This window comes from Crinia signifera, chromosome 4, assembly GCF_055691185.1.
Source record: "Crinia signifera chromosome 4, ASM5569118v1, whole genome shotgun sequence".
In the NCBI taxonomy this organism is placed as follows: Eukaryota; Metazoa; Chordata; class Amphibia; order Anura; family Myobatrachidae; genus Crinia; species Crinia signifera.
In genome coordinates this window covers 173,191,865-173,336,043 of record NC_139220.1, presented here as the reverse complement: position 1 = coordinate 173,336,043, position 144,179 = coordinate 173,191,865, and the positions used below count along the sequence as shown (strand labels likewise).

The 144,179-nt window shown below is 45.1% G+C and overlaps 1 protein-coding gene across 1 annotated transcript; it reads left to right on the top strand.

The window, feature by feature from the left end:
• Positions 1-44,726: 44,726 nt before the first annotated feature.
• Positions 44,727-125,302, top strand: LHFPL3 (LHFPL tetraspan subfamily member 3). Its single transcript, XM_083183016.1, has 4 exons — positions 44,727-45,583; positions 81,973-82,209; positions 114,018-114,045; positions 125,172-125,302. The coding sequence occupies exons 1-3, from the start codon at positions 45,160-45,162 to the stop codon at positions 114,032-114,034; spliced, it is 678 nt and encodes a 225-aa protein (XP_083039142.1). The 5' UTR covers positions 44,727-45,159; the 3' UTR covers positions 114,035-114,045; positions 125,172-125,302.
• The last annotated feature ends 18,877 nt before the right edge of the window (positions 125,303-144,179 follow it).

Below are 144,179 nucleotides of genomic sequence, written 5' to 3'. Positions count from 1 at the left end.
GCGTTGGGTCATCCAGGCTGAGATGGCCGTGAGGCATTCGGAGACCTTGGACAGAAGTGATGGGGATAAGTCGGGGGAGGAGAGATAGATTAGGGTATCATCAGCATAAAGGTGGTAATGAAAACCATAGGAGCTGATGAGGGTGCCCAGAGAGGTGGTGTAGAGGGAGAAGAGGAGAGGGCCAAGGACTGACCCTTGGGGAACACCGACTGGCTGGGGGGATCATCTCTGGGTGGGCACTGTGCATTATCGTTGTAATGCAAAAATTTAAGGATCGTCTCAAATCGAGCCCGGGGCATGGCCATACGGTAAAATGGGGTGCTGTACAGAACATCTGTACTCCAATATTGCCTAATTTCTGGCTTTTTTACTATGCCCATATGAAACACCAGACCCCAAAACGTCATCATCTCTACTGCATCTACAGGGGTCCACCTAGCAAATGATGACGTGGGGTTTTGAGCAATAAACTGCTGGGCATATAAATTAGTTTGGTCCACCATTAAATTTATAAAATCATCAGAGAAAAATAATTTGAAAAAGTCAATTTCTCTGAGACCTGTGGAATCAAATTGGATTCCTGGCATGGCCAAAAACTCAGGAACCTGGGGCTCAAAATTGTCTGGTGGTGGGGTCCATACGAGATCAATTATTGGGGGGGGGGTCTCAGCTGCTCTACGGGGGCGTCTTTGAGGGGGTCCCTCATCACTAGAGGAGGAAGAGGAGCTTAAGACGAAGCCTTCAAATTCCCCGCTTGCATCACTGGCTGTGTCAGAGTCAGAGGCAAGCATGGCATATGCCTCCTCCGCTGAATACATTCTTCTGGATGACTGGGATGACATTTGGGATGACATTTGGGATGACATTTGGGATGACATTTGGGATGCCATTTTTATTTTTGTGTTACTGGTAGTGAAATGTTTCAACACGTGTATAGTGTAGGGGGGGGTACAAACTTTATTTCAACCCGGGGGGTATGTAGTGTGTAGTGTGTATGTAGTGCAGAAAAAAAAAAATACTTTATACAAAAAAAAAAAAATTGAAGGGGTTAAAAAAAAAAAAAATTGAAGGGGTTAAAAAAAAAAAAAATTGAAGGGGTTAAAAAAAAAAAAAAAAAGGTCCTGCGCCAAAAATTGAGCACAGATGTTGGTCAGTAACGTCCGTTCACTGAACAGCGCTCAAAGGCAACAGGAATTTGATCAAAAAAAAAAAAAAAAAAAAGATCAACCCTGTGCCGAAAAAGCTGATCAGTGATGTACGTCACTGATCAGCGCACAGTGGCCACAGGACACCCACAAAATCACAGTGTGTGTAAAAAAAAAATTAAAAAAAGACCCCACAGCAGCCTCAAAAAAAAAAAAAAGGTGATGAGTGATGCGACACTGATTACCAGTGAGGGGCAGCAGGTGCACAACCTTTGGTGCAACTGACAGTGCAACTGGCAGCAACTGGCAGGTATATATAAAAAAAAAAAAACCTCTGCACCCCCAAAAAGTTGCTGATCACCTCAGATATAGTGATCAGCACAAAAGGCGGGGGCAGCAGACACAAAATTTAGCACTCTCTATCACTCTCTGTCACTATCTCTCTCTATCTCTCTATCTCTCACTATCTATCACTCTATGACACTGCAGCAGCAGCACTGACAGTTATATATATGAAAAATAACCCCTGCACCCCCAAAAAGTTGCTGGGGGTGCACAAAATGGGGGCAGCAGACACAAAATATAGCAGTCTCTATCACTCTCTGTCACTATCTCTCTCTATCTCTCTATCTCTCACTATCTATCACTCTATAACACTGCAGCAGCAGCACTGACAGGTATATATATATATAAAAAAACCCTGCGCCCCCAAAAAGTTGCTGATCAGTTAATTTATACTGATCAGCACAAAAGGGGGGGCAGCAGTCAGTTATATAAAAAATATATAGCACAATCTGTCACTATCTCTCTCTCTCTCTATCTCTCTATCTATAACTATATCACACTGCAGCAGCACAAAATATAGCACTCTCTGACACTATCTCTCTCTATCTCTCTCTATCTATCTCTCTCTCTATCTAACGCTATTACACTGCAGCAGCACAAGTTCACAACACAGGAAGTCACAAGTACAGGATCCAGGAAGCATCCAGCACACTACAAGCAGTGATGAAGCAGTGATCAGGTAAGTATTTTGCTCGGTTCAGGTCAGTATACTGCGGCAGCTAGGCACGGTGACCGCACTGCACGCAATTCCAGACCGGAATGGCGTCTGCAGTGCAGTCACCGTTAGTTTAAATCCCCCTCCTTGGCTGTGATTGGTCCGTCGGTCCGACGAACCAATCACGGCCTTTGGGGGCGGGCGGGGTGAGGTGGGTTGACACCAGTGTCACCCTTACACCCCGCGGTGATTGGTGCTGTACTTTACAGCACCAATCACCTCCGATCGCGTGTCACCGGCGAACGTTATTCGCCGGTGACACAGAAAACGCTGTAATTGGCTGTTCACACTGAACAGCCAATCACAGCTATCGCCGACGGGGGGGCGGCATCGCAGCCCCCCCTGGGCATGCAGGGACATGTCTGCTGTCAGGGACAGCAGACATGTTGAAACTGTCACCGCGTCTATAGACGCGGTGACAGTTACAAGCCATGACGTACATTTACGCCATGTGTCGGGAAGTACTTCCCGACCATGACGTAAATGTACGTCAAATGTCGGGAAGGGGTTAAGCACGGAACGCACGCCCGTATCAGGGCATGTATGGGCAGCATTAGTCCTATTTATTAAATCTCTATATTTCATTGTTTCTTCCTTTTTTCCCATATCAAAGGAATAAAAGGTTTTAAATAGACTATATTAAAAGTGATGTTTTATAAAAAAATATATAATTTTTTCTTGCACCTACTTAATACAACTGATTTATCTTATACATACTCTCAGGGTTACATTGATTGTAAATTACATCCATATGACTTAATAAGCTTCATAATAAATATTGGTTCCCAAAAAAAGTCTGTAGAGGCTGTCACAAGCTATTAAAACTAAAACAAAGTTATGAAAAATTAATATTAATTACAAAGAAAATTAAACACCTATTTATATTTGAGTATAGGTAAGGAATATACATTACTTATACTGTATATTATACAGTACATACAGTACTTATATATTTTACAAATATATTGTAGTCAGTTTTATATGCTTTCACGATAATATACAAGTTTATTGAGGTTTTTCCTCAGAATCTCAAGTCGCTATCTAATAATAATAATAATTTATGAGAGAATCAAGTACATTGCATGCACATATTTATGGCAATACTGCCATCTACTGTGTAAATATTCACTATTGCATTTTCTTGTAACTAAACTACTTGTGTTTGAAAACAAAAAATATGTTGTTATCGTGGTCACTAGGGCCTTATTTTGGTTCATTCTTTCTGACAAAATCCTTCTTAGATGGGCAAAACCATGTGCACTGCAGGTGGGGCAGATGTAACATGTGCAGAGAGAATTAGATTTGGGTGGGGTTTTACTTCAAAGTGAGATCTATATTGCAGTGTAAAAATAAAGCAGTCAGTATTTTCCCTGCACAGAAACAAAATTACTCACCCAAATCTAATTCTCTCTGCACATGTTACATCTGCCCCCCCTGCAGTGCACATGGTTTTGTCCATCTAAGAAGGATTTTGTCAGAAAGAATGAACCAAAATAAGGCCCCTAGTCTGTCATGGGCCCTTATTCTGATTGACGCGGACTTTACCGCATACTTTCGGATCGCGTGTTTACGGCGTCTGCGCATGCGTGGAGAACGCAACGCGCATGTGCCACGCCTTGACTCGGTACCAGTTCGGCCAGATCCCGTCCAGAACTGTTCACCGCTATCATTCGGGAAATAGGGGCGTATTATGGGCGTCATGCGGAATGACACATGGGCGTAGTTTCAAAGTGGGCAAAACGGGGCGGAAACATGGGCGGACACGGGGGAGTACACTTATGTTGGGGGGCGTACATTCGGAAACCACTCCGAATGCACGCGATCAAAAAGGGCAGAAATGTGCGGTGTCCACAAGTGTACTATTGCTTTGCGGACACCACTCGTTCATGCGCTAGGCGAACGTACGCCTAATGACTACAACCATTAACACCTGAACCCAATAGAATCTACTCCTTTACTCATTACTCACTAATAGGACGCTTGTCAGTGCTTTAATTGAAACCATTGCACTTCAATTGCTGTAAGGGTTAATGTGTGCAATGCATGTGTTAGGCATGCTTGTAAGGATATATTGGCATCTAATTGATTCCAATTCAAAATAAGAAGTTTTTTATGAGGATAGGTAATTGAATAAGTGGGTCATGTGATGTATAGCAGAAGATACTTCATAGTGGGTTGTTTGGCGTAAATACTCCGCTTACGTGCGGTAGCACCGCTTGGCTCCCGTTCGAATGCGGTATTCCCGAGCATACTCTGTAATACTCTGTAATACCGTGCCGAATCGGAGTGTTTCTCCCGCACACGCATGCTTTGTATGTCGTCCGTAAACACGCCCTGTTCTTAAAGAGTGAGTCCGTCCGAATGCGGAGGACACGTGGGCGTTTCTACGGACGATGGCCGCACGCGGCAAAACACCGTGGCGTGCGGACCGCACCGTAAGAATGCGGGAATATCCGCACCGATCAGAATAAGGGCCATGGATACTAGTTTGTTGGAAGATGTCAGTTTATGAAGTCATGCATCAGTGAATATGTAAATGTTTAATGATTTTAATATTCTATAAAAAAAAATAGTGGCCCCCCTATGCACTTATGTATAGTATTTTTCTTAGGTGTTGAATGTGCAAAATAAACAATAAAGTTCTATTTTGGAATTATAACCCCCTATACCCAGGGGCATAGCTAAAACTGTGTGGGCCTAGCAACATTTTTAAAGGGGCCCTGTCCCAGTTCTTCTAGATAAACAGCTATCTGCATTACTTTCTACTGTTATGCCCAATACTAGTCTAGGATGAACCATTGTAGTGCTCTAGTTCACCTTATATCACATTGTAGGGCTGCCATTAAACATTATGTAGTGCAGTATCCCAAGTTATTATAATGTTCAATCAGAGCCGGCGCTACCCACTCAGCAGAGTATGAACAGCAAGGAGGCGCAGGGCAAGACAAGCGCTCTTCCTGCTCTGCGTGTCTGCTGATAGCTGCTGTTGCTGCTGCACTTGTCACACTCCTTTAAAAGAACCAGTCAAAGAGGTCCTGAAAGGGGGTGGGGCTATATGGCGGAGCTACACTGTAGGAACAAGGCTGAAGTCAGCACGGGATGAGCTGCCAACCAGAATATTAGGTTAGGTATGTCTGTGTGGGAAAACGCCCAGCATTTCATGAGTGTCCCCATGAGAATGCTGGGCATGACAGACAGGCGGGGCCACTGTGGCAACGAGTGTGTAATCCCTCATGGCACAAGCCTGTAACCCCCTGTGGCATCGAGCATGTAATCCCCCCTGGGCTATGAGTTTATAATCCCTCCTGGCCAACAAGCATGTAATTCCCTGGGTAACAAGCATTTGATTCATTATGGCAACAAGCATGTAACCCCCTGTGGCAACAAGCATGTAACCACCTGGCAATGAGCATGTAACCCCCTGGCATGGAGCAAGAAACCTCTGGCAACGAGCATGTAACTCCTGCCAACAGGCATGTAGGTATGCAGAACTTATGTGGAGTAACATATGACAGGTATTACGGTGTGTGGTATAATATGTAATAGGCATTATGGTGTATGGCATAATGTGTAATGGGCATTACCGTGTGTGGCATATTGTGTAATGGGCATTACAGTGTGTGGTATCATGTGTAATGGACATTACAATGGGTGGTATAATGTGTAATAGGCATTACAGTGTGCGCAATCCTGGCATAGTGGGGGAAACTTACTAAGATAGGAGTTCTATTTCACACGGGATGTTGCTATGGGCAACCAATCAGTATCTACTTCTTATTTATTTAGCACCTTCTAGAAAAGCGGTAGGCAACTGGCGGACCACGGCCTGACTCCAGACCGCAAAGGGAACCGGACCGTCTCTAGAATATAGATTAGTGCTGCAACACTATAGTAGCCATAGGCAAATCTAGGCATTAGACTGCCGCACACAATTTAAACTTTACATTTTATTTCAATCCCTGTTAGTATGCATTTTCTTCTGAAGCCTCTCAGGGCTGATAACCAGTAGTGCACTGCGCGGGTGACGTCATCGCGCACCGGCGCAGTGCAGGACTGAGAACGCTGAGTCGGATGGGAAGCGGCTGCAGAGCGGGCAGTTCGGCTTTAGCATGGAGCGGCTGCAGTGTGGAGCAGCAGAGTGGGCACAGCGGGCAGGGCAGCTGGACTGGATTGTGGAGTGGCAGAGCGGCCGAAGTGAGCCAGCATCTCAAAAAAAGTGAGGAAGAGGTATTTTTCTAAGGTGCCTTTTTGCATTTATGGTGGCATGGGATAGGGTGGGGTGTTGGGGGAGAACAGGGACTCTTGGTCATTGTTTTATGGCCCCCATATTTTTAAAAACAGTTCCTCTGTAATTTGTCCCTTATCAGTCCAGGGATGCCCGCATGTGTGTTGTATAATTTCATGGGTGCCCCCATGTGTCCCATATCAGTCGTGTAATACCACACCCCTTTTTGTGATGCCATGCCTCCTTTCATGAGACCAAGCCCCCTTGTGTGGACCTCGATCGAAATAATTCAAAATATATGGACTCTGTTAAAATTTACTTGCCTACCCCTGTTCTAGAAGATAACAGATCGTATCTGATTGGTTGTCTATAGCAACACTTCATGTGAAATAGAACTCCGATCTTAGTAAATTTCCCTCAGTGTGTCCAAGGGGCTCTACCTGGTGCAGCGTTTCTAAGGGGCTCTACCTGAAGCAATAAGTCCCCCCCTCTTATTGAAAATAACATCTGGATTGCAGCCCGAACCATCCCCTGGATTTACAATATTCCACCCAAGGACATGACCTCCTCGTGTCCCCATTACAAGGACATCTGGTAACACACCATCTATTACCCATCCTTTGGGGAGCACTCGAGTACCTCGCTACCACTCAACTGTCGGTGATTTGTGCCAACTTTGGGCCGACCCGTGGACACTCGGAGGAGGATACCCCTACCCCATCAAGGGTGGTAACTATTCTATTTACAATTCTGTCCAGGGGCACTATAGGAACGGACTCTCCAGCTTCATATTCCATCTGCAGGGGGATCCCCCCATATATTGATCCATACGCTATCAATTGTGCATACTCATTTCACCCCCCATTTTTAATATTCATGTATTTTATGAAATGTTTTTTATAAGCAATTGTGAATTGTGATAATAAATTGTTGTTTTATCGATTCTCATCACTAGTGCGCTGTTCAATTTTGCTTTTTTCCTTTTGCTTGGAATGAAAATCTGGAAATTTTGGGGAGCAAATGACAATTGACCATTTGTTCGTTAACATGGAAAACAGATAAAAATTGGTCCTGCAGACAAATTGGTCAATTACATTTATGCAAAGGGCTGCTTTTGTCCATTTTCCAGTGTTTGGGAGCAAATGGTTGATTGTAATTTGTTCCCAGAAATTCCCAGATTTTCATTTCAACCAGCCAGATTGGAAAGATCATCTTCTAGTGTGTATAGACTATAGGTCAGACTGTTTAAGCAGACCTGCTGGCAGATTCAACATCCAATCCTACGTACACACTTGTCCAAATTTTAAGCAGACCTCCAATCTGTGTCTGTTGAAACAATAAATTTGGCAGTGGGGAAATGGGATTTAAATATTATAACATGGATGGGAGGAAAGCACTGGACCAATCAGCCTGATGTGGTAATGGGAATTAGGGGGGGACCAGTGTGGTGTTCCCACTATTTTCCAAAACCAGTACCAGGATGAAACAGCTATGGGAACATTATAGCAGGTGGTCACTCATTTTGGGGTATACATGCCATCACATTAATCGGTACTTGTGTACAATCGCGGCTCCCACGATGTGCATCGTACAGGGAAAAATCACATCGCATCGCATCAGATCGCATGCGATCTGATGCAATGTCATTTTTCACAGAAATTATGGACATGAGTTGAAATCATGTAAAATGCTCCCCAAATGTCATTTTTCACACTGTACCACCCCCACTATCAACGCCAACCCGAAGCGCGGAGAGCGCAGCGAGCCCGCGAGGGGCGGCGGTACGCGTCCTACGACCTTTTCATACCCCCACTATCCACGTTGAGAATAGAAAGTGTGGCGAGCGCAGCGAGCCACCGAGCCCGAAGCGTGGCGAGCGCAGCGAGCCCCGCGAGGGGACACGGATACCTGTGAAGCCCGCGAGGGGACACGGATACCTGTGAAGGTATCCGTGTCCCCGCGTGGGGCTCGCTGCACTCGCCACGCTTCGGGCTCAGTGGCTCGCTGCGCTCGCCACACTTTCTATACTCAACTCCACGCCGACATGGATAGTGGGGGTATGAAAAGGTCATAGGACGTGTACCGCCGCCCCTCGCGGGCTCGCTGCGCTCGCCACGCTTCGGGTTGGTGTTGATAGAGGGGGTGGTACAGTGTGAAAAATGACATTTGGGGTGCATTTTACATGATTTCAACTCATGTCCATAATTTCTGTGAAAAATGACATTGCATCGCATGAGATCGCATGCGATCTCATGCGATGTGATCGCATGCGATTTTATAAAAAATGCATAAAAACACGGGAAAATCGCATCGCATGCCACTATATATGGCATGCGATGGGAGCCGTGAAAGTACACAAGTACCCATTAATCAGTCCCAATAACAAGCCCTGGGTTTTCAGCCATGGTGATGGTGGTGGAGTGGTGTTCATGGTGTGTTAATATTGTTATTTAAAGGCAGCTTACAGGTCCTAGCAAGGCAGCCTTGTTGTGAGAGACCCTCAAAATATCTGCTAAAAATGCCAGCATCGCTCACACCGACTGTTCTTTTAGTATAAATAAATATAAATACAGCTGTTAATTAATTGAAGTTTAGTTAAATATTGCACCCAAAAAAAGAACAGTCGCTGTGAGCGATGCTGGCATTTTTATTTTTTAGGGGATATTTTGAGGATCCCTCACAGCAACGTTGGCACTCAAACGGTTGAACATTTTTTTTATTAAATGCCCTTCCCCGAAGTTGTAGAACTCGACTTCCGGTCTGCTGTAATAAGTGCACCCCGTTAAATTGGAAAGGCCCCCCTGGGCTAATGTACGGTGCGTGTAGTTGGGTTGTGGCATTGCCATACCAGAAGTTGTTGCAATTTCCAATTTTGAGGTACAGAACAGTTCCCCATGTGTAAAAGAACTGGAAGTCCCGGAGGGTGTCGGACAGTCATTTATCCGACGTCGGGATCCCGACTGTCAAAACGCCGACACACGGGGGCCCGACGGCCACCGGCTATTCTCCCTTATGGGGGTCCACAACCCCCATACACGGAAAACAGAACGCTCGCCACCGTGCCAGCAAGGGACTTTGTTGCGCTCCCCATGCTGTCTGGGTCCGGCCAGTCGGAATCCTGACGTCGGGATAATGACTGTCGGGATTCCGACTGTCGGAACCCTATACCACACCCGTCCCAGATGGCCTTATTCCGCTGGGTCTTCTTGGCATTGTCCGTGCTGGTGGGTGGGAAGTTAGAAGACACATGTGGGATTGGGGCCATCTTGGGGTTGGCAGGCCTGAAGTTGGAGCATAGGATTGGCACCATCTTGAGTGTGGCGGGATGTATTGTATTTTGGGCATCGTAGTCAGTCAGTGTCATGCAGTTAGTGTAGTCAGTCAGCATTGTGTCACCACTTATTATATTGTGTCAGTTATGGCTGCCGATCCATTAACCATCTTCAACCTGCAGCAGACGGAGGAGTCGGTGGAGTTTTTACAATGACACCACTTGCTTTCAGAGACACAGACCTGTGTCAATGGGCATTTTATGAGGCTCAATGTAAAGAAGAGTATGTGGCGCTGCCACTTAAGAAGCTGTGGGAAGAAGATCAGTCTCCGAGTCACACAATGGTTTCGCGGATGTCACCTGGCATTTCTGACCCTTCTGCGGTTCATATTTTCTTGGGCGGAGGAGCTGACAAGCATTCAATTTTGTGAGCCCACCTCATGATACCAAAAAAGGGATTTTTGTAAGAACTTACCGTTCGAATCCCTTTCTCTGATATGGCCCTAGTGACACAGCTCAACACTGGGATGTAGGAGGGTCCGAAGGAGCCAGGCACCTATCCTAAAGCTTTTAGAGGGTAGGCTCCTCCCCTACTGCATCCCGGACTCTTCAGTTCAATCTTTCAAAGCCACTGGAATACATTAACTCAGTACAAACGCCTGCACATATTATATGCACATTTTTCAACAATAACTTTTAACCAAATAACATGAAACATCATGAACCTGGCATATTTACTGAGCGTAAGGGAGGGATCGCTGTGTCACCAGGACCATATCAGAGAAAGGGATTCGAACGGTAAGTTCTTACAAAAATCCCTTTTTCTCTTTCAATGGTCCTGGTGACACAGCTCAACACTGGGACGTTCCAGAGCCGGTCCTTTGGGTGGGTACGCTCAGGTCTGCAGCTCTCATCACTGCCCGCCCGAATGATGCGTCCTCCGACGCGAACTCATGGAACCTATAGAATTTGGCAAATGTATGAACAGATGACCAAGTGGCAGCCCTGCAAACCTGCTCAGCTGTTGCCCCATGTCAAACCGCCCAAGAGGTGGCAACCGACCTGGTGGTATGCGCATTAATCCTGGCCGGAACAGGCCTACCAACTTTAGTATATGCAAACGCTATAACAGAGCGCAACCACCTAGCAATAGTCTGCTTAGAAGCAGGCCATCCAATTTTGTGTATGTCATACAACACTAACAAGGTATCAGTCTTTCTGACACTCTTAACTCTGTCCACATAAATGCGTAAGGCACGCACAACATCCAAACTCCTCAATTTGTCCCTTTTTCTTGAAACCTCTGGGGGTTGGAACACAGGCAGAACTATCTCCTGATTTAGATGGAAAGCAGAGACTACTTTTGGTAAAAACTGGGGAACCTTCCGAAGGACTGCCCTATCATCGTGAAATATGAGGAAGGGAGACTTGCATGACAATGCTCCCAACTCTGACACCCTCTTTGCTGACGCCACTGCCAACAAAAATACCAGTTTCCATGTAAGAAACTTAAGATCAGCCAACCTTAATGGTTCAAAAGGTGCCTTCTGAAGGCATTCCAAAACCAGCGATAAGTCCCATGGTGCTACTGGTTGTTTGTAGGGAGGTTTCAACCGAGACACCCCCTGTAGGAAGGTCTTTACTTCCGGCAATAATGCAATCCTTTTCTGGAAGTAAATGGACAAGGCCGAAATCTGCACCTTTAGAGACTGAAGGCTTAACCCAGAGGAAAAACCATCCTGCAAAAATTCCAACATTTTTGTCAATTTAAAGCGTGATGTATGAGACTTCTGTCTCTCACACCAACGAATATAGGTCTTCCAGACCCTATATTAATTTGCCGAAGACACTGACTTTCTGGCTTTTATCATGGTGTTAACCACTGCCTCTGAGAATCCTTTATTCCTTAAAATGGCGGTTTCAACAGCCAGGCCGTCAAAATTAATCGAGCTGAATCCAGATGATTGAACGGCCCTTGTCTTAGAAGATCTGACCTCAGAGGTAGACGCCACAAGTCCACAGACAATCTCTGAAGCCTCGAGTACCAGGACCTCCTTGGCCAATCCGGGGCCACTAAAATCACTGGGATTTCTTGGGTCTGTATCCTCTTCAACACTCTCGCCAGCATTGGGACTGGCGGAAAAACATAAAGAAGATTCCCCTCCCAGGGGATAGTCATGGCATCCACTGCTTCTGCCAGTGGGTCCCTTGTCCTGGCATAAAACCTGGGCACCTGATGGTTGAACCTGGATGCCATCAGGTCCACGTCCGGGGTTCCCCACTTCAAGGTAATTTGATGAAATATTTGAGGATTCAGGCTCCATTCCCCTTCCTTCAGCTCCTCCCTGCTCAGGAAGTCGGCCTCTATATTCTCCACTCCTGGTATGAATATAGCTGATAAAGCTGGAACATTCTGTTCCGCCCACAAGAGGATTCTGGACACCTCCCACATGGCCAGTTTGCTGCGTGTGCCTCCCTGGTGATTCAGATACGCCACAGCTGTGGCGTTGTCGGTCTGAATCCTTAAAGGGAGACTCTGTAACCTGTCTCCCGCCAGAGAAATCACTTTCCACACAGCTCTCAGTTCCAAGATGTTGATCGGTAAGGCAGATTCCTCTGGAGTCCACAAGCCCTGCAGACGCAGGTCCAAGACTACTGCCCCCCAGCCCCTGAGACTGGCGTCGGTAGTGACTACCAGCCAGCTCCAGGACTGCAGTGACCGACCCCACTGAAGGGAATCCACGTCTGTCCACCATTTCAGGGAGGCTCGAGTTTCCGAAGACAGCACTATCTGTTCTGACTTCATGGTCTGTGTGTTTCCTGACCAAGTCGTCAAAATGTTCCACTGGAACACCCGAGAGTGGAACCTGGCAAACTGCAGCGTCTCGAAAGACGCCACCATCTTCCCCAGCAGCTTGAGGCACCTCCACACTGATGTGCTCCGAGAGCTGAGAATCTCCTGGACTAAGGCAACCAGATCCCTGGCCTTTGCCTCCGGTAAAAATACCCGATGTAGATGGGTATCCAGAATGACCCCCAAGAATTGGAGTCTCTGTGACGGCACCAACTGAGACTTTTGTAAGTTTAAAAGCCAGCCGTGAGCCTGCAAAAAACTGATGGCTTCTGCCAAGTGACTCTGCAACCTGTCTGCTGACTCTGCTTTGAACAGCAGGTCGTCCAAATAAGGTATCACTGTGATTCCCCTCAGCCTGAGCACAGCCGCCATTACAGACATTATTTTGGTGAAAACCCTTGGTGCTGTGGCCAGACCAAAGGGCAACGCCGGTAACTGTAAGTGCAGGTCTCCTATCGCAAACCTCAACAGGGCCTGATGTTCTGGGTGTATGGGGACATGAAGATGCACGTCCTGGACATCCATGGACGCCAAAAATTCTCCCTGGTCCAGGCTTAGCAGCACTGACCGTAGAGACTCCATTTTGAAATGGTCTACCCACAAATGGACATTCAGTGACTTTAAATTCAGTATTGGTCTGAAAGACCCGTCTGGTTTGGGTACCAGAAACAGAGTGGAATAAAAGCCTTTCTTCCACTCTGCCCTGGGAACCGGGATTACCACCCCCTTCTCCAACAGAGAGTGAGCTGCTCTTAAGAGAGCTGTACGGAGCCGAGCTTCCTTTGGTAAAGCTGTGGGAATTAATCTTCTCGGAGGAAGACCTTTGAAAGGAATTCTGTATCCCTGGGTTAAAATGTCTAACACCCAGGAATCCTGGTCTAGTGAAGCCCAGGCGTTCTTGAACTGTGATAGACGACCCCCCACCTTTACCACTGCCGGGCAAATCCCCTGACAGTCATGCGGAGGGTTTGTCCTCTCCTTTGGTGACAGGTTTCTTGTGAAAAGAACCAAATTTTGACTTTGGGGCCTTACCCCTGGAGGACTGAAACTTTCCCCTAAATGACTGTCCTCGAAAGGACGCACCACCTCTAGGGGAGGGCCGAAAGGACGGCCTAAAAGCAGAAAATCTTGATGTCTGCTTGGCTGCGGGGGCAGGAAGGTACTCTTGCCACCCGTGGCCTGCTTAATAATCTCTTCTAATTCAGATCCAAATAATAACTTTCCTTTGAAAGCTAATGTTTCTAAGGCCTTCTTAGACTCATTAACTGCCTCCCAGGCCTTAAGCAAGAGTACTCTCCTGGCATTGATAGACACTGTGGAAACTCTGGTTGCCATTTTGAGAGCTTCCTCTTCAGCTTCCAACACATACTCTGCAGCTGCCTTAAGCTTCTCCGCTAGCAACAACACACAAGGATCAGCATGTAAAATGGTGCATAAATCATTGTCCCACTCAATCATGGCCTTAGAGACCCAGGCTGAAGCAATGAGGGACGTAGGGTGAATCCCACCCCTTCAAATATAGCTTTGAGATTACCCTCCAGCTTTTTGTCCACAGGGTCCTTAAAAGCTGCGCCCCCTTGCACTGGTAATACAGAAGCTTTTGACAGACGTGCCACAGAAGCATCAACTACTGGCACTTTTTCCCAGAGCTCCGCATGAAACTCCGGCATGGGGTACAGACTTAAGAATCTCTTTGGCATCTGCAGCCTTTTATCAGGAGTTTTCCAAGCTCCTTCCAACAATTCTTGTAAACCTTTATCTGAAGGAAATGTAACAGCTTCCTTATGCTGCCGTTTAAATACACCTTTAGCAGGAGTTTTGTCCTCCACTGAAAGTTTTAAAGCCTGTTTAACAGCTGTAATCAAATCCTCCACCCCTGCAGCTGAGGAATCTTCAGAATCATCACCCTGCTCCCAGGGAATGTCTGCATATGCTCCCTCCTCTTCATCTACCAATAAAGGCACAGAGTAAGACCTTTTAGGGGTCCCTACAGCATCAACATCAATTTTGTCTAGCAAGTCACTAAACCTGTTGATCCCCTTTGCAGTATCCTGCATCACCTGTATGAAGGCAGGATCTGCCTGGGTAAGAGGCAAGGAGCCAGAGGACTGCTGAGATGATGACATAGGTCTCTGAGATTCTACCAAGGCATCACCCTGTCTGTCCAGCAATTGCACTAAAGCGTTAACAGACCTGCCCAGGGCACTAGCCCACGCGGGTTCAATTTTCTCTGCCCTCTGGGGTTCACTCCCCATGGGTCTCACAGCAGCGCAAGTAATACACAAACCCCCCCTGGCCATCTGCTCAGGTACAAATTTTTGTGTACAGACATTACAAGCGCTCATAGTATTAAGGGCTCCCTCCCCCAAAACCACAGCTTGTTGCTCAGACATGATGTAAAGTAACCACACAGAGCATACAATGTACAACAGCGCTTATACAGAATCAATGCACCCAGCCACTTATCTGTCTGTCGGTTTCAGATGCGGGGAAACAATGCCCAGGAAATCCAAACACTCTGTCAGGATCTGTAAGCCAGCTCAGCTCCGCTGCAAGCGTTCTGAATGGCGCCAAAACAGAGTGAGGGAAGAGACCAAGTCCCTGCTGCTGCGGGGTCCGTGACTTTTGGCGCCAACCACCCCCAGACAGCCGCTCCCTTAGTAGGATCTCCTAGTTCCAGTATCTCCCCCTCGACTGGGGACCACTTGGAACATGCCTGTAACACACTGCTGTCCTCTCATAACAGGAGCTCAGTGTGTAAGCTCAGCAGAAAATGGCTGCCGCCATCACGGAGCGCCTGTCCCCCATGATCCCCACCTAGCGTGAAGCCGGTTTCAGAGCGCTCCGGAGCCCAGGCAGCTTCTTAAAAGAAGCTATAAGCGCTGCACAGGGAGGTCAGACAGCGTCTCTCCTGTGCACAGTGAGCTGACAGGACGCGCTTCTGTCAGCTCCTGCTGCGCTAGCAGAGTGAGGATTCACTAATGAGAATCCTCACTCTGTGCCTACCTAGCTAGAGTGAAAGTTAATAAAATAATAAAAATACCCTAACTACTCTATTTCTTCGGCTGCTCCCGCAGCCCTTTAGAATAGCACCCACTCCAGTGGGCACCTAACACAAACTGAAGAGTCCGGGATGCAGTAGGGGAGGAGCCTACCCTCTAAAAGCTTTAGGATAGGTGCCTGGCTCCTTCGGGCCCTCCTACATCCCAGTGTTGAGCTGTGTCACCAGGACCATTGAAAGAGAAAAAAACGCTGTGATATATAACAACCTTATGCGGGAGGCGGACCCGGCAAAATTGTTGAGGTGGGCGAAAGTCTATTTGTCCAGCGCAAGAACCATGTTGGACGCGTCCTACCTCAGCAGTGGCTCTTTGGTGGCATATCCCGTGAGACAGGTAAATGTTTCATAACACCAGTGGCCAGCCGTGACGCCAGCACCCTGATGTTCTCCATCCAGATGCATAGTGAACTGGGTACCAGCATATACTCAGACTGCTGGCATGCGTACAACACACAACAACTTGAACAGGCGGGGTACCATCATGCGCGTGTCAACCACCGCTACAATATTGTGGACCAAGACACTGGGGTTCATACCCAAAATATTGAAAGGCTCTGGGGCTCATGCAAGTGGAGACAGAGGGGCACTGCGTGTCAATACCCTGACTCCTACCTGCAGGGGTTTATTTGGCGCAAAACCCTTGGTGCAGAGAACACTTTCCTGCGCATTTTACACGCACTAACTCTGGTCCAAACCGACACAAATGTTGATGCAACTGCATCTGAATGGAATGCAGAAAGAGAAGAATGAGTTTCTTGGACTTGTTATATGCTATTTTTGAACATTGTTCATAGGTTTTCTTTTTTTCTTCTTTATTGTTCAATATAATCCAGTTGCCAGTTAACACGTCGTCATTACTGTTTCAGATGGATGATAAAGGGATTTTTGTAAGAACTTACCGTTCGAATCCCTTTCTCTGATATGGTCCTGGTGACACAGCTCAACACTGGGATGTAGGAGGGTCCGAAGGAGCCAGGCACCTATCCTAAAGCTTTAGAGGGTAGGCTCCTCCCCTACTGCATCCCTGGACTCTTCAGTTCAATCTTTCAAAGCCACTGGAATACATTAACTCAGTACAAACGCCTGCACATATTATATGCACATTTTATAACAGAAAACTGTTAACTTTTAACCATTTTAACATGAACATCATGAAACTTCTGGCATACTTACTGAGCGTAAGGGAGGGATCGCTGTGTCACCAGGACCATATCAGAGAAAGGGATTCGAACGGTAAGTTCTTACAAAAATCCCTTTTTCTCTTTCAATGGTCCTGGTGACACAGCTCAACACTGGGACGTTCCAGAGCCGGTCCTTTGGGAGGGTACGCTCAGGTCTGCAGCTCTCAGCACTGCTCGCCCGAATGATGCGTCCTCCGACGCGAACTCATGGAATCTATAGAATTTGGCAAATGTGTGAACAGATGACCAAGTGGCAGCTCTGCAAACCTGCTCAGCTGTGGCCCCATGTCGAACCGCCCAAGAGGTGGCAACTGACCTGGTGGTATGCGCATTTATTTTGGCCGGTACTGGTCTACCCACTTTGGTGTATGCAAAGGCTATCACAGACCGCAACCACCTAGCAATAGTCTGCTTAGATGCAGGCCAACCAATTTTGTGTACGTCATACAATACCAACAATGTGTCAGTCTTCCTGACACTCTTCACTCTGTCCACATATATGCGTAAGGCACGCACAACATCCAAAGTTCTCAACTTGTCCCTTTTCTTAGAACCCTCTGGGGGTTGAAACACAGGTAGAACTATCTCCTGATTTAAATGGAAGGTAGATACCACCTTCGGTAAAAACTGAGGCACTGTTCTTAAAACAGCCCTGTCATCATGAAAAATTAAGAAGGGAGATTTACATGACAAGGCTCCCAACTCTGAAACTCTTTTAGCAGATGCTACTGCTAACAAAAACACTAGTTTCCACGTGAGAAACTTAAAGTCAGCCGACCTTAAAGGTTCAAAAGGTGCCTTTTGAAGGCATTCCAAAACCAGTGATAGATCCCAAGGTGCTACTGGTTGCTTGTATGGAGGTTTCAACCTGGATACTCCTTGTAAAAAGGTTTGAATTTCCGGCAAAATGGCTATCTTTTTCTGGAAATAGATGGACAAGGCCGAAATCTGCACCTTCAGTGACTGAAGGCTTAGGCCCGATGAAAAACCATCTTGTAAGAATTCCATCATTCTTGATAGCTTAAAATGAGATGTATGAGCCTTTCTTCTCTCACACCATCGAATGTAAGTCTTCCAGACTCTATAATAATTTGCCGAAGATACAGCTTTTCTGGCTTTTATCATCGTCTGTACTACTGCCTCAGAAAACCCTTTTCTTTTCAAAATGGTGGTTTCAATAGCCAGGCCGTCAAAATCAATCGATCTGAATCCAGGTGATTGAATGGGCCTTGTCTTAGAAGGTCTGGTCTCAGAGGTAGACGCCATGAGTCCACAGACAACCTCTGAAGCCTCGAGTACCAGGACCTCCTTGGCCAATCTGGGGCCACTAAGATCACTGGAACCTTCTGCCCCTGTATTTTCTTCAGAAGTCTCGGTAACATTGGTACTGGTGGGAATGCATAAAGGAGATCTCCCTGCCAGTGAATAGTCATGGCATCCACAGCCTCCGCCAGTGGATCCCTTGTTCTGGCATAGAACCTGGGCACTTGACGGTTGACCCTGGATGCCATCAGGTCCACATCCGGAGTTCCCCACATCGAAGTGATTTGGTGAAACACCTGAGGGTGTAAGCTCCATTCCCCTTCCTTGAGCTCCTCCCTGCTCAGGAAGTCGGCTTCTATATTCTCTATTCCTGGAATGAATATAGCCGATACAGCTGGAACATTCTGTTCCGCCCATAGGAAGATTCTGGACACCTCCCACATGGCCAATCTGCTGCGTGTACCTCCCTGGTGATTCAGATACGCCACAGCTGTGGCATTGTCGGTCTGAATCCTCAAAGGGAGGTTCTGTAACCTGTCTCCCGCCAAGGAAATCACTTTCCAGACAGCTCTCAGCTCCAAGATGTTGATTGGTAACGCTGATTCCTCTGCCGTCCACAGGCCCTGAAGCCTGAGATCCAGGACTATTGCCCCCCAGCCCCTGAGACTGGCGTCGGTAGTTACTATCAACCAGTCCCAGGTCTGTAATGACCGACCCCACTGAAGGGAATCTACTTCTGTCCACCATTTCAAGGATTCTCGGGTGTCCGAAGACAGCACTATCATCTCGGATTTCATGGTCAAAGTGTTTCCTGACCAGGCTGACAAAATGTTCCATTGGAACCTCCGAGAGTGGAACCTGGCAAATTGAAGCGTCTCGAATGACGCCACCATCTTCCCCAGGAGCTTGAGGCACCTCCATACTGAAATGCTCTGAGCCCTGAGAATCTCCTGGACTAGGGTGACCAGATCCCTGGCCTTTACCTCCGGGAGGAATACCCGATGAAGATGGGTGTCCAGTATGACTCCCAAGAATTGGAGCCTTTGTGACGGTACCAACTGAGATTTTTGCAAATTTAAAATCCAGCCGTGAGCCTGCAAAAAACTGATGGCCTCTGCCAAGTGACTCTGCAGCATGGCTGCTGACTCTGCTTTGAACAGGAGATCGTCCAAATAGGGTATTACTGTGATTCCCCTGAGCCTCAGCACCGCCGCCATTACTGACATTATCTTTGTGAATACCCTTGGCGCGGTTGCTAGCCCAAAGGGTAACGCCCGGAATTGTAAATGCAGGTCTCCTATGGCAAACCTCAACAAGGTCTGATGCTCCGGGTGTATAGGAACGTGCAAATATGCGTCCTGGACATCCATGGACGCCAAAAATTCTCCCTGGTCCAGACTCAGGAGTACTGACCGTAGGGACTCCATTTTGAAATGGTCTACCCATAAATGAACATTTAGGGACTTCAAATTTAGTATTGGTCTGAAAGACCCGTCTGGTTTGGGCACCAGGAACAGCGTGGAGTAAAAGCCTTTCTTCCACTCTGCCCTGGGGACTGGTGTAACCACCCCTTTTTCCAAAAGGGAGTGAGCTGCTCTCACAAGAGCTGTACGAAGCCGTGCCTCCTTTGGTAAGGATGTGGGGATGAACCTCTTCGGAGGCGGCCCTCTGCAAGGGATTTTGTAACCCTGTGTTATAATATCTAACACCCAGGCATCCTGGCCTAGAGAAGCCCAAGCGTCCCTGAAGAGTGTGAGACGCCCCCCCACTTTTGTCACTGTCGGGCGAAGCCCCTGACAGTCATGCAGAGGGTTTATCCTCTCCCTTTGTGGCAGGCTTCTTGTGAAAAGAGCCAAATTTTGACTTTTGTGTCTTGCCTCTAGAGGACTGAAACCTTCCCCTGAAAGACTGTCCTCGAAAGGACGCACCACCTCTAGGGGAGGGCCGAAAGGACGGCTTAAAAGCAGAAAATCTGGACGTCTGCTTTGCTGAGGAGGCCGGCAGGAATGTACTTTTGCCGCCCGTGGCCTGCTTTATAATCTCCTCTAATTCGGTACCAAAAAGTACCTTTCCTTTGAAGGCTAATGTTTCCAGAGCCTTCTTGGACTCATTGTCTGCTTCCCAGGCTTTAAGCCAAAGCACTCTCCTGGCATTAATGGAGACTGTGGACACTCTGGTTGCCATTTTAATAGCTTCCTCCTCTGCTTCCACTGCATATTCTGCAGCTGCCTTAATCTTTTCTGCAAGCAGTAACGCACCAGGGTCAGCCTGCAGCATGGTGCATAATTCACCAGCCCACTCTATCATGGCCTTAGAGACCCAGGCTGAAGCAATAAGGGGCCGTAAGGTAAACCCCACCCCTTCAAAGATAGCCTTGAGGTTACCCTCCAGCTTTTTATCCACAGAATCTTTGAAAGCTGCACCGCCCTGTACTGGTAATACAGTAGCCTTGGACAAACGTGCCACTGAAGCGTCCACAACTGGGACCTTTTCCCAGAGCTCCGCATGAGACTCTGGCATGGGGTACAGATTAAGGAATCGCTTAGGCATCTGTAGCCTCTTATCAGGAGTTTTCCAAGCCCCTTCTAACAATTCCTGTAACCCCTCATCTGAAGGAAAAGTAACAGCCTCCTTCCGCTGTCGCTTAAAAACACCTTTAACAGGAGTCTTATCCTCCACAGACAGCTTTAAAGCCTGCTTCACAGCTACAATGAGATCCTCTATACCAGCAGCAGAGTTCTCTTCCACATCATCACCCTGATCCCAGGGGATGTCAGTATACTCTCCTCCCTCCTCATCTACCACAGTAGTTAAAGCATAAGACCTTCTAGGGGTCCCTGCCACATCATCCATTTTGTCCAGCATTTCACTGAACCTGTTGATCCCCTTAGCAGTATCCTGCATCACCTGAATCAGCGCAGGATCTGCCTGGGTAAGAGGCAAGGAGCCAGACGACTGCTGAGATGATGGCATAGGTCTCTGTGATTCTACCAGCCCATCACTCTGCCTGTCCAAAAGCTGCACCAAAGCGTTAACTGACCTGCCTAGGGCCCTGGCCCACGCAGGTTCCATCTGCTCTGCCCTATGGGGTTCACTGCCCATGGGTCTCACATCAGCGCAAGTAATACATAAGCCCCCCTTGGCCATCTGCTCAGGGACAAACTTTTGTGTGCAAACATTGCACGCGCTCAGTGCACTAAGGGCTCCCTCCCCCAAAACCACAGCCTGATGCTCAGACATGATGCAAGTGATAAATGTATATCTATCAGTATACACAGTGCAAACAATGTACAAGCGTTTATACAGAGGCAATGCACCCAATCACTTATCTGTCTGTTGGTTTCAACTGCGGGGAAGCGATGCCCAGGAAATCCAAGTCACTCTGCCAGGATCAGTAAGCCAGCTCAGCTCCGCTGCAAGCGTTCTGAAAGGCGCCAAAGTCAGAGTGAAGGAAGAGACCACAGGTCCCTGCTGCTGCGGGGTCCGTGACCTTTTGGCGCCAACCACCCCCAGCCAGCCGCTCCTCAGGTAGGATTTCCTAGTTCCAGTGTCTCCCCCTCAACTGGGGATCACTTGGAACATGCCTGTCACAACGCTGCTGTCCTCTCATCTAGGAGCTCAGCGTGTAAGCTCCGCATAAAATGGCCGCCGCCATCACGGAGCGCCTGTCCCCCATGATCCCCACCTAAATGTGGAGCCGGTTTCAGGATACTCCGGAGCCCAGGCAGCCTTTTAGAAAAGGCTATAAGCGCTGCACAGGGAGACCAGACAGTGTCTCCCCTGTGCACAGTGAGCTGACAGGAAGCGCTTCTGTCAGCTCCTGCTGCGCTAGCAGTGTGAGGATTCACTATGAGAATCCTCACACTGTGCCTACCTAGCTAGGGTAAAAGTTAATAAAACAATAAAAATCCCCTAACTACTCTAATTCTTCGGCTGCTCCTGCAGCCCTTTAGAATAGCACCCACTCCAGTGGGCACCTAACACGAACTGAAGAGTCCAGGGATGCAGTAGGGGAGGAGCCTACCCTCTAAAGCTTTAGGATAGGTGCCTGGCTCCTTCGGACCCTCCTACATCCCAGTGTTGAGCTGTGTCACCAGGACCATTGAAAGAGAAATGCCAGGTGTGAATGTTTTCTTTAAACACCCCCACTATCCACGTCAGCCCGCTTTATAAAATCAACTCCACACGAGGTGGATAGTGGGGGTATAAACAGGTCGGGAGGATGCGTAATGCGCCCCCTTGCAGGGCTCGCCATGCTTCAGGCTGGCGTGGGTAGTGGTGGTTTCAAAAGGAGGCATTTGCCAGTATGTAACATGGAACACTGGCAAATGCGTCCTTTATTGTGCATGAGAAGCACTTGTGCCCGCACCCCCTTTGTGCATGAGACGCATGTGCTACCAAACCCCTAACCCTGTCTCCCTGAAGCGGACCCGAGCAGGGTTGCCATACCGTGATGCGAGAATTACTTACACGCACAAGCGTCTGAGATGCTTGTGCGTCTCAGGCAGATCTAGCACCTCTCCACCGACACCCACATGATCGTCTCTCCGCCGGCGTCCGCCAGTGCAGGGGATCTGGCGGTTACCGGTGCTGTGTAAGAGGCACTCACTAGGCTTGCCAAGTGCGATGTGATTTTTTAACCTGTTCATAACCCCACTATCCACTACGCATGGAGTTGATTTTATATAGTGTGGCAAGCGAAGTAATCCGTGTCCCCTCGCGGGGCTCGCTACGCTTTGGGCTTGATATATAAAATCAACTCCATGCGTAGTGGATAGTGGGGTTATGAACAGGTACAAAATCGCATCGTAACGCATCCGATATATCGGCCGCTATATATCTGCTGATATCGCATGAAACTAAACAAGAATCTAGATGTAGACCCTTTTAAAGCCAGATGCACCTTTCCCCAAATTTTTCTCAGACGAGAGACTGGAGAAGTCAAATGATTAGTTTGTAATACAGGTGTAAAAGTATTGGATTTTGGATGAAAACCAGAGGCACAAAAGAAGGGAGACATGGAAGTTGAAGAATGTTCAGAATTATTACAAGCAAACTCTACAAAGGGAAGGTGATTGACCAATCATCCTGACGCTTAGAAATGTAGCACTGTAAATACTGTTCAAGACACTGATTTACCAGCTCAGTTTGTCCATTGGACTGAGGGTGATGACCTGATTAAAAACTGAGGTTGACCTAATTCGGAACAGAATGACGTCCACAATTGAGCGACAAACTGAGTACCTTTGTCAGCGACAATAACCTGAGGAAGACCATGTAATCTAAAAATATGATCAATGAATAATGTAGCCAGATCTCTGGCACTAGGTAATATCAGTAATGGAACAAAATGAGCCATTTTAGTAAACAACCCAGATCACAGAGCATTTAGAAGACTTGGGCATATCCACAATAAAATCCATGGACAAGTGAGTCCAAGGCCCTGAAGGAACAAACAAAGATAACAACTGTCCAGCTGGAAAAACAGAAAGGCTTTTATTTTTGGCACAAACCTCACAGGCTTTTATGAATTCCAGTACATCCGTCTTGATGGTAGGCCACCATACAGAATGTAAAAGAAGTTTTAGTGTTATTGATAACCCCAAATGACCAGAGATCTTGCTTGAATGAAATTCTAACAAAACCACAGCTCTGAGGTCTTCAGGTAAAAAAAGAGTTCCAGAAGGAGTCTTAGGTGAAGCCTGTGCTTGTGGCAATTGTATTTGTGACTCCAGGTCTACATGCGAGACCAGCAAGCACATGAGTAGAGGGTACAATAGGTACTGAGGATTTATGAACCTCCTGACTGGGCATTCTTGGACCCAGGTCTGTATGTAATCACAACATTAATTCTTGCAAAAAAAGAGGGCCCACTAGGCCTACAAGGAATTCAATTTTTTGCAGCTTTAATATGAGCCAAATTTTTGTGATCAGTGAATACTAACACCTTATGCCTGGCCCCTCCAGCCAATGTCACCACTCTTCTAGAGGTAATTTAACTGCTCAGAGTTCCCAGTTACCAACATCATAATTGGTGACGAAGAAGAAAATTTTCTGGAGAAGAATGCACATGGGTGAAGTTTATGGTCCTCAGGATCTTTTTGCGTAAGAATGGCTCCTACTCCAACCTCAGAAGCACCATCCTCTACGATTAAAGATAAATTCGGATTCGGATGACCTAGAACTGGAGCAGAAATAAAAAACATTTTTAAAGACTCAAAAACCTTCAAAGCTGATGGAGACCAAGAAGTAGGGTCCATCCCCTTTTTGGTTAAGGCAATAATGGGTGCAAAAATAGTAGAAAAAAAGCAGATAAATTTCCTATAATAATTGGAAAACCTAGAAAGCATTGTACAGCCTTAAGACTGGTGGGCCTCACCAAGCTTTCTAGGAGCCATAGAAAATCTTTGGATGTGATAATATAGCCTAAGAAGGCAATTTTATTCACCTCAAACTGACACTTTTCCAGCTTGGCATGAGTTTTTGTAGGACAAGCTTGGCATGATACTGATGGTCTAGAACAGGGCTGGGCAACACCGGCCCTCCAGATTTTAATGAACTACACATCCCAGGATGCTTTGCATTAGTTTTGCTATGTGGCCATGCTGAAACTGATGCAAGGCATGCTGGGATGTGTAGTTCATCAACATCTGGAGGGCCAGTGTTGCCCAGCCCTGGTCTAGAAGATACTGAGGGTAAATCATGATATCATCCAAATAAACTACAACAAATCTATCTAAAAACTCCAAGAGAACATCATTGGTAAGATCTTGGAAGAAGGCCGGGGCATTATCAAGACAGAATGGCATAATCAAATACTCATAATGTCGGGAGTGAGTGTTGAAGGCAATTTTCCACTCGTAGCCTCGTTTTATTCTAATAAGAGTATGAGCCCCACAAAGGTCGACTAGAAAAAATCACAGGCTTCCTTAATTATAACAGCCCTATGAGTGAGAACGTAATGTCACTTCCAGCACAGCGGTCCTGTGTATGGTGTATAATGAAGTGATGTCTGCCAATACCATAAACATATCTTCAGTTCAGTCTGAAGAGCGTAATTTGTGTCTTTTAAGTGAGATAGGATCTGTGTAACTAGAGGTTGTAGATGGTGGTCGACGTCGGCTGACAGGTTGCTGGTCATGCCATTGGAGCCAGACACAATGACATGACCTAGAGGATTGTTGCCATCCTTGTGAATCTTTGGGAGGACATACAGAGTAGGTACTATGGGATTGTTGATATGCATAAAGGATTTCTCTTCTTTGGTATTGGTTTGCTTCCCATAGCAAAAATTGTACAGGGTTGTTAATAGAGTTGCCACCTCTCCCGGATTTGGGTGGCAACCCTCCAGGAGGCTTTTCCAGTCTCCCGGATTCTCCCGAAATCCGGGTGTCTGAAAAAGCCTCCAGCACCGCATGCCGCCCTCACCACCCGCCACCCTGCAGTCTGCCTGACGCTCGCGTCTTTGGCTTCCTGCAGGGCCGCCAGCCACCCTCCTCTGTGCTGCTGCTCCAGCCGGCCACCCACCCACCCTGGTCCTTCACAGAACACCTTCCCAGCTGCCCCTCACAGCCAGCAGGTAATTAATAATATATTAATAATATTAATGAGTGTGTGTGTGTGTGTATATATATATATATATATGTGTGTGTGTGTGTATATATATATATATATATATATACACACATATACACACACACATATATATATATACACACACACACACATATATATATATGTGTGTGTGTGTGTATGCTATGTAAATGTAATGGACAAAAAATGTATTGTAGGTATAATGGGGGCCATGGCTTGGCAACGCCCATTTACATGGCCACGCCCACTTTTTCGGGGGCGCGCACATTAAGTTAATGGGGGGGGGGGGGGGGGGAGGAAGGAAATCTCCAGGAATCAAACATGCTTCAGGTGGCAACCCTAGTTGTTAATGATTCTTAAGCTATTATTGTAAAAACAATGTGCGTCGTAGTCATTACACAATTAGTCACTTTGGGAACATTTCTTTCCATTCCAAATGTACCATACCTATATGGGGAACCTCTAAAGAAAGTGATCCTTCTTGGCAGAAATGGAGGAATTCACTATTCATGCAGGAGCTAGATTCCAAGGGATTAGCTTCCTGGCAGCTCCCTTGAATGTGAACAGCACAAGACTGCAGTTTGGTGTGAAGAGGGCTTTAGGACCTAGCCTTGTTTGCAGAGAAAACAGCAGATGGCGAGAGAGTGTGCTGAGACAAGAAGTCTGCTGTGGGAGACAAGACCATGTGACTGCTCTGAGGATCTGGGAACAGTGAATCTCAGGCAGTGCTGTGCAGAGAGCTGTATTTGGAGCATAAAGGCCAGACTTCACAGAGAGCAGCACTGGGGTGTGCAGAGGTTTGTATGGGGCACTAAAGGAGAGCTACAACAGAGAAAGCCTACTGTACATAAACAAGAAAATAGCCAGATTCAGAAATCATTAACTATGCCAGGACTGGACGAACAGGTGTCCCTGGCTGTAGTAGTAGTGGGCCAGTGGTGGTAATGGGAAACCTGAAACTCGGAGGTTTAATGTACCAGTGATGCATATGCTGGTGGAGAGTTAACACTGATACACGGAGGCAGGGCCGGCAACAGAAATCTTGGGGCCCTGTAAACTGATATTTCTGGGGCCCCCAGTGTAACAGAGCGCTAAAAATAAACATGCAATACCAATAAAAATAAATAAATCAAAGAGATTGTAATGTTAAGCTCCGTACACACAGAGTACAAGATCTATGAGCATTATATTGCTCAGTTTCCCGATTTCATCAGCGACCAGAGATGGTTGCTGATAAAAATTAGACTCTGTGCCGGGGGAAGCCACTGGTCGCTCAGCGACCATATCCCCAGCGATTATGGCTGAAATAGCCCTGTGTGTACAGGCCTTTACAGCTATTTTATTATTTGTTGCGGTAGCCGGGTTTTGTATTGCGGTGGTATAGAGAGTGCACGCTAACTTTCTCTTACTATTACGGCGCCTCCGGATCCGCCGTTATCTGCGGCTTCAAATGCTGAGCGATCAACAGAACATCTGTTACAGAGCTGTTTTAATAATGATGATGACTGCACACTGCCTGGCTGCTGGCTCTCTCCGCAGAGATGAGCTCCAGGCAGCTCCTTGCCTCCTTCCCTTGACCTCCTCACCTATACCTTTGGGGATCCAGGGAGGCCTTTTCAGACTTCAGCTGAATTGGGGTCTTCTCTTCTCTTGTCCCGTCGTGCTCTGTCTCTGGCTGCGACGAGAAGACAGGAGGCAGCCACAGCACGGAACACGGAAATCACCATACCGCGCATGCAGGTCTATGCACACAGTGCACTGCAGACAGAAAACAGCCGACTCAGCCTCCGAGCACTGAGCGGCTGCCGTCTGCACTGTACGCGGCGGACGGACACACATAGGCACCGCACAACAGGAGAGACCCGGCAGCAGCGTGCTGCACACAAAGGGAGACACATTCCAGTCCACACAGTCGGACAGACAGCACAGAGACACGGGCTGGGGCGGCCTGCACAGCAGATGGCCGCAAGGGGTATGGTCACACAAAAAGCTAGGCAGTTTACAGACAGGCAGCGGCCGGGCTCTGGGGCCCTTGAGATCCATGGGGCCTGTCACACATGTCCCCCTTGACCCCCCCTGTCGCCGGCCCTGCACGGAGGGCACAGCTGAGAAGAGTGTTGTCTATACTCAGAACATAGGTGAGGAGCCTAAACCCACCTTCTCCAGGGAACCACACAAGGGTGTTTGGCTTGCGCTGCACCCAGCAAGCAGGTTGCGTCCCTCTGACTAGAAATGTTAATCTTCTAATAAATGAATTATGTTGCCTTACAGTGGACCCAGAGTATGGATGTTTCTAATGGCTTCTGAATCCATTGTCGCTTCCTGATAGTCCTACAAAGGGCAATTATAATGATGCACATAAGTCCACTAGATCTGTGATAGAATGTATATTTGGGCTATTAAACTGTAGTTTGCGCTGTCTCGATAGATCTGGAGGGACTATGTTGTATAGTATTAATAAGATCTGCCACAATGTGTCCGTTTATTGTGTGCCACATAATCTGTCCCTCAATCGACCACCTCTGCAGGATTATGTAACATGCAGACAGCAGGGAAGTCAACTGGTTTCATCTGGCAACTGTGTGAGCACAGAGTGTGGGAGGCAGGTTAATGGTATGGTGACAGTCAATTACTTCACTGTAAGTATATTACACAAAATTGCTATTTTAAAAAGGTGTATCCTAAAATCTAATAAATTACTGGACAATGTATCAATAAATTGTTAATTTATGCGTGTGTTGCCTTCACTCTACATTAATGGTTTTTCTCATATGTGGTAAAATATGTATCCTATGAAGATCAACACAGGCGATGCCCTTCGTAATAAAAATGTAGCTCAGGCGCAAAGTGCAAAGCTCCTGAAATTAGCTAGTCAGTTATGAAAGAGTGCATAACTTTACTAACATCATTTAGAGATAATGGCTCTGATTCAGATGGATTTTTGAGTGAAAAATAAATAAAAAAAATAACATTGTTTTTTTCTGAGTAACCATAACACAATCCTTCAAATGTACGCACTTGGGTGATACTTTATTTTGCTTTGGGGTGGCCAGTAATTTTTTCTCTTCCCTTTTCGGTTTTCCCTGTGATGATACAATCAGGGTTGGTGTTAAAAAAAAGATATATGTTTTTGTAAAACAAAAGGTTCTGTTTTTCAACTATATTAAAAAAGCTAATTAAATGAAACGCATCCAAAGTGCATTGGCCATACCATTACCAGAGCAGATAAGCAACTGAACTTTATATAGTACATGGGTCAGTACTAGGGTGTTTGGCTCTCCCCTGCAAACTATAAATGTGCACCTTCCGATACATTACAAAGTGACAGCATATGTCAGAAGACAGGGGTGTGGTCTCACAAAGAAGGGGCTTGGCTGCACAATAGTACCCCTATTTTAAACTAATCCATAGAGTGACACTATCTTATTTACAGTACATCATGTGTAGTGGCTTTGATTCATATTACACCACATAGTAATGTGCCTTATTCACATAATGCTACAGTGTTGCCCTTACACATAATAGTCACTGTAGTAGCGCTGCTTCCACACATAATGCCCACAGGAGTAGCAACTTTTACACACAATGCCCACAGTAGTAGTGCTGCTTATATATTTAACGCCCACAGTAGTAGTGCTGCTTATACATTTAACGCCCACAGTAGTAACACTGCTTATGTGGCACACTGGAATGTTAGGATACAATAGATACTGAAAACTGTAAAAAAAATTACTGGAGCCAGCAGCTTCAGTGAGAGAGATAGATCGCTGTGTATGCAGAGTCCAGTGGAAGTAACAGAGGATTCACACCTTGGTACCCTAGAACAATGATACCAGATGTGAGTCTTGGTAGAGGATGGATCTGGGTGAGTTGTTGTAAGCCAGGTGGATTTTAAATAAACCGTGAATGCTGTTTTTGATGAGATGGCCTGGCGTCCAATTCTTTCTGCACTGCACTGGCATTTGTTAACACACTACCATAACACTCATGTAATTAAACACCTGCATATTCAGAGGAACCACTGGTACCTGTGCTTCACCCATGACCAGCCGGAGCAGAGTATGTGTGAATATATCAACAGTGACAATGCAAGCATATTCTGCCATACCCAGGCTATGATGGCATTGTAGCTATGCAAAAAGGGTGAATTCCTTTCGCAATCTTTTCGAAAATAAGCAGGGCTGTAAATATGCAGCTCTACGATCAGGGCAGAATCAGCCCCCTAATGCCCACAGTATTAGTGCTGCTTATATACATAATGCCCACAGTAGTAGCCCTCCTTATAAACAGATATGTGGCAACAGAAGTAGCTTAATGCCCACATAAATAGCGCACATAATGCCCACAGGAGTAGCGCCACTTATGCACATAATGACCATAAAGGGTACTGCCTCATATAAACATATTGCCCACAGTAATAGTGCACATAATGATCATAAGAGTGGCACCACTTATCCACATAACGCCCACAGTAGTAGTACTGCTGCTATACATAATGCCCACAGTATTAGCCCTTGTTACATACAATGCCCATTGTAGTATGCGCACATAATTCTCCCAGTAGTAGTGCCACTTCCATGCACAATGCCCACAGTGGTAGCACCCCTTATGCACACAATTCCCACAGTAGTAGTGTTACTTACACACACAATGTATTGATAAGTGTAACTGTGCTAACATCAAAGCAGCTTCATAAGAATGGGGTTGTTAATAAGAGTATGGACTGTAGAGCTTGTAATATAATATTATTCCTTTAGATGAATGTATTTCAGTGATGCTGAGAAAACATTAAAATACACATAAAATAAGAAAAATAAATATAAAAATGCACATGTGTAGAGAATATTGTTATAACTCTTGTATGCGAGTTTTATTTATAAAATGGGAAGTCAGCGGTGGAGTGACAGATGTAGTGCGTGTAGTGCCAGATTAAGGTCTAAATGGGCCGGGAGTGGAAAAATTATCAAGGGCCTATTTTGCACAATAATAAGGGTTGGGGCCAGCAACTAATAATGTGGGGGGTGTGACCAGTGTTCTGGTTGGGTGGTCTGTTCATGGGTGTGTCTCTATTTGTGTAAATACTTTCAACTAATTATATATACATACATATATATATATATGTGTGTGTGTGTGTGTGTGTGTGTGTGTGCGCGCTGGAAAAGGCAGGGGGCTGGCATAGGAAAAATGCAAAGAGTTTAGTATAGGGTGGAAAGTGGCAAAGAGGTTGGCATATACAAGAAAAGAGGGAAAATAGAATATACTTACCTTCCAGAGGTGACTCTACATCAATGTTTTTTCTCATCTGTGGTAAAATATGTATCCTATGAAGATCAACACAGGTGATGCCCATGTGACAAATGCAAAATAGAAACAAACTGCACATGCCAAAATTCAACTACTGTACATTAACCAAAGATTTCATGTAAGCCACAATGCTTGTTACTAATGACCTATTGAGGTCCGTTCATAAGGTCCGATCGTTTGCATGAGGACTGATGGTTTTTTATTGCACATGCGCATTTCTGCGCCACGGCGAACAGATTGTTCACTGGGTGCACGCAAGCAGCCTTGCGGGCGTGGAACAGTGAGGGGCATGGGGCTGCCTCATTACCATAACGTAACGCCCAGCATTCTTGGTAATGAGGCATGATGAACAGGCGGGGGCGGGCAGCTGACATCACCGAATGCTCTGAGGCAACCTTACAAATGCATGAGCCGTCACCATCATTCGATCTAATGATGGCGGCGGATCCCACCAGGCTGCATATGGATGTTACTGTGTAAGATCCATTCGCATGCCCTGAAAGTGAATTTGCCTTGCGAATGGGTTGTGGCCAGCCACCATTTGCAAGGCGGGCTTTCGTGCACTCGCAAGGCTGCGAATCAACCAGAAAATCCCCCTAAATTTAAAAAATAAATAAATCGGTAATTAGGTGTGATTTGTAAACTCTAAAAATGATTGTTAAAGTGCATACACAATTCTAAGTACTTGTGTATTATCACGGCGCCCGTCGCGTCGCATCGCATACCACTAATTAAGGTATGCGATGGCATGCGATGGACCCGATTTGAGCCTTTCCCCGGGATATGTGTACAATTTTAATGTTGCATCGCATGCCATTATAATGGCATGTGATGCAAAGCAATTTCAATGTTAAATGCCCACCCAGACCCGATTTTTAATTGTATCCCCACCCTGATGGGTAATGACAATGTTAAATGCCCCCCCATTGTTAACGCCACCCCACTATCAACTCCAACCCAGAGCGTGGCGAGCGCAGCGAGCCCGCGAGGGTCGGCGGTACGCGTCCTCCAACCTTTTCATACCCCCACTATCCACGTCGGCGTGGAGTTGATTCTATATAGTGTGGCGAGCGCAGCGAGCCACCGAGCCCGAAGCGTGGCGAACACAGCGAGCCCCGCGAGGGGACGTGCATTACTCACAAGTATTACGCGTCCCCTCGCGGGGCTCGCCACGCTTTGGGCTCGCTACACTATATACAATTAACTCCACGCCGACGTGGATAGTGGGGGTATGAAAAGGTCGGAGGGCGCGTACCGCCACCCCTCACGGGCTCCCTGCGCTTGCCACGCTTTGGGTTGGCGTTGATAGTGGGGTGGCGTTAACAATGGGGGGGCATTTGAACATAGTCATTACCCATAAGGGTGGGTGTACAATCTAAAATCGGGTCTGGGGGGGCATTTCACATAGGAATCAGGCATCTGGGTGCCTGTACAACTAAAAATCGGCTATAATCGCGTCTCATCGCATCGCATGCGATCATATGGCATACCATGCAACGCGATTTTGTGGTTGTACAATGCCCTGCGATGGAAATCGGGGGCGCCGTGATAATACACAAGTACCCAATTCTATATAGTCAAAATCATAAGAAACGTTAGCACAAACTGCAGTGTGTGTGCAGCTTGCAATGCCGATGTGTGCCCCCGTGTTATCATCATGGCAAGAAAAAAATAGACTGTGCAGGCAAGCCAATTTTGAATATATTGTACTGTATATAGTCTACTATTCTAGTATTGTCAAAACTGGCCAAAGTCAAAATGTCAAGTAAATTTAGTTAAAATATAAATGCAATTTAGACAACATTGTATGGTTCTTAGCTCTGGGTAGTTCAAGGGAAATTGAGTAGTCAAAATTGTACAAAGCCAAAATCTCACTGTGTGTATGCAACTTTAGTAAATCTCCACTTTGCAACTGAGATAATATTAAATAGAAGGTAGAAAGTACTGGAGCTTTTAAAAAAGGGTCAAATGTCTAATTTTTCAACTTGTTATTACTGGTGGAAAAATGATTACAAGCATTTTCCATCAAATAACAATGTATTTTCAGCATTTTGGGTAAAGAAAAATATATGTATACTATTTTTTTCTGTGTTTTTATAAAAGTTTGTAAGAATTTGGAATACTGTAAACACTTTTACCTCTCATCTGTAAGCTCTAAAACTTCTCTCCCATTAATACATATTCATGTACCTGTCCCACATAGTTTAACCTATTATTGAGCATTTTAGTGAAATTCATCTGAAAATTTCTGTATTTATTTGGAAAAATATGCTATTAAAAGTGTGTAATTATTTATTGGTAGGCATGCACCTTAAGGTCTTCTCTGTGTCCTCACATTTTTTTACCTTAAGATAGAGATTTTCCTTATCTTTTCACCTGCTCAAGAAAACAACAAAGTGAACTTGCTCTGAAAAAGCAATGTGAGTTTGGAATTCGATTGCACATAAAATTTGCAGTGCAAATTTGTCACACTAACAGCTTACAGAACCATACCTCCCAACTGTCCCACAACCTTTTTTTGTGAGACAGGTATGTGTCTTCCTGACACCTTTCACTTTGTCCACATAAATGCGCAAGGCGCGCACTACATCCAAATTCCACAATTTGTCCTTTTTCCTAGAACCCTCTGGGGGTTAAAACACAGGCAGAACTATCTCCTGGTTTAAATGAAAAGCAGAAACTACTTTTGGCAAAAATTGTGGGACTGTTCGAAGAACAGCCCTATCGTCATGAAAAATAAGGAAAGGGGGCTTACAGGACAATGCTCCCAACTCCGAAACCCTCTTTGCAGAGGAAACAGCCAATAAGAACACTAATTTCCATGTAAGAAACTTAAGGTCAGCCGACCTTAACGGCTCAAAAGGCGACTTTTGGAGACACTCCAGCACCAGAGACAAATCCCAGGGTGCCACTGGTTGCTTGTATGGTGGTTTCAACCTGGAAACCCCTGAAGGAAGGTCTGCACCTCTGGAAGAATCGCTATCTTCTTCTGAAAATATATTGACAGAGCTGATATCTGTACTTTGAGCGATTGAAAACTGAGGCCAGAAGAAAACCCATCCTGCAGGAATTCAAGCAACTTAGAAAGTCCGAACCTGTACGTATGAGATTTCTGTCTCTCACACCACCTAATATAGGTCTTCCAGACTCTTTAGTAGTTGGCAGAAGATACCGACTTCCTGGCCTTGATCATAGTATTCACCACAACCTCTGAGAAACCCTTATTTTTTAAGATGGCGGATTCAATAGCCAAGCCGTCAAATTTAGCCGAGCTAAATCCAGATGAAAGAACGGTCCTTGGCTTAGCAGATCTGGCACTTGAGGCAGGCGCCACGGGTCCACTGACAATCTCCGAACACCCGAGTACCAGGACCTCCTTGGCCAATCTGGCGCTATCAGAATCACCGGAATTCCTTGGGATTTGATTATTTTCAGAACTCTTGCAAGCATAGGAAATGGCGGGAAAATATACGCTAAACTTCCCACCCAGGGAACAATCATTGCATCCACCGCCTCTGCTAAGTGATCCCTTGTCCTGGCATAGAACCTGGGAACTTGTTGGTTGAACCTGAACGCCATAAGGTCCACCTCCAGGGTCCCCCAATGCATGGTAATCTGCTGGAATATCTGTGGGCTCAGACTCCATTCCCCTTCGAGCAGCTCCTCCATGCTCAGGAAGTTGGCCTCGACGTTCTTCACCCCAGTAATGAATATCGTCGATAACGCCGGAACTTTCTGCTCCACCCACAAGAAGATCCGGGAGACCTCCCACATGGCCAGGCTGCTGCGTGTGCCCCCCTGATGATTCAGGTACGCCACAGCAGTGGCATTGTCTGACTGAATCCGCAAGGGGAGACCCTGCAGTTTGTCTTCTGCTAGGGATAGCGCCATCCACACAGCCCGCAGTTCCAGAATGTTTATCAGAAAAAGACTGACTCCTCCGTAGTCCACAGGCCCTGAAGCCTTTAAGCCCAGGACTACTGCCCCAGAGCCCCTGAGACTGGCGTCGGTAGTGACTACCAGCCAGTCCCAAGACTGCAGAGACCGACCCCACTGAAGGGAATCCACATCCGTCCACCATTTCAGGGAAGACCGGGTTTCTAGAGTCAGTTCTATCCTCTCTGACTTCATGGTCTGCGTGTTCCCCGACCACGATGTCAGAATGTTCCATTGGAAGACCCGGGAATGGAACCTGTCAAACTGTAGCGTCTCGAAAGTCACCACCATTTTGCCCAGCAACTTTAAACACCTCCAGACCGAGGGATTCGGTGACCCCAGAATCTCCCAGAAATACCTGATGCAAGTGGGTATCCAGGATCACCCCCAAGAATTTGATCCTCTGTGATGGCACAAGTTGAGACTTTTGTAAATTTAAAACCCAACTGTGAACCCTCAAAAACTGAATAGCTTCCTCTAGGTGTTTCTGCAAAGTCTCCGCCGAATCTGCTTTGAACAGCAGGTCGTCTAGATAAGGTATCACAACGATACCCCTCAGTCGGAGGGCGGCCGCCATCACTGACATGATCTTGGTGAATACCCTTGGAACTGTGGCCAGTCCAAAGGGCAACGCCTGGAATTGAAAATGCCGGTCTCCTATTGCAAACCTCAGGAGTGCTTGGTGCTCCCGGTGAATGGGAACATGCAGATATGCATCCTGGATATCCATGGACGCCAAAAATTCTCCCTGGTCCAGGCTGAGAAGCACAGACTGCAGAGATTCCATCTTGAAATGGAATCACAGATGGAGATTTAAAGATTTTAAGTTTAAAATCGGTCTGAAGGTACCGTCCGGCTTGGGCACTAAAAACAGAGTGGAATAAAAGCCATTCTTCCATTCTGCCCGAGGGACCGGAATCACCACTCCTTTTTCTAAAAGGGACCGTGCCGCCCCCAAAAGAGCAGAACGGAGCCGAGACTCCTTTGGTAGTGGTGTGGGTAAAAATCTTCTCGGAGGAAGACCTTTGAAAGGAATCTTGTATCCGTGGGATCCAATGTCCAACACCCAAGGATCCCGATCCAACAATGCCCAAGTTTACCGAAACCATAGCAGACGACCCCCCACTTTGATCACAGACGGGGTACTCCCCAGGCAGTCATGCCAAGGGCTTCTCGTCACCTTTGGTGCTCGGCTTCTTGTGGAAAGAACCGAATTTAGACTTTGGGCCTTAGCCTTAGATGACTGGAATTTACCCCTGAATGATTGTCCTCTAAAGGACGCACCCCCTCTAGGGGAGGGCTGAAAGGAAGGCCGAAAAGCTGAAAACCTGGAAGCTTGTTGAGCTGCGGGAGCCGGCAGAAAAGTACTTTTGCCTCCTGTAGCCTGTTTAATAATCTCCTCAAGCTCAGATCCAAATAACAACTTTCCCTTAAAGGCCAACGCCTCTAAGGCCTTTTTTGATTCATTATCCGCCTCCCCGGCCTTGAGCCACAGGACTCTCCTGGCATTAACGGACACAGTGGAAACTCTAGAAGCCATCTTAAGAGCTTTCTCCTCTGCCTCGAGCACATATGCAGCAGCTGCCTTCAATTTTTCAGCCAGCAGCAACACACCTGGATCAGCATGCAAGATAGTGCAAAAATTGCTAGCCCAAACAATAATAGCCTTAGAGACCCAGGCTGACGCGATAAGGGGCCGCAGTGTAAACCCCATCCCCTCAAATGTGGCTTTGAGGTTTCCATCAAGTTTCTTGTCCATGGGGTCTTTAAAGGCTGCACCCCCTTGGACTGGTAGCACAGTAGCTTTTGAAAGCCTTGCCACAGAAGCATCCACTACAGGCACTTTCTCCCAGAGGTCTTCATGTGCCTCGGGCATAGGATATAGACTCAAAAATCTCTTTGGCATCTGAAGTCTCTTATCGGGTGTTTTCCAAGCCCCTTCCAAAATATCCTGTAAACCTTCAACTGCAGGGAAGGTAACAGCCTCTCTATGCTGCCGTTTAAACACCCCTTTGACAGGAGTCTTATCCTCCTCGGACAAATTTAAAGCCTGCTTAACAGCAGCAATCAAATCCTCCACCCCAGGGGCCGAGGCATTCTCAGAATCATCACCCTGATCCCAGGGAATGTCTGACGTACATTCTCCTTCCTCTCCAGACTCAACAGCAAGCAAGGGTACCGAATAAGACCTTTTAGGGGTCCCCACAGTATCACTATCAAATATATCCAGCAAATCATTAAATCTGCTAATCCCCTTTGCAGTGTCAATCATAACCTGCAAGAGTCCAGGATCTGCTTGGGTCAGAGGCAAGGAGTCTGAAGACTGCTGAGAGTATGACATAGGTTTTGGGGAAGACACCATAACATCACTCTGCCTGTCTAACAATTGCACTAAGGCATTAACAGACCTGCCCAGGGCACTGGCCCACGCAAGCTCCGGTTGCTCTACCCTCTGGGGTTCACTGCCCATGGGTCTCACACCAGCGCAAGCAAGGCACAATCCCCCCATGCCCATATGTTCAGGGGCAAATTTTAGTGTACAAACACTACATGCACTCAATGTAATAAGGGCTCCCTCCCCCAGAGCTACAGACTGCTGCTCAGACATGATGCCAAGAATTTGACACAGTGCACAATGTAACAGGCGTTATATACAGAGCCAATTATCTGTCTGAAGCCTCTTCCGAAGAAGTGGGGAAAGCGATGCCCAGGAAATCCACACACACTGCCAGAATCCAGCCAGTTCAGCTCCGCAGCAAGCGTCCTCCAAATGGCGCCAAACAGAGTGAGGGAAGAGACCAAGTCCCGCTGCTGCGGGGCCCGTAGCTTTTGGCGCCAACCACCCCCAGTCAGCCGCTCCCACTATATGATTTCCTAGTTCCCAGTGTCTCCCCCTCGCCTGGGGACCACTTGGAACACGCCTGTAACACACTGCTGTCCTCTGGGAAAGGAGCTCAGCATGTAAGCTCCTCAGAAAATGTCCGCCGGCAACATCACAGAGCGCCTGTCCCCCATGATCCTCACCTATCGTGGAGCCGGTTTCAGAGCGCCCCGGAGCCCAGGCAATTTCTTAATAGAAACTGTCAGCGCCGCACAGGGAGACCAGACATTGTCTCCCCTGTGCGCAGTGAGCTGACAGGACGCGCTTCTGTCAGCTCCTGCTGCACTGTCAGTGTGAGGATTCAATGAGAATCCTCACACTGGCCCTTATTCTGATCTAAGCGGTAACGGCCGCTTGCGGCCGTTCCGCCGATGTTTTCGCTCTGCGCATGTGCAGAGGGCACTCTGCGCATGTGCAGGCGAAATCGCCGCACATTTTTTTTTACCGCCGCAAAGGGGTTGGATAGGGGCGTGAGGGGCTACTTAGCCTCATTACCCTATGCATACGCCCCGCGTTTCATGGGCGTTCCCATGCAAACGCGGGGCATACGCATGGTAATGAGGCTGTGACGCATGTGTTGGGGGCGGGCATCTGACATCGCCGGATGTCAGCTGCCCGCCCCCATACATGCTTTCACACGGACAAGTGTCCGTGAGGTCTATGGGTGCGGGATCTGGTGGAGCGTGCGGCCCTGCCTTCGATGGTCGGCGACCATCGAATGCAGGGGGCTGCTCCAAGATGGTGGAGGCGTATCCCCCGCCATTTTCATGCGGACCGCCACATGTCCGCGTACGGACGGCCGTGGCGATCCGTATGGAAGGCGGGGATTCGCCTGCACGGTCGGAGCCGCATATGCGGCTCCGGCCGCACCAACCAGAATAAGGGCCACTGTGCCTACCTAGCTAAGTGTAAAAGTTAATAAAATAAAAAACACCTAACTATCTCTAAACCTTCGGCTGCCCCAGCAGCCCTTTAGAATAGCACTCACTCCTGTGGGCACCTAACATGAACTGAAGAGTCTGGGATTCAGGGGGAGGAGCCTACCCCTCTGAAAAGCTTTAGTATAGGTGCCTGGCTCCTACGGAACCTCCTACATCCCAAAGTGAGCTGTGTCACCAGGACCATTGAAAGAGAAAATGTGTTTCTTTGTAAACAGGTCCCTTAGGGCCGCATTTATCAATCCCTGAAAATGTTAGCCGCAAATATTAAGTATCACCCAAATTTATCAGGAGGGACTGCAGCAGGAATCTCTGATCCCTGCTGCGTTCCCTCCTGCACCGCCGCCGGCCGAATTCCCCATGTTTCTATGGCGGATGCAAAGCTCCCTGATGTATCAAGTCTGGTTTTACCATCATGCCAGCGATGGTTTTTCATCCATCGTCGCTGTGTGTGTATGCCCCTACGGCCGTCGGGCCACTTTGAGCCCAACGGACTGCCCCGGCTCCCTCCTCTTCTACCTCCTCCTGAAGTGCTGCAGCTCCCTCCCCCTGTTCTGTATACCTACGCCGCACGGAGGAAAAGCCACCGCCGTCCGCAGCACCTCCTGCTCCCCTCCAATATACACACAGCACACGGAGCAGGGAGTAAAGCCGCCCGCCATAGCTCCAGGTTCCCTGGCTGCACTGCAGCTCCTACTCTGCTTCCTCCTCCACCTGCTCTATAAAAACGGTCCGCTGCCCGCCCGGTCAGTCAGCCACAGAAGCTGCAGCTCCCACGTCTGTGGCAGCACAGAAATACAATTGGCCAGCTGTTTATTTACAGGATTTTAGCCAGTATTATATACATTGCTGGCACATGTCGGCAATGTATATATTACTGGTACCCCTGCCTACCAATGTATATTTATTAGCCGGTAATATATACATTGCTGGCACAACGCCCAGCGTTCTCATGGAAACGCCCATGGAACGCTGGGCGTTCCCATATGGTGATGGGCAGCCCGGCGCTCCCCGCCCCCCCCCCTCGCTGCCATGGGTGCGTGCACCCGACGACCCGAAAGGTCGCCGTGGGTGCACGCACCATGCGCCTGCACATGCGCAGAAACACGCCTGCGCATGCGCAGACGCACAACATCGGTACTGCGTGCGAATGCGCGCAGTACCGATGCAATCTGAATAAGGCCCATAATGTATGAGGGGCATTACGGTGTTATTGGTACTATTATGTGGCTACACCCCTTTTCAATTAAACCACATGCCTTCTTGTTTTCAGTATAGGGGGGCACAAATTTATTTTCTGGTACAGGGCACCAAAATGTCTAGTTACGGCACTGGCGGGACCCTTTTGCAAAAGCGCCTGCCTCACCTGTTACTAACCGCACGTCACTACTGGGTGGGGTGGCATTTACCTGATTGCTGGGCTCTGAATATACGCAGCACAGCGATCAGTTCTGAATCCGAACAGAAATGCACAGAATAAAATAGCCCCTGCTCCCACCCTTGGAATCCCGGCCATTATGTAAACAGCCTTATAATGAAAGATTTTCAGCAAAGTCTTTCGCCTCCTGAACATCTCTTGCTCTTTGGGAACATAACTTAAGGCCCATACACACTTAACGATTTTCAGCTGAAAATCGGTCAAAACAGCCGTTTTGAGTGCTTTTCGGCCGAAAATCGCCCAGTGTGTATGCACCGGAGATTGCCGACTAGCGATGATGCGCGCTCCCGCATCATCGCTAGGAAAGTGGGTCATCTGCTGGTTTTACCAGCAGATGTGGCGATGATGGATGGTTTTCCATCCATCATCGCTGTGTGTGTACGCCTGCCGAGCTGAAAGATTAACCACTTTCAGCCCGGCGGACCGCCCCCCGCCCCCTCGCCCGTCATACTCACCCTGTGCTCCGTCTGGCTGGCCGGCTGGATGCTGCTGCAGAGACCTGCTCCCCGGCCAGGCTAGCCCCGCCCCCAGCCTTGCTAAACACACGGGGCAGTATTCAATGAGAAAAATTCGCTGTGATGTCTGGAGAGTTTGTGCTTTTCACGCGGTGGAGAGAGGTTTTTTTTCTCCAAAGGCGAGCCACCCTATTCAATGTGAAATATTCTCCGTCTTTCGAAGTGATTCTCGCCGTCTCTCTCCGTGTAGAAATTCTCCATCTTTTGATGGAGAGCAGGAATGTGAACTTTTAAACTAAAAGGGTGTTTTTTTTAATTTTGGTCTCAAAAAATCAGTTTTTTTTTTTTTCTGTGAAGGGCCATGTTATTTTTATTCATGTGCCTATAGCACATGAATATATATTTAATTTTAAAAAAAATATTTTTTTACATTTTTTTTTTTTTTTACACAGTGCAGCCAGCAGGGGGCCGGAGCGCTCGAGCCGCTCATTAGATATTCATATATTCACTGCACCCGATGCACGTTCGGGTACAGTGAATACTGGGTCCCCCGCTGGCTATAGGGGGGGCAGCCTGTGCTGCCTGGGTCCAGGGGAGCCCTGCTCCCCACCCCATATCCCCTGCAGCAGCCAAGAGAGACTTTAATCTCTCTTGGCTGCTACGTCCCCCGGCTCCCTGACAGCTCCCTGCCGCGGACGCTCGTCCGCTGCAGGGGTTAAGACTCGCCGCGAGTGGCGGCGAGTCTTTAACACGTTGAATAGGGGGAGCAGGAGGCTCCGGAACACGGAGAGTGCATGGCGAGAGAAAAAATCTCTCGCCATGCACGGAGAATATTTGACATTGAATACTGCCCACGGAGCAGACAGCACTGCTCCCTGCTAACACCCTGCTGGGCACCAATGGTTATATTATTCTGCCCACTGCCACCAATGTATTCATTAAATGCACCAATATAATATATATATATATATATATATATATATATATTATAATGTGTGTATATATATATATATATATGTTATATAATATATATATAATATATATTTATATTATATATATATATTTATATTATATATATATATTATATAATATATTATAATATATAGTTGGTGCATTTAAATGAATACATTGGTGGCAGTGGGCATATAAAATATAAACATTGGTGGGCAGCTGTGTGCGTCGCTATCTGCTGGGGACGGCTATGGATAGTGTAGGGCACGGGGCGCCCCAGGCGGGGAGGGAGGGCGCTTTGGCGCTTACCCGCTTTGCTCCACAGGGGAACTATGCGGCCACATCTCACCAAGGGAGGGAAGGGGCTGGAGGGGGATGCGGTGACGGCCGCTGAGTCGCTCCAGGGGCACATGGGGGGGGGGGGGGTTGCATTTAAATAAATATACATTTGTGGCAGTGGGCATATAAATATATAAACATTGGTGGGCAGTGTTGGCAGTAACGTATACATTGCTGGTCTGTGCCAGCAATGCATAAATCATAAATTAGCATCAACACTGCCCACCAATGTTTATATATTTATATGCCCACTGCCACCAATGTACTGTATATATGGAACCCTTGGAATTCAAACCCAGCCCATTTATAATGAAAGATTTTCAGCAAAGTCTTTCGCCTCCTGAAAATCTCTTGCTCTTTGGGGAAAAATAGCTCAGTGTGTACGCACTACTTTGGTGAAAGATATAGCTATCAAAGATTTTGGCAAAGTCTTTTGAAATGAAAATCTTCAAGTGTGTATGGGCCTTTAGTGTGCACGCACTACTTTGGTGAGAGATATATCTGTAGGCCCACACTGGGCGACTTTGAGCTGAAAGTCACTCAAAACAGCAGGTTTGAGTGGCTTTCAGCTCAAAGCCGCCCAGTGTGTATGGCCCGGCGATGAGCGCTGCTCCGCGCTCCCGCAACATCGCCGGGAAAGCCGTTCTTCTGCTCGTTATACCAGGAGAAGAGTGGCTTTCAGGACGGCTTTTTTCTGTGCCGTGCAGGGGGAAAATCTTCTAGTGTGTATGGGCCTAACGCTCTCTGCACATATTACATCTGCCCCCCCACCCCGGCAATACACACGGTTTTGTCCATTTGTGAAAGAATTTGCTTTTGCAAGTGAGCCAGAATCAGGCCCTATGTGTGGTACAATGATAATGCAGTTGTGCTTCTTTGTGTGTGTGTGGGGGGCTTGAAATGAGGTGGGGGAAAGGTGTTCCACCACCTCTCCAAGACCATTTTCCACACAGTGCAATTTGGTTGCTCAGCAATTTCATCTAAATATCTCTGAGCAATATATTGCTCAGCAACCATATTTGAAATGTAGAATTTGAAACATAGAATTTGACGGCAGATAAGAACCATTTGGCCCATCTAGTCTGCTCCTTTTTTTTTACCCTTCAGGTAATCTCAACCCTTTTTAATCCTTATTTATTTGTAAGGATATTTATATGCCTATCCCAAGCATGTTTAAATTGTTCATATTGATCATTGTACCGTTTTCATCAGCCACCAGCGATTTTGACTGAAAATTGCAAGAAAGTATGTCTTTTGTTTTTTTTTAACCTCTATTTTATTTTGAGCAGAAATCGTTGGTGCAGTGCCAGCAATTTGCAGCAGCGATCATTAAGGGCTGGCTGTAGCAGCACACTCCTAGCATATTTATCGCCCAGTACACACTGAAACCAAGGGTGATATGTTTCTCAGCGACCATTTAGCCAGCGATACTGGCTAAAATCATGCACAGGGCTGTAGCACTGGTACAGTGTCACTTTGAAAAATGATTGTGCCACCCATAGGCGTGCGCAGCACATTTTATTAGGGGGTGCACCATCAAAGGGATGTGCCTGGCACCACCTATTGGGCATGTCTAACACCGCCCATTGGTTGTGTCTAACACTGCCAATCAGGCAAGTCTACCACATTTATTGGCACTAACTACAATATAAAACATCTCTCTTAAGCTGCCCATACACGGTCCGTTTAACGGATCCGTTTGGGACTTAAACAGCACACATAGGATCGGATCGCATCCCTAGTGCATGCACTGCTATCCGATACGATGTGTACCTAGTACAAAAAGTATGTGCAGCACATACTTTTTGTACTGTACTATGTGATGCGCGGGAGCACACATCACATAGTACAGAACGGATGCCGGCGAACGGCTCCGTGTATGAGCAGCTTTACTCTGTGTAACAGTACATGCAAATAAAGTAAAAAACTTATATGGATGACGCAGATATGTAGTGATATGACAATGTCTAGTGCAATTAACAATGCAAAACACAATTCGGTACTTATGTAATATCTGGGCTCCCGTTTTTCTTATGAGACCGCGTCCCCTCGCCACACTATATAAAATCAACTCCATGCGCAGTTGGATAGTAGGGGTATGAAAAAATGGGGTGCATTTAACATGGGAGCCCAGATAATACATAAGTACCCACAATTCATCTATGGGTGCTTCTTTTAATGGAATACAGTTCTAAAAAGCAAAAGTCTTTGGTAAAAGGTTTTGCTAGCGGCAGATAGGTGTACATAAGGGTGGGCACAGCATTTGGGGGTGCCTGTGCACCCCTAACACCCCTGTCGCTCGCTCTATTCAATGTTCTGGGGAAATCCTCGCCGTCACAGGACGGCGAGAATTCCCCAAAACAGCGAGACCCGCGGCTAATGCAGGAAACTCGCTGTATTTAGCTGCGAGTCTCGCTGGTTCAGGAGCCGCATACGCCAATTCCCCCTCGCTCAAAAAATGGAGCGAGGGGGAATTGGCATACGAGGGGGCTGCGTTGAATGCTGTCAGGGTGAGTGGTGACAGCGAGCAGGAAGCTCTGCTCCACTCGCCCACAGCATTGAATACCTGCCATTGTGTTAAGACCAGGAAAATTTAGTAGTTTATCGACAAACCCACAAACATAACAGCCCCTGATGTGATAATACCCCTATTTTGGTATCCTGTTACTGTATATTAAATATACAGTATTATTAATATACAATGAGAATACTGAGCTTTGTAGCGCTTTGCCTGCCTGCCCCAGACGCCTTGACAGCTGCCGGCGCGCTGGAGGCCGCCTCAGCTTCAGCACCACGAGAACTATATTTAGAGCGCGCGCCGCTTCTCTCCTCTCACACTTCCCGCGCCAAACCGTCACCAGCACGTGCCCTGGATGCGCTCACACGGTGCACCGAAAGGGGGGAGACGACGACGGCTGTGGGGGGGTGGATGTCATGAGCACAGAGCACTTGGTATCCTCCCGTCATCTCTACTCAGACACCCAGCATACGCTCTCCTCGCGCTCGTCTCTCCCCTCCCCACTCGCCATGGTAGCGCCTGCTTCTGACACATTAGGATGCGGATCTGCAGTAGGTCGCAGTGACCGTTAACGGTTGTCGAGGCGAGCAGGGAGCACGGGCCCGGTGCGTGCGGGAACCTCAATGACGCTTCGTGGCTTAGGGAAGTGTCAGTTTCCCTCAATGCCGCCGCTGCTGTGATTTGTCTGCCCCGTAGTTGCTGCTGCTTCCTCCATTCCGCGGCGTGCCGCTGTCCCTGGTGCTGGGATGACGGACCCTGCCTTAGCGATGTTATCCCCTCAGGAGGCGGCCAAGATCTACCACGCCAATTACATCCGCAACTCGCGGGCCATCGGGGTACTGTGGGCGATTTTCACCATCTGCTTCGCCATCGTCAACATCGTTTGCTTCATCCAACCTTACTGGATAGGGGATGGGGTGGACACTCCCCAGGCCGGCTACTTCGGACTTTTCCACTATTGCATTGGCAGCGGCTTCAATAAAGAGCTCACCTGCACCGGCAGCGTCACCGATTTCTCCTCCATCCCCTCGGGAGCCTTCAAATCCGCCTCCTTTTTTATCGGCCTGTCCATGACGCTTATCATCGCCTGCATTGTGTCCTTCGTCCTCTTCTTTTTCTGCAACACGGCCACCGTGTACAAGATCTGCGCCTGGATGCAGCTTTCCTCCGGTGAGTGGGTCCTGTCTGCAAAACATTGTCGCCACCATTGGTGGTACATCCTGCTCCACTCCTGCACAGCACTCAAGGCGGAGGCTGTCAGTGGGTTCCCCATATCAGTGTAGGATAAGGCTGCTGATTACTTCCCCTCCCAGGAGGTTGTGCAGCAGCTGTGCTCTTTGGTGTCGAACTTATGGGTCAGTTGTTCTTAACTTTACTTCACATGTCATATTCCACTTGAAGAAACGCTAAAGGTCTGATATAATCTGTATGTATTTCCACGGCCTGCCTCAAACCTACAGTATCTCTATTTACTGGGCAGGATGCTCTAACATCCTTGTCCCCGCTTACGGTATTCGTTGGCTACCGCATCCATAATAATTGCATAGGACTAACATGTGTTTATTAACGCAAAGGACAGCTCTTGCGATGATAAGAGCTGTCCTTTGCGATGTGGAACCGTCCGTAGACTTCTGGGTCTGAGACCCGGGACGCCCTCTGCGCATCCCCAAAGTGACGTATCTGGGCATGCTGGAAGGGATTTATGACCGTTAAGGTCCATAAGGCGACTATGCCCAGCGTGTTTGGACAGCGATGATCACGTTCATCGCTGCGGGAGCATGCCGCAGCATTCACCGTTCATCGCTGGGGCATACACACTGGGCTGCTTTGAGTTGAAAGCTGCTCAAACATGCTGTTTTGAGCAGATTTCAGCTCAAAGTCGCCCAGTGTGTATGAGCCTATAGGGTTTCGCCATCTGTTTCTGGTGATACACCACCACCCCCCCCCCCCCCCCCCTCTTTGCAGGAGTACCCCGGCATTGCAGGCTTTAGTGCACGGGTGTCAAACACAAGGCCCGCGGGCCAAATCCGGCCTGCCAGACCTCGTCATGTGGCCCGGGCAGTGTGTCTCAGCTCCTGCCTAGGCCACCTCCTCTCACCCACCCCACCGCGGCCACCTTACCTGTTCCTCCACTGTCGGCGGCCATGTTCCTGTAGGCACATATGTATGCGGCTACAGAAACATGGCCGTCGGCCTCCACGGCTACGTGGAGGAGGGCCCGGCCGCCTGTTCCCTCTGATGCCCGGCAGTGACAGACACTGGGTGGGGACGTTATGACGATGACGCCGCCCGCCCATGCGTCTGTAGAGAAGTAGGAGCAGGCAGGGAAGCTGGACCGGGAGTCGGGGACAGTGTGGCCGCAGCAAGCAGTGAAGAAAAGCTGGAAGACGCAGCAGCTGCAGGACAGACGGAGAAACAGTAAGTGAGGATGAGGATCACACTCACAATAAAAAAAATATATATGTCTGCTGTTTCCTGGGGTGTCCCCGTGTATAATAATAATAATGCCATGACACCACAGGCTGCTCCTCCTGTATAATCATTTATGTGTCATGGCATTACTTTTATTATATTATACAGGGGGAGCAGTCTGTGGTGTCATGGCATTATTATTATACAGGGGGAGCAGCCTGTGGTGTCATGGCATTCATTTTATATTATACAGGGGGAGCAGCCTGTGGTGTCATGGCATTATAATTATACAGGGGGACCTACAGATACAACCGGCCCTTTGAGGGTGACCAAACTGCTGATGCGGCACCCGATGAATTTGAGTTTGACACCCCTGCTTTAGTGCATACAAAAGTGCAGTAAAAAAACTGTTCTGCGTTAGCAAAATCAGAGTGACAGTGGGAGGGATACACTAACACACAGCTGTTCTGTAGGTTGGATGTTGTTGCTTTTTTTAAATGTTATTTCACTAACAAAAAGTGTAACTTTTGACTTTACAGGAAAAGGCAACCCGCCTTTTCCATTCCATTCTGTTATAAAAATAAATTGGCATTACTATAGAGTAAAGGGCATATTTAATATTTTTTTGTGTGTAAAAAGGGTTACCAAGAAAAACCAGGTGCCTGTGTGGGGGGGTTTTGTTAAGCTGCTGTCCAAGGGAATAGTTAGATCCCTAAGAGGAAATTGCACACAAAAGAAAAATTGACAGTGCTACACAAATAATGAGTTGGATCAATTGTACATAAATAAAATGTACTATTTATTAAATTGCTAAAATATGCATATATTTAAAAAAATAATAAATGATATTATAAAACAATGATATGGACACACTTAGACGATGTGCATAACTTCTTGGAATGCTCAGTTCTGGGCAGTATAAAGAGAACACAATTTGGTGCAAATGTAACATTCAAGGTGGTGATCATACCGCTGGAATACACAACCTGGTATGGTTAGTTGGTCACAGCTGGAGGCAGATAAAAAGATGGCATAAGTCCTCACCAGTGTGCGGGAAGGTGGATCAAGTCTGGATGTTAACGTCACAATAGGCAATGGGTTAGGGAGTTTCACGATGATTGTAGGCACCAATGCATGCAGATAGAACCAGGCTGGATAGATGGAGTCCCAAAAGGCAATGGGTATATTACTATATACTCCGAGCCAGCCTTGGACCTGAATCCAGCGGGATAAACACTCTCATCCATTGCCTTTTTGGACTCCATTTATCCAGCCTGGTTCTATCTTCATGTACATTGGTGCTTACCATTATCGGGAAACTTACTTCCTAACTCATTGCCTTTTGGGACTTCAACATCTGGACTGGTCCTTCCCGCACACTGGTGAGGACTTATGCCATCTTTTTATCTGCCTCCAGCTGTGACCAATTAACCATACCAGGTTGTAGATTCCAACGGTGAGATCACCACCTTGAATGTTACATTTGCACCAAATTGTGTTCTTTATACTGCCCAGGACTGAGTATTCCAATAATTTATGAACATCCTCTAAGTGTGTCCATATCATTGTTTTATCTTCATAAGATATTTATTTAAAATTTATGCATATTTTAGCAATTTAATAAATAGTATATGGTACTATTATGTGACCACGCCCCTTCCCCATGAAGCCACACCCCTGTTTTAGTTATTGGGTGTGGAGAGTACACAGTAATTCCCTTTCTTGTACAGGGCACCAAAATTTCTATACACAATGTGCATACACAATTCCTGCTGGTATCAGGAAGTGTGTATGCACTTGACGATGCTGGTTCCATGCTGGCAGTATCAATGTTGAGTGGGATTGCCTAATGCAGGCATGTCCAAACTATGGCCCTCCAGCTGTTGTGAAAATACACATCACAGCATGCCATGCCATAGTTTTAGCATTCCCTAATAGCAAAACAGTGGCAAGGCATGATGGGACTTGCAGTTTCACAACAGCTGGAGGGCCATAGTATGGACATGCCTGGCCTAATGTGTATGGGGCTTGAGCATAAACAAAAGTTATAGAAAAGTTAGTGTTTCTAATATAATATGTGGAAGTTGTTTTCCTTAACAACCATTTGATGTAGTGATATTTACTCTATGTAACCGGTAGTGCCTATTAAGGTTAGACAAGCTAGTTCTCTTCAGAGATTGGGTACGAACCATGCTTCTGTGAATATATTTCACTATACCCAAAAAGTCCCCCACCTCCGCAGACAAACTCTAAACCTTTACTCAGTAACCCCTGAAGATGGCAAAAGCCCACTCTAACCTATGGGCTACTATTCAAAATGCTAGCTGGCAGATGGTTCCCCCGGAACCCTCCTAGGAAATGGGCGCTGTGCATGTATGATCACAGTGCAGGGTTGAGCATTTTTTGGAGCCCCTGTCCCTGCTAGTGCTCTTTATTACGTTGGCAAGGTCTAGTCACATACTGCAGTGTGATCGCACTGAATATGTGATTAATAATAAATAGACCCCTTACAGGGTCTTTTTTTAACAAGTAAATATGTTACTTAAATCATGTGGAAATGAAAGTTTGTGTGTAGCTCTCGGTTTAAGTGCATTTTTGTGCACAATCATTATTGGTGACACACCTATAACACACCCATATTTTTGGCCATCTCAGTAAACAGCCGCTCCCTGTCGCAGCCCATGCAAGGCCAGAACACAACTGTTACTATTTGCATGCAATCCGGATTCATGTGCAGTGCAACTTAAGGCCCCCATACACTTATCCTACTTTTCCTAAGGACAAGTCAGACCAAATTCCCCTTGAGCTCTCCTGGCAACTCCCTGGGAGGCTCACCTACAATTTGGCACCTGATGTGCCATTTTGACATGCAGTAAATTACATGCGATTTATTGCATGTAAAACTCCCAGTAGCTGCGGGGGGGGGGGGGGCAGGAGAGTCAGGCAGTGGCGGGAAGCGGCAACAGAATAAAATTAAAAAATACTTTCAGGTGGTCCAGTCTCCCAGGGTCTAACCCGATGTGCACGGGTCAAACACGTCCGTTTCAGACGATTTCACTGCCTGATCTGTTGGGATCAGGTGAAATCGGCCCAAATTGTTGTAGTATATGGGCACCTTTAGACACGTGCATAAGGAAAAACATGCTCCACTGTGTCAGACTGAATCAGCTCCATAGCTTTTAAAGTAAAGTATTGTTTTTTTGCTATTTACCTTTTTTTCTTGATGGTAAGTACGAGTAGAAAAGCTAATCTATTCTGTGAATTTACAATTTATTGGGAAACCACATGTTCTATGACTGGCCAATCTGTAGCTCTGCAGCTGTTAACCAACTGTATAGAGAGCCATGGATTGTTTTATAAAAACATATGTTAATGCTACAATATCTACCAGATTGTATTACTCCTTATTATCTTCACTCTTCTATACTATTCCTAATATCTTGTTTAAAACATTTGCACATTGTACTTTCTGGACTGTTAATTGTTAACATACTTAATGTATTATTGTAATCTACAATAAACACTGATTTTTTTCACCATATTAAAGACTTGGCCTGCGGCTTCGATTGCTTGTATTCGGAAGTGCACTCCCTTAGAAGGACACCTAGCATGGTATGCATACTTGCCTACTTGAACCTCTCCATGAGGGAGAAAATGCTGGACTTAATGTATGATTGCCATCACCTGTGGTGAAACACCTTTTTTTATCAATTAACTAGTTCCCCACAGGTGATGGCAATCATACATTACCAGGGAATTCCAGGAACAGAGCATTTTCTCTCATGGAGAGGGTCATGTATGATGGTATGCTTTTGACGCTTAAGCTGTGTACACACACAGATTTATCTGTCCAATCTGTCTGTTGGGAACAAAAATCTGGAAATGTATGGAAGAAAATGAAAATCGATCAATTGCTCCCAAACACTGGAAAATGGCTAAAAATGATTGTTTGGTTTACTTTAATATATCAAACGACTTTAACCAATTTATCTTGATTACAATTGTTTGTTTTACAGCATTTGCGAGTAAATGGTTGAGTCTCATTTGCTCCCATACATTGCCAAATTTTTGTTCCCACCAGATAGATTGGACAGATAAATGTGTAGGTGTCTACCAGCATTGCAGCTGAGTGCCAGATTGAAAGTTTGACTTTACATGGATATCTATGGTTTGATGTCTGAAGTGGAACTTAGGAACAATGCAGTAGAAAATGGATTAATATAGTATCTTTGCTAGGTGCATACCTTACCATATATGTACAGTCACTGTACATATATGGTAAGGTATGCACCTAGCAAAGGTAAGTCCAGGAACAGAGCATTTTCTCCCTGAAGGAGAGGGTCAGGTAGGCAACCCTGGTACAGTGCGGTGGCATGCCTCCCAACATGACCATCTCCAGGAGTGACACAATGCTCTGTTCCTGGACTTCTCTCTTAATGTAGGATTATTATCACCTACAGTATGTTGAACAGGTTAAGTGATCAGAATGGTGCTTCAACACAGGCGATGGTAGCCCTGAATTAAGAGGAAAGTGCAGAATTAGAGTATTGTGTCCCTCCTGGAGAGGGTCATGTTGGGAGAGTTGCGGTGGGTGACCACATAGATTAAAGTTTAGATGTTTGGCAATTATGATTAGTGACCTGATTGCACCAAGAGTGAGAGGCTTTATACAATATGTCCCATTAATATTACAATTGATACACATCTAACCCTGGGTGCTTTATGTTGAAGACTATAGTTATTTTTCAAATGCTTACTACTGACTTGATCATCACACTGGAGTATTAATGACAATTGTAATACAGTATCTACCCAATAAATAACAAACAGTATTATGTCAGGTTTTTCTTGGCTCTTGTGATTATGAACAGCCTGACAGTTTCAGAATTTTGTTCCCAGATACATGGCTGCTTTCCTCTTATTAATGCTCTGTGTTTTACCATTTCAAAGTAGTACATGTAGTAATACTGTAGATTATACATTAGCTTTGTAAGTACATTAGATAAAACTATAGACTACTGTTATTGAAGTGCATTTGAAAAGCATATTAAGTTTTGTCCTGTTATACTGTATTTCTGCAGATTCTCCAGTCTGCAAATTTGCATCCACTAATCTGCCTAACTGCGGACTGTGATATCTATAGACCTTGATATATTTGTGTAATATGGACAGAGCAGGCCCTCGGCATAGGCAAAGTAGGCAAATGCCTAGGGCATGCATGCCTAGCCCAGGAAAGGCTCATCTCGACAAGCGCAATAGCAGTTTTGCACTTAAACCACATCTAGCGCTGACCGGGTCCTGCGACTCCTGCTGCATAGGAGAGTTTGTTTCTTATAAAGGGGGGCGTGGCCAAAAGAGGGGGTGTGTGTGTGTCAGTGTCAGCGAGTCCGTCAAAGACTGAGAACATAATCAGTCAGCTACCAGCAGCCACAATTTGTACTCTGTGGTTGGGATGACCATTTACCATTGATCATATCGACCATATCGATGGCCATCCCTACTCCGTGGAGAATTAGTTAAGCAGATACAATAACTGCTACACTACAATAACCGTTAAATGCAGTAGTATAACTACCATAGGTGCAGCGGATGTAGCTGCTATGGGGCCCAGGATCACCCCCCACCCCGTCAGACACGTTTTATGGCAGTATGTAATCCAGATAAAGAGATTAGCAGTCCATGGGAGCCCCAACCTATCCCCTCCCTACCACTCTGCGTCTATCTGCTCCCTACCGCCTATTGTCTCACCTCCCTACTACCCTGCATTACTCTATCCTCTCCAGCAGGTAATAACTTGTACTGCAGTGGGGTGCTGAGGGGGTGTGCCTGCAGTGCTGCATGTGGGTTTTTTTTTCATGGGGGTTCTTTCAAGATTTTGCTGTGGGGTCGACAAAGTTCTAGTTACGCCCCTGTAGTCAATTATTGTTACCTTCTACCACTTCCAGCGGAGTAAGCCTTCATTGACATGCTATATTATAAGAACTATGCTAGGTCAGATGTAGCCACGCTTATCAATACCATGGATGACGGAACTAGTGTGCCCGTGTCTATGATGCGCACACCTACAGCCCCATTCACACACATGGCCATGAGTTGCCGATATTGGATGTACACACTGAATGATATTGGTAAATGATATTGTTTAATGAAAACACTGGGACTTGCTGAACGTGCGGGTCATTGACTATTTGAGCTATATCTTTTACTATATCCTCTACTGTTTATGGGGCTATAGCCTTCTAAGGAGAGAAAGCCCACTATGACTAGTCACAGCAGGTGTTCACTACAGTTTGCCACTATGCTTATTCCCATGTGTACGCATTGTGGCAGTGATAAGGTGGCTACATCTATTGTGGGGCTGCTAGGGGGTGCCAGACGACCTCCTTAAAGTCAGGATTTTGATGGTCAGTATACCGACATCGGAATTCCGACTGTTAAATGCAGAACAGTCAGGGGCTATTCTCCCTCGTGTGGATCCACGGCCCCCATTGAGAGAAAATAGAGCCTGTGGCATGCACAGAGATCCACTGTCAGCGTGGCGAGTGCAGCAAGCCCACAAGGGGCTTCATTGCACTCCCCTGTCAGAGTAACAGGAGTCAGGATCCAGATGTCGGTATACTGATGGCCCAGCATACCACACCCCTAGGAGGCAGGAGTTTGCTAGGCTGTGTTCACTCCCAGGTCAGCGCTGCCCCGCCGAATGACCCAACCAGCACTGCCCACATCCCATCGGTAGCATGTGAGGGGATGTGTCTGAGAACACATCCCCTTGCATGCAGCTGAAGGGGACAGAAATCATTTGATGGTCACTACCATCGACTTTATTCTGTCCCCTTCGGAAAAAAGTCAGTGATACTGACTTTTCTTTCAGCCGGAGAGGGCCACCTGCCCGGGCATGCATCGGCCTGCCTGCGTTTCCACTGGAACGCCCAGAGTTTTCATGGGGATACCCATAAAACGGTGAGTTTCCATGGAGATGTCCAAAAAACGGTGATCCTCTTCAGGGTCCACAGGAGATCTTTCAGGCAGACAGATGGTTTTTTCCTTTATAGTTTCCTATGGAACTTGAAGAAAGTGCATATAGTGCAATTTTGTTTTAAATTAAACAAATTACATTTATTAGACGCACTTACATGAAAAGAGTAAAAACAAGCATATAACCCCTCGGGGTAACGGAATCAAAGTTTCTGTACTGGGCAAGGATCACACTCATCTGCTACTTGCCGGCCAGCGGTGGGTGCAGGAACAGTCGATCGTTCAGCCTCAGGACAGGGATCCGTTCAATGATGATCACTTTTGCTTGAGCGCGCTTTCGGGCCAATCCAGCCCTTCCTCAGAAGCATAGTGCTCATCAGTGAACGGGGCCTTAATATACCCCACATCATCAAGATAAACAAAAATCAGGTGCCAGAGTTTCACCTCCGTACCGGAAGTGACGTATCGCATCATCCCGTATGTGCTTCCTCCAAGTGGAAAGCATATCTGCTCACTGGAACGCTTCACCATCTTTAGAGTGACCAGGAAAAAAGTTCTCTTATTTGGTTTCCGCTCTGTGGAATTCATTTTCACTCAAATGGGACGCTCCGCCATCTTTGATGGAATAGTAATGTTCTCCATAAGACTTTATCCAATGAGCGTATATAAAATTTAGTTTTCGAGATACAATGTCCTCTATAGTAAGTCCATCATAACAATGTCCATCCAAATGCCCGAAAGACAAACAGCATAAAAATATACATTAATGAGGTATTACATGGGGAATTGCTTACAATAATACAAAAAAAATTAAAATTAAGGTGAGAGACAAGAATAGCAGAAAAAGGAAAACAACAAAAAGACACATGATTATAAGAACCACTTGAGTTCGAAATCGCTATTTAGGCCATGTGGCACAAGTGTTTTTATTTTGTAAATCCACTGCAATTCGGATTTCGCAAGTCTAACATCCAGGTTATTGTACCTCCAATTTGGGTTAGTTTGCTGGATCCCCCAAAAAGCTTTAATATGACAAGGTTTCGAATCATGTATCTTTTTGAAGTGTGCTGATACTGTGTGGGTGTCAAGTCCCTTCCTGATATTATACTCGGATAATCTAGTTTTTAGGGGCCTTGTGGTTTTACCCACATAGACAATCCTCATCCACATCTACATTCCAAGCCATATACTACATTTCTTGAATTACAGGTCAGGAAATCTTTAATAGTGTAATGAATTCCCTTAACTTCAAAGTCTTTAATCTTGCTTGTGCCTTTTACTGTGCGGCACGGAAGACATAAGCCACAGCAGTGGAAGCCTTGACTCCTAATACTATTTCTCTTAGGTGCTTCCATGGCACTTTGAACCACAGTATTCTTAATTGTTTTAGACCTTCTATATATGAACCTGGGATATTTTGGAAGTTCTGGGCCCAAAACACGGTCATTTTTAAGAATCTTCCAATTTCTTTTAATAATGTTTTCAACCTCTTTGTATTGACAATGAAATTTACTGATAAAGGACCATTGCATCAAATCATCTTTCTCCTTTTCTTGTTTTTTATGTGAAATCAATTGCGATCTTTTGATTTTATTTATCCTCTTCTGAGCTCCATCTATCAGAGTTTTAGAGTAACCTTTTTCTCATTTCGTCTATTTGTTCTTTATAGACAGACTGTTCAGAACAACTCCTTTTGACTCTCAAGAATTGGCTGAATGGTATTCCATCAAGCCAATTCTGGTGATGTTGGCTAGTTTTTTCAATTAGACTGTCCGAGTCAGTGGGTTTCTTTGTATTTAAAGACCCATCTTTCATATAAAGACATAAGTCTAAAAAATGCAATTCACTATTCCTTTTTACAAAGGACAATTTGATGTCATTGGTATTTACATTTAGATTCGTGCAGAAGGTATCTAAATTTTCGGAATTCTCTGAATTGTTATCCCATAGGAATAGTATATCGTCAATAAATCGACGCCATAGCACCAGGCTGCCCCCAGCTCCCCCCCCCCCCCCCCCCCATGCCATACGGTTTGATGTTCCCAATATGACATGAAGAGGTCTGCATAGCTGGAGGCAAACCTGGTGCCCATAGCAGTACCAACTCGCTGTATATAATAGTGCCCATTAAAATAAAAATAATTGTTACAGAGGATAAATTTGATACTATCAAGGAGGAAATGTTTGAGGTTCTCTGAATATTCTGTTTGATTCAGAAAAACTTCTACTGCTTCTAGGCCTATATCTTCTTTAATGATGGTGTATAGAGTGGAAACATCAGCTGTTACCATAGTATAGCTGTCTTTCCACGATACGTCACCCAGAAGTTTCAATACTTCATTTGAGTCTTTTAAGTAGGCATTGGTCTTTTTTACAAGCAGTTGTAGATAATGATCTACTACTGCGGATAGATTGGATGTAATGCTATTTGTGCCAGAAATTATTGGCCTACCGGGACGGTGAAGGGGGTCCTTTTGAATCCTTGGTAAGATATATATATATATAGTGGGTGTGGATGCATCCTGAATATTCAAAATTTCAAATTCTAATTTAGAAATGACATGCATTAGTGATTAGTGTCAATAATGATTTTTACATTTTATTAAGAGGATCCGTTTTAAATTTTTCGTATGTTTTTTTCCATCACCCAATTGTTTCTCGATCACCGCTATATAATCTTTTAGATCCATAAGGACTACCCCCCCCCCCCCTACCACCTTTTGTCTGCCGGTTTAATGACGACCTCCCTTTGTTTTTTCAGGGACTTCAATGCCTGACACTCTTTTTTAGTTGTTACAATTTTTCCTTTTCTTTTTTTAAGGTTTATTCAACCTCAAGGACTAATTTATTAAAACATTCAATGAATGCTCCTTTTTGGTGGGTAGAGGAGAAAGTTGATTTAGGGTGAAATTGGGCGTCCGAGGGAACTTGGATTGCTTCCAATTCGCTTCCGTCCTTACTAAGAAAATTTTTTTTAACTGTGAGCTTGCGTATATATTTTTGCAAGTCAGCAAAAAAATCAAAACTATAAAATTTTTACTAGAGGGGCAATATTAATAAACCTCCTTTTTAGTACCTTTTCCTCCTCCTTTGTAAGGGCTCTACTGCTTAAGTTAAATATTTTGGTGCTTAGGGTTATTACCTCACAGTGCATATTGTCTGTGAAGGTTGTCACAGTGCAGTTTGGGATTTTAGCTCTCTGGGGAAATGTCCAGAAATGCTAAGGCATCTAAAGTTCCTGTGCTTGACACCTGTAAATCCTGCTCTGCAGGTCTGTCTGCACAGGACCCTATACAGTGTGGCCTATGCCTTAATTGTTATGTGCCCCCTATTCCGTCACTGCCTGTCCCAGTCAGTACTACGCAGGAACCGCAGTGGGTAGCTTCCTTTGTGGAAGTACTGTCCCGTATTGCTGACCGCTTAGCGGCTCCACCTCCTCAACCTTTTTTTGGAATTCCTTCTCATGTGCCTCTACCACCCATGCTTTCGCAGGATATACCTTAAACTTTGTGTGCAACTCAATCTGAGGTGTGGGCGTCTGTACCCAGAGTGCAGAAAGTCTGAGACCTCTTCTGCAGAAGACGAGGGTTCACAGGGGGCTCATTCTGAAGACCAAGATTCTTCGGTAGAGTTGGACGTACGAGCCTTAGTACAGGCGGTTCGTACCAGATTGCAGATTTTAGATGCGCCGGCGGCATCTAAAGCTAAGTCACCTTTGTTTAAGCGTAAAAAGGACTGAATTCCCACTGTGTGATGATTTTAGTGAGTTACGCCTAGAGGCATGGCAATCTCCTAGCTATTTGCTTAGTGGGCTATTCTGCGTAGTGATATCGCATCGCATGGGACATTTTAGTGCCGTGCAATGTGATTTTTTTTCATGTAATTTATTCACTGCTCTGTGTGCCCCAGGGCATCGCATTGCACCTCCCCAAAATGCCATTACATTAGGTATACAATAATAAGATTGTATAGGTCCTAATAATAGTTTTTACACCCACCCCCCCCCCCCCCCACTATCCACGCCACCCCGAAGCGTGGCGAGCGGCGGCGTAATGCGTCCTCCGACTTTTTCATACCCCCACTATCCACGTCGGCATGGAGTTGATTTTATATAGTGTGGCGAGCCTCCGAGCCCGAAGCGTGGCGAGCAGACGCGGAATACATGTAAAGTTATCCGCGTCCCCTCGCGGGGCTTGCTGCGCTCGACACGCTTCGGGCTTGGTGGCTCATTGCGCTCACCACACTATATAAAATCAACTCCACGCCAACGTGGATAGTGAGGGTGTGAAAAAGACAGAGGAAGCGACGGGGTGGCGTGGATAGTGGGGGGGGGGGGGGTGTGAAACCTATTTTTAGGACAATCATATTGTATAGTTAATGACATGGCATCGCACACCCTATAAAATCGCATGCGATTTTGCGGGAGATGCGATATAGTGGAGAAAATATACCATTGAAAAATCGCATCGCATGGCCCATGCAATGAGATTTCACTACTGTGCCGTATGTAGAAAATCTGGGCACCGTTCTAGGAAACAAGTACCACTAATCTTAACACAATTTTTTCCCTTTCAGGGGCTGTTACTAGGCCAGTGTTAGGTATAGCTTAGGTTGCCCTAGCTATTGACGCTTGGGCCAAGGCTTTAGAAAACATTAATGCTTCTGAGGAACAGTTGTCTTATGTAATGGACATTAAACATGCTGCTGCCTATCTCAGTGAGGTGGCAGTGGATGTTTTACAACTGGCTTCTAAGGAATCTGCTACATCAGTTGTAGCATGCCGGACACTTTGGTTACGCTCTTGGATAGTGGATACCAATTCCCAAAAATTGCTAGAAGACTTGCCTTTCGCTGGAGAGCTTCTTTTTGGGTAAGAGTTGTGGCCACCATAGCAGCCTCTAAGTCAGCATTCTTGCACAGTCCTTTAGGTCCTTCCGTATGCAGGGAGCATTGTTGGATTCCAGGGTACAGAAAAATGTTCTGCCCCCGGACAAAATTGCCAAAGTTCAACATCCAGAGGCGGATTGGCTGGCCGGGAAACCGGGCCATTTCTCGGCGGGCCGGCCCATAAGCCACCAGAACCGGCCGCTCTCCCTCACTTACAGGGCTGCTGCAGACCTCAAAACGACCGGAGTGGCATTTTGCCAGAAAGCAAAATGGCCGCTGGAGGGCTGCAGCGCATGTGCGCCCGCCGCAGCTCTTCCCATGGTGCTTAGCAGAGGCAGAGCTACAGCTCAGTCACAGCTCCACCTCAGAATCTGATCCCCAGCAGTCAGCGCAAAATGTTCGTGCGGCTGGGGATCATCATCAACAGAACGACATGGGCAGCGGCAGAGAAGGATCAAAGCAGGGTGAAGGATGCAAAGCAATGGGAGGCGTCAGGCAGTGGAGCCAGCAACTTGAAAATCCTCTGGAACAAGTCCTATTAAGCAACAGGCAGCGTGTCCCGAAAAGGGGCGGAGCTACACGTGTGAATGGGCGTGGCTAAGCGACACCTAGGGGCGGAGCTACACTGTGTATGTCACAATGGCTGCCAAGCACTCTTAAGTAAGTGGAGTGACAACCAAGCAAGCGGTGAGACAATCAATGTGTGTAATGTCAGTCTGTGTGTGTGGGGTGGGGGCTGCTATTGGGGGGGCATTATGCATGTAAATGGCACTGCTACTGCAGGCATTATGCGTGTAAGGGGCACTACTATCGCGCCTAATGGGAACATTCAGCATGTAAGCGGTCCTGATACTGAGAACATTGGGGGTTATTCTTATTCCTTCGGTCCGACCAATGTTGCGCATCTGCGCATGTGCAGACGTAGGCACCCTACGTCTGCACATGCGCAGAAACGCGCCTGCGCAGATGCGCAACATTGGTCGAACCGAAGAAATAAGAATAACCACCAATGTTCTCAGTAGCAGGACCGCTTACATGCTAAATGTTCCCACGGTGAACTTTCGGTTCGCCGGGTGCACGCACCATAAATGGCGTGCGGGGGGCAGAGAAGGGCAGGGGGGCGCCGGGCTGCCCCATTTCCATATGGGAACTCCCAGCATTCCATCCCGTGAGAATGCTGGGCGTTGTCATAGTAATGAGGCGGTGATGCGGGTGCAGGAGGCTGGCAGCTGACATCACCGGATGTCAACTGCCCGCCCATATCTGACCCAGTGTGCACGCATATGTAAGTGACTTGAAAGTCACTTTTATATGCGTGTACCTTCCACGTCTTTCGATGGTCGGTGACCATCGAAAGATGTGGGAGGTTACCCGCGGCATACGAATGGATGTTTATGCTAAACATCCATGCGCAGCCTGTGCGGGCAAACCCACATTGCGAAGGGGGGAAGGTGGGCGTTCATTCGCCGGGTGGGGTTTGGTGGATTTGCAAGGCTGCGAATTCGCAGCCTTGCGAATCAACCAGAATATCCCCCATTGTGCATGTAAGTGGCGTCTCTACAGGAGACCTATGTAAGCAGCACTTCTACTAGGGGGTGCACTACTGGGGGCATTATATGTGTATGTGGCACTGCGGGCATTATGCATGTAACCGCTGCTACAGTGGGCATTATCATGCATTTAAGCGGCGTTACTACTGGGGGGGCATGGACCATTAGGTCACAACAATGTTGGTCGACAGTCATTAGGTCGACATGAGCCTAGGTGGACATGGGTTAGGTCGACAGGGTCATTAGGTCGACATGGGGAAGGTCAACAGTCAAAAGGTCAACATGGGGTTTTTCACATTTTTTTTGTCCCGAATGTCAACACAGTCGACATGGACACTGAAATGTAGCACCGCATCCCCTCGCATACCTCGCTGCACTCATCATGCTATTTTATTCTCCCACCATGCCCTAGTGGACGGTAGGGCATGAAATACTACCTGTCGGCACATGCAGGCTCAAAAAAAATGTGGAAAAACCCATGTTGACCTTTTGACTGTCGACCTAACCCATGTCGGCCTAATGACCCTGTCGACCTAATAACCCTCTTCTCCAAAAACTAGGGAAGGCTATTAGTTAAATACCGTACGCCCCTCTTGGGGTGAAAGGGTTCCTCTTCTCCGAGTCTGGAAAACTCAAACACGGGTCCCCAGGATGACTGTCACACTGATGTTGAATGAGAATACTTGCTTCCCTTAAGGCCTCAGTAATTAGTCGTGGTGACCCAAAATGAGAAATAGTAGGGGGTATATGGTGTAAAACCTTTTATTGCACATACAAATACATATAAATAAAAATGGAAATGGAGCCACTTGGCATAATACCGTTAATGGTGGAGAACTAGGATGATATCAAAGTTCTCAAAACAGGCTTGAAGCTGAGCGGGATTAATCCCGGGATGGCCAAAAGTCCACGCTCGGTCCAGATGCCGGTCTGCAATGCCAAAGGGTCCACAGTCCTTTTAAAGAAGGTCCAAAAGAAACACACTCCAAACGCGTTTTCGATTGCTGCCTGCAATCTTTATCAAGGAGATGTGGACCCTTGCAGACCGGCATCTGGACCGAGCGTGGACTTTTGGCCATCCCGGGATTAATCCCGCTCAGCTTCAAGCCTGTTTTGAGAACTTTGATATCATCCTAGTTCTCCACCATTAACGGTATTATGCCAAGTGGCTCCATTTTTATTTATATGTATTTGTATGTGCAATAAAAGGTTTTACACCATATACCCCCTACTATTTCTCATTTTGGGTCACCACGACTAATTACTGAGGCCTTAAGGGAAGCAAGTATTCTCATTCAACATCAGTGTGACAGTCATCCTGGGGACCCGTGTTTGAGTTTTCCAGACTCGGAGAAGAGGAACCCTTTCACCCCAAGAGGGGCGTACGGTATTTAACTAATAGCCTTCCCTAGTTTTTGGAGAAGAGGACCGCCCCTTTATCTATAGGGACGTATCTTTCGGCGCCAGTGGAGGAGACTCTGATAATCTTCCTTTCTGTATATGTCTTCTGTGGTTTCTAGGGTTACCACTCCATCATTGTCACCCCACAAGGCAGCCGACTCTAGCGCACAGTCACCTCAAACTTACTTTCTCTTGTAATAACCCTGTCGACCTAACCCATGTCGACCTTCCTGCATGTCGACCCTCATGCTGGTGACCCAATGACCGTATCCCTACTGGGGACGTTATGCTTGTAATTGATGCTTCTACTGGGGGTATTATGTGTTTAAAGGTGCCCACACACGCACCGATCCCGGCTATGCGATGGGGTGCGCGCCCCCGCGGCACCTCATCGCACAGTACAAAAAGTATGTGCTGCACATACTTTTTGTACTAGCTTTTTATAGCATAGCATCGCATGCACACGCCGGGATCGGTGCGTGTGTGGGCACCTTTAGAGGTGCTTCTACTGGGGGCACTATGCATGTAAGCAGTTCTGCTACTGTGGGCATTATGGCCCTAATTCAGATCTGATTGCAGTACAAAATTGTTCTCAAAATGGGCAAAACCATGTGCACTGCAGGTGGGGCAGATGTAACAGGTGCAGAGAGAGTTTGATTTGTGTGAGATATTTTGTTTCTGTGCAGGGTAAATATTGGCTGCATTATTTTTACATTGCAATTTAGATTTCAGTTTCAACACACCCCACCCAAATGTAACTCTCTCTGCATATGTTACATCTGCCCCACCTGCAGTGCACATGGTTTTGCCCATTTTGAGAACAAATTTGTACTGCGATCAGATCTGAATTAGGGCCTATGTGTGTAAGGGGCGCTGCTAATGGGCACTTTATGCATGTAAGCAACGCTGGCAGGGTGTGTCAGCTTTGGAAGAAAAGTGGTTCATAAATACAAATATTATTACTGCTGCCTTTGAGCAGCATGATCAAGATGGCGCCGCTGATGGCTGCCTAGGAGCTGTGCAGCTCAGCCAAATATGTTCCCTGTGTGATAACTGTACTGTCTCTGCTTGTATTGTTACCTACCTGGCTGTAGCAGTGACCAGTGGCGCCGCTGATGGCTGCCTAGGCGCTGTGCAACTCGATGGGCATGTGTTCCCCACATGTAATGTCTTAATGTAATGTATGTAATGCCCCCCCTTCATCCCTGCTTGATGCTTACCAACTCCTTACCATGGATACTAGTCTCCACGGATGGGGAGCAGTGACGAATCAACATACCTTCCAGGGCCGTTGCACCCTGGAGGAAAGCGCCCTTCCTTAAATCACCAAGGCAGAACTCGCAGTCTAAGGGCAATGGCAGAGACCACTTTCATTCTACATTGGGCCGATCTTCATCCCAGGAGTCCTCAACTGGGAAGCAGGTTTCCTCGGCAGGAACAACGTCCATGCAGGGGAATGAGCTCTTCATCCGCAAGTCTTTCAGCTGTTGGTGAACAAATGGGGTCTGCCAAACGTAGACCTCATGGCCTCATGTCACAAAACCAAGCTACCCACATTCGCAGCAAAGGGCAAGAAACCCCCTAGTTTGTCGACGCTCTGGCGATACAGTGGACATTTCACCTACCGTATCTTTTCCCTCCGTTCTCCCGAATACCAAGAGTCCTGCGCAAGTTCAAGCAGGAAGAAGGACTACTAATTCTCATTGCACCAGCATATCCCAGGCGCCATTGGTATACAGATCTAATGATTCTTGCAGTAGAAGATCCATTCCCACTACATCTATGGCTGGACTTACTGTCTCAGGGGCCTTGTCTACACCCAGATCTAGCTCAGCTCTCTTTGACGGCCTGGCTATTGAGTCATTCGTGCTAAAGGTTTCTCCCCTGCAGTGGTTCAGATCTTAATTGAGGCAAGAAAACCAGTCTCTTCTCTGATATATTAGAGTATGGCATGCCTACTTTCAGTGGTGCAGTACACAGGCTTATACCACTCAAGTGTTCAAAGTTTCCAGACTTCTGGAGTTTCCTCAGTCCAGCTTGGACTTAGGCTTACGTTTAGCCTCTCTTAAAGTTTCAGCTCTGTCTGGTTCTAATGCAAAATTGCTCGTTTACCAGATGTGTGCACATTCATGCTGCGCATTCAGCCTCCGTTTGCTGCTCCTGTTGCTCCATGGGATTTCAGTGTAGTTTTAAAATTATTGCAAGGTCCTCCTTTGCAAGACACTGATCTTTCTTCTAGCTATTGCTTCGGCATGTAGAGTTTCTGATCTAAGTGCTCTATTTTGCCTTTCACCGTTCTTGATTTTTCATCACAATAGGGCGGTGTTGCGGACAAAAAGGGCAATCTCCCTAAAGTGGTGTCTGAGTTTTACCTCAATGAGGAAATTGTGGTTCCAGCCTTTCTGTCATCTAGCATCTCTCCTGGAGAAGCCTCCTTGGATGTGGTATTGGCTCTCAAAATGTATGTAGATCGCACTATGTCTATTAGATGTACAGATACCCTGTTTGAACTTTTTGTTTTTCACAAGCGTGGATGGCCAGCTACAAAATAAATGCTGGCTCGATGGCTTTGCATGATAATTTCCGTATCTTATACAAGAGCGAATCTTCCAATACCAAACTCCATTTTAGCTTACTCTACATGGTCAGTAGAGCCTTCATGGGCAGCACACCGCGGAGCTTCAGCAGAACATCTCTGCAAAGCTGCCACTTGGTCATCAATTAATACCTTCCTTAGGTTTTATGCTTTTGATGCCTTTGCTTCTCAGGATGTTTCCTTCTGGCACAGATTTCTGCTCAGGAGCGTTCCCTCCCTTAAATAACTGCTTTGGGACAGGGTGGGTGTCCTGTGGAGCACTGTGGACCCTGAAGAGGAAATATGGAGTTATGGTAGACTTACCATGGTTAACTCCTTTTCCTCAAAGGCCACAGTGTCCACAGGACACCCACCCTGAATGCACGTGGCCTTTCGCTTTCACTTATTCTCATATTTCCTGTCTGTGTGTGAGAATGTGTTCTTGAGTCATTCGGTCTTCCTTCTTCACTTCTCGCTCCTGCCTTAGGCTTACTTACAAAACTAGATGCCAAGGGTCAGGGGGTGGGATGTGCGGGAGGCGGACCGGAGTATCCTGAGATTAACTGTTGGTGCTCCGTACACAGCCTACGAGAACAAATCCAGTGTGACACCAAACTCAGCCAAACTCACACACCGTACCCGCCCGCCGCGGCACCCCTCCTCAGTATGCATTGCGCACCCTGGGCCTGCTCTGTCACTCAGTGCACACACAAGCTGAGGGACCCAACAATTACATTATTAAAGCCCTCACTAGAAATTAAACTAGTGAGGGCTTTAATGATGTAATTGTTGGGTCCCCCTGCTGCTGTGACATGCGCAGAGCGCTCTGCATTTTACCGGCATTACAAGCCGTTGTGATACGCAGACAGGAACTAACTCTGCGCCCATACAGCCGGGAACCCTGTATAATGACATAGCGGAAGTGATGCAGGGATAATGTGTTCCAAGTACTGGAAGCTGAAGCACGGCATGCGCTTCAACAACTAGTGGGGGCTGAAGAACCGTGCATCATTTAAACTCTCCAATTTGGATTATTAACGGTAATTAATCCTTTCATAATCTATATAATAGGTCTGCCTCCTTTTATATATATTTTTTATTATTGAACTATATGTCTATACTACTTATAAACACTGTGAAATGTTTTCACCGTCTGGATCAATTGGGTTAATTAGCTGACTAATTAAGTTGAGTGATCTTCCTGTCTAAGGGTATAAGAACCCAGGCCTGTTACTAGGTGCTATACCTTTGATAAAGTTGTGAGGTGCACAAAGAAACATGTCAGGAAGCATCTGTCATTTTTAACAGCAAATTGGGACACTTTGGTTATACTTGGACTATCCCGTTTTGAGATACTAGCTCACCAACTTCCTACTCCTGGATCCTCAGCATTACCCTCTTTTGGGAAACCACTACCTACAAATTTTGGATGACAAAATATTGCAACATCATTAAGGACACCCCCTCCATTTGGGGAATATATTCATCCTCCAGCAACACTTCCTACAATCTGGCAAGGTCTATGGATTCCCTCATTCAATTGCAATGGATCTGATCTGGGAGAATTGAGCACATTTTCTCAAGAAGAGACAAACGGGACTGCATTCAATAAGTATATAACCTCTGACTGACCCATTTTTTATCAAGTAATTTACTTGTTTCTATATATGAATAATTTAATTGTCTAATTTGTATACCCTTTCTTTCATTATTGTGTTGATTTTATACAAATAAATTATTATTATTATTATTAATACTTAACTCTAATTACCCAATTGACCAATTTGTAGCTCTTTTTATCTAGTATTCACTTTAAGGGGTTTGACACCCCCTAGCAGGAGCAGCTTGACACAACACCCATAGAGGCGCACTTTTTTCCTTTGGCCGTAAGGCTTAAAGTAATTCTTTTGTTTCTACAGAAGAACAAGTGTTGTCTCAAAGGGCCTTATTCGAGTTCACTCTTTCTGACAAAATCCGGTACTCTTTACCTAGATGGGCGCCCGTCGTGGTGATCGCGGGTACATTTATGTGTGGCCGCGACGCGACCGACGCGATGCCCGCGATTTCCCATTGAAACCCATGTTAAACATGGAAATCGCGTTGGTCGCGTCGCGGCCGGCCATAAATGTACCCGCGATGCCCGCGACGCGATGCTCCCGATTTGCCATAGGAATCAATGTTAAAAGGCCCGATGGACACGATTTTACTATTAAATGCCTCAATGGACCCGATTTGGCCATAGGAATCAATGTTAAATGGGCGACAGAGCCTAAATAAGCACAATTAACCCTTAAATGTCCCCCCAAATTTTTAACGCCACCCCACGATCCACGCCAACCCGAAGCGTGGCGAGCGCAGCGAGCCCGTGAGGGGCGGCGGTACGCGTCCTCCGACCTTTTCATGCCCTACTATCCACGTCGGCGTGGAGTTGAGAATAGAATAGTGTGGCGAGCGCAGCGAGCCACCGAGCCCGAAGCGTGGCGAGCGCACGCGGATACTTTCACAGTTATACGCGTCCCCTCGCAGGCTTCACAGGTGTCCGTGGCGACGCCGACACCTGTGAAGCCCGCGAGGGGACGCGTCTACCTGTGAAGGTATCCGCGTCCCCTCGCGGGGCTCGCTGCGCTCGCCACGCTTCGGGCTCGGTGGCTCGCTGCGCTCGCCACACTATTCTATTCTCACTCCACGCCCTAGTGGATAGTAGGGCATGAAAAGGTCGGAGGACGCGTACCGCCGCCCCTCGCGGGCTCGCTGCGCTCGCCACGCTTCGGGTTGGCGTGGATCGTGGGGTGGCGTTAAAAATTTGGGGGGACATTTAAGGGTTAATTGTGCCTATTTGGGCTCTGTAGCCCATTTAACATTGATTCCTATGGCCAAATCGCAGACATTGAGGCATTTTACATGAAAATCGCGCTCAATCAGCCTTTTTAACATTGTTCCCTATGGGAAAATCGCGGTCATCGCGGGTAGCAGATTTTTATGTACCCGCGATGACCGCGATTTTTACCCCCGACGCCCGCGATTTCAATCGCTGGCGCCCATCTAGGTAAAGAGTACCCAAAATCCTTCTTAGATGGACAAAACCATGTGCACTGCAGGTGGGGCAGATGTAACTTGTGCAGATCTAATTAGATTTGGGTGGGGTTTTACTTCAAAGTGAGATCTATATTGCAGTGTAAAAATAAAGCAGTCAGTATTTAACCTGCACAGAATCACAAAAAAATCACCAAATCTATTTCTATCTGCACATGTTACATCTGCCCCCCTGCAGTGCACATGGTTTTGTCCAGCTAAGAAGAAATTTGTCAGAAAGAGTGAACTCGAATAAGGCCCATAGTACCAACACAGATAGGTGAGTGAGTAATTTTGCGCACCCAGCAGCCGTAGGTCAACAAATTCTTAAGGTCCCTCAAACCTTCACCATACACCACAAACAAAAAATAGAATTGTGACTTATCAGGCGCTTGGAAATTCCACAAGTATCAGGATCCCTCTCATGTACATCACGTATGCAATAAAAGAGAAATGGCATAGAATGGTGAAGTACGTTAAAACATCACAATTTAATCACAATGGCCACATAAAATAATACAATTTAAAAAGCACTACAAATAAAGTGCATCAAGTGTCTTCAAAAATAAATCCTTAAAACAGGAGGAGGTGTAGCAATTACCAGATGGTCTGGAACTAGCAATTACGCAGTTCCAAACAAGCAGGGGTCCCCAATCCTCGTATGGATGCGGCTGGGCAATCCTCTGGTGGTCCTCTGGTTCCTCCTTTCTTAAGCAGCTTAAAGTGTAGTTCACCAACGCGTTTCTTCCTTCACTACTCTGCTTATTATTTACTCCCAGTATGAACGCCGCATTCACACACCGAGTGCTTGGCTTTTCTTTGTAGAGTTCTTTGCAGTAAACCATGAGTTATCATGTGGGAAGATTGGAGTTCTGTGAAGAGATGTACACCGCATGAAATCACTCTGGTGGAAGAAACGCGTTGGTGAACTGCACTTTAAGCTGCTTAAGAAAGGAGGACCACCAGAGGATTGCCCAGCCGCATCCATACGAGGATTGGGGACCCCTGCTTGTTTGGAACTGCGTAATTGCTAGTTCCAGACCATCTGGTAATTGCTACACCTCCTCCTGTTTTAAAGATTTATTGTTGAAGACACTTGATGCACTTTATTTGTAGTGCTTTTTAAATTGTATTATTTTATGTGGCCATTGTGATTAAATTGTGATGTTTTACTGTACTTCACCATTCTATGCCATTTCTCTTTTATTGCATACGTGATGTACATGAGAGGGATCCTGATACTTGTGGAATTTCCAAGCGCCTGATAAGTCACAATTCTATTTTTTGTTTGAAGTGTTGTCTCATGCTTACCATTGCACACGAGTTCCATATGGCCACTTCTACCTCTTTCAGACAGAAATGTATGCAATTCACAGCTTTTATACGGTATTTTTCATAGCCGGGTCATTTGCCGGTCCCAGCCTGACTACTCTCCCCCCCCCCCCCCCCCTTTTAACACAGAAAAGTATTTTACTTTTCTGTGTGAAAGGGGTATAATGTGACTCTTCCAATGAGAATGAGAACACTATGCAGGGAGGCCCATGTATTTGGATATTTTGGGCGAGTACATGGGCCTCCCACAACGGAAAATAAAGTGTAGTGCTCCCAATGGTGTAAGGAGTGCAAAAACTGAAAAGCTGAACAATGGCAGCGAGTGTCAAGAAGTTTTGAATCATGTGGTCATGTTTGCAGGGGCATAGGGAGGGTGTAGCCAGTGGAGCACGAGCTCCGGGCGACGAGACATCAAATGGCACCGGAGTCGTGCAGCCCTCTCCATCCCCCGCCCGCTTCCTGCTCTGCCTGGCTGAGCTCAGCTCAGTGGTGTAGCTAGGGCTCCATAGGGGAGCCGGCGTCATGGGGGCACAGGGTGGTGATTCTGTAATCTGTGAAAGCCGAAGGCAGGCTGTGGCTGCTCTTACTATGTTATAGTATGTTGCCGCTCTGCTCCAGCCTCCCCCTGCACAGGCAGCTGAGTTTCAGTAGTACAGAGTGGCTGTTGTGGCCGGAAGCTGTCATAAATGGAGATTAAAGCCTGCAGCTGCAGCCGCTTCATAGGTTATTGGCAGACAGTAGTTGGGGCTTGAGGTCACGTTCTAGTGACCAGCCCCAGCGCGAAAAGCAAACTAATCTAATGCAGGAGACCTGCTGTGTGTAGGGAGAACAAGCACTGAGACTGTACAGACCAAGCTGTTTATCTGCAAGAGAGACCCAGTGCTTTACTCCCCCCCCCATGTGCAGGAGAGACCTGTCTGTCAGGCTGTCACAACTTTATTTAACCCCTTGCTCCCTTCCTCTCTCACTCCCTCTTCTCTCTCCTTCCTCTCTCTCCCCCTCTGTCCCTTTCCCTCCTTTCAGTGATGTCTGTCACACTTTCACATCCATTTCAAACTCCTGCCCCCTCTCTCTCTCTCTCTCCCCCTACTCTCTTCATTTCCTCACGCCTTCCTCCTCTCTCTCTCTTTTCTCTCTCCTGCTCTTTTTCCTCTTACCCCCTTTCTCTCAAACCTCTCTCACTCCCCTCCATCTCTCAGCCCCTAATCTCTCTTTATCTCTCAGTGTGTACAGTGCCTGCAACAGTGAGCAATTTTAGTCCCCCTTGGCAACGAGCAATATTAGTCCCCCTTGGCAACGAGCAATTTTAGTCCCCTTTTGGCAATGAGCAAATTTCAGTCTACCTTGGCAATGAGCAAATTTCAGTCCACCTTGGCATTGAGCATGAAACCCCTTGGCATCGAGCATGAAGTTACTAGCAATGAGCATGTAGGTAAGTGGCACTTATGTGTCATGTGTAATGAGCATCACGGTTTGTTATATAGTATGTAATGGGCATTATGGTGTTATATAGTATGTAATGGGAATTACGGTGTGTTATATAGTATGTAATGGCCATCACGGTGTGTTATATAGTATGTAATGGGAATTACGGTGTGTTATATAGTATGTAATGGCCATCACGGTGTGTTATATAGTATGTAATGGATGGTACGGTGAGTTATATAGTATGTAATGGGCATTACGGTTTGTTATATAGGGGCAGATGTATTAAGCCTTAACAATAGATAAATGCAAGGGTGATAAAGAGAGATAAACGTCCAGCCAATCCGCTCCTTGCTGACTTTTTTTAAACACAGCCTGTAACATGGCAGTTAGCAGGTGATTGGCTGGATGTTTATCTCTCTTTATCAAATACAGCTGCCTCATAGTATGTAATGGGCATTATGGTTTGTTATATAGTATGTAATGGGCATCAGGTGTGGCCTTATGTGTAAGTGGCATTATGGCAAGTGGCTTTATGTGTATAATGAGTATTGCAAAGTTCGCTAAAATGTGCAATGGGCTTTACCGTGTGTGGTATAATGTTAGGCTGCGCCCCCTTTTTGCCGTGCAAGAGCCACCCCTACTACAAATCGGGGGGCGCAAAACATGCCCTTGCTCCGGGCACCGTGGCACCTAGCTACACCACTGCATGTTTGCCAATTGCCAGGAGAACGTCTGATGCCATAGTATACAGTAGCTACAGTATATAATGGAGGTTATGGCATTATATTTGAGCTGGTTTGGCATGGGTCTACTAGTTGTTATGCATGGTCAGATAACCTTTGAGATGTCCTTGATAACTCCCTACATTGTGGAAGTTCTACAGAAATGACTGATGTTTTTAAGCAGGACAACATTGCCACTTGTCATGTTTCCAGGGTGAAGCTTAACTGATATACAAAAAAATAAATAAATAAACCGGATGTACTGGCTAGCTCAGAGTCCAGATCTTAGCCCCCTGAGAACCTCTGGGATGAATTGGAGTGATAGGTGCGTTCTAGGCTGACTCAACCTTCTTCATTGTCACAATTGGGCATTGTACTTTAGGACGAATGGCAAAACAAACCACCTGATGTTGTCCAGAGACTTGTAGACAGTTTGCTAAGAATGGTGTCTGCAGTAATCACTGCACGTGGACCTAAAAAACTACTGGTGTCAATAAAATCTTTGTTCTATTTTCTGTCAGTGTTTAATTACTTTTGTGTACGAAGTAAATGTTGGAAAACCTGCTTTAGAGATATTATGTGGAATCCTAATATAACCTAAGGCAGGGCTGTTGCGGCCCTCCAGATGTTGATGAACTACACATACCAGCATGCCTTGCATCAGTTTCAGCATGGCCACATAGCAAAACTAATGCAAAGCATCCTGGGATGTGTAGTTCATCAACATCTGGAGGGCCGTAATTGCCCAGCCCTGACCTAAGGTATTGACCATAAGGTTAGATACAACACTTATTGTTTAATATGTATGTTCGTAGTGAAATGGACCTGTTTATATGCTGTCACATTCGGCCTGCTTTTGACCCACTACATTTGCCCATGCCACAAATTCCGTCTTTTTTCCGTGTGTGGATCGTTTTATCGACCACACTTAGTTTGACAGTCATTGGGTCGACAGGGTTCTAGGTCGACATGGTTGAAGGTCGACAGGTGTCTAGGTCGACATCGGTTTAGGTCGACCTTGCATTAGGTCAACATTGATTATTATTATTTTTACCCGAATGTCGACACAGTCGACATGGACACAGTTGGAAGTCAACCGCAGCCCCTCGCATCGCTCGCCATGCTTCGAGCACGGTGCCTCGCTGCGCTCAGCGCACTAAACCCACAAAAATATATATTTTACCATAGGTATGACCACATTAAAAATATGCTGCACTGTACTGCTTACACCAGTTTTGTGTCTGACTTTGGGGAGATTGGTAGACCTTTTGGTAATCACCATATATCAAGGAGTAACCCTGACATTCGTAGAGAGATGTCATATATGACAGAACTATGAAGTCATTAAAAAAAAACTAAAGATAAACTATGCATAAAAGGGGATTTTGTGAGATGTCTTAAAAATAATTAAAAAAATGTGAAAAAAAAATATTTATTTTTTTAAATTACAATTTTTATTGAGGAGCTAGATTCAGTCATACATACACACAGCACTCACGGGATTGTCTCAGAGATAAATAGCAGGACACAGGGGTCACTTAAAGCTTTAAGTGACCCCTGTGTCACGCTATTTGCTTTGTCTCTGGGACAGTCCCTCCTCTGTTACAGCACCCTGGCAAGTTGTTTTCAGACTTTGAGTGCCTTTTGGTCCACATGCACTATATATATATATACACACATACATACATACATACATACATACATACATACATACGGAGAATTGAATCGGCTAATTTGAATCTCTTTAGATTTCTATGTTTGTTGTATTTATCTCCGTATCCTCTTTAACCCCTTCCCGACATATGTCGGTTGCGGGGGAATCAAGCCAGCTCACGGAGTGAGCTGGCTTGAAAGAGAGCAGGTAATGGCTGTATATTACAGCCAGGCACCTGCTCTCACGGCCACGAGCGGCGAGTTCGCCGATCGTGGCCGTTTAACCCTTTAAGCACCGCGGGCAAAGCGCCCGCAGTGCTTAAATAGCTGATCGGAGGGGGGGCGCCCCCCTCCGGCGCCGATCGGGGCCCCCCGCGGCGAGATCGGAGGGTGCCGATCGGTTGCCATGGTAGCCAGGGGTCTAATGTAGACCCCTGTGCTGGCCGTGTCAGTATTCCTATTACATCCTGCCTGAGGCAGGATGTAATAGAAAGTGCTGAAAATCACTATGTTCAGCCATAGAGCTCTATGGCTGAACCTAGTACAGGCGATCGCGCCCCCTAGTGGTCAAGTACACTAGGGGGCCTTGTAGTAAAAGTAAAAAAAAAATAAAAAATAAGTTTAAAAATAAAAAAAAAATAAAAAAATATTAAAAGTTCAAATCACCCCCCTTTCCCCATTTCACAAATAAAAATAAATAAAAAATAAAAAAAATAAACCTATTTGGTATCGCCGCGTTCCTAAAAGTCCGATCTATTAAAATATAACATTAGTTATCCCGCACGGTTAAAGGCGTAAACGGAAAATAATTCCAAACGCCAAAACTACGTTTTTTGGTCGCATCGCGTACCCAAAAAAAAATAACTAAAAGAGATCAGAAAGTCGCCCATATCCCATAATGGTATTAATTAAAAAGTACACTTCAGCCCGCAAAAAATGAGCCCTCACCCTATTTTTTTTTTTAGTGGTAAAACATAACGAAAACTATATAAGTTTGGTATCACCAGAATCGTAACGACCCATAGAATAAAGATAACCCATCATTTTAAACGAACTATGAACTCCAAAAAAACCGTAACCAGCGCAAAATTGTGGAATGGCGTTTTTTTTTTTTTTTACCCCACATTGAATTATTTCCTGATTCCCCAGAATATTATACGGTATAGTAAATGGTACCATTACAAAGTACAACTTGTCCCGCAAAAAAAAAGCCCTCATGTGTCTATATAGCCGGAAAATTAAAAAAGTTACGCTAATTTGAACGCAAGGAGGAAAAAAAAAAAAAATTAACAAAAAAGGCAATGTCGGGAAGGGGTTAAGTGCTTGCAACTATATGGATATATTGTGTGACATAACCAGGCGCTGATGTTGAGTGGGAACCTATATGCAAATTGTGAACACTCAGTGATATGGCACAACTTGAAGGTTTCTTTGATGAAAATGCTTTAAATGAGGCTGAGACTGTGTTTGTTAGTCTGACTGATGATGAGGCTGACAGAGGGCCAAATGTAATAGGGTGAGAGTTTCAGAAAGTGAGAGATTTTGGGAGAGTTTTCCCCTTTTCTTTAAAGCAGCAATCAATTACACTGCAAAACCAGGTTGATTTTGCCATGTAATTGATTGCTGCTTTAACCCCTTCCTGACAGAGCCAGTTTTTGCGTTCCTGACAGAGCCCTTTTTTTCAAATCTGACATGTCTCACTTAAGTGGGGATAACTTTTTTTTGCTTTTACTTATCCCAGTGATTTTGAGATTGTTTTTTCGTGACACATTGTACTTCAAGTTAGTGGTAAATTTGGGTCGATGCAGTCTGTGTTTTTTTGTGAAAAATACCAAAATGTCGTAAAAAAATGGAAAATTTAGCAATTTGCAAAATGTTAAATTTTCTGCTTGTGAGACAAATAATCATACCACTCAAAATAGTTAATAACTAACAAAGACCATATGTCTACTTTATGTTGACATCATTATTTCAACTTCCTTTTAATTTTTTGGGACACTAGGAGGCTTGCAATATGAATAGCAAATTCTCAAATTTTCAAGAAAATTTCAAACACTGATTTTTTTAGGGACCAGTTCAGTTCTGATGTGACTTTGAGGGACTTGTATGTGAGACACCCCCATAAATGATGCCATTTCAAAAACTGCACCCCTCACAGTATTCAAAACAGCATTTTGGAAGTTTGTTAACCCTTTAGGTGTTTCACAGGAATTAAAACAAAGTGTAGGTGAAATTTCAAAATTTCTTTTTTTTTGCAGATTTGCAATTTTAATACATTTTTCTAAGGAACACAGTACATTTTACTAGAGAAATGTGACTGAAAATTGATTCCCCCAATTCTTTTGTTTTCATAAATATCCTATATGTGGCCCTAGTGTGCACGGTGACCAAACCACAGGCTTCATAATAGAAGGAGCACCTACTTGATTTTGGAGCCTCCTTTTTATGAGATTATTTTTTAGGCACCATGTAGGTTTCTAGGCACCATAAGATGCTAAAAGTTAGGAACCCCCCCACAAGTGACCCCATTTTGCAAAGTACACCCCTCAGGGAATTCATCTAGGGGTATAGTGTACATTTCAAACCCCCAGGGGTTTCACCAATTTTGATACAAGTGGGCAGTGAAAATGAAAAATTACATTTTTTTACACAAAAATGCAGTTCTGGCTCCAAATTTGTCATTTTCAGAAGGTATGAAGGAGACAAAGCACCCCAAAATCTGTGCCCCAATTTCTCCCGAGTACGGCAATGCCTCACATGTGACCAAAAAATACCAGTTGGGTGCATGGCAGGACTCAGAAGGGAAGGAGTGATTTTTGGATTTTGCAGCACAGATTCTGGTGGAATGAATGGTGGGTGCTATGTTGCACCAATACAGTGGAACCCCCCCACAAGTCACCCCATTTTGCAAAGTACACCCCTCAGGGAATTCATCTAGGGGTATAGTGTACATTTCAAACCCCCAGGGGTTTCACCAATTTTGATACAAGTGGGCAGTGAAAATGAAAAATTACATTTTTTTACACAAAAATGCAGTTCTGGCTCAAAATTTTTCATTTTCAGAAGGTATGAAGGAGAAAAAGCACCCCAAAATATGTGCCCCAATTTCTCCCGAGTACGGCAATGCCTCACATGTGACCAAAAAATACCAGTTGGGTGCATGGCAGGACTCAGAACGGAAGGAGTGATTTTTGGATTTTGCGGCTCAGATTCTGGTGGAATTTTGGTGGGTGCTATGTCGCATTAGCAAGACCCCCCCAAGCACCAATACAGTGGAACCCCCCCACAAGTGACCCCATTTTGCAAACTACACCCCTCAGGGAATTCATCTAGGGGTATAGTGTACATTTCAAACCCCCAGGGGTTTCACCAATTTTGATACAAGTGGGCAGTGAAAATGAAAAATTACATTTTTTACACAAAAATGCAGTTCTGGCTCAAAATTTTTCATTTTCAGAAGGTATGAAGGAGAAAAAGCACCCCAAAATCTGTGCCCCAATTTCTCCCGAGTACGGCAATGCCTCACATGTGACCAAAAAATACCAGTTGGGTGCATGGCAGGACTCAGAAGGGAAGGAGTGATTTTTGGATTTTGCAGCTCAGATTCTGGTGGAATTTTGGTGGGTGCTATGTCGCATTAGCAAGACCCCCAAAGCACCAATACAGTGGAACCCCCCCACAAGTGACCCCATTTTGCAAACTACACCCCTCAGGGAATTCATCTAGGGGTATAGTGTACATTTCAAACCCCCAGGGGTTTCACCAATTTTGATACAAGTGGGCAGTGAAAATGAAAAATTACATTTTTTTACACAAAAATGCAGTTCTGGCTCAAAATTTTTCATTTTCAGAAGGTATGAAGGAGAAAAAGCACCCCAAAATCTGTGCCCCAATTTCTCCCGAGTACGGCAATGCCTCACATGTGACCAAAAAATACCAGTTGGGTGCATGGCAGGACTCAGAAGGGAAGGAGTGATTTTTGGATTTTGCAGCACAGATTCTGGTGGAATGAATGGTGGGTGCTATGTTGCACCAATACAGTGGAACCCCCCCACAAGTGACCCCATTTTGCAAACTACACCCCTCAGGGAATTCATCTAGGGGTATAGTGTACATTTCAAACCCCCAGGGGTTTCACCAATTTTGATACAAGTGGGCAGTGAAAATGAAAAATTACATTTTTTTACACAAAAATGCAGTTCTGGCTCAAAATTTTTCATTTTCAGAAGGTATGAAGGAGAAAAAGCACCCCAAAATCTGTGCCCCAATTTCTCCCGAGTACGGCAATGCCTCATGTGTGACCAAAAAGTTGCAGGACTCAGAAGGGAAGGAGTGATATTTGGATTTTGCAGCACAAATTCTGGTGGAAAGATGGTGGGTGCTATGTCGCATTAGCAAGACCCCCAAAGCACCAATACAGTGGAACCCCCCCACAAGTGACCCCATTTTGCAAACTACACCCCTCAGGGAATTCATCTAGGGGTATAGTGTACATTTCAAACCCCCAGGGGTTTCACCAATTTTGATACAAGTGGGCAGTGAAAATGAAAAATTACATTTTTTTACACAAAAATGCAGTTCTGGCTCAAAATTTTTCATTTTCAGAAGGTATGAAGGAGAAAAAGCACCCCAAAATCTGTGCCCCAATTTCTCCCGAATACGGCAATGCCTCATGTGTGACCAAAAAGTTGCAGGACTCAGAAGGGAAGGAGTGATATTTGGATTTTGCAGCACAAATTCTGGTGGAATGATGGTGGGTGCTATGTCGCATTAGCAAGACCCCCAAAGCACCAATACAGTGGAACCCCCCACAAGTGACCCCATTTTGCAAACTACACCCCTCAGGGAATTCATCTAGGGGTATAGTGTACATTTCAAACCCCCAGGGGTTTCACCAATTTTGATACAAGTGGGCAGTGAAAATGAAAAATTACATTTTTTTTACACAAAAATGCAGTTCTGGCTCAAAATTTTTCATTTTCAGAAGGTATGAAGGAGAAAAAGCACCCCAAAATCTGTGCCCCAATTTCTCCCGAGTACGGCAATGCCTCACATGTGACCAAAAAATACCAGTTGGGTGCATGGCAGGACTCAGAAGGGAAGGAGTGATTTTTGGATTTTGCGGCTCAGATTCTGGTGGAATGAATGGTGGGTGGTATGTGGCATTTGCAAGACCTCCGAAGCACGGTGAAATTATGAACCTAATAATCCATAGATGTGTGGTATATTTTAAAACACTCCTTTATACATAGGCCGGGTTTGTCGGGGCAAGTGTCACACTGGAAAATAGTTTGCTTTCTTATTCCCTTTTTATAGCAAACTTTGCACCTTTTTTGTGTCCTGCCCTTTTTTCCAGTGGAGGGGATTTCATCAGGAAAATGCTGCCCTGGTACAATACGGGGGCCAGTACTAGAAGTACTGGGGCCCTCAGCCTGCTGGTTCCCAAATATTAGGCCCTTTATGACTTCCTCTTGAAAGTGCATAAATGTCCCCCTCTGGCCGGTAGAACGGAATAGCACGTAAGCGTTATACAGTGCCATCTGGATGATATACACGGCCAGCTTCTTGTACCAGATTTTTGTTTTCCCGCAGGGCACTGTACGGCTTCAGTACCTGATCTGAAAGATCCACTCCGCCCATGTACCTATTGTAATCCAGGATACAATTAGGTTTTGAGGTGTGGGTACTGGTACCTCGTACAGGGACGGAGGTGGTACTGTCTCCGTGAATTGTTGTCAGTATAAGGACATCCCTCTTGTCCTTATATTTGACCAACAACATATTTTCGGTGCATATTCCCCTGCTTTCACCCCTTCTCATTACTTGGGCAATGTGCGTTTTTGGGAGGCCTCTTTGGTTCTTGCGCACAGTACCGCAAGCTGCTGTACCTCTTGAACCAAGGGCCTTAAACAGGGGGATGCTGGTGTAAAAGTTATCCACATAGAGGTGATAACCTTTATCCAGGAAGGGGTGCACTAAATCCCAGACAATTTTTCCACTAACACCTACGAGGGAGGGGGGGCATTCTGGCGGTTCAATTCTTGAATCCTTCCCTTCATATACCCTAAACCTGTGGGTGTACCCTGAGGTGCTTTCACACAACTTATACATTTTTATGCCATACCTTGCCCTCTTACTGGGAAGGTACTGGCGGAATTTAACCCTTCCTTTAAAATGTATAAGGGACTCGTCTATGCAAATGAATTTATCTGGGATGTACATGTCTTCAAATTTGGCACTGAAATGATCAATGACCGGCCTGACTTTGAATAGCCGGTCAAAGGTGGGATCATCTCTGGGTGGGCACTGTGCATTATCGTTGTAATGCAAAAATTTAAGGATCGTCTCAAATCGAGCCCGGGGCATGGCCATACGGTAAAATGGGGTGCTGTACAGAACATCTGTACTCCAATATTGCCTAATTTCTGGCTTTTTTACTATGCCCATATGAAACACCAGACCCCAAAACGTCATCATCTCTACTGCATCTACAGGGGTCCACCTAGCAAATGATGACGTGGGGTTTTGAGCAATAAACTGCTGGGCATATAAATTAGTTTGGTCCACCATTAAATTTATAAAATCATCAGAGAAAAATAATTTGAAAAAGTCAATTTCTCTGAGACCTGTGGAATCAAATTGGATTCCTGGCATGGCCAAAAACTCAGGAACCTGGGGCTCAAAATTGTCTGGTGGTGGGGTCCATACGAGATCAATTATTGGGGGGGGGGTCTCAGCTGCTCTACGGGGGCGTCTTTGAGGGGGTCCCTCATCACCAGAGGAGGAAGAGGAGCTTAAGGCGAATCCTTCAAATTCCCCGCTTGCATCACTGGCTGTGTCAGAGTCAGAAGCAAGCAGGGCATATGCCTCCTCCGCTGAATACATTCTTCTGGATGACTGGGATGACATTTGGGATGCCATTTTTATTTTTGTGTTACTGGTAGTGAAATGTTTCAACACGTGTATAGTGTAGGGGGGGGTACAAACTTTATTTCAACCCGGGGGTATGTAGTGTGTAGTGTGTATGTAGTGTGCAGAAAAAAAAAATACTTTATACAAAAAAAAAAATGGAGGGGTTAAAAAAAAAAAAAATTGAAGGGGTTAAAAAAAAAAAAAAAAAGGTCCTGCGCCAAAAATTGAGCACAGATGTTGGTCAGTAACGTCCGTCACTGAACAGCGCTGAAAGGCAACAGGAATTTGATCAAAAAAAAAAAAAAAAATAGATCAACCCTGTGCCGAAAAAGATGATCAGTGATGTACGTCACTGATCCGCGCACAGCGGCCACAGGACACCCACAAAATCACAGTGTGTGTAAAAAAAAAAATTAAAAAAAGACCCCACAGCACACACACAAAAAAAAAAAAAGGTGATCAGTGATGCGACACTGATTACCAGTGAGGGGCAGCAGGTGCAACTGACAGTGCAACTGGCAGGTATATATATATAAAAAAAAAAAAAAAACCTCTGCACCCCTAAAAAGTTGCTGATCACCTCAGATATAGTGATCAGCACAAAAGGCGGGGGCAGCAGACACAAAATTTAGCACTCTCTATCACTCTCTGTCGCTATCTCTCTCTATCTCTCTATCTCTCACTATCTAACACTCTATGACACTGCAGCAGCAGCAGTGACAGGTGTATATATATATATATAAAAATACCCTGCGCCCCCAAAAAGTTGCTGATCAGTTAATTTATACTGATCAGCACAAAAGGGGGGGCAGCAGTCAGTTATATAAAAAATATATAGCACAATCTGTCACTATCTCTGTCTCTCTCTCTCTATCTCTCTCTATCTCTCTCTATCTATAACTATCACACTGCAGCAGCACAAAATATAGCACTCTCTGTCACTAGGCCTCTCTATCTCTCTCTCTATATATCTCTCTATCTCTCTCTATCTCTCTCTATCTCTCTCTCTATAACTATATCACACTGCAGCAGCACAAAATACAGCACTCTCTGACACTATCTGACACTATCTCTCTCTATCTCTCTCTATCTAACTAACGCTATTACACTGCAGCAGCACAAGTTCACAGGAAGTCACAAGTAACAGGATCCAGGAAGCATCCAGCACACTACAAGCACAGATGAAGCAGCCAAGATTTGCAAGGATCAGGTAAGTATTTTGCAAGGTTCTGGTCAGTATATCGCGGCAGATTGGCACGGTGACCGCACTGCACGCAATTCCAGACCGGAATGGCGTCTGCAGTGCAGTCACCGTTAGTTTAAACCCCCCTCCATGGCTGTGATTGGTCCGTCGGTCCGACGGACCAATCACGGCCTTTGGGGGCGGGCGGGGTGAGGTGGGGTGACACCAGTGTCACCCTTACACCCCGCGGTGATTGGTGCTGTACTTTACAGCACCAATCACCTCCGATCGCGTGTCACCGGCGAACGTTATTCGCCGGTGACACAGAAAACGCTGTAATTGGCTGTTCACACTGAACAGCCAATCACAGCGATCGCCGACGGGGGGGGCGGCATCGCAGCCCCCCCTGGGCATGCACGGACATGTCTGCTGTCAGGGACAGCAGACATGTTGAAACTGTCACCGCGTCTATAGACGCGGTGACAGTTAAATGCCATGACGTACATTTACGCCATGTGTCGGGAAGTACTTCCCGACCATGACGTAAATGTACGTCAATTGTCGGGAAGGGGTTAAAAAACATGGGAAAACTCTCCCAAAATCTCTCACTTTCTGAAACTCTCACCCTATTACATTTGGCCCAGAGTATTGTTTGATCAAGTAGAGTTCGACAAATTGCCAGCTGAAACCTCTTTGGACTTGCACCATAAACTAACCAGGTTGCGTAAGCGAGAGGATTTGATCTTACACGGTCAGTTTCTATCCGAATATTATAGGAAAAAGCGCATACCAAGAGGTTTCAGGATTGCTAATACTCCGACAATTGGTCGTAAAAATTCAGTATTCGAAAAATAAAGAAGGGGGATAAGGTAGAACAATTTATCTTTAATCTGTCTAGCCACAAGTTAACAAAAGCATAGGAGACTTTATTGGAAAAAGGTTTGAAGTTTATACCGCCTTGTAAATTTGACAATATGGAATGGGCGTAAAGCACATAGACATGAGGGGGTAAATTTACTAAATCTTCTAAAATTTAAAAGAGATGATGTCGACTATTGCAACCAATCAGATTCTGTGTCATTTTCTAGGATACAATAGAGAAATTATAGACTGCATCGGATTGGTTGCTCTGGGCAACATCACCTCTTTTCATTTTTAGAAGCTTTAGTAAATTTACCCTGAGATGTCTGTATTCTATCTAGATGATAAAATCAGGTACTGATAATATCATGGTTTATACTGTATCTTTTTACCAATTCTGACAAATGTATTCTTTAATTGTATATCCATTGTACTGATTTCTTGTAATTTAGTTTATTTTTGTGTGTGTACTAAACCTTATAAACAATTTTAATATATATTGATACCCTACTGATAAACAAAGTCTTTCTAGTTTGACACAGTGTTTATTGATTTCATGTTCTACCTAGTAATTCTGTGGGTTTTTGTTTTCTCAGCTGCCTGCCTTGTACTTGGTTGTATGATATTCCCTGATGGCTGGGATGCAGACGAAGTTAAACGTATGTGTGGAGAAAAGACAGACAAGTATTCTCTTGGCGCATGTTCTGTGCGTTGGGCTTACATTTTGGCAATCATTGGAATTTTGGATGCCCTTATACTCTCTTTTCTGGCCTTTGTGCTTGGTAACAGATTGGACACCTTAATGGCTGAGCAACTCAAACTTGAAAGTAAAGGTAAATGTACATTTTATCATACCATACATGGATTGTTAGGGGCATTGCTAGAGCAAATATAGAAATGTGTATATAACTTGCTTTAAACAGTTTCAGACATCTTTTTGTGCACGTCATATTAAGATTGTGTCAATTTATGCAAAAGTCTATTGCATAGATTAAAAAAGGAAATTAAACAGGAGTAAAGCATGTAATCTTCCATAATAATATCATGCACTGTACGACCATGAATTGCATTGCTACTTCTGAGTATTAGGGTCACAAGTTGAATTTCAACCTAGAAACTATCTGTGCAGTTTGGTCTTTTGCGGGGTCATTCTGTGTCAAATCAACACACTGATTTTTACCTTACCATGTCAGATTTTTATATTATTTGGTATATGGAGAATATATGTAGTCTAAGAAATACACATTTTTATTAAAATTTCTCATGCCATTTCCAAATTATGGCTACAGTATGTAAGATTTTCTAAAATCTATAAAAAAAAAATGCACAACCAGCATATTTTCAAATCGCCATAGCAGCGCTTCTAATTGAACTAGAGAGGTAGGAGTGGTGTCATTTTACAGCTGTAGGACTCCGGTGGGACATAAAAATAATTTGTAACCAGTCGCACAGGAAAAATTAACGGTAACCCCTATATCACTTATAATAACAGTGTATTGGTATTGTGTGGGGTGTGCTGCCACTAAGACAGGGAATTGACACAAATACAAGACAAAGAAAAGACTGTCATGTGCTGTGGCGCACTCAAGATATCAGAAGGAAAAATAATCATAAAATGTAACTTTTAATAATTTTCATTTAAAGAACTGCGACATATAAAAACATTTACCATAGGAGGTACATAGAAAGTAGGAAACTTTAAAAAAAGGGGATAATCTCCTCTTATGGTGAACCCCAATGTCTGTTCCCCTGTATGAAATTGGTTGGGGCGTCTTACAATGTGTATCCGCTTACTGCTTGAGACTGAATAAACTGGTATCAATATTGTTGTCAGTATCTTATTCGGGTAGACTCCAGCAGATGGACACTTAATACCCTTTATATAAGAAAATTCCGTTTTGGGTAAGTGCCCAGATGAGGCAGTGGGGATGTCAGCGAGTGGTGGTGTGTGTTTATGATGTATATCAACTGATTTTGTCCAAGATAGTGTGTGATATGGGTTGGGATCATTTGGTCTATTGCATTATGGTAGAAAGTCATTAGGTCGAATCCATTAGGTCGACATGCTAAAAGGTCGACATGATTCTAGGTCGACATGGGAAAAGGTCGACATGATTCTAGGTCGAAAGGTCATTAGTTAGACAGGTCATTAGTTCGACAAGGTCATTAGTTCGACATTGTCTATGTCGACATTCACAAGGTCGACATGGGGTTTTTCACTGTTTTTTTACCTGAATGTCAACACAGTCGACATGGACACAGTTTAAAGTGCACTGCATCCCCTCGCATCGCTCGCTGCGCTCGCTATGCGTCGGGCACGGTGCCTCGCTACGCTCGGCACACTATTTTATTCTCCCACCACGCCCTAGTGGATGGTAGGGCATGAAATACCGCCTGTCGGCACATGTTGGCTCAAAAAACAGTGAAAAACTCCATGTCGACCTTGTAAATGTCGACATAGACAATGTCGAACTAATGACCTGTCGAACTAATGACCTTTCGAACTAGAATCATGTCGACCTTTTCCCATGTCGACCTAGAGTCATGTCGACCTTTTAGCATGTCGACCTAATGGATTCGACCTAATGACTTTCTACCATAATGCAGTAGACCAAATGACCGCATCCCTGTGATATACATCATAAACACACACCACCTATATAGAGGGTATTAAGTGTCCATCTGCTGGAGTCTACCCGAATTAGATACTGACAACAATATTGATACCAGTTTATTCAGTCTCAAGCAGTAAGCGGATACACATTGTAAGACGCCCCAACCAATTTCACACGGGGGAACAGACATTGGGGTTCACCATAAGAGGAGATTATCCCCTTTTTTAAAGTTTCCTACTTTCTATGTACCTCCCATGGTAAATGTTTTTATATGTCGCAGTTCTTTAAATGAAAATTATTAAAAGTTACATTTTATGATTATTTTTCTTCTGATATCTTGAGTGCGCCACAGCACATGACAGTCTTTTCTTTCTCTTGTACTCCGGTGGGACATACATTCTGCTGCCATAAATACTTGTTGAATCTCCTTTTGGACTGTAATGTTTCTGAAATTAATACACAGCAGGGCTTCTTTTGCAAAGATAACCTGGTGAGCTCACAACCTTGGGTTCACCTCTTTATTTACAGGGGCTTTTACTGACCTGACGGGCCTGGACAATTCCCAGATAACTCATTTGTCTTGGCAAAGGTTTTGGCACATAGCTAAAAGACTTCCATTAATTTCTAATCTCTTTATAAACGTGACAAGTTTCTCTGTGGTTTGGGGATCTACATTACCCACTTTTACACACCCCCAATGCCAAAGTACATTGACAACAGCTCTGCCATCTTATGGGGTGAGTTTTCCTCTGTTTTCTTGAACAAGGCAGCTAAACTAAAATCTGATGTGAGTCTCTTTGGAGTAACACAAATCATGGCAGCACTAATCTTGGCATGGTCCAGTAACACAGATGACCCAGTATTTTGACCTTTAAAGTCAAGAACACCAACACCTCCCACTCCTTGAGATTCATATAAACCCACAAGGCCTCATTGGACAGGTATGGCACAAGCTTCTCCACTCAGACTTCTGGTGGCCGTTTCACCCTATTTGTCATTCTCTCATGGTAAGCTTCTGGGTCATTGTCAGCTGACCTTTTCTGAAGCTTGGGCTCCTTTAGACTTCAAGTGGTCCAGTTAAGGAGGTTCCACTCCAGGGTCTTTCAGTTGGACCTTCTGAACAAATGGTCAGGCTGTAATCTGCAAATGCATCGGAATATTCGCCTGGCAGACCGGAGCAGACTGTCATTGCAGTGGTGGCTCCACCCCCCCCCCCCCCCCCAATCTTTTGGTAGGTCGGAGATTTAAGATCCAGGAATGGAATCTGGTCATTACGGACGCCAGTCTCCTGGGTTGGGGAGCGGTAATGATAGGAGTGACCTTCCAGGGCAAGTGGACTTCCTGGGAATCCAAGCTCCTCATCAACAATCTGGAGTTACGTGCAGGATATTATGGCCTTTGTAAATCGTCAGGGTAGTACAAGGAGCAAATCCTGCATGAGAGAGGTGAGCAAGATTCTCTCATGGGCGGAGACTCACCTGGCAGTGATCTCAGCCATATTCATCCCAGGGGTAGACAACTGGGAGGCGGACATTCTCAGTCGCCACGAGATTCATCCGGGGAAATGGAGCCTAAACAAGGCAGTGTTTGCAGACATTGTTGATCGGCGGGGAATCCCACAAATAGATCTGATGGCATCCAGATTGAACAAAAAAGTGACCAGATACTGCACGAGAACCAGGGATCCTCATGCGGAGGTAGTGGATGCACTAACAACACCTTGGGTTTTTGACCTGGTATATGTCTTCCGTCCGATTCCGTTGCTCGCAAAGGTTCTAAAAAAGATACGAAGCGAAAGGGTGGAGGCCATTCTGGTGGCTCCAGACTGGCCTCGCAGAGCATGGTACGCAAACCGTCAAGCCATGCTAGTAGACTACCCGTGGCATCTTCTTCAAATAGAGGACTTATTCACTCAAGGTCCGTGCATATTCCAGGCCTTACAGCAGCTACATTTGACAGCTTGGAGATTGAGCGGCAGATGTTAGCCAGCAAGGGACTGCATGCTTCAGTCATTTCAACTATGACACAGGCCAGGAAGCCGGTGACATCAACACACTACCATCATACAGTATTTGGAGGAAATACTGTATGTTGGGTGGGGTAAAAAAATGGACGTTTCTCTGGTGGAATTCAAATCTATTCCTACAAGCCTGATTGGATTTGGACCTGCGACTGGGCTCTTTGAAGGTCCAGGTTTCAGCTCTCTGTGTTTTTCCACAGAGAGATAAAAACACAAAGACAAGAAAAAATATATATATTGGCGCTAAACCTTGAACCGTACTATGTCTTTAGTAAAACTATTTGGGTGTAGACCATATACAGTACACTGCCGTGTGCGAACTGCTTTTTACAGATAAGAGTAGCACACACAGTAGGTTCCTGCAGCGTTAATATAGGAAATGCCAATTTCCCGATAGTGGAAAGTACAAAGAATGAAAATTATAAAATGCGCTGGAAACAATATATATCACAATGTATACAAATGTTTAATAAACTAAAATTTTTTTTATATATATAATATATACACTGGCCAGTGTTCATTAGCACAATACAATAAAAGCACAATTCATTGTAGACAAAATCTAATATAGTAAGTTCCACATAGATTTGGTATGAATTTTCTGTTAGTCCCACTTAGGAGTGGGGAGGGTTAATACCCTTGTGGTGGATGAGGTTAATGTTCTTTTGATTTTGTCTGGCCAAACACAATAAAAAGGAGGAAATTGGCAAATTTACAGGAAGTGCAGACTTTTCTGTAGGGAGTTTTATGAATTCAACCTCCTTTTGTGGCACCATGGGACTTGGACAGAGTACTATCTTTCCTACAGTCTTCTTGGTTTGAACTGCTTGATTCTGTAGAATTAAAATTCCTCACATGGAAGACGGTGGTACTACTTGCTTTGGCCTCGGCTAGATGGGTGTCGGAACTTGGCGCTCTGTCATGCAAGAGTGCTTATCTGATTTTCCATGAAGATAGGGCAGAATTACAGACAAATCCAAGATTTCTCCCTAAGGTTGTGTTACACATTCATCTGAACCAGCCTATTGTTGTGCCTGCTCGTGATTCTCAGTCTAGCCTCCCTGAATCTTTGGATGTCGTTAGGGCTCTCTGGGTTTTTGTCCAGAGAACTGCACGGATTTGTAAAACGGATGGATTTTTTGTTCTGTACGATGCTCAAAAAGGGGTCACCTGGCATCCAAGCAATCTATTGCTCGCTGGATTTGCACGACTATCAAGCAGGCTTATGGAGTCGCAGGCCTACAGGACGTCCTGGGCGGCTGCTCATGGAGTCTCAGCGCTGCAATTATGTAGGGCTGCTACATGGTCAGAACAACATACGTTTGTCAGATTCTATAAACTTGACGCTTTGGCCAAAGAGGACACCCAGTTTGGGAAGGCATTACTGCAACAGTCTCTGCACTTTCCAGCCCGTCCTTAAGTCTTTGGTCTATCTACTTTGTTCTGAATGAATCCCAGTATCCCATATGGATGCGAGCGAAAATAGTATTTCTCTGACATGCAGCAGGGGCCACTGGGAATCACTTTGGGTTTTGGAGCTTGGTTAGCTGGGAGCTAGGCACTACTTAGTTTTAATACAGGGGAGACTAGCTCCTCCCCTCCAAGACCCATCATCCCCCAGTGAGAAAATTGTGCCTGAGGGAGCTAGTCACAGCTCTCACTGCTCCTGCACTATTCTAATTTTTTCATCTACTTTTTCTACTGCTACTTTAAATGTACATCTTAGGATCCCTTCCCTGCTTATTTAAAAGCTAGGGTCCGGGTTCCTGCGCCCCTGGGTCTTCCCAGGCTGTAAGTCAGAGCCTCTTCAAAGGCACCTGCTGCGACAATATCAGCGTTCCTGCCGCCCTCCACCTAAGAAGATCGCCAGGCTCTGCTTCAGAGCCTCAGCAGGGGTGAGTACTAGCCCCCACCTGTCTAGCCGCTATACCGCGTGTAGCGCTGACCCTGCAGACGCCGCCGCCATTTGGTTGGCGCGGCGGGGGGGGTTAATGGCGTCCGCGGCGGGGGGGTCTAAGCGCGCCTTGTTACACAGGCGCAGGTACAAGCCCCCACCTGTCCCTACCCTCTAGACCGCGTGCAGCGCTGACCCTGCACAGGCGCCGCCGCCATTTTGACTGGCGCGGCGGGGGTTAATGGCGGCTGCGGCGGGGATCTAAGCGCGCCTGGTTACACAGGCGCAGGTAATCCACTAAGCGCCGGCAGCCAGAGACTCCTTCCTAAGGCAGGCATAGGCAAGTTGCGGTGTGAGAGAGGGGAGGGAGGTGCGCGCTGAGGTGGGCATGGCGCGGCCCTGATCACACACACACACTACATGCTGCTCTCTCCCTCTTGTGTTTCAGGCAGACTGCAGCTGCTTTAACCCTTTCAGGGCACTATCTGCTAGATCCCTTGCTGGGACATTGATTCTAGGGACTTACTCCCTTCCAGGACCCGTTCCCTCAGGGGGGATTTGGGTATTGCCCTAGGGTGATTTCTGTTTGTGTGTGTGTGTGCCTGTTGTGTGTGCGGCTTCACAAATACATTAGTTAAAAAGGTATTGAGTGGCCAGCGTGCAGCCATGGCGAGCAGGTCCAAGGCTGCTCAGAAGTCTTTTACCTGCACTGTTTGCTCTAATAAGTTCTCCCAATACTCTGATGGGGGAACATCAGTCTGTCAGACCTGTGCGGACTCCCCATCAGGGTCCCAGAGGGCCGACACCCCAGCCCCCTAGTGGGCTGCAGCCTTAGTCGGCACTATGACCAAGTTGTCTGCGGAGTTGGCAGTATCCCGCAGGGCAGAGCCTGCATGGGCTGTGGCCTTGTCCAGGTCTGTGGACTCCTTGGCGGGGGCCCTTTCCAAGCCCCAGAGGCCGGGTCCCTTAACTCAAAAGCGCCCTTTTCAGATGATGCTTCAGGGAGAGGACTCTGACGAGGAGCCTGAGCCCTTTGAAGAGATGGAAGAGGGTGAGTGGGAGAAGGTACAGGATACCCCTCAGGAGGCGGAGCCAACTCCGGTTGGTATAGAAGCCCTTATTCTTGCAGTTAAATAGGTGTTGCATTTGCCTGAGGATCCTCCTCCGGCACCCCAGGAGTTGGATTTATTTGGAAATACACAGAAAACCTCTGTGGTTTTTCCTTGCCCTAACCAGGATCAGCTACTTGAGGCCTGGAAGCGACCGGACAGGCGTTTTCAGGTACCGAAGAGGTTCCCTTCAATGTACCCCTTTGAACCGGCAGCCTTGAGCAAATGGGAGATGCCGCTACCGGTGGACACATCCGAGTCCAGGTTATCTAAGAAGACTACTCTGCCAGTCCCAGGGGCATGTTCGCTTAAGGATCCACCTTAAAGGCTATTTATACGGCGGCAGGTGCCCAGCTTCGTCCGGCCATAGTGTGGGCCTGGGTAAATAGGGCAAATACCAGGTGGGCGGAGATGATCACTGAGGGCCTCGACTCAGGGATTTCAGCAGAGGTGATTCGCCAACTGGCGGAACATATTAAGGAGTCGGCGGGATTCCTTGGAGACGCTGCTAAGGACATTTCCCTTATTTCGTCACGCATCTCTGCGAACGCCATTGCAGCGAGACGGGCCTTGTGGCTGAGGTCTTGGCAGGCTGACGCAGAATCCAAGAGAGCGGTTGAGGGTCTCCCCTTTGCAGGTGATATTCTGTTCGGTCCAGAACTGGACAGATGGATTTCACAGGCAACTGGGGGGAAATCAGCTTTTTTGCCAACAGCGGCGCCGCCTCCAAGACGCCAGTACGTGGGACCTTCTTTTCAATACTTTCGTCCACAGCGCTCTTTTCGTGGCAGAGGAAGAGGCTTCCAATCCTCCAGAGGTACTAGAGCCAGAGCACGGACACAGGCCGCTCCCCGAGCCCAGGAGCCAAAACAGCCCCCAAAGCCGGCAGCATGACGGTTTGCCAGCTTCAGTGGGAGACTGGCCAGTCGGAGCACGCCTCTCCTACTTCAGAAGCCAATGGTTCTCCCTAACTGAGGACCTTTTGGGTTCGCAGGATTATCTCGGAGGGCTATCGTATACAGTTCGACGCTCCGCCTCCCAACAGGTTTTTCACCACAGCGCTGCCAGAATCCTCGGTCAAGAGAGATGGGATTCTTCTGGCTATCCAGGTGCTGTTGGACTCTCAAGTCATCTGTCCGGTTCCGGTCTCACAGAGAAGGTTGGGGTATTACTCCAATCTCTTTGTGGTTCCGAAGCCGGATGCGTCGGTTCGACCCATCCTAAACCTCAAGGCCTTGAACCTACTGGTCTCGCACCAGCCGTTCAAGATGGAGTCAGTCCATTCAGTAATAGCTTCCTTGGAGCCAGGGGAATATATGATTTCCCTGGACATCAAGGATGCTTATTTGCATGTCCCCATCTGCAGTCATCACCAGGTTTTTCTGCGCTTCGCAGTGGGCAGAGACCATTTTCAATTCAGGGCTCTACCTTTCGGGTTATCGTCAGCCCAAGACTCTGTCGGTGGCGATCGCCGCTCTTCGGAGCCAGGGGGTGACGATAATCCCTTATCTGGACGACCTTCTCATCAAGGCCCCTTCTGTTCAGATGCTCGAGGATCATACCACGAGGACGATCATGATGCTGACCAGTTTGGGCTGGGTCATGAACTACAAGAAATCTTCGCTGACTCCTACTCAGAGAATTCGGTTTCTGGGCCTTTGGTTGGACACGAGGCTCAGAGAGTCTTCCTACCGGAGGAGAAAATTTCGGCCATTCAGGAGCTAGCACGGAGGGTGTTGCTACCTCAAAAGGTCAGTTTGCACCTTTGTGTGCAGTTACTGGGGAAGATGGTGGCGGCCTTTCCAGCCCTGTGCTGGGGGCGCTTCCACTCCAGGGCCTTTCAGATGGACCTCCTCAGAAAGGGAGCAGGGTCTCACCTATTGCTTCACAGACGGATCCGTTTACCCCCCCCATGCCCGTCTATCCCTGACTTGGTGGCTCCAGCGGGATCACTTGAGCGAGTGCCGTCGGTTCGCGATCCACAATTGGACGGTATTGACGACGGACGCCAGTCTGAGCGGTTGGGGAGCGGTCCTTCTAGACCTCAGAATGCAAGGAAGATGAACCATCCGGGAACAGGCCTTACCGATCAATGTATTGGAGTTAAGGGCTATTTACAATGCGCTGGTCAGATCGGAGAATCTACTTCAGGGTCATTCGGTGAAGGTCCGCTCGGACAATGCGACAGCAGTGGCCTATGTGAACAGGCAAGGGGGAACGCGCAGCCGGTTGGCCATGACAGAGGTCAGAAGAATCCTTCTGTGGGCAGAGCGTTGGAAGGTGGTTCTGATGGCGGTGTTCCTACCAGGAGTGGAGAACCTAGAAGCAGATTTTCTCAGCCGCAAGAATCTGCATCCAGGAGAATGGTCCCTACACCCAGAGGTGTTTTAAGAGCTCACCGGAGGTGGGGCACTCCCGAGGTGGACTTGATGGCCTCGCGGGAAAATCATCAGCTACCAAGATATGTGGCTCGCACAAGAGACCCAGGAGCAATAGCAGTCGACGCTCTCTCAACCCCGTGGGACTTCAGATTCGTCTACCTGTTCCCTCCGCTGCCTCTCCTAGCGCCAGTCTTGAAGAAGCTCAAGAGAGAGTCAGTCCAGGCGATTCTCATTGCGCCGTTTTGGCCTCGACGGTCATGGTTCTCGGACATACAGAGGATGGCAGTGGACGAGCCCGTCCGGTTGCCGATACGCCAGGACCTTCTACAGCAGGGCCCATTTTTGCATAAAAAATTGACGCAGCTCCATTTGACGGCGTGGCTGTTGAGACCGCAGTATTGAGGAAGAGGGGCATACCTCGTTCGGTAATTCCCACCATGCTGAGGGCTCGTAGACCTTAGTCGGCGGCCCATTACCACCGGATTTGGCGCTCATATGCAAGGTGGTGCGAGGAAAAGGGCTGGCCTTATCGGAGTTTCAAGCTTTCACGCCTTTTGCTGTTCCTTCAACGAGGTCTGGATGGAGGCCTTAAACTAGGATCGCTGAAGGTCCAGGTCTCAGTGTTATCCATCCTATTTCAGAGGAGGTTAGCACTCTTACCTGAGATTCAAACCTTTTTGCAAGGGGTCCTCAGAGTGCAACCACCTTTTGCTCCACCTGTTCCACCATGGGACTTAGAGTTGGTCCTGTCGTTCCTCCAGTCAGAAACTTTTGAACCGCTTGAAAGGGTGGAACTTAAGTTCTTATGTTGGAAAACAGTCCTTCTGTTAGCTCTGGCCTCCGCGCGCAGAGTATCAGAACTTAGTGCGCTGTCCTGCAGGGCTCCATACCTCATATTTCATGAGGACAGGGCAGAGTTACGCACGACATCTGCATTCCTTCCAAAGGTAGTCTCCTCCTATCATATGAACCAGCCTATAGTGGTGCCGGCTTTTCAAGGGGACTCTCCTCAACAAGCATCATTGGATGTTGTGCGCGCCTTAAAGATCTATGTGTCCAGAACTCGACGAATCCGTAAGACGGATAGTTTGTTTGTTCTGTATGACGCCTTTCGCCGGGGATGTCCGGCTTCAAAACAGACCTTAGCACGCTGGATTAAGTTCACAATCAGAAGTGCCTACTTACGGGCGGGAAGAGTTCCGCCTACCTCTTTGACGGCACATTCTACTGGATCAGTAAGCACGTCTTGGGCTGCAAGATGAGGTGCTTCAGTTGCGCAGATTTGCAGAGCGGCCACTTGGTCATCTGTAAATACGTTTGTGCGCTTTTACAGGTTCGACACCTTCGCTGACTCTTCAGCAGCGTTTGGTCCTCCAGAATCCCCAGCGCTCTCCCACCCGGGGCCTGGTCTTTGGAACCTCCCCGAAGTGATTCCCAGTGGCTCCTGCTGCATGTCAGAGAAAAGAGGATTTTGGTACTCACCGATAAATCCATTTCTCTGAGATCAGCAGGGGCCAATGGGCGCCCACCCAGCCTGTGGATTCTGATCGTTGTGGCTGTATGTGGGTCCAGTTTATTCGCTTGCCTGGTTGGTTGTGTTTGTTTTGTTTGTTATAACGTTTTTTGTTCCTATCCTCTAGTTTACTGATTTTCTCACTGGGGGATGATGGGTCTTGGAGGGGAGGAGCTAGTCTCCCCTGTATTAAAACTAAGTAGTGCCTAGCTCCTAGCTAACCAAGCTCCAAAACCTGAAGTGATTCCCAGTGGCCCCTGCTGATCTCAGAGAAATGGATTTATCGGTGAGTACCAAAATCCTCTTTTTAGTACCTACCGTAAATCCTTTTCTCAGAGTCCATTTGGGATACTGGGCGCCCACCTCAGTGAGGAGTACTTACTGTTGAGTTCTCTTTGTCTTGAGAGCTCTTTTGGTTCTGTTGTCACTTGGTGACGTTACAGTTAACTTCATGTTAGTTGTTATTGTTGGGTGTGCTGGTATACATCTCACCACACATATTTATACATATAATTTATCCTTTTCTCACTTACATTCCTTCTCCTTCGGGCACAGTTTTCCATTAACTGAAACGTGTGAGATGGGAAGTAGAGGGGAGGAGCCAGTACACCCAGTAAAAGATTTAGTATGTGCCTGTCTCCTGCGGATAACCTCCCCCCTCCCCCCCTTTGTTCTGAATGAGTCCCAGCATTGCATCCCATATGGACTCCGAGAAAAGGATTTTCTGGTAAGTACTAAAATCCTATTATTTGTACACAAAGAAACACACAATGAAAACCTTAATAAGGGAAACGCGAGAGCAATATCAAACTGGCTCTCCTATTATAAATAAAACGCAAAAATTAACTTGACCAAGTAATTCTCTACATGTCTTCTGACAGCACAGGCTGAAATGCAATAATATTAATAGTTTTATTTATATAGTGCACCTTCTCCAATAGGACTCAAGGTGCTTAACAGATATGGAATGCCTTGACTAGTCACTGGCTTCTATAACCCATTCTGTGTTCTTAAAAGAGCCCAAAATTACAGTTGCCTACACTTACCTTATCCCCAAACTGGAGAGAGACCCGTTGTTGGCCAAATTATAGCGCCCGATCTCACTCTTAAATTCTGATTTTCAGATTTTGTCTAAAATCGTGGCTAACAGACTGCAATTCATCATGCCAGACCCCTAACATCACACCAATCAGGGTTGTGATAGGCAGACACTCAGTTAAAGCAATTCGAATGGCAATAGCAGCGGTAATAGCAGGATCTAAGGGAAATTGTCCTGAGGGATGCTGTTAAGCCTTGATACAAATAAGTATGATACGGTGGCTTGGCCACACCTATTTTCTATTTTAGATAGAAGAGAGTTTGGAACCCTATTTACAAATATGATACTTTCTTTTTATTCCCAAACCTCTACAAGCCTTTTGATAAATGGGGTGAGGAGTGACCCTTTACCAATTCATAGAGGCACACGCCAGGGATGTCCCTAATCACCTTTACTCTTCAATCTGTGTATTGATACCTTATTTAGGGTTTTACGGGATTGGCCGGTCTTTAAGTGCAAATTGGTTGGGGCACATGAGTTGAAAAACTTTGCTATCGCAGATGATGTCCTCCTCTACATAGACGATCGGGAAAGATCTCTCCCACTAATATTGGATAAACGTGACGAATATGGAGATGTCCTATGATATTGTAAACATGTCTAAATCGGAGGGTTTATTTTTACACCCATGCCTATTTGTGCCTAGATGGGGGAAAATATTTGCCACTGCAATGGGCAAAAGGATAATTTGCTTACTTAGGTATCCGCTTACCCAAAATAATTTCTCAACTCTATACCCTTAATTTTTCTAAAGATTGGAGATTTCACAGGCATTAGAAGGCTATTTTGCTCAAAATGATTACATTCCCATGATTTTTATATTTACTACAAGCCCTACCTCTTGTGATACACAAAAAAAGATCTTAAATTATTGAATTTTACATTTCATAAATTTATTTGGGGTGCAAAATGACCAAACCTAAACCTCTTAAAATTACAACAACTTAATTGGGTGGAGGAACAAATTTCCCACATACACAATCCGAAACGCGTAGGATTATCAAGTATCCACTGTATCGGAGAGATCACATGTACTTTGTGTATTTTATGATTGTTTTTATAATTTTGTGATTCTAATAAAAAAACAAAACAGAATTCCTCTATGGATAAGAGGTTTTAACATAAAAAGGTGGAGTATTATTAATATTCTATATTAGCGCACTCTATTATTTCTGTATATATACCTGTATGTATACACCCCCCCTGACGAAGTCCAGACAAGATGAAACCGGTCGGGTGTGTTTCTGCTGTGACGTACTTGGAGCTGGGAGTCTGTTTGATGGGACGTCAGAGGCTTTGCGGCTTCAGCGTTGTTTGAGAAGAGACATCCACCTGCTGCTCCTTTTGTATACATGCTGGCAAGCTGTTTATCTTTTACCTAATATGTACGTGAGCTGCTAATTTTGTCTGAATATACTGCTCATTATTATCATCTCTTATTCTTTTGTGTGTGTATGTATATATGTGTATATATATATATATATATATATATATATATATAATAGATGGATGACCCGGCACTGTGTAAAGTAGAGGATGCTTGATCCGGTGCCCCCACTTCCAAGCAAGGATAGGTAGGTAACAGCAATAGAGTGGAACTCTGGATACTTTCTTGTAAATAAACGGCAGACACTGTAGTCAGTTTCAACGTTTCATTTCTTTATAGAAATTTCGTCAGGATACAGATAGAGCTTACATTTACACCTTATATACCAGCAGTCACCAATCACCAAAGTGCAGCAATCTCCCGGTTCCCGCGCTGCGGGTACAAACGAGTGACGTCATCAATATATATATATACACACACAATCCAAATTACGGAGCACTCTCCAAATTGTAAAAACTTTTTGTATTTATTCAAAAAAGTCAAGAAAAGAAAAAAACATACCAAGTGATGCTTCAAAAAAGACCAAGATAATACCTCCTCTGACGTTTCGATCCCGCTTGGTGGATCTTTATCAAGGAGAATTTCAGCAAAGCTACGGTCAAAAAACAAGGCAAATAGGGGCCAGTTTAGAGGTTTATCTACAACTGCTGCCAGATACCCAAAGGTCAGCCGCCCCGTCCCAGGTTTATATACCCATATATGGCCGCTTGCATTGCATGGACCAGAAGTCCATATCTGACGCGTGCGTCGGGTGCATTGGACACTGTTTTTTTTTAAAACGGGGAGGCTCTCTCAATTTCGTCTTGGCGCCATATATGGGTTGAATAAATACAAAAAGTTTTTTACAATTTGGAGAGTGCTCCATTATTCCCTTCTTAGGGAATTTGGATTGCGTATCTTTGGCACACTAAGGTGTGGCCTTGGGGCACCCCATACAAATTATCTCTGGTGTGTGCGAGTACAGGTACCAATACTTTTTTATATATAGATATAGATGTGTGTATGTGTATATATATGTGTATGTATGTGTGTGTATGTGTATGTGTATGTATATATATATATATATATATATATATATAGGGTGGGGGGCGGCGGCACTCGCAAATAATGAGACCACACCAAAATAGGTGACCAAGGTTTCGAGGCGGATTGCCTCTTTATCAAGGTGCTCAAAAACGTGTAAAAAAAACACGTTTGGAGGCGGATTGCCTCTTTATCAAGGTGCTCAAAAACGTGTAAAAAAACGTTTTTTTTTACACGTTTTTGAGCACCTTGATAAAGAGGCAATCCGCCTCGAAACGTTGGTCACCTATTTTGGTGTGGTCTCATTATTTGCGAGTGCCGCCGCCCCCCATCCTCCTTGCAGATTCACAGCCTAGTGCTGCACAGTGGACGGGCACCGCTTTATTAGCATTTGTACATGCTAAGAAGGATTGCTTGGAGTGCCACCATCCCCCCATGTCTATTTATATATATATATATATATATATATATATATTTTGTGTGGATGTCCGGCACTCCCCGCTCTTAACAAACAATAATGCTGCCCAGGTGCCTTCCCATTGGCACAGTGTCCACCAATATTTCCTCCAAAAAGCAGGCGTCACTCCGGGACTTTTCGTGTAACAATCAAGTGAAGTTTATTCCTTCCACGGTCTTTGCCGTTTCGGGTATTTAACCCTTCGTCAGGACCAGAGGATATCACAACAAAAAGTGCAACAACAGTGAATAACAACAGAAAAATCAACTTACATATAGGGGACCCGCCGTGTAGCGTCCTCCTCCGTCTGGGACTCCTGATGACGACTTCCAGGTGCTCCCGGAAGTGACCCGGCCGTCCTGGCAGCGGAGGAGGCCACACTAGGGAAACAGTGAACAAGTGCCCACACTTAGTAAAGGCTGCATAAAGTGCATTGTGCATATCAGCTATAATGTATACATTTAATCAGTGCAAATATATTAAGTGAATAATCTAAAAGATAACATCTATTAAAAACCAACGTACAATGAGAATTAATCATGCTCATGAAAGACGCACTTTTCCCTGGTCTTATTCATAAATTGTCACTAGATGGCAGTGTTGCCGAACAAGTTACAGATGTAATGCATGTTAATATGTTCATTATTATTCTTTATAGGATTCTAGTGCGATATTAGTATATACAGAATTTTTACATGAAACTTGGGGCTATGAGATATCTATAGGCTGATTTTATCGCTGTCAACATATTTTATCTAACTTCTTATGTTTTTAAATTCTGTTTATTTTTATCCTATCTCATGATCCCCACCGAACCCCATCCTCTAGTTACAGGCTTCATTTTATTTTCACAAAAAACTGCCAAGATTCAGCGTCTCATTGAGACCTCCTGGTTTTAGGGTCCCCAGTGTGTGGATCCACCTGCTCTCGATTTGCAAGAGTCTTTTGCCTCTATCGCCCCCTCTTATTGAATCCGGGGCCTGATCAATTAATTGGAAGCGTAGGTTTGCCACTCCATGTCTCGCCTCCAAAAAATGTCAGGCCACTGTCTGCTCACTATGGCCCTTCTCGATGGCAGAACGTATGGATGTCCTATGGTTTGCCATGCATTATTTTATAGTGCAAATTGTCTTGCCGACATAATTTAACCCACACGGGCATGTCAACAAATATATAACATACTTGGACATACATGTGAGTACTGGTTTAATCTGGAAAACCTTGCCCGTGTGGGGATGTCGGAAAGTTGTGCCAGCTGTCATATAACTACGGGTAACACAACCGGTACACCTGTAGCAGCCCCCTTTGCGTGACAGGAAGTGTTGGGGTTTACTTTGTAATTCGGAAATGTCAGTTTTTACTATTCTGTTCCCTATACTCCTCCCTCTGATGAACCCCGTTTGGAGTCTGGTGTTCCGTAGACTCGGCATTGGGGATCCGTGGCAACAATGGACCACATATTTTTGGCCTTCTTCACTATTTCGGGGCTTTTATTTGAGTAGTGCTTTACCCATGTGAAGGTGCTGTTGCTTGTACTGACATTTTTGGATTTACTTTTAAGTAACTCCTGTCTGGAGTGAGCTATGGCTTTCTCTTTTGCCTCTTTGAGAAGTTGGTAGGGATACCCCCTCTCCAGAAACTTGCCCACCATGCTCTCTAATTGGGCATCTCTCGTGGCCATAGTACTGTTGACTCTACAAACCCTTATGAACTGCGAGTAAGGGAGACTGGCTGTTGTGGCCCTTGGGTGGAAACTTCTGAATTGCAACATCATGTTGCGGTCAGTGGGCTTGGTGAAGAGCTGGGTACTGATTTTTGTGCCATCTTTGATAATGCGGACATCCAAGAAGTCCAGTTGGCTGGAGCTTATTGTAAAGGTCAATTTAATGGGGTTATTTGATTGATTGTGCTGCTCGAGCAGCCCTTCCAAGGCCTCACGGGGCCCTGTCCAGAATAGCACCAGGTCATCAATATACCTGTAATAGAACAATGCATGCCGTACAAACATATTCTCCAAAAACATTCTACTTTCGACCTGGTACATGTACGCGTTTGCATACACTGGAGCGGACGGGGAACCCATGGCACACCCAGACAGTTAATTGTAGTATTTTTTATCATACATGAATATGTTATGAGTTAATGTGAATTTTAGTAGTTGTTTAAGAAAATTCGGATCTGGGCCATTGTAATTTGGGTTGTGTGCCATGAGTTCTCCTACCGCTTGCAGCCCCTGCTCATGGGGGATGCAAGTATATAAGCTGGTTAAGTATATCCCCACCAGCAGCGTGTTGATGGGAATTTCCCCCAATTCCTGCAGCTTTACCAAAAGTGAGGTGGTATCCTTGAGATACGTGCTAGTATTCTGCACACAATTTAGCAGAAATGCATCCACATATCTCGCCACTGGTTCGCACAGCGACCCCCTGGCAGAGATGATCGGCCTACCAGGGGGCCTCTGTGCGTTCTTGTGCAATTTCGGAATTATATAAAATACCGGGGTTATCGGGTCAACTCGCAACAGACTTTTCTTCACATTAGGTGAAGTGAGATGATTCGAAATTGAATTGTCCAGGATGGATTCTAGTTCTTGCCGATGTAGCTCCGTGGGATCGGATGCAAGCAGTTCGTAAGTCAATCCATCCGACAATAGATGCTCACATTGCTGTTTGTAATAAGATAAGTCCATGACCACCACCGCCCCTCCTTTGTCCGCTGAACGAACAATAATGTCCGCGCTGTGTGTTCGTCCCTAGTCAGATTTTGAAACTTAGGGGGAAATTTACTAAAGGAAATTTGTAAAAAAATAGGTGTATTTGTATCCAGAAATACACTTATTTTTGACATTTACTATCCCGAAAATACGTCAATTCGTAGTCATATTGATGTGCTATAAATACGAATACGAATTGCCGTATTTTCGGGATAGTAAATGTCAAAAATAAGTGTATTTCTGGATACAAATACACCTATTTTTTACAAATTTCCCTTAGTAAATTTCCCCCTTAGAACCTATGATGGAATTGCTGCTATTCTCCAACATCCTTGAGAAGGTCTTCAGGGAAGGGTTATTGGACAAGGGGTCGAATGTGCTGGCTGGTTTTAATTGTTGCAACACCTTATCTTCTGGGGAGGGATTAAGTGATGGGGTTTTATTCTTATCATGGTATTCTTTCAGACGCAGTTTCCTTTGGAGGCGGTAGTTGTCCACTTTCCAGTTAAAGTCCTCGTGCATAACGGTTGGCACGAAATTCAGGCCTTTATTTAAAACCGACACTTCAGCTGGGGTCAACACCGCACTCGACAGGTTGAAAACCACGTCTACCGACCCCTTCTTGGCTGCCGCCTTCCTCTCCCTTTCCCCCTGGCCGCCCAGTCGCGATCGCTTAAGATGGTATCGGCATCCCTGGCTCTGGTGCCCACGGCTAAAGGGATCTGTGTCCTTTGTCGTCCCTGTCTTTGCTGTTGGGGTTGTTCCCCCTCACTAGCCGATGTGCTGGTGTCACGGGAGCTGAGAGCAGCTTGTTTGTGCCAATTTCTACGAGGGGCCCTGGTGTTACGCTGTGGAACTGCGCCGCCTTGTAACCATCGGTATAAGCGATGTTGCATATAATCATCACGCACTTATACCAGCTTATCTTTTTTGAACTTGATCAATTCTTGCCGGTAAACATTCACCTGTTCTGTCAGTTTAGCAATCAGCTCTTTGGATGAATCAGACTTTAGAAATGCTTCATGCTCACTTTCAAATTTGGTCATTTTTTCTCTCACTGCTCCTAGCTCCCTGTCAGACTCCTCCATGACAAGGAGCATGAGCTCCATCGAGCATTTATTTAAAATGCTTATCCATTTGGAGCAGAAGGGTGCACTAAACCTTCCAATAGTTGGGGAGTTTTGCACCCGGAACCCCCTTGGTATCAATTTGGAGCTATGATATTCAGATAAGGAGATGCAATGTATTAAAAAGTCCACTTCTCTCTTTTTGAGCTTTAAAAGCTCCTTAAAGGGATCTTCCTCTGATGGGTTAATGCTCATATCAAAGAGAGGATCTGCATATAATATATTACTGGCTTCGTTGTCAGAGTAGCTGAAAGCCACCTTGTTATCGCAAAGCAGTAATTGAGCCATCTGCTCTACTCCAGCAGTATCCATGTTCACCTTTCTCTTGACGAGCTGTTGCTGCTGCTGATAGAAAAAAGTACGCTGTTGCCTTCCACCCCCCTTCCTGTAGTACTGGCCAGTAACTGGATGGGGTACTTCGGTGTGAATATCTGCCACCCAGAGAGCGCTGTTTATGGCAAGAACAGTGCGGTTTACTAGCTGTATCGATGGTAACAGCTATTGTTGCGGGTCCAAACCCTTATTTGTAATCCTGGTCCAGGTGCCTTGACCTCCCTCAATGTGCTGGATCAGAACGCTGAGGGCAATATATTTCGTGTGGATGTCCGGCACTCCCCGCTCTTAACAAACAATAATGCTGCCCGGGTGCCTTCCCAGTGGCACAGTGTCCACCAATATTTCCTCCAAAAAGCAGGCGTCACTCCGGGACTTTTCGTGTAACAACAATCATGTGAAGTTTATTCCTTCCACGGTCTACGCCGTTTCGGGTATTTAACCCTTCATCAGGACCAGAGGATATCACAACAAAAAGTGCAACAACCGTGAATAACAGAAAAATCTACTTACATATAGACAATTTCTGGATATGGGCGGCACTCCAATAAAGATAGAAGACAGGTAGGGATACCAGCGTTTCAAATGTATTTACACATTTTTCATCAGGGTGTACAGTATAATCAAACATAAGATGGTATTTATACCTTACCAATCAAGTGCAGGATCCCCCGGCGCCAGGCACCACCAGACGGTAACAGGGGGCGGGAACGCTCACCCAGCGACTCACATCAGCACGTCATCCAGCGTCCCATGTGATCCAGCTTGCTGAGAGCACAGGGCATCATCAGCCGCTGCCAGTATCCTAGCAACACCTTTGTGTACATCTTACCTGTCATCGTTGGCAAATAACTGGGGCAAATAACTAAAACACAATCACAAAATTCAAACATGTATACCAAACAATCATAGTTCATAGGAAAAGTCTATAAAAATATCTTAATTATATCTGTGATATTTATGATTATTCATAACAATGTTGAGCATATGTTAAAATGTCCCTAAACCTTGTCCCCTAATTATTGTATATTCCATATATTTTATATAATAGAACACATATCAATTCAATTACCATATCTTGTATATATTCTGTATAAGCCTCAATATAGCTTAAAGCGCTGCACGCCTGTAATACTTTAGTACTTATAACTGTAACCTATCATCATTAAAGTTACTTTTCAAATCACCTATTAAATATTCTTCAAGCAGTAAATAATTGCTGCCACGTTCACAGTAACAATGGATTATCTAATATTTCTATCACTTGGATCTTTGTTGCTAATTCATCGATTTATATTCAGCCAAACTTTAGCAAATAATATTGAAAGAAAAAAACATTTGATTTTAAGAAACAGGTCAAACTGCAATTCTTGTTTAACCTTCTAGGTCAGGGGTGTCCAACCTTTCACCTTCCCTGGGCCACATTAGAAGATGAAAATTTGGTTTGGGCCGCACATAAAATAAAATAACAGTAACGATACCTGATCATCCAAAAAAAACATAGACAACATGGTTAACATATTAAACTTAATTGGAAATGAAGTTAGTGAGATGTTTGACATTGTTTCTCACATTCTGACACAGAGAATAAGCCGAAATTCACATTCTGACACAGAGAATAAGCCAAAATTCACATTCTGACACAGAGAATAAGCCAAAATTCACAATGTGACACAGGGAATAAGTACAAATTCACATTCTGACACCGAGAATAAGCCGAAATTCACTTTCTGACACAGAGAATAAGCCGAAATTCACAATGTGACACAGGGAATGAGTAAAAATTCACATTGTGACACACAGAATAAGCCAAAATTCACATTGTGACACAGAAAATAAGCTGAAATACACATTCTGACACAGGGAATGAGTAAAAATTCACATTCTGACACAGGGTGCCAGATAACACATATGCCCCCACAGTGCCATATAACACATATGCCCCCACAGTGCCAGGTGACACATATGCCCCCACAGTGCCATATGACACATATGCCCCCAAAGTGCCATATGACACATATGCCCCCACAGTGCCATATGACACATATGCCCCCACAGTGCCATATGCCCCCACAGTGCCAGGTGACACACATGCCCCACTATACATATGCCCCACATTAAGCTCCATTATACATATACCACACACACTGTCATGCACCATTATCTATATGTCCCACACCGTGATGCACCATTATACATATGCCACACCGTGATGCTCCATTATACATATGCCCCACAATGTGAAGCTCCATTATACAAATGCCCCACAGCGTGAAGCTCCTTTATACATATTTTCACACTTATATTCATAATGCCCCCTGGTAATGCCACTTATATTCATAATGCCCCCTGGTAATGCCACTTATATTCATAATGCCCCCTGTTAATGCCACTTATATTCATAATGCCCCCTGGTAAGGCCACTTATATTCATAATGCCCCCTGGCATTACCAGGGGGCATTATGAATATAAGTGGCCTTACCAGGGGGCATTATGAATATAAGTGGCATTATGAATATAAGTGGCATTACCAGGGGGCATTATGAATATAAGTGGCATTACCAGGGGGCATTATGAATATAATGCCCCCTGGTAATGCCACTTATATTCATAATGCCCCCTGTAGTGATTACTCACCACAGCTGATGGTAGTGGGGGTATGAGAAGTCACCGCTGGCCTGGTTGCCTGCTCCTGCCACCGCCGCCACCCATCAGATCATCATCCAGCCCTGCGCGCTGCTGGGATGAATCACGTGGGGGAAGCGCCAGCACAGACGTCCTTCGGACCGTGGGAGCAGCTGAGTGCGCCTGCGCATGCACACCAGCGCTCCCGCGGCCATTTTAGGTTTGGGAGATATCGATGCTGGCCGCAGCCATCTTTACTTTGGGCACAGTGCCGCGGCCAGCACGGAGACGCTGCTGCGGGCGGAGTTGCCCTATAATTTATATTTAGAATTTCTATAAAATGCACTGGGCCGCATTACTACCCGACCTGGGCCGCATGCGGGCCGCGGGTTGGACAAGCCTGTTCTAGGTGCAACAGTGTCCAATCTTTGAATCCACTGAACTTCACGTTGTAGTAACAATCGACCTCGGTCGCCTCCCCTCACAAGTGGTGGGACATGATCCATCAATTTATATCGTAATTGAACTAAGGAATGACCCAGTTTTTTAAAATGTTTAGCTACGGGCTGATCCACTACCTTCCCTGCCAAGGCTAGAAGGATGGCAGATCTATGTTGGGCTGCCCTTTCTCTAAAACAGAAAATAGTCTTTCCTACATACAGTAGGCTAAACCACAGGGGCATTTGATTATATACAGTACTGTATATCACATATTTATTATGACAACTTAATGTATGTCTTATAGTTATTTTATTTCCTGAGTGTGGGTGAGTGATATATGAACCTGTTTCTAGATGGCTACATGTCGCACTGCCTACACATTTATATGAGCCTGTTTTTTTACTTAAAAAATGGCTACGTGTTATGGGCTTGATTTTTACACATCGTTTTTTACAAGCAGGTCCTTGAGGTTGTGGCCCCTTTTCTGACAATTTACCCGTTATAGTGACTTCAAGTTGGGGTCATTTTGAATAATTGGCCACAGTTGAGCTACTTTTGAGATAGAAGGACTTGCCATGGAATATTGTGTCACAAAACATAGTATGTCCTGCTTTCTTTTTGGCAGCTTCCAAGTCCCTTTTTTTTTATACCCCTTTGTATAAATTTGATCAATAAATCATCCATCTGTTTTGAGGCCAGAACTTCATTACTTGTAATTCTTTGTATTCTGAGGAATTGAGAGAAGGGGAGGCTATGTTTAATAGCTGTTGGATGAAAGGAAGAAGCATGCAGAAAGGTGTTAATTGGTTTATAATATATGGATGTAGATAAAAACCCTTCTTTTTGTATAATACAAACATCCAGTTAATGGATCTCCAAGTAGCTGCAAGTGTATGTAAACTTGATTGTAGGATCCATCTGGTTAATCTCTTTCATTATATCCACAAAATCCTCTTCACTTCCTGTCCAGAACATTAGTATATAGTCAATATATCGACAGAATAGTCCTATTCCTTCCTTCAATTTTGGACTTTCCAAAAATAACCTCCGTTCAATGTCAAACATATAGGAATTCGTAAACGCTGGAGCAATGGTCTGTTCAAGTAATGTTAAAAAGAAAATAATTGATTTAGTATCCGTTCATACCCCCCATTCCCCCTTCGAGCCCGAAGCGTAGCGAGCCCCGTGAGGGGACACTGATTACTTGTCATGTAGTCCACGGCCCCTTGTGGGGCATGCTGCACTTGCCACGCTTCGGGCTCAGTGAATACATGTCAAGTAATCCGTGTCCCCTTGCTACGCTCACCACGCTTTGGGCTCAGTGGCTCGCTGTGCTCGCCACACTATATAAATTAAACTCCACGCCGTAGAGGATAGTGGGGGTATGAACAGGTACTAAATCGAATCGCACATCGAATCGCATGCGGTATCGGGTGGCGCCGTGAAACGACACAAGTACCATATTAACCTCCTCAATAGTTAGAATGTCCTCTGATATAAATGTATGGGCAGATGTAGGGATGTCGCCACTGTAGATTCTTTCAGTTTATAACTTGTGGCATTTGTCCAGGTGTCCTCACAAGATTACGGTATCCATGCTGAATGGAGTTTGCCATTAGAGGAATTTCTCTCCAGGACTTGGAAGGTTCTTGCCTTTAGAATAGTTTTTTTTTTAAAACAGTTAATAAAGGTCCAAATTGTTGCCCGTTTAAAGATAGTGGAGGTGTAGAGGTTTTTAGCAAGGGTCCTTGGGTGCTCCTGTGCCCACCGACACATTTCACTGCTTAGTTTCAGCTTTTTCAAGGTGATCAAAAAACGACTATTCAAAGGCAAGAACCTTCCAAGTCCTGGAGAGAAATTACTCTAACGGCAAGCTCCATTCAGCATGCATACCGTAATCTTGTGAGGACACCTAGTGTTCACTCTAGAAATTTTTTAGGGCAGGGTGCTGACCATGGGGAGGGCACATTTTTCAAACGCGAGGGCACATTTTTCAGTCAGGAAGGCAAATTTTAACTTTAAAGGGCAAAATTATGTGAGATAGGTAGAGATAGATGAGATATAATCTATCTATCTCTATCTTATTCTGGCAGCACAAAACCGACTACCTATACTAAACTGGCTGTGGTAACGTCACACTGGAATGCCCATTACATATTATGCCACACACTGTGATGCTCATTACACATTATTCCAAACACTGATGACCATTATACATTATGCCACACACCGTGATTCCCAAAATTACACCATAATGCCTATTATATGACACACACTCATATATACCACATGGCATCATTCCCATTACACGTTATGCCAGGGCTCAACAAACGTCTAAAAAAATAGGACAATAGGGACAGTGCGCGCCAAAGGCGCGCGGCAAAAATTTACGCCGCAATGCTTATTATACTGTACATCACACACCAATTACATAGTAAACTACATGCCCATAACATATTATGCCACACACTCTAATGTCCATTACACGTTATACCAAACACCATAATGCCCATTACGTTATCCCAAGCACTAGGTAATGCCCATTATATATACCATACAGATTAATGGCTATTACATATTATGCCATATAAGTGCTGCCTACCTACATGTTAATTACCAGCTCCTTCATGCTCGATGTCAGGGCCTTCAGAACCCCAACACATCAAGAATGTTTAGGGGGACACCAGTAAAACCCCAGATTATCAACACTTTTGGGGGGAGTGAACACCCATGCCCCTACCACCCAACATGACAAAATCTTTTTTGGGGGGATGCACCAATGATCCCCCATAATGTCAATACTTTTTGGGGTGCATATCAATATGTTTTGGAGTAGGGGTGCTTAAACGCAAAAACATGTAAAATTATTCTACAACCCCCTACCCCAAACATGTCAGCACTTTGAGGAGCACCTATAAACACATGCATGTCAGCCCAGTAGCTACTTTGGAGGTGACATCTGTGACCCCACCAAGTTAGGGGTCTGCAGTAAGTTCTAAAGGTCCGTTACCTCAGAACCTCCCCCCAGACCCCTGTGCCAGAGTGAGATACTGCAGCAAGCCCTAGGAGCCTACTCCTCTCTGTGTGCCTGCTGCCAGCCGGGGCCCTGACTTCTCCTTGTCCACCTTATTGTTAGTTGCGTGACCCCAGCTATGGGAGTGGAGGTTTGCCCGTCCGTGAGGCAGGGTACTCACGATTCCCGCGCAGTAGCGTGTCAATGGAGCCCCCACCTGGCGCTGGTTCCACTCGGCTTCTCCTGTGGTGCCGCTAATAGCATGGAGCGATGCGGGGAGAGAAAGGTGTTGATGCCCGGCGCCGCCGCTCCAAGTCCTGCTCACAGCGGTCAGGTGCAGCCGCTGCTCTCCCTGAGCTCCCGTCCTCACTCACTGCCGTCCCCGGATGATGATGTCACCGGGTCTCCCGTGTGCAGGCGCTGTCTGTCCTTGTTGTATACAATGTTTTTCGGCTTATTTGAGACTCCTCAAAAGTTAATTCTCAGAGCGGCTATTAACCGTGCAGGGCGGCTTAAAAAAGGGCAGGGCGGAATTCGCCGGCTTGTAAAGGGGCAGGGCGCAGCGCCCCGTGAAACAAGCCTAGCGGGAACACTGGACACCTGGACACATGCCACAAGTCATCCACTGAAAGAATCTACAGTAGTGATATCCATACATCTGCCCATACATTTATATCAGAGGACATTCTAACTATTGACGAGGTTAATATTCCTGAAGGGTGCTGTAACTCCTGGAAATTGAACTTTTAATTCAATATATTTTAAACTATAGCATTGTGTTATTATTAATATTTTATTGTCTATGTAGACTAATTTAAATAAATGTATTTTATAATTATTCAAACAATCCCACAGTGTATATAGCACTGCTTTATTATTTGTTGTTCATGTACTTTTAGTTATTTGAGGATTTGACGATACCCTCATCCCAAGCAGAGAAACTCCTTATATACAGCACCTAATTAATTTTACCTTGGTAAAGAGTCTCTTTTAAAAAAGTATTTTGGCTTGCCACCAATGGGTTTAGCCAAAAACCCAAATACTTTTCTATGATGTTAAACAGCTAGTCGCGGGCGGAAATTATCGGACGACCCGGAGGGCACCCCAGGTTTTTATGCACTTTTGGTAGTGACTATAAAAGAGGCATGATTGGATTTTCCACTTGTAAGGCTTCCATAGTTTTTGATGTCTTTTATTTTATTATTTACCCCTTCTTGTAAGATGCCATCAGTTTCTTTTTTATATTTAGGGGTTGGGTCATTACTTAATTTTTCATATACCAATCTATCCGCCAATTGTCTGTACAGTTCACTTTTGTACTTTTCCATGTTCTGTATAACGTTGGATCCCCCTTTATCCGCCATCCTAATGGTTATTTTGTCATTGGCTTTCAAAATTTTCAGGGTCATTGATTCCTCTTAGGACAAATTATTTGTGATTTTTATTACTGGTTCTGGCTTCTTCCATGTTGATATTTTCCAATGACCGGGAGTAATTTTTTATTGCGGGGTTCAGGCTTAAAGGTTTAAAAGTTGACTTTTTCTTAAATGGATGTCTCACATTTTGGACTTCCTTGGAAATATCCTGATTGAAGAAGTATTCTTTCAGCTTCAGATTACGTTGGTGTCTAGAAACCTCCACACTCCATTCCAACTCCTTAAATGTATTAACAGGAAAAAAAGATAGTCCCTTATTTAGGACTTTTTTCTCTTCCTCCGTAAGTTCGTATGTGGAGAGATTGATGATCAGATCTACTGGCGTAAGTGGGCTTTGATCTCCCTGATTGCTTGACCACCTCTTCGCCTACTGGTTCTTTTCCTTTTGTCGTTACCCCTAAAGGGGGCTTAGATGTACTTGGTCCTGCCTAAATATCGGTATCGCTCTGTAAGGTGCTCTGATTAGTTGTCAAAAAATCTTTCCCCCAGACCGGGAGTTAGGCCCACCTACCAGCCAATCATGGTCCGGAAAATCCCGATGGCGGACCATGATTGACTGGTGGGCGGGTCTAACTCCCGGTCTGGGGCAAGATTTTATTGACAACTGAACAGAGCACCTCACAGAGCAATACCGATAATCAGGCGTGACCAAGTACAGATGATAGTAAGTGTGTTTCCTGTAGGCAGATAAGGCCAACATTTTATTTATTTAAATAAGTCAGAAGTTTTCTAGTTTTCTATTCTTGGCTGGCGTATGAATATTTCTGATGTTTAATGATCTTATAATAATCAACATGTCAACTTAAAGTGGGTCACATGGCTGGCCAGACCATTATAATGAGGAGGAAATGGGGAAGGAAAGAACACAAGGTAAAAAGTTAGACACGACAACATGAGAAAAAAAAAGGAAACCTAATAAAAAGCCAGCTACAGAAAAAACTAAACTGTACTTCCGAAACAAACCTGATGTGTGTCACTAGTACCTCACACAACAGGTAGAACATTATTATGTACTAGGTATTAATACCAGCAGAGCTCCAATTACCCGCTCAGCTCATAATAACATATTATAACAAATCAAAAGTCAGCATTGATATGCGTGAAATAGTAATAATAACAATATAGGGTCACCGTAATGAAATAACAGAATTAAAAAATCAGTGTACAGGTCGACGAGTTTCGACAATACAGGAGAAGGTCTGTGATATGTGCGTGTCACAAGGACAAGCATAGGTTTGTGTGCGAAATCAGGAAAAAAAAAAACATAAGTTCACCAATTTTGTGAGTCAGCAATATCCTCGGTGTCTGGGTTAATATTTTTCTTCAGAAGGAATTCTTCAGCGTCTTTACCTGTAGAAAAGTCAGTAAAACCAGAGTTTGTAAATATTCTGAAGCGGGGTGGGAATAACATATAGAATTTCCATTTCACTTTAACCAGAGGAGCACACTGGTGCAAAAGAGCATCTGGTTTTAGACCGTTCCATAGAAAAGTTCTGAAAAATTCACAGTGTGTCCCTCCCAATTAATGGGGTTTATTTTCCTTGAGGCAGACCAAATTGCTTGTTTATGCAAGTACAGTTGTGCTCATAAGTTTACATACCCTAGCAGAATTTGTGATTTTCTGGCCATTTGTCAGAGAATATGAATGATAACTCACAAACTTTTCTTTAACTCATGGTTCGTGGTTGGGTGAAGCCATTTGTCAAACAACTGTGTTTACTCTTTTTAAATCATAATGACACCAGAAACTACCCAAATGACCCTGATCAAAAGTTTACATACCCTGGAGATTTTGGCCTGATAACATGCACACAAGTTGACACAAACGGGTTTGAATGCCTACGAAAGATAACCGTCCTCACCTGTCATCTGTTTGCTTGTAATCAGTGTGTGTGTGTGTGTGTGTGTGTGTGTGTGTGTGTGTGTGTATAAAAGGTCAGTGAGTTTCTGGTCTCCTGAATGACCCTTGCATCTTTCATCCAGTGCTGCACTGAAGTGTCTGGATTCTGAGTCATGGGGAAAGCAAAAGATTTGTCAAAGGATCTGCAGGAAAAGGTAATTGAAGTGTATAAAACAGAAAAGGGATGTAAAAATTGATCCAAGCAATTGAGAATGCCAATCAGCAGTGTTCAAACTCTAATTAAGAGGTAGAAAATGAGGCATTCTGTGGAAACCAAATCACGTTCAGGAAGACCAACAAAAATTTTAGCCACAACTGCCTGGAACGTTGTTCTGGATGAAAAAAAAATCCACAAATAACTTTAGCTTAAATACAGGACTCTGAAAAAAAGTGGCGTGGTTGTTTCAAGATGCATAATAAGGAGGCACTTGAAGAAAAATGTGCTGCATGGTCGAGTCACCAGAAGAAAGCCATTACTAGGCAAATGCCACAAAGCACCCCGCTTACAATAATCCGAACAGCATAGACAAGCCTCAAAACTTCTGGAACCAATCATTTGGAGTGATGAGACCAAAATTTAACTTTTTGGCCACAACCATATACGTTAACTTTGGAGAGGAGTTAACAAGGCCTATGATGAAAGGTACACCATTCCTACTGTGAAACACAGAGGTGGATCGCTGATATTTTGGGTATGTGTGAGCTACAAATGCACTGTAAACTTGGTCAAAATTGATGGCAAGATGAATGCAGCATATTATTAGAAAATACTGGAGGAAATTTTGCACTCATCAGCACGGAAGCTACACATGGGACATACTTGGATGTTCCAACATGACAATGATCCAAAGCTCAAGGCCAAGTCCACTTGTCATTGGCTACAGCAGAATAAAGTGAAGGTTCTGGGGTGGCCATTTTAGTCTCCTGACCTCAATATCATGGAGCCACTCTGGGGAGATCTCAAACGTGCAGTTCTTGCAAGGCAGTCCAAGAATTTACAGGAACTGGATGCTTTTTTCCAAAGAAGAATGGGCAGCTTTACCATCTGAGAAAATAAAGAGCCTCATCCACAACTACCACAAAATACTTCAATCTGTCATTGTTGTTAAAGGGAGCAATACACAGTATTAAGAACTGGAGTATGTAATCTTCTGATCAGGGTCATTTGGGTAGTTTCTGTTGTCATTATGATTTAAAAAGAGTAAACACAGTTATTTGACAATAAATGGCTCACCCAACCATTAACCATGGGTGAAAGAAGTTTGTGAGTTATGATTCATATTCTCTGACAAATGGCCAGAAAATCACAAATTCTGCTACGGTATGTAAATTTGTGAGCACAACTGTAATTTAATACTTTAAATATAAAAACTCTCGGTCTCGCTTGTGGTTGAAATTTGAGTGTACCCAGCCTTTGTACTCTCTGACAATATCAGATCATGTCGACTGTGTAGTAATTTGAGGATCATATTACGGTCAAAAATGGTCCAGCTGCGGGCCTTCAATATTTTTTAGCAAACCAGTAAGCCTTAAGTTTTTATGCCTTGTCCTGTTTTCAATATTGTCCAGACTATCAGACAGGTATTTATTGTCACGCTCTTAGACTTGCACTGCTTTTTGTAAAGAGTGACTGTCCATATTGTTCATTATATGTATTTCAGTTGTGGTCAGCCTGGTAGAGAGAGATTGTATTTGAGATGTAATATCTGAAACTGCTTATTGCAGCAAAAGTGTCATGGTAGTTTGAATTGCTGCCACCAAATCATCATATGATATAAGAGAGGTACCTGAACGATCTGAGGTGGATTCCGCTAAAACAGCCTAGCGGAAACACTAGGCAGTATTCAATGCTCTTTGGCGAGCGGTGATAACGAGCGGTGAGCTATCGGCACTCAGTATTCAACTGAGTCCCCTGCGCTTGCCATTTCCACCTTGCTGGGTTTTTCCAGCGAGTTGGAAACGGCGAGTGCAGACGTCAAAACGGAAAGGCTCGCTGCATGAATGGTGAACCTCCCCGTTGAATAGGGCCAGCGCAGGGGTTAAATGGTGAGGTTGGCTTGTTTCGACGAAACAAGCCACCCTCGCCACAGATACCCCCTCGCCTTTGGCACTGAATACTGCCCACAGTCTCATTCATTATATTTCCTTTAATTCACAATCTCTCCCTGAAACCATACTTAACCCACTATAAATCCCATTAACTACCAATTCTCCCTGACACCATACAGTATGTACCTCACCTGTTGCAATACCTGTCACCTCACCGGCTTGGCACCATACTTCACACACAGGACTATATTTTTGAAATCTGACCAAATAAAAAAACCTTTATAAGATTGTCCGGCATCCTGCTTCTCCGGCAAACTTGATCCCTATTATGTATGTTTTGCCTTAAAATGCTATTTAGTGTAACATTTTGGGGCATATCTTTAAAATTGCATGTTACATGTCTAAATAAAATAAGTTAATAATAACTTCTATGTCATAGGAAATAGAATTCTGCTAGTGGGTACACTTTTAGGGCAGTATTCAATGAGAAAAATTCTCTGTGTTTTATGGAGAATTTGTGCTTTGTTCGCCTTGGACGGAGCATTTTGCTCTCCAAAAGCGAGCAACCCTATTCAATGTGAAATATTCTCCGTCTTTCTAAGTGATTTTCGCCGTCTCTCTCCGTGTAGAAATCCTCCATCTTTTGATGGAGATCTGGAATGTGAACTTTTAAACTAAAAGGTTTTTTTTTTTTAATTTTGGTGGCAAAAAATCAGGTTTTTTTTCTGTGAAGGGGCATGTTATTTTTATTCATGTGCTTATAGCACATGAATATATATTTAATTTAAAAAAATATATTTTTTTAAATTTTTTATTTTTTTTTACACAGTGCAGCCAGCAGGGGGCCGGAGCGCTCGAGCCGCTCATTAGATATTCATATATTCACTGCACCCGATCGTTAATATGCACGATCGGGTGCAGTGAATACTGGGTCCCCCGCTGGCTATAGGGGGGGGCAGCCTGTGCTGCCTGGGTCCCGGGGAGCCCACCTCCCCTCCACATTCCTCTGGAGCAGCCAGGGAGACTTTAATCTCTCTGGCTGCTTCCGTCCCCCGGCTCCCTGAAAGCTCCCTGCCGCGGACGCTCGTCCGCTGCAGGGGTTAAGACTCGCCGCGAGTGGCTGCGAACATCAGCCACATTGAATAGTGGATAAAGTGCCGTGACGGAGAATCTCCAAACATGGGGAATCTCCGCAAAAACACGGAGAGTGCATGGCGAACGAAATAAAACGCTCTCCATGCACGGAGAATTTTCTCATTGAATACTGCCCTTAGAAATGAATAAAAATGCGAATAACCATTAATATTATGTTTACAGTGTATTTAAATTACATACATATTCCTATTAAATTTATATATACCATTATGCACATGTAAAAAAAATATTGTATAGTAATATTAGCAGCTGGCTTTTTGCATTTATGAAGATGCACAATTCCCATATTTTTTTGTATATTCACTTTTATTAAATTAAAAGCTAACCTGCATATTTTCACTTTTCTGCAGATGATGGAAATGCCTAAAATATGAAAAGGTATGTAATATGTAAGCATGGAACATAGGTGGCCACATTGTAAAATGTTTATATGTGCTTTTAGATTTGCATGGCTTTCTGTGACTATAATATGGATTTGCAGTGTTAGGAAATGTGTATTTTTTTTCTGCAATCTTACTTTCTAAAGGATCAGCGATCATCTTGGATATTTGAAAATAAAACACAATTTCTTTGCAATAATTGATCTTTGAAGTAAAAATCTTCCCATATTATTTATTTTGCAAAAATAGTAAATTGAACGGAGGCAAGAAAAAGTACTTAACATCGCACAATTTTCATCTTGCAAAATGTACAATAATAGTGTACAATTATTCACACAGGAAAAGTAGACCATATGTAGCAACACCACAAAATAAGGATGTTATTCTGTGTAGGAGAAATTAATTAACAATCATACTGAAAAGAAAAAAAAGTTCTAGTATTGCACTAACATGTAATCTGACCATTGTCAGCACTAGGGTGGCCAATACTGGGATCAGCGGGATCCTGGCATTTGGCCCTAAAATCACCAGGGTTTGAATAATACTACAGTAATTCCAGAATTAATTTGTACTTAGTCATCAAAACTGAATCATACTGTAGGTATCCCAGGATTGAGCATTTCTTCTTCAGGGTTCCTGGGTCCCACAGGGTTAACATTGGGGTTGAAGGAGGATCCAGAGGAGCAAGGCACCAATCTCCAAAGCTTTCAGGCTTCCCATCCTGCCTGGCTCCTCTCCCCTATAACCCCACCTCCTTGCATAGGACACTCAGTTTTTTGTTGGTGCCTACAGGAAGCAAGTGTACCTGCAGTTTCTCCTTAGATTGCCTCAGGCAATCCTAAACTTTTTTTATTTCTAACTTTTTGTTTTTTACACTGAGATAGCAGTGCTGGTAGTTGGAGTGCTTCCAGCGCTGCCACTCCTTTACCCCTGCTGGCTTCCATCACCTCCTGATGGCTCCGGGTATACCAGGCAGAGTAAACTGAATGGAGCCCAGCGACTTGCACCGCATGTCAAGGACAGTGTTGCTGGAATTCAGGAGTGCTCTCTCCCCCGTCGCAGGGATTCCACTAGATCACCACGGTTAGTAGCGCTGGCTGGAGATTGATCCCCATTTCAAGGGGGATTGATCTCCATTTTACAAGGCTCTGTGTACAGGTGGGGGAAGTCCAGCAAAGGGGGAGGGGGTGCTAGGATGCAGTCCCTCCCCCGGCTTTATGCGCCAGTTCACTCCTGTGCTCCCGCCTAGTAGCTGCATTCCCGTGCCCTCATTCCTCTCAGGGACACCGGTGGCCATTTTCAGACCGCTGTATAGGCCCTTCTGGAACACTGGGCTAAGTCTTCTCTGTAAAACCATCACCTGCTGACAGGTTTTACTGCACTCTCTGTCCTACCCCGCTACTGGCATTCAGTGTAGTAGATATAGTGCTGATTACAGTAGATTGTGCTTACTATTGTACTTAGATATCTGCTCTATGTCTGAATGTGCTAGCTTTACTTACTTTACTGCTGTTTCTCCTGTATACAGTATATTTCTATCACAGTTATTTCACCTGGGACCAGGTGAATTAGGGGGCAGTATCATATACTGTAGTCACACCTAATGTAGGTTATTGTCAAGGCATAAGGCCTCACGTGTGATTGGTACCGCTGTTGAAGCTAATGTGTACAAGTAAACAAACGCACACAGGCAGATGAGGAGGTCCCTCATCTGCACCTCAGTTTCAGCAAGAGCCTCAATGGGCAGCTTTTTTTTAATGTAGAAGCTACTACACCATGGGTGGATTCATTGTCTAACCACAATGCAAAGTTGACACAGACCCTAGCTGTACAAAAAGATACCCTCAACCACTGTCATCCTCACAGTCGATTTTAATGTCTTGACTCAAGTTATCTGCAAAGAAAGCTGATGACGATGAGGGAGATATATCTGATGTGAGTTTTGAGAAAGAGAAGGGTAAGTCTACCATAGTGGTTAATATTTCGGAACTGATAGTTACGATAAGTGGGGTGTTCCTGTCCAAGGAGGATGACCTGGCTCATGTGGCAAAGAAAACTGACCTGTTTAAAACACGGAAGGTTATAAGGTCTGAATTCCCGACTCTGATCACCTTATGGATGTTAGAAAGGAGCAGTGGGAAACTCAGTTAAAGAAATTCCCGGTTCCTAAGGATGTAGTTTCACGGTATCCACTCCCGGTAGAGAATTGTAAACTCGGGAACTCCGCCAGTGTATTCACATGTGACCCACCTGGTCAAACCTTCGGTTTTACCAGTCACTTCGGCAGCTTCCCTTAAGGACATTACTGATAGACATATAGAACAGTGCCTTAAATCTGTGTTAACCTTGACTGGTGCAGTTAACAAACATACTATTGCAGCATCTTAGGCAACTAAGGCAATTGAGTCCTAGTTTAAGGTTATTGAAATAGAATTGTTGGAGGATGAGCAAGATGTGTGTTTCACATATCAAGCAGGCTGTTGCATACATCAGTAAGGCGGTGATGGATACTGGGCTGCTAACAGCCAGGGCTTCAGCATTCTCTGTGCTGGCAAGGCGTATGCTTTGGCTACACTCATGGAAAGTGGACATAGAATTCAAATGAGCCTGAGAAGTACTACCCTTTTCAGAGGAGATCCTCTGTGGAGAGGAATTAAATAAAATTGTGGCCAGCAGCTAAAATGGCTTGTTTACCTTCTGCTATACCGGTGCCTCCAGATCAGCTGTCCTGGCTCAACTAAGCATCAGTTTCTACCTCTGGACAAGTGTCGGCAGACCAATATTCACCAGTTCCTTAAGTGGGTCGAGTGGGTTCAATTCCATTTGCGTCTTCTGCAAAGGCTGATACTAACCAGATGGTATAGTCGGCCTCAATATCTCAAGTTTTGCACCATTTGCCTCAGTATGGCGGTGCAAACATTCTAGACCAGGGCTGGGCAACACCGGCCCTCCAGATGTTGATGAACTACACATCCCAGCATGCCTTGCATCAGTTTCAGCATGGCCACATAGCAAAACTAATGCAAAGCATCCTGGGATGTGTAGTTGATTAACATCTGGAGGGCCGGTGTTGCCCAGGCCTGTTCTAGACCTAGTGGCTCAGCAAGACTCCTCTCACAGTGGGACCCCTTTTAAATTCTTTATTGGGACCTTCTCACCACAGACACCAATCTGCGAGGTTGGAGGGCCGTAGTAGAATCCTAGTCCTTGCAAGGAAGGTGGACTCTGGCAGAATTACAACTGTTAAAAAATGTCTTAGAACTGAAAGCAGTCTACAGATGTCACAGGACCTGCTGCAGGGCACTACACTATACTGCATAAGTTACATCTGACCCCCCTGCAGTGCACATGGTTTTGTCCATTTGAGAAGGAATTTGCCTTTGCGAGTGAACCAGAATAAGGGACATAGGCTGGATTCCCATGATAGAGACATAGGCCGGTGCCAGATTGGCGGCCACGCAGGATGGCGGATGAACACAGGACAATTTTCTACAAGGTATGGTTTTGCCTTTTAAGTGAATACATTTATATTTTCCATACTGACTTACTTTGCATCCGTTTTTCCTTTATATAAGTAGCAAGTATTTTTGTCAAAACAACTCAAATCCACTCAGCCTTCCATTGGATTCTGCATCTGTGTATATCCAATAAGCTCTCCTATTGTGCACTTTTGCAATAGTGCCTCTTGTGCCAATATTAATGGCACAATATTTTTGACAAGCCAATTTTCCACCAAATTTGTGTTTCACTTCTTCCCAGCTAGACTTTTCTGGACAGTATGCAGCTCCATGTAACAGACTGCACTTATGTGCAACTCTTCTGAGAATCATTTGAAACAAGTGAGCATCATCTGACTTCCAACAAAGCAATCCTCCTGTTTTTTTAAAGGGGAACTGTCCTGCATTGTATCCTGGAACAGTTATCTTTTTGAGTAGGACACAGGACAGCATCCTGAGAGATATACAGCATACCTGCCCTCCCATCCTTAAACAAACTCTCAAAATGAATATATTTTTACGGTCATTTATTTAGCACATAAATATCCTGGAATGTGTTACATGGAACATTTGGCAATTCAATTCAGTCTCTATCACTGTAGTGCTTACAGTGCCAGACTAATGTAAATGGCCAAAATTGGTCTGGTTAAGAGGTGTGATAAAACAGATCCATTTATTTGCCAAATTCCATTTGCATGTTGATGGACTGCATTGTAATTTCCCCTTCGTACAGCAGGGGACACTGCAGTCTGGTTGACTGATTGGGGATAGAGCTGGTGTACTGAGGAGTGGGCACATCTAAAACTTTTGCAGTGGCTGGCTCCTCCCCCTCTATCCCCGCCCAGACCTCAGTCTTAGAAAAATTTCTGAGGAGTCGGTCTCCTGGGCAATAGCTCCTGAGGGAGCTTTGGTTTTTGCTTTGGTTTTTTATTTTTATTATATGAAAAGAACAGACAGACCCTTTAGCAAGGTCTGCCTCCACCGGGGAACGCTGGTGGGGCCTGGTCGTCACCGCGTGCGGTGCAACTTCTGGACCCAGCCACCAGAGATGCCCTCCGGGGACCCGCCGCAGCGGCTTGTGGCTAGCGTTACGGGTCCAGGGCTCATACACCCCGCACACCAGGGCTTCCAGCAGCTAATAGGTAAGCTGGGGCAGCCATGATGCGAATGGCTGGGAGAGGGACCCATATCCTGGAAGCCACTGTATACAGCGCGCCGCCAGCTACTCACATCAGCATCGCCAAACGCAGGATCCGGCCAGCTCAGTACCGCAGGTTTCACTGAAACCACGGGAGCCATTATACGGTGCGGCGAAGGGACGTGGCTTCTCCCCTCACACTCCGGCCTGGCCAATGACGCGAAAAGTGTGCTGGCGGCCGTGAGGATGGGCGGAGCTAGGCCCTTCTCCTTCACACGACAGCGCCATTGCTGAGAACAGGCTTCCTCCGACGCAGACAGGCTCTGGTCATCCAGCCTCCTGTTTCTGCTATAGTACGCCCTCCTTCTACCACAGCGGTACTGTGTGTCTTGGGGAGGGGGGTACTTGTACTTAGCACACACATTGTTTTTTTTACTGTGGCTCCTCTCTCACTGTGCTTGCTCAGGCCCAGCTTACTCTGTATTTGTGCGTGTGTAAGGCTTCATTCTAGTGTGTTTCTGTGTTCTGTGCACTCATACAGCAATATGGCAGTAAAGATGCCACCTCTAAAGCGGCCCTAAAGCTATATACTTGCAAACAATGCAAGGACCAGTATACACAACACGTTAAGGGAATATCCCTATGTGAGAAGTGTTATAATGAGGTTCAAGTCCCAGTGGTTGTTCAACAACCTTATACCCCTCAGCTCACCTGAGGGAAGGGACCCCTTTCAGACTGTCCTGCAGAGCTGGCAGCGTCTCGCAAAGATAGGGAGGCTCTGCAAGTGAAGGTCACCTATCTTTCTGCTTCTGAGCCAGCATGGGCTCATTCTTTAATTCAATATGTAAACTGTTTGGCCCAATCAGTAGCGGGTCCTGCCCAAAGTACCCGTCCAGGGCCAGCAAAAAGGCCCATTGCGTCTGTATTGACCATAGATTCTGAGTATGAGGAAGATGACCTTGAGAAAGGGGAATTTGCAGACCTCTTGGTACAGTCAGTGCCAGAAGAAAAACCAGTGAAAGAGATTTTACAGGGTGTTGATGGTTTAATCATGGTGGTTAAATTCACCTTAAATATTGCAGAGGTTGCTGTCCCTTACCAGGTTTCCATATTTGGGCAGGTCCAAAGACAGCCACTTTTTCCTGACTCTGATGAGTTAGACAAACCCTTGCTTACAGCATGAAAAACTCTGGATTACAGATTTCTAACCACTTGAAAATGTTTTATCCCTTTTCTCCTGAATCTAGGGGTAAATGGGAAAATTCACCACCTCCCAGATGTTTCAGTCTCGCGCTTATCTAAGTGCATTGCGCTCCCTGTCCCGGGCGCGGTTACCTTAAAGGAGGCACCTGACCGTAGGCTAGAATCCACTCTGAAATCCATTTATTGCTCCGCTGGAGTGCCCACCTTACTAGGGCTATGGAAAAAATGGGCTGAAGAATTAACTCTTGGGGTGACATTCTATGGGATGAGAGTTTTTCGCACGTCAGTTTTTCACCCATTATCCCACTTTTTTTAAATCACATTTTTGCCGTGGATTCGCATATGGAATAAGGTGCGTGTTCCGGCAAGAAAAGTGCGATGTAGTGCGATAATGGGCGAATTTTCGGCATGAAAATGTGCGATTTTTAGGCATGAAAACGACTTTGAGGTTATGTGCGATTTTGTATAACAAAAAAAAATTGCGTAGGGTCCCCCCTCCTAAACATAACCAGCCCCGGGCTCATTGAGCTGGACCTGGTTCCAAAAATACGGGGGACAAAAAATCTGGGGGTCCCCCGTACTTCTGAAACCAGCCCCAGACTCTTGGACCGGTCCTGGTTCAAAAAATCTGGGGGTCCCCCGTATTTTGAAACCAGCACCGGGCTCCAACAGCCCGCAGTGTCATGCCACAGCCAGGGGACACTTTTTACATAAGGTCCCCCGGCCGTACCATGAGCACCGTGGCTGGTCAGCCTTGGACGGGGTACCTGGAGGAGTGGGGACCCCCCGGAGAAAGCTGGTTGTCCCCGCTGTCAGTGCGGGGGTAGCCGCTCTTCAGAAGGGGGGGTCCTTTATTGGGGGGGTCCCCACTCCTCCAGGTACCCCGTCCAAGGCTGACCAGCCACGGTGCTCATGGTACGGCCGGGGGACCTTATGTAAAAAGTGTCCCCTCGCTGTGGCATGACACTGCGGGCTGTTGGAGCGTGGTGCTGGTTTCAAAATACGGGGGACCCCCAGATTTTTTGTCCCCCAGATTTTTGGAACCAGGACCGGTCCAAGAGTCCGGGGCTGGTTTCAGAAATACGTGGGACCCCTACGCTTTTTGTCCCCCGTATTTTTGGAACCAGGTCCGACTCAATGAGCCCGGGGCTGGTTATGCTCAGGAGGGGGTACCCCAGGCAATTTAAAAAACACATTTTTTACCACAGAACCCTGCACAGATCTCAATGATCTGTGCAGGGTTCTGGCCAACTCACATATCAGAACCTGGTCTGATTTTTTGGCGAATTTAAAACACATTTCCCAAATTCGCATCTCCTTAAATATGCGATTTGTATACTTTTCAATGGGAAAACATCTGGATGTGAGTTCCGGCTCAAGTTAAAATTGCACTTTGTAAAAGTGCGATTTCGCGGCAAAATCTCATTAAATATGCGAAAACGGGATTTCGGACTTTTTTTGCGAAAATTTCGCCAAAAAACACACATCTCATCACATAGAATGTCACCCAAGGTCTTCAGCAAAACAGGCCTTGGTCAGAGTTGGTGCCCCTGGCGAAATGCCTCAAGGATGCTGTGTCTTATGTAGGTGAAGTAGCTGCTGCCATTTCAGAATTAGGGGCGAGAACCTCAGCTTATGCAGTTTTGGCCAGACGCACGGTATGGTTGCGGATTTGGCAGGCGGAGGCAAAGATTAAGAAGGTGGTGAAAGCCCTTCCCTTTATGGGCGATTTCCTATTTGGTCCTGAACTGGACAAGCTCATATCCCAAGCCACGGGAGGCAAGTCCACTTTTCTGCCATCGCCTGCCCCTACTCCTAAACGTCAGTTTTCAGGTTCATCCTTTCGGGGTTCCTTTTCCTACAGAGGCATATCTCGAGGAGCTTTTTCCTCCTTTCAAGGCGGTAGTCAGAGGAGTCAGTTGCCTCAACCGCCCAGCCCACAGCCCTAAAGCAGGATGCCAAACCAACAGACAAGGTTGTGGCATAACGGTCTTCCAGCTCACTTGGGAGATCCCAAGGTGGGCGCCCGTCTGCGGTTGTATCAGGACGCTTGGGCAGACCACTCCAAGGACTCTTGGGTGCTGCCAATTGTCTCCCGAGGGTATCAACTGGAATTGGCCTTACACTTTCCCCAAATATGTGCATCACCATATACGGATATATGACTGGGAGATCTGAGAACCTCATATTTCATCGTTGAATGCTGTATTGTCTGTGCGGAGTCGCATATTCCCTAAAAGGGATGTATGGTATCTTCTCCTTATCCTGATGAAGTGATCATAGACGTTACCCTCCCTACACATTTGAAATTTAGCTGCACGCATTCCAAGGGCGGAGAAGAGGAATCCCTCCTCCACAGATAGGGATTTTATAGTCCCTTATATATTATGAGCGCAGGAGATCCAAACACTACTGGATGTGTCTTAGACACATCACTCTATCCTATTGTGTATCAACTGGAATTTGTCTCCCCCTTCAAAGGTTCTTTACAACCGGCCTACCAGCCGATCAGTAGTCCAGTTCAGCTCTTTGTACCTCCATTCAAAAACTTGTCTCTGCAGGAGTAGTTGTACAGGTTTCAGGGTCACAGGTAGGCTGGGGTACTATTCCAGCCTCTTTGTCGTTCCGAAGCTGGATAACTCGGTCAGACCCATTTTAAACCTCAAACATCTCAACAAATATATTGTCTACAACAAGTTCAAGATGGAGTCATTTAAAACTGCAATCGCAAGTTTGGAACAGAACGAGTACCTCCTGTCTTTGGATATCAAAGATGCTTATTTGCACGTTCCAATTTGGGAAGCGCACCACAAATTCCTCCACTTAGCTTTAAGAGACCAGCATTTCCAATTCCAAGTCCTTCCGTTTGGTTTGTCTTCAGCACCAAGAGTGGTCACCAAAATTATGGCCTGCATGGTTTCGGATCTGAATCCAAGGGGGTGACCAGCTGACCTGCTGTTTCCTTCTTCAGCAGGGTTGGATAATCAATTTCCAAAAATCCCAGCTTCAGCCATCTCAAAGGTTGATGTTTCTGGGGTTGGTCTTCGACACGAGGGAAGAAAAGGTCTCCCTTCCCTTAGACAAGATTGCAACTTTGCAGAGAGTGGTAAGGCAGGTCCTTCACCCTCCGAGAATCTCCGCCCATCTTTGCACTCGTCTTTTAGGCCTCATGGTGGCGTTGTTACAAACCTCAGTAAGCATCCCCGTTTGAGACCGCGGTCTCTACCTTCCCGATGGTCTGCGGTTAAGGCCTCTGGTTGGCGCTGCTGCTTGGCGCGATGTCCCCTGTGTGCCCGCGGGTAACCGGCGTTGTCCCTTGTCGCCGACCCCGGACGGCATGGGCGCCGCCATGACACTTCTGCTCACCTGACCAGTCGGACCAATCCCGCTGACCATCAGCCTGACCCCTGACCTACACACCTGTGCAGCACTCAAGGTGTGTCTGCCTGTTCCCCAGCATTGATTGGTGCTGCGCCTGGCAGGCAATCACAAACAGGCAAGGGGGATATAGCTCAGGCCCTGAGCATTACTTCCTTGCCTCGAACAATTGCTTTACCTGCTCCAGAGTTCTCCTGTGTTCAGAGGAAGTTCCCAAGGCTCCGGCATATCCAGGCTCTCCTGTGTCCTTGTCTCCAGCATTTCTCCCAGCTGCTAATACTTACCGGGTTCATTCCATCTCCAGAAGACTCCTGCGATACCATCCCTGCAGTCGAGTATTAGGTGTCTCGCTGAGCACCTCTCTGGCTCTTAAGCCAGTTACCACTATCAGTGACTATCAACATCGTGTCCTGATCCTGTCGACAGTCCCCGTCAACACCTGGGTTGACTCACAGCTATTGTGCTACATAGAGATTATTACACCTCCGTCCTATCCAGCCAATACACCTGAGTATACAGTACGTCAACATCTCCGTCGACATCCCAAGTCGTCAGTCCCGCAGTTCCAAGACTGCCCACCAGTTACCCTGGTCTCTCAAGGCCATTCCAGGGTTCAGTCTCCCCAGTCCCAGCCTGCGTCCAGAGGACCAGGGCAGGGGGCCACGACCTGCTTGTCAGACGCAGCTAAGTCCAAAGTCCCTTGCGAGACTCCCTGGTGAACACCGCTGGCAAGTTAGACTGTTCCTGGTCTCCGCCAACGCTCTGGTTCGCTGTGCTCCTGTCCCCTTGTGTATGTCATACATCAAGCCCCCGGCATTCTGCTACACAGCGCCCTCCTCCACTGGTCCACCACGGTCACAGCCGGGAACACAAAAAACCCCAGAGCTGACAGGCATCATTCAAGGCTCTTCCTTTCAGATGTTTACACACGCATTATTTTCAGTGAAACCTACTCATCCAGTGGTCAGGGTGTCACCTCAACATCCCCAAGAAGATAGTTCCGTACAGGGAAGTGCATCTCTCGAGTGGTGGCTCTGTATGCCAAACCTTCTCTAGGGTTGCAGCTTCAAAACCTGTTCATGGACCATTCTGACCACAGATGACAGCCTCTGGGGATGGGGGGCAGTGACGTTTCAAGGCAGGTGGACCCTTCAGGAGGCCACACTCTCAATCAACATCCTGGAGTTAAGAGCAATTCGCCTAGCACTACTACAAGCCCACAACATTCTGGCAGGAAAAGCAGTGAGCATTCAATCGGAAAATGCGACTGTGATATCTTACATCAACTGGCAAGGAGGTACGAAGAGGTGAGCGGCAATGAAGGAAGTATGGCCGATCCTGACTTGGGCAGAAGCCTTCTTGGAGAATTTTTCTGCCATCTTTATCCTGGGAGTAAAAGCTTTGTTATTTCCTCATCAGTCAACCAGACTGCTGCACAGTCCCCTGTTTGCACGAAGGGGAAAAGAGGAATTTGGTACTTACCAATAATTCTCTTTCTTCGAGGCAGCAGGGGACACTGCACGTCTGCCCAGCGTTTGTTCTCCTGCCATGTTGCATAAATGTTTTCACATGAAGTTGTTTGTTGCTGTTATGCATGTGTCTAACTTATTTCTCTCCTCCTCCTTCTGAGTTCTTGCCTGTCATTCTCCTCTCGGACACAGTTTTCTAAGACTGAGGTCTGGGGGGGGGGGATTAGAGGGGTGAGGAGCCAACCACTGCAAAAGTTTTAGAAGTGCCGACTCCTCAGTACACCAGCTCTATCCCCCATCAGTCAACCAGACTGCAGTGTCCCCTGCTGTTTTGGAGATAGAGAATTATCGGTAAGTAACAAATTCCTCTTTTCTGTATATTAATATGGTAAATAGAACAATGAATGTATGTAATACATGTTTGTTTTTTCCTCTGTAGGTCTCCTAATTTAATGTTGGCTGACAAGCACAGGGACATGTGGGAATTATTTTGTGTGCCATCATTATATTGGAAGAAGAGTTTGATGTTCCAAGACATTTCAGAAAATAAAATAATCTTGGAGAATTGCCTTCTCTGAACTGAGAGATTATTTTTTCATCTCTTCTACATTTTATACATACTTCTCTAATGATTCATGTGTGCCTCGGACTACAAAGCAGTGATTGGTTAGAATCATAGTTACATTTCTTTTAATACATTGCACAAAAGGTCATACTCCTGTTTCTGCTAGATAATTCATAGAATTATTATTACAAATGAAATGTGAAACAACTGTCCATACTTTTTTTTAATAGACTATCATTCTAAATTATTTAAAAAAGTTTGTACAGACTTATCTTGCACATTTTAATTTACACATAGCTTGCATTGTTTTATTAGTACATACCTTTATATGTGCACGTGATCTGGGAACCTGATGCTTTTAGTGATGAACACATTAGTATTTTTTGATACTTTATGGGTTATAATCAGAATTATGCATAATACAAGACAATTAAAATGTGTTTGTACATAATTGATACCAATTGTCATCAAATAGATTACTACCAGTACTTGCAAAAGATTGTATTTGCTATAGACAAATTGCCCACATTTAGGTCTGTTCATCAAAACAAACAATGGATAAAAATCCAGATCACAGTAAAGGGATTTTACATCGCAATAGATTCCCATCTCATCTACAGTTTCATTACAGATGTTTATAGGTCATAGACCTGAAGTCAAGAACTTTGAGATAACCTTTGCTTCTGAACTTGTCTTACACCACATCTCAAAATCTAATTTCCATTAACAAGGAGTACAATGCTATCTAGTATGTGAACCAAAAACCTATAATGGTGTTCTACCAAATCTCCTTTCCGTGAGTGGAACTGTATGAAGACATTGTTATTTCAAGTGGATGGCTTGTCCCTTATGGAACTTGTGTCTTTTGTTGGAGTAAATGTACTTTATGAGGGGCTATAGATTTTAATTTGCAGCTAAGCTAGAAATGTACTGTTTTCTTAGCATATGAACAAGTTACAGATTAGTTTTCAAGTTCTCTGAATGTTTCTCTAGTCTTAATGTGAAAATATGAATTTATCAAGACTAGACATGATGAATATATATATTAAACCACAGTGTTCACAGTTATTACACATAAGTATTAATAACCATTGATCTTCCAGTGGTTTCTTCATATAGCTCCCGTTTCAGCCCAAATATTTGTTGTGGTAATTTTACAATGGTGAATAATATCCATTGATTCAGTATGGGAGAAATAGTGTTGATCACTTTATACATATACAGTAAATAGCAAAGTACTCAGAAATGGCTAATTTTTGATCCTCAAAAATAACATTTGTGGGGCTTCTATTTGAGAAGCATTAATTGTTATATGGTGATGTTATGTGTTCTTAGATACTTACAGTGGTACTGTACATAGTTTATTTATAATAAGAAGATTAAAGTTTGTACTGTTATAATCTCCTGTAAATTATATTGTTGACTAGTGATGTTAATACATGCTGAGATTAGCGATATATATAATTATTTTTCCCCCACCCGTGCAGACATCATGGGGTCAATTTACTAAAGCTTCTAAAAATGAAGAGGTGATGATATTGCCCATAGCAACCAATAAGATTATACAGGTTAAGTATCCCTTATCTGAAATGCTCGGAACCACAAGCATTTTGGATAAGAGATTATTCCGCTTTTTGGAATAATTTTCTTTTAAACATACTTATCTGTACCCTGGTGGTGTCCGATGGTTCCTCGGCATCCACGGTGTCCCCCGGTGTCCATGGCAGGCCTTCAGCATCGTCTCCTGTGGACCCAGGAGTGCATTGCGCAAGTTCCCAAGTGTCACTGGCGCAATGTACTGCTGGGGATGCTGAAGGCCTGCCGTGGATGCCAGGGAACTTGGTAAGTATAAAAAAGGGTCGGGGGGGACGACAAAAAATTATAACTATTCAAAAAAAAAAAACTAGTTTCTTGGAATAATTCGGACAATTGATCTCCGGATACGGGATACTCAACCTGTACTGTACCTATCATTTCTTTACAGAAAATAAAAGACAAAATCTGATTGGTTGTTATGGACAACATCACCTTTTCATTTATATAAGCTTTAGTAGATATATCCCCTATGGATATTATAAGTCACCATTGACTTCGACTTTGCTGCCTTATGTTTCTTAGTGGTATTGTTATAATATAGCACATTGGCATGTTAGCCCACATATGATTGTACAAGTGTGACCTTAGAGGGGATGTATAAATCGGATAAATTGCTTGTTTTTTAAATGGTTCTAGGAAAACTGGAATGTTAAAAAATGCCACCATTTTAACCCTTTAAGTGTCAACCACTTTTTGAGAGATGTGCAAAATATTTCTAAAAATGCCAGCATCGCTCACATTTGTTATATAAATTCAAATGAAAAATGTTGTGTAAAAAATATATTTCCTATATATGGAAAACATTACAGGTCATTATGATTAATAAAAATGTTTGTGTGGCAATTTTCACACATTTTTTGACAAATTCACTTTGCACTCAAAGGGTTAAAGTTCCTTAATGGCAGTATCTGGATGGCTGATGGACAATGTCTAGGACGACAGTCAATAGGTCAACAACATATGGTCTATATGGTCAAAAAGTCAACACAAGCAAAAAGTTTGACATGACGATGGTTAACACATGAAAAGGTTTAATCTTTTGGACTTTTCTATAACTTGCCATCCACATGGACTCTGATTGGAAACTGTAAAGTGTGCTGAGTGCAGTGGTAGTGGAGTGAGGCACCTGGCCCGAAACAAAGAGATGCAGTACACTAATTGATTGTCGACTTTGACATAAAAAACCTGAAAATGACAAGTCCCTTTTTATGCATAAACCTTTTCCTATTGTCAGCCTTTTGGGGTCTACCTAGACATTGTAAACCTGCTGTACCACACCCCATAATGCCACACTGTTATCGTTTACCATTTTCTGATTTCTCTTCCATATAAAACCAATTGGAGATTTTGTAGTATGTAAATTAGTGTTCCCATTATAAAAAAAAACTAATAACAAATATGCACAGCAATATCCAAAAGGCAGCCTATTGAAAAATCCTAATCCTAGGGATTGGGAAGGGTTTGCAATGAAAACTAAAAGTAAGAGCACAAATTGTATAGGATAAAGAAGAAGTGATTGAATCCGTTTTCATGTGGCTACCTTATGCAGCATATTATATTGATTGTAAACTTTTATTTTTATATCAAATCTCTGTTTAAATATACATGTAGGAATTCCTGTTAAAAGGCAGTACAGTTATCTTAAATATGGGTTTGTAGGTGAATTTTCTGGAATACAGACCTACCATGTCATTCAAAAGGCACAGCTATAATAGGTTCTAATTCTGTGTATTTTGAGAAAAGGAAATACTGCTCCTGTAATAGGGTATTTACACAAGATAAATTATAGAACATGAGGATAGGATAGTCTGGCAAATGAAATGTTGGAACATATTGTACCAGCATTTCATATAAACCCTAAACATGTTATTCTTGACAATAAATAAAATTAGTTCATATATAATAGAATGTGCCAATTCTCGTTCAGTAGTTTTGCTGAAAAAAGTTGTTTACAAATTATTTATATATTGTCATGGTAACTTTTTTTTTTTCCTTTTTTTTTTTCTCTTCATGTAGTTTTATTTTAAATAAAAGTATTTTTGTCTCCGGGACCTGTCTATGCTGTGGTTGTATTGACATTTGTGTCTGCTTATAGGCTGGATATTCAATTTAACAACAGACTTTATCATCAGCTGATTTTGGTATGCATATACACTTTTTTTTCTATTTTCCATATGATATGACTGGCCAGACATGATAACTGGGCAGGCATTTGAAGATACCCATTCAGTTATATATTTGTCATCTGTTCCTGCAACCAGCATATGAGTCATTCAGACAGATGTCCATACACACTGGCAAATGTACAGATACTGTATATATGCATCTACCATACCACAGGGAGGATGCGTTATATTGATGTACAACAACATTCACAGATATACCAATACAGGGTGTGCATACATACCAATATATTTTACTCTACCTCCCCTATGGCAGCCATCACCTGTGGGTTCTCTCCCATCTGGGTAGTACTTGGAAAGGAAAAAAGATATCGGGTTGCCACATTTAAGTGGCTGGAAGCAGGCCTGGACACTATTTAAACTTATTTTCTCCTATGATTTAAGAGAAAATTAATTGTTTTAGAGAGAACCCCTATTTTTCAAATGAGATTTGGGGGGGTGCTGTACCCAACAGTTATAAACTGAACATTTGGGACGCACACTAGTACATTTTTGATAAAACTTAACTTTTAATAAGTTTATTTTCAAATTCCCTTTTAATATTCTGAGGGAAATAGCAGTGAAATAAAGAAGTTAAAATCACGGACACACACAAGACATGTAACATACACACATGTATAGTGCTCGAAATGAGTAAAGAGGTGTATTTAAAACCACAGCGATGTATTACTGAAAGATATTGTGTCAATTATAGCACAACCTCTATAGGGGTAGACAGTATTCAACACAGCCCCCTCATACGCCAATTTTTTCCCTCGCTCCATTTTTTGAGCAAGGGGAAATTGGCGTATGTGGCTCCAGAAGCAGCGAGACTCGGGGCTATATACAGCGAGTTTCCTGCATTAGCCACGGGTCTCGCTGTTTTTGGGGAATTCTCGTCCTGTGATGGCGAGGTTTTCCCCGGAACGATGAATAGAGCGAGCGGCCAGCGCGGGGGTTAAACAGCGAGGATCGCTGGTTTTCTGCAATCCTCGCTGTTTAACCCCCTCGCTGGCCGCTCGCCGCGGCATTGAATACACCCCTCAGTATGCTTTCTGTACAGGTCTGATTCCAGTAAGGACAAAGTGGACCTGAAAGCAAAACATAACAAGTTACACACAGCTAAGTGCTTGATGTGTGAAAAAGAACTGCCAGACAAGTGCATAGGCAGTGTGTGTGAGCAATGTAAAACACCTCAGATGCCTATAGCCCAAATGACAGGGTTAGTAGACAAGCTCAAAAGTGCCCTAGCCGAAACCTTTGTCACAAAGGAGGACTTGGCAAAAGTGACAGGCAAAAGAAGCCAGTCTAGACTGAGTGATGATTCTACAGACTCAGCAGAGGACGAGAGGGCAGGAACTTTTGAAGATGAGGATGATGTGATTCAAGATAGATATGAAGCAGATTTTAATCCAGATATGGTGGAAAATCTGATAACATTAATCCATAAATCTCTAGACATAGAGGATATGCAAGAGGAAATGAAGCTCCTTTTGTTTAAAGATAAAAGAAAGGTAAAACATTTCCATTATCACAGTCTCTTAGAGACCGTTACAGAAGAATGGAAGCATCCGGATAAAAGGGTGACAGTACCCTTAAAGATAAACAAGATGTATCCCTTTCAGCCTGACCAGGTGACATGGGAGGAGCTACCAAAAGTTGACGCGGCCATAGCAAGGATATACTTTTGAAAGACGCAAACATCTTTAAGGACCCAATGGAGCGACGTATTGACTTAGGGTTGAGAAAGCAACACCTGACTACAGGAGCAGCGTTGAAACCAGCAGCATCTATGGCAGTGACATTGAGAGTCCTCAGTGGGTGGTGTCAACAGCTGGAAGCAGATCTACTGGATGGATAAAAAGATCGGAGATACTTAAAGGAGTACAAAATATGCAGTTAGCAATTGAATTTATTTGTGAAGCCTCAATGGACTCAGTAAGATTCGCAGCAAGGGCTAACACTACTGCAGCAGTGGTAAGAAGAGCAAACTGGCTCAAACCTTGGGCAGCAGACTTGCAGTCAAAGAATAAGCTGTTGACATTGCCTTTCCAAGGGCATTACTTGTTTGGAGCTCAATTAGATGAAATAATCACAAAAAAAATTTGGGGGGGGGGGGGGGGGGGGCAAATCTGTATGGTTGCCCCAGGACAAACCAGTCAAGAAAAGTCAAACCGGCAGGCCGTTCAAGTACAGCCTCAGGATGCCAGGATATATCGTCCGGATAGAGGATACAGGAGGAGCAATTGGTCCTCTAGGACAAATTTTCGTTCACAAAAAGGAAGAGAAGACAGGTTCTTCTCAAAACAAAACACACAATGACACCAGGCCTCAGGCAGTGGGTGCCAGGTTGCTTCAGTTCAGAAAGGCCTAAGAGGAGTCCACTTCAGACAAGTGGGACTTAGAAATAGTGAGAGAAGGTTACAAGATCGAGTTAAAAAAAACTGCCAGGAAATTTTTTTACAGAATCCCCGGTGCCTGAAGACAAAGCGGAACAAGAAGCTTTACTATCAAGCCTACAAGTTATAAAAGAGCAGGAAGTTGTAATAAAGGTACAGGAGTCGCAAGTAGGCAGGGGATGGTACTCCAGATTCTTTGTAGTACAAAAAGCATCAGGTGGATTCAAGACGATATTAGATTTAAGAAGACTAAATTGCTTCGTTCAAGTAAGGGCCTTCAAGATGGAGTCTGTAAGATCAATATTACAGGATCTAAGACAGAATATGTTCATGACGTCTATCGATCTGAAGGATGCTTATCTGCATGAACCGATTTTTCAAGGGCATCCAAAATTCCTGCGTTTTTTCCTCAAAGGAATACGTTATCAGTTCACGGCCCTGCCGTTCAGGTTGGCAACGTCCCCAAGAACTTTTACCAAAGTGCTGGTTGTGGTGATAGCATAATTGCGAAAACAAGGTATAATGCTTTGGCCTTATCTGGACGACATACTGAAAGTAGCAGGCACAAGAGAGTTGGCACTAGAGCATACAGAGAAAGTATTATAGTGCCTGATGGATGGCTGATAAATTTACAAAAAAGCCAATTGAATCCGTCAAACCAAAGAAATTATTTGGGAGTGATGTTGGATACAAGGTTAATGAGAGTGAAATTAACAGAGGAAAGAAGGCAGAATCTGGTACATTTCATCAATGAGAGGAAAATCGATAGTGTACTCAGAAGTATGTATGAGGCCTTTGGGTCTCATGGCGGCTGCGCTGGAGACCTTGCCATGGACAAAATTTCACATGATAAAACTGCAGAACTGTTTCTTGTTCCAATGGGTCGGGGACAGCAAGAACCTGGTACAAAGGATTGTAATTTCAAAGAAAGCGAGAGAAGACATAAGATGGTCAGGCGTAAGCCGATTGGTGGATGGAAAATCGTTTGCAGTAATAGACCAGGTAGTGGTCACGACGGATGCCAGACAGACAGGTTGGGGGGCTACATGTGCAAGGACTATGGCCAATACAGTTCCAGTCATCCAATTCCAACCAAAGAGAAATGCGGGCAGTGACTCTAGCTTGCAACCATTTCAGCAAGGCTCTAAGAAACAAGTAAGTAGTGGTTCATTAAGACAAGCGGACAGTTGTGGCCTATATCAACAGGTAAGGAGGCACAAAGTCAACAAATGATGAAGGAAGTAGAAAAGTTGTTGGTCTGGGCAGAAGACAATGTAGTGAGTATGATAGCAATATTCTTAGCAAGGAAGGAGAACCTGCTGGTAGATGGGTTGAGCAGAACCACATGCATACCAGGAGAGTGGGAATTGAACAAAGAGGTGTTCTGGTCTTTAGTGGACTTGGGGACTTCCAGAGGTAGACCTTATGGCTACGAAGAAAAACAGAACGGTTCCAAAATACTTTTCAAGGTTCCAGGAGCAACAAGCGGCTCAAATAGATGCATTGACAGCCAAATGGTCCATGAGTCTGGCCTATGCATTTCCTTTTCCAATAATACCGAGGTTTCTGAGGAAAGTTCAAAGGGAGGAAGCAGTGGTAATAGCGATGTTGCCTTATTGGCCAAGAAGGGCTTGGTTCCCCAAATTGCTCCATATGGCAATAAACAAACCTTGGAAGCTTCCTCATCTGCAAGACCTATTGATGCAAGGCAAAGTTTGGTGTCCACAACAGAAAACGTGGAACTTGACGATGTGGCTGTTAAGGCCATGAATTTAAGAAATAAGGGTTTCTCAGGCCCAGTAATTGGCATGTTGCTGAAAGCAAGAAAGGAATCTACTTCTAAGGCCTCCTAGGTCTGGAAAAAATACTGTTCTTGGTGCACAGAAAACGGATGTTTACCAGGAGAAATTCCAGGAATTCTAGATTTCTTACAGAAAGGATTTGAAAAGCAGTTATCCTTAAGCACAATAAAGGTACAGATATCAGACATGCTAGACCAAAACATAGCTGAAAATAGGTATGTTAAAAGATTTTTGCAGCTGGCAAAAAGTTAAGACCTACTTTTAAGAGTCCAATAGCACCATGGGACCTAAACTTAGTGCTTAAGGTGCTCATGGAGGAGCCTTTTGAGCCATTAATGGATATTTTGTTTAAATTGTTGAACTGGAAGGTGGCGTTACTGGTGGCCATAACTTCTGCCAGAAGAGTTTCAGAGATACAAACGTTATAAGCAGAGGAGCCCTTCCTGAATTTCAGTGAAGGAAAAGTCGTATTACATACAAACCCACAGTTCTTACCAAAAGTGGTATCAAACTTCCATGTGAACCAAGAGATTGTGCAACCGTCACTGTGTGCAAACCCGGTTAATGAAAAGGAAAGGCATTTGAATACACTAGACCTAGTGAGAGCCTTAAAAATATGTTACGAGATCAAAAGAATTCGGGAAGGCGAAGAATCTGTTCATACTAACAGAAGGAGTGAAGAAAGGGTCTAATGCTTCGAAATTGACGATTGCCAGATGGATTAAAAGCTGTATCACAGAGGCATACAAAATCAGTAAGCAAGTACCACCAGAGGGGTTGAAAGCGCATTCAACGAGAGCTTTAGCCACTTCATGGGCAGAAAACGGAGCTGTGTCAATAACAGACTTATGTAAAGCGGCAGGATGGGCGTCAGTGCATACCTTCTCCAAGCATTACAGAATTGATGTGATCTCATCAGCAGACACCAAATTTGGTCGAAAGGTCCGCAGTGATATATCTATGGTTTGGTTGGTTTGTATTAAAAAATAAATATATATATATATATATATATATATATATATATATATATATATATATATATATAAAATTGTTTGCTTATGGACACTTTCTATTATCGGGTTATGCATAATTTAGGAGACCCACTCAGTGAAGTTAACTGCTGAACTACCTCCCACAGGTGATGTCTGCCATAGGGGAGGTAGAGGAAATATCAGATTCTTACCTGATAATATGTTTTCCTCTACTCCACCATGGCAGCATATATTCCCGACCCGGTATTAGTTGTTGTGAAATAATTGTTGATTTATGTTAAAGTTGGAGAAATAAAGAGACATTGGCCAGGGAGGTGGAGCCTTATATGCGGGCCAGGTGTCTTTTTTCCTTTCCAAGTACAACCCAGATTGCAGAGAACCCACAGGTGATGGCTGCCATGGTGGAGCAGAGGAAAACATATTATCAGGTAAGAATCTGATATTATTCATCTGCTACACTAAAGAAATCTCATAGTTCGTACCTACCTTAATATTATTTTTATACCAACTAATATACACAAAGTTGTAAATATCACTCAGTTTTACATGCCACCATTCTTTTAGTATCTGTTTTGTAGATGCTAATGAAACAAAATAAAAGACCATTATATAGTGTTGTAAGTTCATAAGTTTCATATTTTCACCCTGGTGACAAATATAAAGGGGGAAATATACTAAAAATATGAATATAAAAAATTGTATTCATATTCTTAATACGAATTAATACGACTGCATATGGCTGTTTCAGCCATATGCAAAGTCGTGTTCCGGAGGGGAATTTACAAAGTCAAATATGACTGCTTTGTAACCCTCCGATGGCGTAATGATTTGTATTAGTGGCTGTATATACGGCCGCTAATACGAATTTGTGCAGGCAGTCTGCATGGATCAGTCAGATCCGTGCAGACTGCAGAGTAGAAAAATAAATAAAACGGCCTGGGGTCCCCCCCAAAGCCGTAACCAGCACCAGGCTGAAAGAGCCGGAGCTGGTAATAAAAAGTCAGGGAACCCGGCAAATAGGGGTTGCCCGTTTTTTTTAAAACCAGCTCCAGGTCCGGCTCCCAAAATATGGGGGACAAAATGAATAGGGATCCCCCGTATTTTAAGAACCAGCCCCAGGCCAAACCAGCCAGCAGGGTAATGTCACAGCCGGGGGACACTTACTATATAAGGTCCCGCGGCCAAAACATTCATCCCTACTGACCAGTCAGTTTGGCCAGGGGGAGTGGGGACCCCCCAATAAAGGGGTCCCCCCCTCCAGGACTTACCTGACCAGGCTGAAGCCTGGTGCTGTCCTCGATTCCCCTGGGCGGTGGGCATCGAGCTGATTCAGTGTAAAAAAAAAGAATAAACTATTGTTTAATACTTTGGAACTTTGAGTCCCAGCAAGCCTCCCCCACAAGTCCCAGCATGCGGGGCTGGTACTTGTAGTTCCACAGTATGAAAAATAGTCAAATACACATTGACACATGAAAAATAATCTAATACAGCCAAAGCCCACACATACTGATACTTACCTATCTTGAGCCCGTCGGTAGGTTCCGGGGCTCCATGGTCCAGTGCCTTGGTTCCTGGGTCCGGGGCTGCATGCAGAGTCTGGAGCCTTGGTTCCGGGGCTCCAGGGCTAAAGAGTCCAGGGTCCAGGATCCGAAGAAATCCATATGGGGACCTTTGGAAGGAAATCCTACTCACCAGGTCCTCTGGCGAAGATCCCGTCTTCTCTCCGCCGCAGTCCAAGTCGCGCATCACCCTGCTTGGACTGAGGAGAGACGCAGAGAACATTCATCTTCCGCGCTTCTGATTGGCCGCTAGGCGGCCAATAGAATCATTTGGAGGAGAGGCGCGGAAGATGAATGTTCTCTGCGTCTCTCCTCAGTCCAAGCGGGGTGATGTGCGACTTGGACTGCAGCGGAGAGAAGAAGATGGGATCTTCGCCAGAGGACCTGGTGAGTAGGATTTCCTTCCACAGGTCCCCATATGGATTTCTTCGGATCCTGGACCCCGGACTCTTCAGCCCTGGAGCCCCGGTACCAAAGCCCCGGACTCTGCAGCCCAGGAACCAAGGCACCAGACACAGGGACCTACCGACGGGCTCAAGATAGGTAAGTATCAGTATGTGTGGGCTTTGGCTGTATTAATGTTTTTGTTTTTTTCATGTGTCAGTGTGTATTTATTTGACTATTTTTCATACTGTGGAACTACAAGTACCAGCGGGCCCTTTAATGCCCCGCATGCTGGGACTTGTGGTTCTCCAAGTCCCAGCTTGCGTGGGAGGCTTGCTGGGACTCATAGTTCCACAGTATTAAACAATAGTTTGTTTTTTTTACACTGAATGAGCTCAATGCCCACCGCCCAGGGGCATCGAGGACAGCACCAGGCTTCAGCCTGGTCAGGTAAGTCCTGGAGGGGGGGGACCCCTTTATTGGGGGGGGCCCTGGCCAGGCTGACTGGTCAGTAGGGATGAATGTTTTGGCCACAGGACCTTATATAATAAGTGTCCCCCAGCTGTGACATTACCCTGCTGGCTGGTGTTAAAGTCCAGTCACACACAAAGTGGATCATAAGCGCAGCCATACTAATACACATAAATTCATAATATCACACTAACACAAAATAAAATATAGTTAATTAAAGGTTTAGTACGCTACACATAGTTTAATTAGATTGTTTCTGTACATGTTTGATATCTTTATGTTCTGTGTCCCGTGCGCAGCATTCCGGTCATAGCCAAATATTCGCAAGTCCTATGGTTTGATAATTACGGACAAAATACTTATTATATGTACTATTGCCATGTGTCCTGTGTAAGACAAAGGAATCAAGTTGTAACCAGTTCTTGTTGCTGATTTACGACCCTGATGACGATGCTAACAAACAAAGGACACCAAAGTACACTCCCCCTTCACCAATCCAAATCAAGTGTAATTCTTTTCCCCAATCACTGAGGACTGGACATTCGAATCCTTGACCAATTACAACGGCCTTTGACCCCCCTTCTTGGACTCTATAAAATAGCTATCCCTGAACTGGCTTGGTCTCTTTGGCACTGCATCTCTCCCTACATCTTGACCGGGCTAAGTTCAGTTTGAACGTAGCGAGCTCCGACCGGACTGCGCTGCGATATTCTCTTTACGGTAACATTTTGTATTCCTGTTTGTTCAAGGTGGCTGATTATATTATGTATCTGTTTATGTTCCCTTGTTAGTTTAAAGTATATTTATTATTGTTAGTTTAACTGTATCAAGTGTAACACTGTGTTCTTCCTTTCTGTAATCCCCTGTTGTCCGCTAGGGACTAAATACACCATTTGGAGAATCTATCTCCTCACTTTGTTATATCTTTGTCTTGTCTATTACTCGCATCTAGCGATAAGGTATATTACGGACATTGTCCATAAAAGGTATTCGCAGTTTAAGTACTAAGTACTGCGAAAGGATTTCTTATTACTGGAACTGATCCAGCGTGTACAATAAACGGAAAAGGTCCGCTACGCTTTGTTCGCACGTAGCTAGAGATAAAGGGTACGCAAGTTACGGAAAGAGTACGTAAACTGCGCATTTCACTTATTGTTGTTCTGGTTATATTAATATCGGTATCAACAATTGCGGGCTTCGCCCGGGCGTTCCATACTCTAGAACACTGTACCAAGTGCACGACTTGAGCCTATACCAGCAAAAGGGTGGAAGTGATCAATTAACCATTGCTGGAGAGGCCAAGTCCGCGGCGGTACAGGGTTTGAGAGGTGCTAGCGTATGAACCCGAGGCATAAGAAGTGAAATCCAAAGAGAAATTACTTTACGTGTTTAAAGTATATAAAGTGTTTAGTAAGCTGTACTTCTGCCTGCCAGAAGTAGTTTAACGGGGTATAGTGTCTTGAATTGCTTGTTTATTATAGTATATGTGCCGCGTGCGATAAAGTTTCGCACACGTGGAGGCAAAGGCCTGTGTTTATTATAGCACATAGAGGATTCCTTCTGTGAAAAACTATAACCTTTTGTTGTCCGTTACTGCAGGGTCAGGGACTCCGCCATGTGGCGACAAGTTCTGGGCCTTTTACAGTAACGTAAAGCGTCTGCAGTGTATTACGTAAGGTACGCACACACGTGTTTACGTCAAGTATAGTTTCGCATCTCTACGTAATTTACGGATTTTGTGCGAGATTTATTTCGCATCCTTGTACGTTACTTACAGATTTGTGTTGGGATTATTTTCGCATTTCGGAGAAATTGCTGCATTTAGCTGTACCCGATCACGACCTTACAAATACACTGCAGAACACGTGGGTGGCCGATTCATCGGCGGCCGGTGAACAGGTTTTAACAAACACACGTGGCTGTTCGCTGGCACTGCACAGGCAGCACACATAGGAGCCCAGAGGTGGCTAGTATTAATCACAAGCTCTATTTAAACGGTATATTAACATATTGTGGATAAAGCGGTAATTAATAAAAGTAAATCATTTTTTTTGGGTTCATTTTTCAAAAACAAGCAATTCAAGCATTATTTATATAGATTCCTATAGCCATTTAAGGGATTTATACCTGCATAAGTATCTAGTGAGAAACTACCAACCAGGGAAGATTTTCTGTACAGAAATATTTCAAGTTTTAGCGTAAGGCCAAGGTGTAAATAGCATCCAGTGTGAAAATCATTGGGTGAACGGGCGTGTGACGATACGACCCACAGCGCAGTCCAGATCAGGATATTATTTGTGTGTTGAAATAAGACATATAGGTGCACGTGACGACGTGCCCATAGGAACTGCCCCTTTCGTGGACCCGCCTATTTGGATCCTCCGGAAGGGTACAAGAAGCTAAATCGGAAACCAGTGATCTGATTAGCCACTTTAGAAATACTAGTTTTGAGGATACAGGAAAAACAAGTTTTGTTGTGTTCTGCAAAATTTGGCCGCACCACTGCGAGGCGTGCTAGTGATTCGTCGCTAGCCGAAATACTGTGGTGATTGAGTATTATAACCTTGCAGAGTGTGCTTCACGCTTAAGTGCGGAAAAGTTTCACGCTGCGGAGAAGGAGTTCTTTGGGTGTTGCTCACTGATAAAACCACCCACCGGTCTTTTCTAGCTGTGAACTATTAATTCCTATAAGCCTAATTGTGACAATGGGAAATATTAGCTCGCACAGGAATATTGTGCTACGTAGGGAAGAGTTACGCCGGCCCGAGGGATCGGCGGCATTCATAATGTGCAGGAAGCACGGTGAACGAGCAGTTGTTTACTTAAATAAATGGAAGGAAATGACACAAGGCAGCAAAGTAGAATTTCCCAGTGTTGGTAGTTTCGATCCAGAAGTCTTATCAGCAGTTAGAGATCAGATATGTTTGCTCTTGTCACTCAAGGAGAGAGTTGAACAAAATGAATGTCTAAACTTGTGGCAGAAGGAAAGTAAAATTCAAAGGTAACATGGTTATTTGTCAGATGCAAATATAATCAGCCACAGGAATACGAATGTTCCTATGTCCCAATATGTAAAAAAGGGAACAATTCCAGTCCAAAGTGAAACCAACAAAAACATGAAAATGAATAACCTGTATACTGTTTTTACCCCCTATGAGCAAGGTACAGATCCACAGGAGTTCCTGACACCAGCCATCCCTTGCAAAGCTAGCGGAAATGAGGAAAAGGCTGAGACAGTCCAAGCTGCTGCTGCCATCCTAGCCGAGGAGATGGCTGATGCCAGGAACATACTTGGAGACACAGGTAAGCACACACAACACAGCACAGAGATAGTTATTCCTGGGATGTTGTCCAATGGTGCAGAGGGGATACAAATCTACCCTCTGCACACAGTGGAACCTCCTTGTGGAAAGGGAGACAGGGATGAGGTAATGCCTGTAAGGGGTAGCGACATGCACAATACGTGGACACGATTGGAACGTCGTTCAATCATCTCAAATTTCCCTGATCCCAGGAAAAATCTGGCAAAGTGTCAAAAATTTGTAAGGGATCTGGGAAATTCAGATGAGCCCACCAATAAGGATTGGCGATACATGTTGAGAGCTTGCCTCCCTTCACACATAGATATCCCGAAATTTATTCGAGATAGTGGTGTGGAGGGCGATAAGATTTTAACTGAACTGGGCAACCAGGAAAATATACGCCTAATAAATATACAATTGGGTGTATATTTCCCTGCAACGGTTGAAAATATCCTGACGTTCACTATCAAACAAAAAGATGGTGAATCTGCCAGTGGATATTTCAACCGTGCTTTGCAGGCATTGCCAATACACACTGCTATCCCTGACCCCAAGGACAACATACATATTAGGGGAGTGATTGTCTCTGTGCTGATACAAGGTCTTAAAGATAATTTGAGAACCCGCATAGAAACCATTTTCCCCAACTGCAGAGAAATGGCCATAGACACATTAAGAAAATCTGCTGTTGGTGTAGACAAACGATTAATGAGAGAAATGCAAACAAATGGTGTGCTGAAACTGATAGCAGCTGGCAATCACGCTTTCAGTAAGGCCCCAACCAAAAACACGCAACACACAAGGCCAGACATGGTAAGACGGAAGCAAACAGTGTGTTTCAACTGTGGTAACGAAGGACACCTAGCCAGAAATTGCAGGGTAGGGAACCATAGGAAACATAACACATACATAATTGACTGGGAGGCACACTGGAAAGAGACAAGTAGGTCTCAACACATAGCCATAGCCCCACCTTGTAGCCAACGCCGCCCTAAGCGCGACACATATATATAAACAGGGAGTAAAACATACATATACCCCACCACTAGGTAACATGACACAATATCTGAAGGAGGAGCCTCAGATATGGGTAAGCGTAATGGTTTAAAAACTAAAGTTTTTTGTTTTTTTTGAACCTGCTAACAACATTCCCTCTTGATCTAGGTTGTGCCAAACAAATGGCAGTTACAATTGGGGTAACAGGAAAAGTGCAGCATTACCCATTGGTAAAACAAATACAGATCATAATCGGGCCCTTGCATACCAAATATCGGGGCAGATGTATTAAGCCTTGCAAAGAGATAAACTGGAGATAAAGTGGAAGGAGATAATGCACCAGCCAATAAACTCCCAACTGTTATTTTTCTAACACAGCTGATTGGCTGGTGCGTTATCTCTTTTCACTTTATCTCCAGTTTATCTCTTCCCCAGGCTTAATACATCTGCCCCAGTCTGTCTTATTGACTGCAGCATCTGCGATTTACCTTCTAATTACAGAACTGGCTGGAAAAATAAGTTATGTCTGCTTCTGGACTCCGGAAAATTCATAACTTAGAGACCACAGGACCAATAGGCACAAACAAGATGCAAAATTGTTAGATATACCTCCATGACTAATGCTGCACTGTACTGTTATAGATTTTAACCCATCTAAGGTAGCTAAAAACTACAGCATGAATACCGAGTTCCCTTTGAACTAAAGATGGGCGGGACACAGGATTACTGGCAATGATAGCTTCAATAGATACCCAGTTAAAAACAGACAGCATAGCGCCCCAAAATACAACATCACCATTTGAAACCTGAGGTCGACCTGGAAAAGTACCCAGTGATATAACAAGGTTCCCAAAAGAGAACCTTTTAGTTAATACCCCTAGACACGGCCCATAGTACCACCCCCACCGGGTAAGAGAAATGAGGGAGGGCTTACAGACCAGAACAGGATTTGAAAAGGGTGAAAACCAAATAGTTGAGAGCCAATTCCCCCATAGTGCCAAATCCTGTTGTCATTCAAATAAAAGAGAAATTTCTGTTGCAATAAATACACACATTGCTGTCATTAAATTTTTAGACTTTAGAGAGCCACGAAGCCTCTCTCCCAGGTCTTGCAGGATTGCACACTGTTCTTACAGCCCACAAATGGCTTGATACCGATACATTGGGTCAATGATTTATTTTTGTGTCCTGACTCATCCATAACACCCGTAGATGGCGATAGACAACTTCTGGTGTATTCCCCAGGCAGGACATAAGGTATCGCAGGACAGATTGCAGTTGTGTCTGAGTGGGGGGGAGGGGAAGAATCTGGGACACTGGAGTAATCTTAACCCTACAAATGATAAAATAAGAGCTCAAAAATCTGTCGCACACCCAGCAGAACCCAGTAACCTTAAACATTGCCTCTTACGTTACCCAGGGCAACCACAGCCACCATCTTGTGAAAAGCAGTCCAAGAAGTGCACAAAGCATTCCCATTCAACAGAGAATGAAAAGGGTTGTAAAAATGCATTTACATATGAATAGGTGCAATCACAAAACCCATGTCCTCACAGACAAATGTGTATAGTAAAGAATAAGAAACAGGCCTGATTACAGCCCTTGCACTGGGTATGACTGACACAGGAGACCATGTGATTTGGAACAGGGCATCTGCTGAGTGCGCGACAGATATAGTGACTTAAGAAACCTGGTGTTGCCAGCCTGACCAATGTCGTACTGCAGTGTACAATTAAACCCAGTTACTCGAGCACTTTCTACTTGTCTACACAGTGTAGTTGCCATAGTACTACCGGTAAACAAGACTGAGGATGTGGTGTTGGGGTGTATTTTAGCTAGTTATGCTACTCATATAGGCCCTTATTCTGATTGACGCATACTTTTCCGCATACTTTCGGATCGCGTCTTTACGGCGTCTGCGCATGCGTGGAGAACGCAACGCGCATGTGCCACGCCTTGACTCCGTACCTGTTCGGGCAAATCCCGTACAAAACTGTTCACCGCAATCAGTCGGGAAATATGGGCGTATTATGGGCGTCATGCGGAATGACACATGGGCGTAGTTTCAAAGTGGGAAAAACTGGGAGGAAACATGGGCGGACACGGGGGAGTACACTTATGTTGGGGGGCGTACATTCGGATAGCACTCCGAATGCACGCGACCAAAACCGATAGAAATGTGCGGTGTCCAAAAGGCTACTATTGCTTTGCGGACACCACTCGTTCCTGCGGTAGGCGAACGGACCGCCTAATGACTACAAGCATTAACACCTGAACCCAATAGAATCGACTCCTTTACTCATTACTCACTAATGTGTGCAATGCATGTGTTAGGCATGCTTGTAAGGATATATTGGCATCTAATTGATTCCAATTCCAAATATGCATTTTTGTATGAGGATAGGTAATTGAATAAGTGGGTCATGTGATGTATTGCAGAATAGACATAATAGTGGGTTTTTTGGCGTAAATACACCGCTTACGTGCGGTAGCACCGCTTGGCTCCCGTTCGGATGCGGTATTCCCGTGCATACTCTGTAATACTCTGTAATACCGTGCAGAATCGGAGTGTTTCTCCCGCACACGCATGGTTTGTATGTCGTCCGTAAACACGCCCTGTTCTTAAAGAGTGAGTCCGTCCGAATGCGGAGGACACGTGGGCGTTTCTACGGACGATGGCCGCACGCGGCAGAACACCGTGGCGTGCGGGCCGCACCGTAAGAATTCGGGAATATCCGCACCGATCAGAATAAGGCCCATAGTCTGGACACTTCTAAAATTCTGCCTAAACATGAGAAAAATATCCATCAGCCAAGTTCACTAAATGGGAACTTGCATTGATGAATTTTATAAATGTTACCAGTAACATGGGTAATATTGTAAACCCAGCAACAATCCTACCAGGTGTGCCTTTCAAGGCACAAAGGGTGGGGGTTGATGCTGAGGTTGCTGGAATGGTGGAAGTTAGTGGGAGCCTAGACGAATATGATTGCATGACATGTTTGAATCAGACCTTTGCAGCATGTCCCCAAAGGGTGGTAACAAACCATTGGAAGAGGTAATTCATTTTTTTCCCTCTTTCACTGATGGCAGCTGCCACAGAAAACACTGAAATGGGAAAATTGCACACTGGCTATACCGTGATAGATGGAGAAGGTATAGTAGAGGCTGGACCCCTTGGACCGTGCTGCGGGTTGAGGGAAAAGCAGCCAATATTTA

What these genes read in the sequence shown, in the direction of transcription:
- LHFPL3 (XM_083183016.1), top strand. Translation starts at nt 45,160, where the DNA reads ATGACGGACCCTGCCTTAGCGATGTTATCCCCTCAGGAGGCGGCCAAG. An exon ending in CTGGATGCAGCTTTCCTCCG is followed by an intron (nt 45,584 to 81,972) that starts GTGAGTGGGTCC and finishes TTGTTTTCTCAG; the next exon opens with CTGCCTGCCTTGTACTTGGT.